This window comes from Phyllostomus hastatus, unplaced genomic scaffold, assembly GCF_019186645.2.
Source record: "Phyllostomus hastatus isolate PE091 unplaced genomic scaffold, TTU_PhHast_1.1 phas_contig_209, whole genome shotgun sequence".
Classification (NCBI taxonomy): domain Eukaryota; kingdom Metazoa; phylum Chordata; class Mammalia; order Chiroptera; family Phyllostomidae; genus Phyllostomus; species Phyllostomus hastatus.
Genome location: NW_025333735.1, coordinates 3,677,042 through 3,821,220, shown reverse-complemented (window position 1 = coordinate 3,821,220; position 144,179 = coordinate 3,677,042). Strand labels below are relative to the sequence as shown.

Genomic DNA, 144,179 nt, shown 5'->3' with positions numbered 1-144,179 from the left:
GCCGCTGTACCCACAGCTGCACCAGGTCACACCTGTCCCTTCTGCAAGAGAGGCTGAGGTCAGGAGGTACAGCGTCACAAAATTATTCCTGAGACATGTTGAATTAATAAAATTCTAGGAAACCTAAACGTGAAGAAAGACCATTGCTCATCTGTCTGGTAGTTTACAGAATCTCGACTAAAATCTATGGTGGCAGAAGGCACATATTTGCAAACTTCTAACAAAATGGAAGTAGGTCCTTTAACAGGCCCCATGGCTTTGTGGGGCCCTGGCTGAACCCCCAGCTCTCACGTCTCCCAGTATTTTGGCTTCTGTTTTCCTGCCCGATGAGGCCTGTTGCTTGGTGTTGACAGAGCACAGCGCCCTACGTGCAGATGTTGAACTATGATGCCACACATCTAAAACACACACGATGTTATAAACCAATGTCACCTCCATAAAAGAAAAAAGTCTCGTCAGCCAGCTGTGGGAGGACAGGCGCACACGTGCACAGACGAGGAATTGAGAACATTTTAGTGGCACTTCAGAAAAGACATCTTTAAAAAAAATGTTTATGTTGAGCACAAAAATGTATTCTGATTCCACTAAAATTATATCAGGAGTTTACATATTCATGGGCTCTCCAGGACATCTAAGTTTAAATGGGGAGCTCTCTCCTCAATTATCAGAAAGGCTGGAGCACCACGCAAGTAGGGTGCCAGTGCTCCTGCAGGCAAAGTTGTCCCCTGGAGCCTCCACGAAAAGAATCACCCAGCAGGGCCACCAGCATTCACACATTACATTCAACTGAGAAAGTTTCACGAGATGACATTTCCTTTCCATGCAATGTACCTGAATAGTTTCCATCCTATTGTACTCCATTTTTTTACAATGCGGGTCACATCCACTATATTGATTACCTGACCCACTAATGAACTGTGATCTTCAGTTGGAAAAATACTGCAGTAGAAAGATAGAGTGTCCTCAAATGAAAGACTCCAACAGGCAGCCACAGAGACTGCTTGGGAGGTTTGGACAAGCTGGGGTCCAGAACACACTCATCAGCAGTGGCTCCTGGTCTGGGGAACGAGACTGTCTGCATGTCCTGGGCCGCTGCACCTGTGCTCACACATGGGGGGGGGGGGGAGGCATGGGGGTGAGGCAGGGCCTCGCCTTCTTTTTCCTTCAGCACGGCTCCGCCAGGGACAAGCCACTGCTCCTCGCTCTTAGCACAGGCCCCCGGAGCTCTGTCATCCCAGGAGGACACCACTCACCCTTTGACACCAAACTCAAATGTCATTTCCCCGGAACACATTCCTTGAACTCTTGGAGTAGGAAGTCCTCCTCCTCCTCCTCAACACCTGCAGCACTTAGTTCACACCTTACTCTGTGAATGTAACACTTATCTAAATCACAGATTAGTTAGGATTTGGTCTTATTTCCTTTATTGACTGCAAGTAGCTGGAGGACTATTATAATCTCTTACTCATTTTTGTGTCCATGATCAAGTACAGTGCCTTGCACACAATAGGTGCTCAATTGATATTTGGTACATACACCAGGAGGCCACAGAAATGCTTTTCTTATACCTGGAAGCTGAAAATGATTTATCTTTCAGAATGTGTCACTAAAATTCTGCAGGAGACTCATTTATCCAGCATCCACCCACCCACCCACCCACATATTCATTCCCCCCACCCCCCAACCCTGTGCATCCATCCAGCACACATTCACAGTCTACTGCATTCCTGTGCTAATCACCGTGGTTACTGAGATGGGTGAGACAGTCCTGCCTCCCGAGTCCCAAAGAGCAGGTGGAGAGCATTGACAATGCAGTATGAGAAGTGCTATGAGGAGGCAGTTACCCCAATTTGCTGGCTCAGTCATAACTCAGTGCTCCCTCACCAAATTGTTTGTCTCCTTCTCTCAAACTTCTTACACTCTGCCCCACCAGCAAAGACTTTGTTAAGCTTTAGATCCTACAGCTTGTATTATGGAAAAACACATCTGTGAATGTGAAGTGTTATAATCCTGAATGTTTTTTCCAAGTGTTTACATGTATCTAGAGCAAAGATAAAACCAGAATTACAATACAGCATGAAAAGCAAGCTGTTCAAGTTGAATAACCTTACTTTGTAGCTGAAACTCTTCCAAGGCTTCCGTTTGCCCTAAGAATAAATCTGAGCTGAAGTCTTACTGTGACCAAAGGTTCTGCCTGATCTGGCCCCTACCTGCTTATCCCTCTCCACGCTCTTTCCTTAGCTGTGCCCTAGCCAAGGTGGCCCCCTACCGTCCCTCTGTGTGCCCACTCTTCCTCCATCCCTCGGCAGCCGAGTGTGCAGCCGAGACACCCACCAGAAAGGTCTTCTCCGACCATCTCATATGAAGGCAGTTGCCCACTATTGTTTCCTCTCATAGGAGCCTGATCTTTTCCTTCACAGACCTGATCACAACATGTCATTATTTCATTTGATTCCTTGTTTCTCTTGCTAGACTGTGAGCTCCACAAAACGTTCTGTTTATCAGCCTATCCCCAGAGATCTACATGATTTCTGGTACCTTGTAGATACATTGTAAACATTTTTTGAATAAATGAATATTACAGCGGTTCACAGAAAGAGCCCCTCATCTTTCAGGAATAAGGGAAAGACCTCTGCAGAGCCCAGCAGTGGTACAACAGCGCCACCAAGTGGCCAGTCACCATTACCCAAGGCATCTGTTCCTTTCCAGAAATCTCGGCATTTAGAATACTGTTCTTGGTATTTAAAGAACCATCATCCACTGAGCTTGTTTCTTTATTTATTTCCTTTATTTAAAAAATTAAAAATTGCCCTTAAACCTCTCTCATCTCTCCCCCTCCACAGAACAGGACATTTGAAGGACTGTGAAGGCTAGCTAGCCAAGCCGACTTTGGGAGTTGCTATGGTAACTTCCCCCCTTTTTTTGCTAAGCACTTGGAAACCTTACATTTTCAAATCTGCATGCTTTGAAAAGGTCTGCTTACTTCTATTTTATTTTTTCAACTCTGCTTTGATTTACCGCATTTAATTTGCCTCACCTTCTAATTTGTTAAATGACATGTTACTAAACTCCCCCAAGGAGTCAGCAGGAATCTGCTGGCACCGAGAGAAAACACTGCATTCCGGAGGCGTCAGTGATTCCCATCTGGGCATCACTCTCAACGTTCTGAAAACCCATTAGGGCATTATTGCTTGTCATGGCCAGAGTGAGCACCGGCCTGAAGCTGCAGCGGAGACACAAGTCTTTGGATGATGATGGAAAAGCCTGCCTGTCTCTTCATTTCCTGCTATCCATACCTCATTCTCTGCAGTGGCTGGTCCTGGTGCCAGAAAAGTGACCCTGATTGCTCATCACACCTGCTTTTTTTTCTCTCATTAGTCATTCCTCCAAGACAGGGAAGCAGAATGTTCCCTGCCCAAGCGGAATGACTGAAATGGGCTGCTGAGGTCTGTCCATCACAGACATGAAGGGAATGAGGGCGTGGAGCAGGCCATTAGGCTTCAATTGCCCGGGCCACGCCTCAGGCTCAGGACTGGGGGAAAGCGGGTAATTGAGGGAGGCTTCACTGAGCTGAACTGTCTCATGGCCGTGGGCAATGGACGTTTTGAGTAAAGGAAATTCGGGTTACAGAAAAAAAAAAAAAAAAAAGCTGCTCATGTTGTCAGCGGCACAAGAGCTTCCAGGAAGAAGACCAAGGTAAAAAAAAAATTTGCATTGTGAGAAAAACAGATGCCAGCTTGGTCTTACACATTATCAAGCCGTGTTAGGCTCCATCTTGTCCTTGAAGTAAAAGGGAGGTCATTTCTCCAAGCAAAGATGAAAGCCTCAGAGTCCTTTCTGTTAAGCAGTATGTGCTTCCACTCCTCCCCTATTTTGTTTTTACAATGGCAAATATGTGGTCGTTGTTTCACCTGAATGCATGTCCCACATAAAAGAAGGAAAAATCAAAGAGCGCAGAACTACAGATAGAAAAACCAAAAGTTCCCTTAACTTATCCCCTTCCTATGCACCTCTCCATAGGGGGCCGCCTTGGAGCAGTTCGGTGTGTAGTTTTCTGTGTGTGTGTGTGTGTGTGTGTGTGTGTGTGTGTACACATTCAATTTAGGTATACAATTAACCTTTAGGGCTCAGTGCTCTTGCTGGGCTTTTTTATTGAGTGCAGTTCCTATTGCGGCTTCATTTGGGTCCGGTTTGTGTCTCACACAGAGGCCTCCTTGGTCTCCTGACTCCTCCACACCCCGTGGTGCTGGCCTCCCTACCCTCCAGGCCCGGCTCCTTGCAGGTTGGAGCTGTGTATCCTGGGCATGCAGTCTGGGTTTTGTCCATGCCTTCCTGCCACTTTCGGTTTTCCTGTAAAGGCCCAGCTCCCGTGCTGACCATCATGCTTCTCAGAATCATCTCACCTGAGTGAAGTCCACCCCTCCTTTACTTCCACCATCCCAGGAGCTCCCCAGCTGCTTCTATGGTGTCTCCTTATCTCTGTCTGTGACACAAAATTACACCCGTCTTCCACAGGGAGTCTTGTGGACCCCTGAGCTCTCTTTGAGCACCAACTTCGTTATCTTTCTGCCTTAGCATGGGAATTGGAGGGCCCATCCCTCCCCCACACAATCTATTTGGTCGGGCATTTGACATAAAGACAACCATTCTTGCTTAAGAATTGTGGGGGAGGAAGACTCTTCTGCCCTTTGAGGTGGTTTCAGGTGGTCTGATAATTAAATCTACGTGAGACAGATTAACAAGCAAAAATAACCAAACTTAATTCCATGTCTATGTGGGAACCCCACATATATGAGAGGTTCAGGGACAGAAGTTAAAATAAGGTGCCTTCGCTGCACGAAGCTGAGGATGAGGTCGGGCGTCCTGGGGCTTCTGAGGGGACGACGCTCGTTGCAGGACGGTTAGCAGGGCGGGTGCTCAGTATCTGGCCATTTGCCCTGCCATATGGATACGTCAGAAAGTTACCTCTAAAAATCTGTTGTTATTGGCAAGCCCTTGAATTTAAATTCTTCTTGGTAAAGAAGGGGTGGTGGGCAAAACTTCTCTCGGGCCCAAAGGGTCTCAGTTACCTGTAGCTCAAAATAATCTGCACACCACTGAAACACATCTTGGGGTGACTTGTTCTGAACCCCTACAGAATAAAATAAGGGAAAAAGTGTCCTTGTTGTGAAGCTTGTCCCCATAGCTCCACAATGAGAGCATTCTGCATGTTGCTTCTCAGTGGAATTGTGGCGTGTGTCGCTGGGCTACTCCGCCTGCCTCCTTTCCGATCCTTTATTTTTACCTGTAATTTATTTGACATTGACCGAGAGAGTCGTTATTCAGGACATAACCCTCTGATGGGCACTGGGAAGGATATAAAAAGCCATGGGAACAAGTCTTTTAAAAAGGTGTTAATTGGATTTTTCCCACATAAAACCCCCCATCGCACTTTATTTCCTCACTCTGCTTCTCGCAGTCAACTTCATTTGCCCATTTAATGCAATTTGCTTCTCATGATAAGATTCTATTAAGTGATTATTAAGACATTCAGCCAAGCACGTCTATAATCATTACCTACCTCCTGGGGGTGATGTGAGGTGTAATTAGTTAAAGCTCACTCCCAGCATCCGGAACTACAAACAGAGCGCACTTCCACGCAGCCAGGCTGCCACCCCGGCTCCCGCCGGCCGCAGCGCCAGGCAGCTGCTCTGTGCTGGATGGCGGTCAATGCCAGACCTGCGGGCACAGACCGCACTGGAGAACCTGGCTGTCTCTGTCGCCATCAAATTCTGTCTCTAAGGGTGGGTTTCTTTCAGGTTGTAAACCATATTACACAATACTGTAGTTCTAATCTTACTGCCCATAAAACAAACAACAGAACCTTGCACTACAAACTAAAATAGGTCAAAGCGAATCCACACTGCACTGCCCCCCGCCTCTCACTCTTGTTCAGAAACACTCACCGAACTCTCCCTGTCCTCGGAGCACGGGCTAGGGTCCAAGGTGACGATGACGTTGACAAAGAAAGTCACTGCCCTCAAGGAACTCATCATCGGGAAATGCCACAAATGGTAACAGTGAGTTCTGGCACACTTGCACGTTCGCTTGGAAACCAGCCCACCTGGCGTTTACAAAGGGTGGGCAGCCGGGAGAGAGAAAGAGGAAGCAGTTGCTTCTGTGTGGTTTAAATACTTCACCGATGAAAGCACTAGGATCAAGCCCCGAAGGCCCCGGAGCCAGCTGGCCGTGCCCTGGACGAAGGGCAGCACTGAGCGAGCCGTGGGGGCCAGCCTCTGGGGAGGCCTGCAGAGGACATAGTCCACAGGCCCACCGGGGGTCAGGCAGAAAACCTGAAAAGAGAAACCAGAATTAGTGGCGCATCGAGGTGCAGGGACACCGAGCACGAGGGCCAAGGGCTCTGCGGCCTGCGGCCCCTCCCGGGGCCACTCCGGCCGCGTCGCAGGGGCTCTAACATGCCGACAGAGGGTGACACCAAACACCCTTTGTGGAACTTAAATCTGTTCTTAACATGCGTTAAATCCGTTCTTAAAGTAAATTTTCAGTAACGAAAGGCAGAAAACAAATTCTAGTCCAACAGAAAGCATGTTTCCTAGCAATGTGAGCTGCTCAGGAAAGGACTGGCTGCTGGGCGGGGTGGTGAGCCTGCCGTGGCTTACAGGCATTCAAGTGCAGTCCCGGCCACCGCCGGTGGGGCGGCTGCCAAGGGACTTCAACTGTCAATCCGCCACACATTCTGTGCATCTTGAGAACTAAAAATAGTTTTTAAACATTTTTAATGTAAATTGTAAAACGCCAAAGGTCTGTTGACTTTTCAGCGAGAACAGTCACCCAATTTTCTCTCCTGACCTGGCAAGTCTCAGACCTGCACACTCAGGTCTTTTACAGGAAAAGTGCTCCACCTGCCCGGCGCAGGGACTCAGTTTCCCGACTCGGGCTGCCGTGAACCAGAGGGCCTGCTTTTCCTGATGGGGCCTCAGCCCTAGTGACTCTATAGCAAAACTGCCTCACTGTGGGGCGGAGACATGGACACCCCGAACAGCCCTCGGCTGTCATGAGGGAGTGCCTGTTGGCAAAGGCAAACACTGGATCCCTCCTTCTCTCCTCTTTCTTACAAAGTAAATTCTGTGCTTTCGGACTTGATTCATTGGCACGGGAGAAAGACACCTCACTGAGCTCCACAGGTAAACAGCAGAAACAGGACGCGCGCCTGCTACCTGCGTCTCCCCTCACTGCGGGGCCAGTGAGACGTTCCCCGGGCAGGGCTCCCGCACACAAGCCCAGGTCTGGGACCACGCTTGTTGCGCGTGGGTCACCGGCCAGCAGCGATCACGGAACGCTGTGGATGGCTCGACGAAAACACGCGAGAGAAAACACATGCACAGAGACAGACTAGTTTCTGTGGGGAAGTAGGGATGAAATGGCCACCCCTTCTAGTGAGGAGCACGCCGATTTACAGTCCATACCTGCTTTTATTGGGCTCATTCTGCATAATAATTCAGGTAAAGTACAGTACTCATTAGGGGGAAGTAAGGAACCATAGAAAACAAAGAACTCTGCCGGTCTATTGAGTTGGGGGGTCAAAGAGCTGTAAGACTGAGGAACAAACTAACTTCCTCCTAAGACCCTTCTCATTCAACTGAGAGCATTCTAAACAAAGAAGGTTTCACAGTAATTTACATGTTCTTTCTTAGGCCTCATCACCCCGGGGAATCCGCACTTCTCAGTACCGAGCTGCACCACCCTGTCATTGTTTCAGGCTTAGGTGGAGCAAGGGAACTAAGGCAACTGGGAGACAAGGAGGTTTTATTCCCAGACGATGAGGACTCAGGCTATGTCAAAGCCGAGGAGCGAGGGTCCATCACCCCCTTTTGCTGCAGCCCCCCAAGTCCTTCTTTTGGGGGGCCTCCCAAAGTGATCGTGCCTGTCTTAGGTCGTTCCCCCGTGGGGAATCTTACCCGTCTTTGGCTAACCGACCAAGCTTTTTGGGGTTCAGTCATGAATAAAGCAGCAGAGGCAGCATTCCTGCCAGGAAGATAAGCTTTTGTCTCCTTGCTGGCTTACGGTTCCAAGGGCGTTCCCTTAGCCTTAGCCTAGGCGGGGGTTTCAGCTTCTGATACCAGTCAGGGCGGTTCCCAACACATGCTGAGGGCCCGCCCCGGGGAAGGTGGTAGCAGTAGGCGGCAGGGACTGCCACGTTATTTTTGCCCCAAAAGAGAAATACCCTTAAGAAAATGAAAAGGTACAAACTTCTCAAAAAATTTTTTGGCATTTTTCCCCCCAGTCTGGGGTGGGGGGGCGAATAAGCTTAGGGCAGTGATTTGTCAACCAGTGTGCCACAAGAATTTTTAAAACATGCAATACCTGACGATTTAGTCAGGAACACTGACCTCTTTTCTCTTGAATTCTTAATAAAAAAATGTGAAAACAGCCAACATAACAATAGCCGTCCAGTGTGAATGAATCAAAATCATATCTATTTTTTTCAGATTGGCAAATATATATACATATATATTTTTTGGTGTGCTGCAGAGCTTTAATAATTAGTTTATGTGTGCCACGAGATAAAAAAAGTTGAAAATCCCCACCTGTTCTGCCTGTGCGGAGGGGTTAGCGTCCTCGAAAGGCTCTGGTCTAAGGGCATGCAGGGGGCTAGAAGGAAGGGGCTCATCTGGTGACTGTCACACCTATGACGTGGAGGTTTCAGCAAGGTGGGCATGATCCCGGGTGTCCCAGAGGAGGAGAAACAAAGGCAGGGGTGCCCAGGTGATCTTTGCCGAAGGAAACCAATCCTACTGCTCAGAGGGTGAGCCAAGGAGCAGCCGTCTCCAGGGGATCTCACAATCTCCGAGGTCAAATTTGGGCTTCAAGTTGATTTTTTAAATGCACATCCTTGTGTTTCTTAGCACCAGTGTGCCTGGACACGGCAAGTCACTCTGGGCACAACATGCTCTATGTGGCATTAAAAGTCACACGTTCTAAGTATTTTTCATTGGTTCAAGGAATTTCTCTTTCTCTCTCTCACCCCCATGCACACGCACCCCGGCTCCAGGTCTCTGACTTCTGCTCCTGCCTCTCACTCTGCCGCTTGTCTGATCACAGAGGCACAGAAGCAAAGCTTCTTGCCAAAGAAAAGCTGGACTAACAACTGCAGTCTGGTATGAGTTTTCCGTGTCTTTCGTTTCACTGTGTTCAGATCAGTTTACTGCACATTAATTTTGTGACCCAAATGCATTCCTTCAAAACACAGTTTCCACCCACTGTGGCACTTTTGCTGTGACTGTTTTCATAAGCATCTGAAGAAAGGCTAAAACAGGACCCAAATTCTGCCACCCTGAAGCTGCTGTCTGGGGTATTGATGTTAAACTCTTTATTAAGAAACAAGACTCTGAAAGAATCTCTGACCCTCCCCCCATGCCTGTCCAAGAGATTCGGATGTAGAACTTGATTCAGGAAGGAGCTTTTAGGGTGCTGCCTTAGCCTAATTTGAACTAAGCATAGTAAATAGACTGTGCTTCAGGCCACTGCTGGTAGCTAGCAAGACCCCCTGTGTCCGCTATTTCTGAGTGTCCTAGCAAGGGTTCGCCTGCCGTGTGTGTTTGTGTGTGTGTGTACGCATGCACACGCCACTCTTCCTCAACTACCAGTCAATCGCCCGTGCTCACTCCTGAAATCCCTGTGCCCCCTTTTCTCCTTTGTCCAAGAGGTCTCACATACCCGACGTTGCCTCGCTGTCTTTGGAAATTCATGGATTTATCACGTCCATGTGAATTCCCCATGCACATATGTTAGACTTTGACTTTCTCCCATTAATCTTCCTCCGTTAATTTGGTTATTGGCCCAGCCAGAAGAACTTAGAAGGTGGGAAGAGATGTATGAATATTTTTTAGCGCCCACAGCAAGAAATATTACAATACATTTTAGCGTTAAATTGTGGTCAGGAAACTACAAATAACTTCACTTTGTGTGTCTGAGCTTCTCACTCTCAGCTCTCCCTTCCGCCTTCCCTTTACATCCCTGCCCTTCACCTTCTGTTCTTCTCAAACACGCGGTCTCATGCTTCCCCTGGAGAGCAAGCGGCAATCTGGATGGGCACATTTCCCCCATCACGAAACGGGCACATGCCTTCATCGAAGCCTCTTCTCCCCGCTCCCCTCCTTTCCGGGCCCTGTTTCACTGTTAGAGTTCCGCTCAGCAGATGGCTGCAGGCTGCACTTTGGAGCAAACTGGACACCCACTCCTCAGCAGGAAGCTCGGGGAGCGCCACACGTCGAACCTGCTCACACTGCCAGCAGAAGGGAAGCTTTGTTCTTTGTTGAGTTTGTTTTGAATGGAGAGCATGAATATTACACACCCACTACTCCTTCCTTGGCAATCTGTGCAGAGCTTGCTGGCAGTCCTGGCAGGAGCTGGGAGTGCCCACATTTTCCCTGAGCACCGCTGGGTACAAGTGTTGGCCTTGGCCACCAGATGGATTAGTCTGATTAATTGCCAGCAGAAAATAGTACTCCTATGGCTTTGCTCATATTTAATCAGTGAATGAGGTTTTTTTGTTTGTTTGTTTTGCAGAAATAATCATGTTTCCCCATGAAAATGAAGATCTTTGTTTTCAGGCAACCTAAACATCTTCTTACAAAGTCCTCTGGGGCAGTGGGCGTCCCCATCACCTTGCCCACTGTGTGTGTTGGAGAAGGGGGCTGGATGCAGGCAGGAGGGGTGGGGGCAGGGTCTGAGGGGCCTCAAGGCTCCTGAGGAAAGAACCCCAGGTGAAGGACCCTGCAAGTCTGTCTCGCCGTCTGCCAGCCAGGTGTGTTTTGTGTATAGAAAGCCTCCATGCTTCTCAAAGTCACCCATTTCAGGCTGTGGAAAGCATCTGAAGGCATCACAGCTTTGTTCAATGTCTTATCCGGTCCTAGCAGTGCTGGGCACATCCTAAATTCTCAGTGATTTTTACTGGATAAGGGAATAAGTGGTTAAATGAATGACTGCTTTTAGGGTTAGGTAAATTCTTGATAGCTTAAACTGTATTTTGGAAACACATTTCCCCTGCAGAGGTCCTGGATGATCTGAGAGATACAAACTCTTTTCTTAAATATTATTACATACACGTTTGCCCACAAGGTATCCAGCCATGTAATATGAAAAATAGAGACATTTATTGAAGAAGATACAAGATACTAGAAACATTGTGCATAGGACAATGATGCCTCAGTCTCCTTCAAAGTAGGCACCTTGGCACCTCACACAGTCCTCCCAATCGCCATCAGCTGCCCCATTGCATTTTCCTGAATCTTATTGACGGTCTTCTCTTTCAAAGGTGATTTGAGTTTGAGGAAAAGCCAGAAGTTACAGGGCATCAAATCTGGGCTGTAGGGGGGCTGAGTCATCTGAGTGATTTGATGTTTCGCCAAAAACCCTGCACAAGATGTGATGCATGAGCGGGTGTGTTGTCAATGAACCTACCAATCACCAGTTACCCATATCTGTGCCTTCTGAATCATCTGAATATTTTCCACAGAAGAACGTTCAAGCTTAAGAGAAAATTTGATGCAGATCCATTGCTCTACTCACTCAGTCATTTTCAATGCTATGGCCACACAGTACACATGCTCACTCAACAGTGTTTACCACCCCCCACTGACTAGTACAGTGAAGTCATCATTGTTCACACATGTGCACATTGCAGTACACTCTCCTGGGCTGCCGGGTTACATGGATGTCATGCAAATCACCTTGTTTTATTAGCAATGACTGGATTTTTTCTGGACAGACTTTGTACATTGGGTGCACAGGTGTTTATACATGACTAATGTTAAGCCATAAGGTTCAAGCTGGTCATGACCTTGAACTTATGCAACAGATATGTGTAACAATATTTAAGAAAAGAGTTTGTATCTCTCAGGTCGGCCACAACCCCCTCCAGGTTAATCTATGTGTGTACTTATATGTATATGCAGAGGTACACAAAAAGGTTCTAAGATAATGTAACTAACGCATGAAAAGTGTTAAATATTACTCATTACTACTCTGTATTTTCTTTTTCATGTATTACTTTTGTTATTAAAAAGAAATAGCTTCATTTTGAAAAGGAAACAAAACATGTAACTTCAAATAAACCAAAACAGCATCAATCATCATCATGGTAGTAATTGCAGTTTAAAAGGAGGCTTCGAGTGGGTGCTGCTGTGAGTCAGACTCAAGCATCTGAGCTGCGTTGCCTCATGTAATTTTCATGACCACACTATTAAGTAGGAAATATTGTTAACTGCCTTTACAGAAAGGAAATCCATTACTGCAATGATTTATGTTCTTAACCAGTATGCATAATGCAAAGATAAACAAATGAACACAACATGCAATTCACAACAAATTTCCCAGCAGTGGTGTGTAACTGACAGCTAGCATTAATAAAGTTCGCTTGAACGACAGTGCCTGCCTCCTTGGGCTTGGGAGGGATAAAGAGATACCTGCCCTGGCCGGGCACTCAGTTGCTTAGAACATCGTCCCCATACATCGAGGTTGTGGGCTCAGTCCCCAGTCAGGGCACATACAAAAATCAACCTATGAATGCATAAATGAGTGGAACGACACATCCATGTTCCTTTCTCTCTCTCTCCCTTCCTTTCTCTCTCTAAAATCAATCAAAAGAGGGATATCTAAGTGAGATTTCACAGTTTCTGGCATTGTGCCTGGATCTGAGCTGGGACTCAATAAGCGATAGCTCTCCCATTCTCCATCAGTCCAGTGAGCCTCTCCCCTCCTGCCCCCCCACAACATTCTCCTGGACCCTTCAGGGGCGAATGGTAACATCTCAGGCCTGATCCGCAGCATCTGGAAACACAAGCAGCAATAAAATAACCAGTCCGAGACCCAAGAACAGGCCAGGCCCGCCCTGTCCCAGGGGCTCTGTGACTGCTACGTCTCACGCAGGCGGCCCGGCCGCCAACTCTGCCGCTCCGGCAGCCGACTGTGTCGACCGCATCTGCCAGTGTGGTGACTTTGGTTGGGACTGATGCAAACACCGTGAGATGACAGTCACGTGCCCTCGAAGCACTGCCACCGCCTAAAAATTGTTCCATGCCATTATAGTGTACAATGGATTTTATTAGAAAAAAAATGTTTCTTTCAAAGTCAGTAATCTATATATGCTTGTCACCTCCATAATGACTGAGGAAAGCCCGTGGATCTGGCATTGGGTGAATCGGAGGGGCAGCTGTGAGTTTTTGTAGCCGGTGGGAAGGTCGGAATTGAGTGGGTTCTGACTCTGCAGCGCACAGGCTTCTGGAGAACAGGGCTTGGAACAGAGCTGGCTGTGCGTGGCTGCTTCTGCAATGGCATTTCCTTACTCTGGGCTGACAAAGCCCTTGGAGACCAAAGGGGCAGCGAAGCCTCCCCCAGAGGCAGGGGCACAGAGTGAGTGCACCCCCGAGGTCTGGAATGTGGTGTGGGTCTGTCTATTATTCAGAATATTCTTCTTAGAAGGCATGGATGTGAACTGTGTGTGTAAGACTGGAGGAGAGACACCCTTCTCTTCTCGTAGAAGGAGGCTAACGAAAGGAGTCTGGGTAGTGGCTTTCCCGTGTGCAAAACATCCAGATCTGCTCAACTAGGGCGGGCACACAGTAGGGATGTACTTACTAAAAAGGGGAATATCCCGCAGTGAATGAGTTCAACAAGTATCTGTGGGGCACCTGCCAGGGGCAGGTACTGGGACAGCAGGGCCTTCTCCCTGGTCCCTGCCCTCCCTCCGGGAGCTGTCAATCTGGTGGTCAGGCCAGAGAAGGACAGGTCACTGGAGGCCTCCAGACCCTGGAGAGAATGGAAGCAGAAGAGAGACTCCCAGAATTCAGGAAGATGCCCCTAGAGCAGTGTAAAGACTATCAACCCAGAAATGAACTGATCATAAGGCTCTGTAATGTGGGCAGAGAGGAAGGGAGGTGATAGGATTACATCCTTTCCTTTAAAATGCTTGAGTCCTTTCACCAAGCTCACCCCGGGCAAACCCTGCTGTATGCAGCTGAAAGAGTCACCTTTCCAAACACTGACAGCCTTGGGTGTTTCTTCACAAACTGTTACCCATGTTCCTTTCGCTACAGGAAACTCCTGGTGTGGCATTCGAGGCCCCTCAGAGAATGACTCAGCCTGTCTTCCTGGCCTCAGCCCCCACCTCAGCCTTGCAGCTGCTGGACGGTACCAGGGATGCACTTTTGTCTCCAGGCTGTTCTTGCTCTTGCTCCTTTCTGATGGTCTCTATTCCCTCTTCCTTCCAAAGGGTCAGCTCAAATATGATCTCTCCTGGGGAGATTTCCCCTATCTTACAAACTCACTCCCTGTAGCTCAATAGAACATCCATAGCATCCATCATATCCCCGTTCTCTCAGTGACTAGCACACTGCTTTTGCCATGAAGGTGTCCTAGTGAGTGAAATCCTCAGAATCTAAGAGACTTTAAATAAAATTGCTAATGGGTGACTCTAAGTTGCAGACTGGAGTTTTATTTTGCATGCCAAAAACCCCACCTTCTGACTATGCAGAGGAGGATCTCAAGGCGACACTCTGGCCGAACAGGGCGAGTGTGGAGGCTGATTCGTGAGGTCTGCCACTGTCGCAGGAGGTGGGTGGCAGGGCGTGGCATTTCCCCATCATTGCACTAGAAGCTTTCAAAGGCCACACGTGTTTGTTGTAGTTAATATAATGTAGTTCTGGTTGTTTGTGACTTTTTACTAATATAATAATATGTTTTGGTTGTTATGAGCCCATTTTTCAGCTGCCTGTTGCCCTTCCAGTCGACTTCATCTGCATCTGGCCTGTAGATTCTCAAGAGCTTCCACTTGGATCAAAGTTCCTATCATTCATAGCTCTGGCTAGATAATGAGAAAAATAAAGGTCTTAAAAAGAAAATGCAGCTGGATTAAATAGCTTCCGTTGGTATTTGGAATTATTAAAGCATTATCATCATGTGTAATCTTAGTTTTCAATGTTCTGAGCCTCAAATGCTGCTGATTTCTGCATAGCTAGCCCTGCCTAACGCTATCTTCCACATCCAGCTGTGACGTGTTCTGGATGCTTAACAAGGAAGCACGGTTTGATTTTCATCAGGCACACTGGGATGCAAATGCTCTTGTAAAAGACCAACGTACCTCTTCCCATCCTTATTTGACTGGGTGCCCACCCACAGTGGGGCAACATGCAGAAGTCTGGAGCTCAGATGGATAGGTCCCTGCCTTTGCTCGGCCACTCCCTGACGGATTCCTCACCTGAGCAGGCAGTCCACTCAGCCCTGCGATCGAGGTCAGCTCAGGTGAGACTAGGGGGACTCCTGAGTTATACACTCTGGGTGTTTTTTTTATGGTCTGAAAGTGATTATCTTCCCAGGCAGGGAAGAACCAGTGCAAAGGAATGCAATCCTTGTAAAGCCCAAGGGCACAGACGTTGGTTTTACCAGAAATGCACCTCACGCTGCAGAGAGGTCGCCTGGGAAATGTAGAGAGGCCATCTGAGATATCTCACTGCCAAGGTCCTGGAGGGAACCAGAGCTGCGCCAGGACGCCAGGGCTCTGTTGGAGGGGAGCCGGCTGGTGCTAACGCTTCAGCAAATCTGCTGGGAAGAAACGGGGAGTGCTAATGGCCATAATGAACCAAGACTCCCAGGAAAGCAGAGACAGAGCAAGCAGTGCCATCCGCAGAGTCATTTAAAACTAGAACAAGGAAAACACTTTTGGAAGAGAAACACAGTGGGGCCATCCAGTGTGGCCCAGGAGATGGGCAGGAACCCCTGAAATCAGGGCTGGTCATCAGCCCTTCAGCCCTGAGAGAAGCTGTTTTGTGTGTCTAGCACAGAGACTAGAGGTGGGGCCTGGCGTGGTGAGAATAGTTTACAAATGTAGACAGCAGGGCGAGGTGGGGGGAACAGGGAGGTTCCAGGTGGCTGGGACAGTGTCCTCACACAGACCCCCTGCCCCTGCCCCTGTCTGGGCCCCAGCACCTGGGCCATCTCACCCTTGTCTGTGGGTGCCCAAGTGGGTGCTGCTTCCATCTTTGTGTATCAGTGCCCTATTGCTGCTGCATGCCGCAGAGTAGCTTCAAACACAGCACATTCATTCTCTTACAGTTCTGGAGGGCTGGTCCCTTTAGAAGACTAAGCGAGAACCCATTTCTTGTCTTTTTCAGCTCTTAAAAGCTGCCTCCATCCCCTGGCTTTTGTTCTACCTCTGTCTTCCAAGTCAACAGCAAGGCCTCTCCAGATCTCTCTCTGACCCTCTTGCCCGCCCCCCTTCTTCCCTTATAAGGACCCTGGTAATTCCACTGGACCCACCTGAGGAATCCAGGATGCTCTCCCCATCGCTGAGTAGCTCAGTTGGTTGTGGGGTCGATCCCCAGTCTGGGCACATACAAGAAGCCACCAATGAATGGATAAGTAAATAGAACAACAAATCTGTGTTTCTCTCTCTCTCTCTCTCTCTCTCCCCTCCCCTTCTTCTCTCTCTCTAAAATCAATAAGACTAGAAATTTTAAATTAATTAAAAAATCCTTAATCTCATGGCCAGGTCCTTTGTCATGTACGTAACATACGCACAGGTTCCTGGGGTTAGGACTAGGTATCTGGGGAGGGTCATTATTCTGCCTGCCACGTCCTCGAGGGTCCAATGTCAGCATCTAGTGCAGCAGAGATGCCAGCTGTCTCGGGAGCTGTTACTCAGGAGTCAGGGGGAAGCTGAGCCTGCCGGGACTGGGTGCTGGCACTGCCAGCATTCCTCCCCAGTGAGACTGAGTGGCTCCAGTTCTTCACTCCAGCCATTCATCCTCTCTCCTTACGGCTTCCTGTCACCCTGGGTCCTGAGCTGCATGCAGCTCTGGGGCAGCCTGGCCCTTCTGCTACCTTCTGGGTAACCGAGGAGCTGGGACCCTCTCTGCCCACACCCACGGGTTCAAGTCCCCCAAGGCATAATTCTTCTCTGTTATGCCTTAAGCTTGGCTCCCCACCTGTGGCTTGATGGGTAGGGTTAGCAAGTTATTTCTCCCACCCACTCTTTCTCACATGCTTGCTAGAAGAAGCTGTTGAATCACCATGACAACAAGGGGCATTTGAGTCCTAGCATAGCCTGTCAGAAATTAGAATGCATTTTCCGGTGAGCACAGAGCAGTATTAAAAATCACAGGGAGAAACCACTGAAATTACACTATGCTCAAGGTACATTACGTGTTAACCAAGTTTGTTGGATGGCTGAGAAATGATCTTCACCTTAAACTTTATTTCTGTGACAAAAATGCTACTGGATAGCAAACATTCATCCCCATCCCTGTCTGAATGGTAGTTTTCCAGCATCACTGCTGAGCTTACGACTTCACCGCATTGCCTACACCACACAAATACCTCCCTCATCACTCCATTAAATTCATTTCCTGAAACTTTATTATGTTTATTATGTGTTCAGTCCCCCTGCTAGGCTGCGGAGACACTGCGCATTACTCTTTGCCTTCAAGGAAGAATTTCCCACATTGAGTCTCCTGGTAAGGTTAAGGGGAAGAGCAGGGAAGTGCAGCGAATGGGCCCGCTGCGGGACCGGATGCAGTCTTGGATGGCAGGTGAGTGGTGTTTCAGTCTGCACTCAAGATCAGACCTTCCTGAACTTTCTTCTGAACTGTCATTTCCACCTGTGTGACTTGGACAAGCGTAACTGTAACCTCCTCGAGTTTCAGCCTACAACATCCCCCGGGAATGTTGTAAAGACATACTGAGACTCTGCATGTCCAGTGCCTGACACAAACTGTCATTCCCTAAGTGGTGACCTGTAATTATTACTGTTAATACCTGGGGAAAGTAAGGATCTGTTATTACTTGCTTTTTAACTTTCTAGTTTTCTGTATCACTAGCACACCAATTTATGCTTATGTTGGGAAATGAGGTGAAGTCTCATCAGTTCAACATTTGTTGAGTAGTTCATATCCTTACCTGGACCCCTGGGACAGGTGCCCTCGAGGCCAGGGACTGTCTTCATCAGTGAGCTCCAAGCCTCACGCACAGAGAGCCCCGAGCAGTGTTCTCGCATGGGCAGTAGATGAATGGGCAGGTGGATGGACAAGCAAGTTAACCCCAGAGCCTCTGCAAAACCCCCTCTTGCTTGATATCAGGTCTGGTAATTTCTTGTTCCTGTGTAACATTAAAAATAAATCAAAATCAGATTTTTATGGGAATCTGGCACTTCTGATCTTAAACCTCTAACCAGTGATGTTTTATAGTCTATCCAAGGAGGTTTCTACTTTGGGTAAGAATACACTTAAATGTGCTCCCAGCCCAGCATGAACAGACCTGTCTATTGCTTTGATAAAACATCTCAATATACTGCAAAGCCTTTATAGAATGTGACTTGTTTTTTCTCCAGGAAGAAAGAGGTGACTGGCACAGAAGAGTTTTAAGAAGACTGCTTAGTGCAAAGGAAAAGTGGTGTTTTTATAATGCCATCAGGGCCAAAGAAAGAAAAAGAAAAGAGAAAATTCACAATAACGAACTTCTGTTGGGACTTCTACTAGCCAAGTTAATCAGGTATCTAAGTGGCTGTAGCTGCTCTCTCGTTTGCTGAAGAGACCGCTAAATTTGGAACCTGGTGTTGAAGCATAGGCTGAGGAGTAATGCAACACACTCATTTTGAGCTTCTGATCAATTGGTCCAGTGAGTATCACCTGTTCTTCCCTGCAGAGCCCAAAACCACTTGTCTATGAAAACGAATCAGCGTGTGTGTGTGCAGTTCATTCTTACCTCCAAGGTTTCTTCCTTGTGCATTGAATAGGTCAAGATCACCAAAGGGATTTCTTCTCCCCATTATACTGTAATGATCAACACTGATCATCAGGTTTTAGTTTTGTTTGTGTCTTTCCATACCTCTGTGTCAGTTAGAAACTTCTATTAGTTGTCAATAACAGACTGGATATATTTGTGTAATACACATGTAGTTTGGAAAGAGCTGGTCTTGGCCTGGTCTGCTGATTCTTTGGTGGCATCAGGAACTCGGTTCCTCTCTCAGTTTTTCACGTGTGGTTTCCACCAGGAGGCTGCCTCATGTTTCAAATATGGTCACAATAGCTCCAGCCATTAAGCCTGCCTTCCAGATAGAAAGCAAGAGGAAAAAGGAAGAGAAAAAGTATGCATCTCAACTATTTTTCCTTTTCCTCCCTGGAAGTCCCACCTAACAGTGTCCATTTATATGTCATTGGCCAGAAGTTGGTCATATGGGTGTAACTGTGTCAGGGAAGCTGGGGAATGTGGCCTCGTTGCTAAGGAAACAGGGAAGAATGGATATTGAATAGAAGCAATCAGTATGTGCCTTGTCTCATCTCCTCTCTGCTTGCCCTTCCTTCACCGTCAAGGTCTGAGTTCTGCTCTTTGGGTTTTGGTTCTTCCTTAAATCAGTCTTTTGCTTTGAGTGTTTAGCATCTACTCTTCTTGTGGAGGGGCCATTTGTGGCATTGTTAGTGATGCACCTGAGCCAGAACAGACCAGACAGAGCGACTCCACCCAGCCAGGCTGCAGTCTCTTTTGAAACAGAAACCCAGTGCCTCCGAGGGAACCTGCCATTCATTCACCAGAACCACCAAAGATGCAGGTATAGAAAGAGGCAAACAACCTACTAATTGAGCCTTCGGCATGTCTCATTTAATCCTTCCAAATAACAGCCCTAAGAGGTAAATGCCATTATTAATCCTTTTTTATAGGTGAGGAAACCAAAGACAAGAGAGATTAAGTGACTCACGATCACACAGCTGTGAGTGGGATTTAAACTCAGGTGTGTTTTATCTCAGAGCTTTTCCTACTCTACTGTATATGATGTACAGAATGTACAGTACATTCTGGACTGTCCATTGAAAGTCATATGAGGCCCAAGTGGGCACCCGCAGATTTCAGAGTCTGCCCAGAACACACGGCCCCTGTCTGAGGGTCATGGACATTGGAGGCTGCTCTGAGACTGTCACCAGCCTGCCCTGGGAGGCTGCAGGGGTAGAAGAAAGGTTCACTGTTGGTCTGGCCTCCAGTCTCAGCACTGCCTTCGTTCCCATTGTGGCTCATGTGAAGAATGTTAATATTTGTGCAGCGTGGAAGCAAAGCCAAGCCCGTTTCAGCCACATCGCTTGCCGTCCCCTGAGCGAGGAACACTAATGTTCTCTTTTCATGACCTTGACACTTTGGAAAATATTGGCCAGTTATTTCCGTAGAGTATTTCTCAGACTGGGTTTGTCTGATGCATTCTTATGATTAGATTGAGGTTATGCATTTTTTAATCTCAAATGTCAAGAATGCCCTCTGCCTTTCTCAGTCCATCCTCTCCAGAGATATGTGATGCCAGGGTGTCTCATTACTGGTGATGTTGACCATGACCATTTGTTAGGGTGCTGTCTGTGGAGATGCTTTGGCAGGAACCTCCTTTAAATAACTTGTTCCCTTTAAACCTCTGCACACTAATTTTAGCATCCATCTGTGGATCTTGCCTGTGGAGTTCAAAAGGGGATTTTTTTTAATCTGTCTCTCATTCCCTCACCTACTATTGTAATTCTTCTATAAAGGATATTTGTACCTTTAATTGATATCAATATTGACTCAGGGACTTTTTTTATTCTACGAATCACAATCCAATACCATCATTATTTCACTGCTCAAATTGTGCCAGCTCTGGCCATTGAGATCTCTTTCAGATGAGCTCCGATGCCCTTTGGATGTGACATTGTCCGGGGGGCGGGAGTGGGAGGGTGTCACTTCCTTACTTTCTGGAACCCGTAAAAGGCTCCAGGCATACCCTGGATTTTCCCCTGCCTCGGTCCTACAAGCACCCACTTTTCAAAAGGGGCTCTGGTTCCTTTTGTTGGAGGAGGGTATGTAGAAACAAGACCTGCATGCTAAGTGGCATTCGATATCATTGGAAGATAGTTTAGAGTCAAAATGTGATTCCGGTTTTGGAAATGAGTAGTATAGAGATCAGTGAGGTTACATGGTTGCCCAGTACCACCCAGTCCACAAGTAGCAGAGAAAGTTCAAACCAGGGCACATCCTGTACTCCAAACCTCTCCAATAGGCAAAAACTTCATTTATTATAAATAAGAATTATTAATTGGCATAAAAAATGCAGAAGTGCCAAATAAGTGATTTCTGGTTGATGGAATGTCAAATAAAATAGACTCATTTATAAAAACAAACTTGGCATCCAGGAAATGCTTTTGGATCAATTTTGTTAAATGAATCTTTATTTTCATTAAATATATCTTGGTCTCTGTCTCTACTAGTAAACTATTCCTACTGTTCAATTGTACAATAATTTCTCTCTGGAACATGGTAGGGCGTCCGTGTAAAAACAAACAAAACCAGACAGTGGCAGGTTCACTTTCCAGGTCCCCATGGTCTTGGATGGAAATCTGAGGGCAGAGTTCGCCCTCCCTCCGCCCTGCTGCGTCAGTAAAGCTGGAAAAGCAAGGCTGAGGCGTGGGAGCGGCTCGCATTGGTGAGTGGTGAGCGGAGTAGCGCTCGTATTGAGATCTCCAGGTAGAACTCTCACCTGCCTTTGACCCTCCTTACGTGACCAACCACAGTCCCGGGCTGGGTGACAGTGTCCCAGAGGCACAGCCTGGGTGGGCAGCATCCCAGGAGAAGCCTCCGTTCCGTGTGCCATTCTCTCGTCCTTTTGGTCCCGGTGAGGCCGGATCCACATCGCTGGGGAAGAGACCTAACAATTCCACTCTCTTCCTGTGTTTCTGTGTTTAATCCTCAACCCCCAGGGTGCCGCCTGCTTCAGTAGAGGCCAAGAATCTAAGACGCACAGAACTAGAGACAGGAAAACATGGGGACTTGACTGACGGAGATTGATCCACAGGTAGGAGACCTGGTTTCTAATGACAGTTTTGCTCTAACTAGCTGTTTACACCAGGCAGAAATCTTGCCTTGTTCTGAGCATCACCTACCTGGCCTTAAAATGATAGGTTCGGACTAGATGACCCCTAAGGCCCTATCCTGCTTTGTTTGAAATTCTTGGAAGCTTCAAATTCCTTTCCAGAATTTCCCTGAAAAGGCGTTGGACCTGCAGCAGTCTCATCCATAGAACTCTCCCGCCACCTAGTGGCCAACTCAGAGGCCTCTTTCTCCCTAAAATGACTTCTCATAGGTCTGGGCTTAACTGAAGCAAGAGAACAAAGCCAGTTCAGCCCTTCCTTTGCAGGAAGGCGGCAAACTGCCAGACCTGGGAGAAACGCATGTTTAATTCATGTCCTAGAAAGTTATTTTCTGTGAACACACTGCCACTTCCTATGGCAAAAGCCTTGGTGTGGGGGGCTTGTGGTTACAAAGCCAGGCTCCGGATGTCAGGAACACCCAGCGAGGTGCCCTGATAAATGCAATCAGGAGGAGATGTGCTTGGGTTTCTCCCTGCATGCTGATCTGTTACCTGCTGGTCCTTAATGCTTTCAGCTACTCCCCAGTTAACACTCATTAGGCATGGATGCAATACTTCTATCCTGGGCCGTACCCTGCTGTCAGACCCTCCTCTGGACGTTTGCAGCAGAAAGAGGAGGAAGGACCTCATGGGTCTCCTGCTGATCCTGGAGCGATCCTTCAACATTTGGAAGGTCCCTCTGGGTTTTTCCTTTCCTGGACATTCCCGTCTAAATAAAGGCTCCTTCTGAAGGCTGCCTGAGACTGTTTGAGTCACCTGAGTCGTCCTTGAGCTGTGATGGTTTATCTCACTGATCCTGGCATTTGCCAAAAGTTACTGCTGATCCGGGAAGGACAGCCACCACTCGATTGCTCAGCACCCTCTCCTGATGCCTGCTGTCTTCTGGCACAGGGAGTTCCATGGCTTTGCTTTCGATTTCTGCATCTGGTGAGTCAAGTACAGACAGCATTACAGGTGCCCATTGTACAGGCAAGAAAATCAAGGTCAAAAACAGGTTGGGTGACTCTCCGCAGGTATCCAAACAGGGAGTGGTTGAGTGACAATAGAATGAAGGAGTTCTGACTCCCTGTTCAATCATGGAGTGTTTGAGAATTTTTTTATGATCTCAAGGGCCATTGGTTAATGTTCACCACAAACACTATTGAAAACCATCAATTGCCCGTGCCTTAAAGCAAGACAATGTAGTCAGCAGGCGGAAGGAGCACTGGGCTGGGAACAGGAAGGTCTGGGTTCTTTTCTGACATGGCCACCACCAAGGTGAGCGGCCAGGAAATCACAGCCACTGAGGCTTTCATTTCCTCGTCTGAGAAAGGAAGGGCTGGGTGAAGGCTCCTTGCCTTCCAAGACTCCTTGTGGATAAGGAAAAGGCATGTTTCTGATTTGTGAGTTTTAATACCACTAACCCTGATCTATTCAAATACAGTGATTCAGGGAGAACATCTTTGCTTAGTAACTAAGTATCATTCACCTGGCCAGGTCAGATTGTTCAAGTAGGTTTATTTCTTCATTGATTATTAAACCCTCTCTCTCTCCCCCTCCCTTTCTTTTGTTCTCTCCCTCTGAGTGACCTAGCCTGTCCTTTGGCACAGAATTCCATTCCCAGGTTAAAACTCCTTCAGGGCAGTGATGACACGTGTTTTGTCTTGAGTGAGCGTTGGCTGTCGGGAACTTGTGTTAACGTTTCTGAGGCAATGCTGTAAGGCTCCACGGGAGACCGATCGATTAGCCACGTCTGCCGTGGGCACGGCTGGGCAAGTGTGGAAGCTCAGGGCTCCATCTATGACAGCAGTGGAGAATTGAAAACAGCAGCGGTTTCGAGGGAAACCACGCCGTGCTCAAAGGCACGGGGCTACTTAGAGGCAGAGAAGAGGTGGGAACCCAGGCCTCCTTCTTCCATGTTCAGCTGTGTCCCACCCAAGCCTCCCTCTTGTTGGGTGTCATGGCAATCAGGTGCTTAGAAGATGTTTTTTGATGATGATAATGATGATGATGATGAAGAAGAAGAAACGGATGGCGCTTTGTGAGCAGGCTCTCTGTCTGCTCTCTCTGAGAAACTGTGCACACCCCACATACATGATTCTTCCTTTCTGTGGGACAGAAAGCCAACACTTGGCAGGAGATTGACCAGGGGACTTTAATAAATGCTCTAAAGACTCATGTTCCCATTAATATGTGCCTTTCTCCTCCTGGCCAGTCCCAGGAGAGACTTCTAGAAGATACACCTTGTACACCTGACAGATAGCAGCAGGATGAGAGGCTCCCAGGATGTAGTGGGAGGACTTGTACACCTGACAGGTAGCTTTTGAAGGAGAGGCAAGGGCAGGGGGACAACGAGGCCAGCCTTCTTGCCTCCACAGAGGAGCATCTGAATGAACAATGATGGCTCGTGGCCTTGCAAATGGCAAAGGCACAGTCCCAGAGGGGCTGGCTGTTGGCGGGGCTGGGGGGGGGGGGTGGGCTCCCCGCCCAGGTGGACTCGCTGTACTGTGAAGGAACATTCTGTGTTCTGCGGCTGGCAGCGAGCGCCCAGAGCGTCAGCTGCCCCTGACTGCACACCGAGGGCGCTGGCGGCTTTCTCACGGGCACCCCGGAGCTGCTGCCCGGAGCAGATGCCTGGGCTTTACGTTCCCACAGAGCAGGCGTGCCTGCGGCGGTCCACTGTCTCTCTCTCCAGGCTGACCTGGGTGTGTGCAGGGAGCGGGTCACCAGGCTCAGGAGGGAGGATGCTGCCTGGGCAGAGCAGGCAGCCTAGGCTCTGGGCCTGGGAGGCGCTGGCACCCGTCCAGGGCTCTGGAGCCTGAGTGCCCTTCTGTTTGCAGTGAAATGAAATCTAATCTTTTAGAAAGCATCCACAGTGCCAGAATCCCAGGTAAAAGAGGTGCAGTTGACATGCTGCTAGGGAGGAATTCCTGCAGCTTTGTGGGCCATGACTCCTCCTCCAAGGAAGGCCTGGGCCTGGTTTAGTGGACGTGGGCTTCCTCCGACACACTCGCCACCCCCTCTCCGCAGGCGAGGAATGACACAACCCAGTCTCTGAGCTGCCAGGGAAAGGGCTCCGGATCCGGCTTTAGGAGGGGGGAAAAGCCTCTCTTTTCTGAGGGAGCGTGCCTCCTGTCGGCGCCTGGACAAGGTCTTTCCATCCACTCCTCCACCGTCCCACTCAGGGCCGGCCCAGCTCCCACCAGGCTGGGAGTAACAAAGTAACAGCCTTCCCAGGCCTGGTGTGGCAACCAACAATTGAAGAAACCCAGTTACTGCTGCCTCTCTAAGGGGCCTTGCTTTTCTTCCACAGGGTTATTCCTTTCTTTGCCGCCAGGGCACACATTCCTCAACCAGGGGAGCCCTGAGAGGCCGGTGTGTTGACTTTGCCAACACAGGCTTTGAAACCAAGCATCATTTGGATCCCGAGGGACCTGGAATCACTGTCAAAGGCAGACTCTCGATCAGCCATTGAAGATCTAGGGCTTTGCTTCTGTCTCCACGGGTTCCACGGGGGCCATGCAGGAGAGAAGGGAGCACTGTCGTTCAGGCCAAGCTGAGAGTCCCAGCTGGTCGAGCATCCTTGACCTTGGAACGAGGTCAAGCCTTTTTTGTAAACATTCTGACCCAAGCCATCTTGTCAGGTTTCTTTATCCACCTGGCCCCATTTAGTGTGCAGATCCACCACGAATGTCTCTGCGTTTCATTGCAGGCGGAAGCCATCGCTGCACATAAAGGCACTCCCCGACACCCTCAGCAGGAAGGGCCCTCAGACAAATCGGTGAATAAGCATGTACTAAGTATCCACTATGTTCCAGGTACCCCAAGAAACTTGCACATATGGAAAAAAAAACGTCGAGAAGCTTGCACATATGAGAAAAAAAAAAACCAGTACAAAATGTTGCAGGTGCCACGTAGAAGGGCACTTTCGGTTCAGGACTGGGCACGAAGCAGGAGCAATGGCTCCTCCATGGGGAAGAAGTTGCAGGAGTGGGGGGAAGCTTCCCACTACCTGCAATTTTTGGGGGAGTAAAAGTGGCAACATGGAGCTCTTCCATGTACCCTTAGATCAGCTGGCCAGGCTCCGGCCCTGAGGTCATGGGCTGTCTGTCTGCCCAGCCTGGTGGGGCCAGTATCTGGGGCAGGGACTGAGCTCTCCAAGCTTGCAGGGGAGGGTCGGACAACAGGCTGTCAGCACCCTCCTAAGAGCACGGCTGTCTGGGGAGAGGCCACTCCCACTTTGGCAGAACCTTGCCCAGGAAATCCCAGACAGAGGTTTTCTTCATTAAGAGCTATGTGTATCTAAGAAATACTTCAAGTTGGGGAGAAAATAAGTAAATAAACAGAAGAAGCAACCCACCCATGGTCAGAGGCCTGAACATCGCCTAGGAAATCTAGCTAGTGAGCCACACTTTGTGATTTTCTGTGGAATGACTAAAGAAAAAACGCTTCAGCGCATACTTCCAGCCCACGCTACCACATCCTCACAGTGGTCTGGGCTCTCCCAGCACTCAGATTCGGGATTCAGGGTGTTACAGTTCCTACTGATCGTGTCCGTTCCTGTGTCTTGTCCAGCAGCCTGTCACAGCTGTGTCATATGGCACATGTGTCCACAGGGAAACACTGTCTATGTCACAGACAGCAATTCACAGCGAAGGGCCGAAGGCAGCTCCGTCCTTACCTCACCAACGCCCCTGCTCAGTGTGGACACAGAAATGCTGAATTCTAACATGAACTGTCGGAATTGCTCCATTCAAAGGAGCACACTCTACCCTTCGCTATTTATTTCATTTTGTCATTTTTTCCCCTTGCTAGACTTCTCTGTTCCCTGCAGGCTTTGGGAAGCCACCCATCACTTATTACAACCTCTAAAAGTGCCTACAATTTACAGGCCTTGCGCTTTGGAGAAATTCCATGCCCTTTGGGGGCGCCTCTAAATCAATCTCCACTGATGGCTCTCAGGCACGTGGTTGTGCCCAATTCGCCCTCTCTCTGGATCTCAATGGGCCGTGTGAACCAGGAGCCCTGGCAGGCAGGTGCCAGAGTGTTTACCGTTCCCTGAGCCTCAGCTCCTCTGCCCTTTCCCAGGCACCAGCGGGAAGGAGGCGGTGCTTTGTCCAGAATGCCCTCATGTGGATCCCCACCAGGTGCCATCTTCAGGGTAGGACATGAGGAACATAGGTAGCCACACCTGAGTGGCAGCCAGGCAGAGCCAGGAACAGGCCTCATGTTTGCTGTTACTGACTGAAAATGATGATCCAGGATGTGTGCTGCCAAAAATAATTCCTGGGTTTAAAAGCACCCATTGCCACAGGTTACTCTGCAGACATGTTTTCTGTCCTTGAGGATGTTGTACTCACTACCCAGTAACAATCCTGGAGGGAGGGAGGGAGGGAGGGAGGGAGGGAGGGAGACGGGAAGCACTCCCAGGAGGGGAGCTCCTGCAAGGTTGCTTCAGGCTGTAACTTTCCGAGGAAAGAAAATGGTGCCGTGGCTGACTTGCACTTCAGGGCTGGAGGGCTGGCTCTCAGGACCACAGCTCAGAGCATCACTTTGGGTCACCTTTCTCGGGGATCTGCTGGCAGCTCTGGAACCCAAAGCTTGTATATATTTATACAATAGCTCCTGTGCCCGATGTCCAGTTTCAGGCTCATTGAATGGCATCATAACCTTTCACAAGAGAGGCCATGTGCTCACATGTCTCCGACACATAGTTACTGGACTGCTCATAGGGCAGACACTGCTCTAGGCTCCAAAAATCCAGGAGTGAACTCAACACAGTTGCTGTCAACACAGGGCTACTGTCCTTTGGGGGAGACGGACAATGAACAGATAAGCACAGTAAGTGCAGTGTACATCTGCTAGTGATCTGTGCCGTGAAGAGCAGGAAGTGTTGGGAGGGTCTGAGCTGCTGGGGGGTGGGGAGGTCAGGGAAGGTCTGGGGAGGGGCTGCCCTCTGGGCCAAGTCCTAAAGGGAGAGCCTTTCAGACGGGACAGCAGGCATGTGGTAGACGGGAGAATCTGGTGAAGGGCACTGTGGCCTCTAAGTGCATTGAGCCTGCCACGTGCTCCTGACATACATTGTCTGTGATCGTCACAGCAGTCCTGTGACACAGGTACAATTACCCTCCCAGTTTATAGATGATGAAACAGAGTCCAAAGGATGACCCAGTCGTCCTCACCGCATATTCAGGGCATGCCAGAGCTGTGGCTTGAGTCTGTGTCTCCGTCAGGTCGGATAGCAAACCTCCAAGTCCCTGACCTCAGAGACAAAGTGCGCTGTGCTGCTCCATCAGGGAGTGTTCCCAGGCCCAGGGGCCAGCTGCACGCTGCCTGGAAAGTGCTTTGCTCACTGCACAAACTGTTTTCTTTGATGGCTGTTCTCTCTCTTACTTGGAAACACGGTCCAACCAAAGCTGCTTCTCAGGTGGCTCCTGAGTCCCTGCTGCCTTTTGGGTTTTATGCAGTACATGTGGCTGCTGCCAGGGGACCCACCTCTGACGCCACTGCGGTCCTCAGCTTTGTTTAAGGGCTTCCTGGTGGTACCAAAAAGTTACGCAGCTCTTCCAGGAACCCAGGATCTGGAACTCACCTTGGATGGGTTCCTCCATTCTTATGTGAGCCCTGAGATCAGAAATGACTATTGAAGGAGTGAACGCTTCACTCAGCAGAACCACGTAGCCACAGTGCAGTGTGGTGAGAGGAACAGCCTTTGGAATCCGGAAGCTTGCAGTTTTGAAGAGTTAGGAAAAAAAGAAAGTCTGCTTGATCTGAAGCGGATAAGTTAGTCATCCTCCCTGAGCCTCAGAGTCCTCAACTGGAAAACGGGGGTGATCAGGCCCCATTCTTCCTACCCTTCCAGTGGTGACGACAGCCCCCAGGAGAAGACGCTCCCTGTGAGAGAGCCCCTCCACCCTCTGCAGAGAGGGACCCAAGACAGGGCCCAGTTCCATCTCCTGCGGGAAATGCCTGGGTGCTGTGAACTCACCCTGGTGGTGGTGCATATTTGAACAGCAGTTCTGTGTGTGGGCTGGCTCTTCACCGTCTTCAGGAGCAAGAGCAAGGTCCTGGAGGATGTTGGTCGCCTGACGCAGAAGCAGCATGGAAAACACCCTGAGTCAAGAGAGTAGGAAATCATTTCAATAAACACAGTTTGGATTTTAAAACCTCAAATGACCCAAAATACAAATACATGTATGAGTGGCTGTAGATGTGACTCGTGGTTAAGGTATGGCTATTGAACCAATCCCTTCAAGTTCAGAGAGTGGGCCTGCCCCTTGTAGCTGTGTTACCTTAAGTGACTTAACTGACATCTCTGTACCTTTATTTCATCCTTCGGATAATAACAGCATTTACCCCAGGGTTCTTGTGAGATGTAATAAATAAATGTGTGAGCGTGCACATGTGTGTGCCCACACATACAAACAGTCCCTGAAAAATTAAGTAACATTTAAGTGTTGGCTATTAGTATAAGGAAAGGAATGTTTAAGTGCTGGTGCTTAATACCGGTGTGTAAAAACAAACAAAAGAGAGGGGGAAACAAAGAGAAAAAAACAAGACAAATTCAAGAAGCTTCCAGCTAAAACCACCTAGTTTAGGGGAAAATAATTCCTGGCCATGAGAAAGATATTATCTCGTAAGTATCCAAGGAATTGTATATCCTCTGGGACCAGCAGTCCAGAATGTGCCCAGGAAAGGTCTCTTCTTGGCTGGGGACACACTGGGGGTCTTCCGTGGGTGGGAGAAAAGTGCGGCTCCCGGCCTCTCCAGTCACAGAGCAGGAGGTGTGCTAAGTGCACGCTGCATTGGCGTTAATTAATTTCTTAAGGGCTGCAGCAATCAGAGGGCTCATTAATGTGTTTCATCCTGCCTTTCATTTAGAGAATGAGGAGTAAATGTAAATGCAGCGCACTTAGAAACCTTAAAAAGCAATCAGTGCTGTAGTAGGAGGGGAGAAACCCTGGTAAGCCTCTGAGGAAAAGGAAAAACCCAGGAGGGCTTCTTTAATCACACAGAAGAGGAGTGATTCTAACTCAACAGCAGCAGAGGCTCCCTGTGGCTTTTCAAAATATTATCATTTGGATCTGCTTGTCCCTCTGCTCTTGTACACTGTTTAAAGATGCCAGGCTTCATCCATATTTATTTTCCTCCCAGCGGGGAGTGTAATCCTGACGGGCAGATTCCAGGGACCAGGAGCTGGCAGAGCCTCCCTGAGCTCCCCGAGATGTGCAGCAGAAAAGTCTGCCGAGAGGAGGCCCCAAAAGGTCCCCCTACCAGAGTCTTGGCCCCTGGGCCAGGTTAAGGCCAGAGGCCAGCGGCTTCTCTAGTTCTTCAAGGGTCACACACACTCTCCTTTGCTCTAATCTTGACCTCCCCTGAGGAGGTACTTGAAACCTAGCCAATTCCGTCATGTCTGCGAAGTCAGCATGTTTTAGAGAGCCTCTTGCATAGACCTGGACTGACTCTTCTTGGCTATTCCTATTGAGCAAATATATAAAGTGCTTGGAACCATGTTTTGCTTATAGAAGCCCTCCATAGGAGTTTCCTGTTCTCGTTGTGTTGTTATTGTTAACCCCCAGCAGACAGTGGGCTTCAGGATTTGGGGGGCTCTGTCTCTCCCATGTTCCACACTGGGCTTCATGACAGTAATTGCCATATAAGTCATCACACAACCAGCCAGAGCATCTTGGATTATGACTCAAACCTCCATCCTTCCTACTTCCCCATCTTCATCTTGGAGCCATTCTGGCTACTAACACCTACCCTCATTTTTACCCTCCCCAATGTGAGGAGGAGGGCTCAACCTAGGTCTATCCTCCCCCCCTCCACCCTCAGAGTAGGGCATACCTGTCTGGTGGGGATGAAGGTTAGCCCAAAAGAAGTGTTACTAAAGGATAATCAAGAAATATATCTAGATTGACTGACTTAATACAAGGCTCTATAAACGAATACTAAAGTACTAATCTCCATAGTACTTTGGCAAATAATTATCTGTTCCACCATCTTTTTCTTTGCCACTACTCCTGGTTTCAGGAAAATGAGCAGGATGAAGGTTTCGGGGTAGGGTAGCTAACCCAAAATAATGTAAACCATACTGCTGACCCTTCATCCCAGCTTATCATCTTGACCTTCTCTGACCTCCAGGCTGAAGGGAACTAGATACGGCACCTATTCCCCAGGCTGTTTACTGTGCTGAGTCGTAAATGACTTCTTCAACGTAAAGGGAGGCTCTGGAGAGGTGGCCCCCTTCCCAGGTCAGCCACCGCACGTTGGGGCAAACTGGGTTGGCTCCGTTCTCCCTTTCAAACAATAGGCCATTCAGTCTTGGGGAGAGAAATGAGTCAGCATCCCCAGGGCCCTTCCAGCGCCAGCCCAAGGCCCAGACGGCTGCCAGCCAGGCAGCCCATCCAAACAGCCGATGAGTGTGAGCACCACAGCTGACTTGAGCAAAGCCAGGCCCCTCTCTCCCTGCGGACCCTAGACAGGCACATATGTCTGCATGAAAATGAAATGGTTTCACCGTCCACAGCACTGTTCCACTGAAAAGGAACAAGCTTTATTTCTCCTAAAACTTGGCTTCCCTTGACTTGCCCGATGAAAAATGATGTGAAGTTTCAGAAATCATCCGCTAAGGGAAATGAACCCAAGCTCAGTGAAAGACGTTTTGCTGCTTTTCCAAAGCACATCAGTCAACCTGTCTCCTCAGCAAAATAGAATTTTGCTCTCAGGCAAAGCCAGTAATTATTTCAATTAGCAACTGTATTAGATGTAGAAGGTAATGAGGAATAAATATGCTGGACCCAGACCAATGATTTACTACATGTGCTTCTCGTGCCCGCCCCAGCTAAGGTGGTGAATAAACACGTGGCGGCTATTGGATGATGGCCCCCCGCCCCCGCCCCTGTGGACTGAATCACAATTAATCACTTGCTGCCTGCTGACAGACAGCACAGTCCCGAGACCACACAGACGTGAAATGCCAACGGTGCCCCGTGCGCCCTCGGTCCAGGGCTGCCCTGGGCGCACAGTGACCCTTATAGAAAATGGAGAATCACAAGGTTGTATAGTAGTTAGTGAAACAATAATTTGTAGATATTTTTGGCTCTGTTGCTGAAATGAAACAAGACATTCCAAGGATTTAGAGTATTTTTATTCAATATCTTCTTAGGCCATTCTTTTTATTTTAAATATATGCGTTTCTAGGATGGGAGGAAGGAAAAGAGGGGGTGGGAGATAGAACGAGAGCAAGGACTGCCTTGTTCTGGGAAGACTTTGACCAGACTGGGTTCATGTGGCAGAAAACACGGAGGCAGCTGGGCATCTTTTTTGCATGGAAAGCACATTTGAAGTTTCTGCTTTGATTAGTGTGTCTCTGTGTTGTCTGAAAAGTCTATCACTACAGCAAAAACTGACAGTACTTCAAGGAGTAATTGACAAATCCATGATCAGAGTGGGGGATTTAGCACATTTTTCTTAGTCATTGATAGATCAAGCAGCCAAAATATTCAGTAAAGTGGAAAGATTTTGAACAAGGTGATTAACAAGTTTGAGGTACAGGACTTCATGTGTATAGAGCGCTGCACTCCAATGCTGGTGAATGCACACTGTTCCCAAAAATCAAGTGTTGCATTTAGGAAAACCGGTGATGCATCAGGGCATCAAGCAAATAAAAAATCTCAGCAAATCTCAAAGACTCAGTATAGAAGACTGCATACAATTAAGTTAGAAATCAGTGAAAATTTTAAGTTAAAACCTCCATACATTTTGAAATTTAAGAGCACATTACTTAAAAAGCCAGGGGTGAAAGTTCATGGTTGCCAGGGGCTGGGCGGAGGGTGTGGGGTTTTCTCTCAGTGGAATGACGATGTGTTGGGATGAGACGGAGGTGATGGCGGGACAACATTGGGAGTGCACTAAATTGCACACCTCAGTATGGTTAGCTTCACGTTGTGTGAACTTCACCTCAATTTTATGAAGTGCTCATATCTCCGTGTTTAAGTCCTAATCTGTGGGTACGTGGGTATGCAGTTTGTGAAACCTTCTCAAGCCGTGCACTATGACATCAGCACATTTCTCTATTATATGTATGCATGTCTACATTTTCTAAATTATGCCTCAATAAAGAGTTTGAAGTTTAAAACTCATTACTTAACTCATAAGTCAAAAAGAAAAATTATACTGTAAGTATAAAAAAGAAGAACCACATGATACTGCATTCAAAATTTATGGTATGCAGGGAATTCATTCAGATCTAGGGAAATCAGCCATGACAGAGGATGATAAATTGTCCAAGGTACATGTGAAAAGAAATTTACTGCTTTAAATGTTTATTTGTGAAAAAAGGCCTACAATTAATAAGGTAATCATGAAACATAAGGCAAAAAACAAACAAAAGAGAAGGTAGCAGTAAAATAACAGAATATCCTCAAATAATGTAAAAAGGAGACAATAATCTTAAGTTAAAGAAACAGATAATAAATACAATAAAGATGGTCTACAAATTCAAAAACTGGGTCTTGGAAGAGACTAATCCCTGGAAAGACTGAATAAGGAAACAAGGTATATATAGAGAGAGGAGTCACAAATAGCATTAATAATAAAGAAGGAAAATATGAAAAGATAAAAGAGATAATAGAAATATTAGATGCAAATCCTATGCCAATAAGCTAGAAAATGTGCATTTTAAATGGAAGTATTCCTAGAAAAATATAAATTCCCAAAATTGACTAAAAAAGAAATAGAAAACCAACATAACCAGCAGTTAAAAAATCTTCCCACAAAAGAAATCCAAGGCTTTGAGAGTTATATCTGTGTGTTTATAAAACATTTCAATTACAGCTTCAGATTATAACCAATATGTTGAGTAAGCAGGACTCACGGGCTATAATCAAGAAAGTCACTACATTTTTGTCTCCGACTGTCCCTTTAAATCTTCTCAGTGGAGGTACTCCCTCCCTGCCATTGGGTGGAAACTCAAGCAAGCCCTTTGACATTGATGGTTACTACTGAGTAATAAAAATGCTGACATTTGCTTTTAGCCATAAACTCAGACTCAAATTAGCAATGTAAATGTCCAGGACAACATAATAAGCTAGGCTTTCGATTCTAATAGAAAATTTGAGACCTATTTGAGACCTCTCCACCTTCTCTTCCCCCAACCAGGGTTGTGGCAGGCTGGCCACCTGTCTGGCGGGATGGAAATGGAGTCAGTGTCTTCTCTTTTTCTCTCCCATCGTCTCCATCCCCCTCCCCCTCAACCCATCAGGGTCCAGTCGGGAGGGGGGAAATACACCAGTTATTTGAGGACAAATTTAATATAAAGGATTATTAACTAAACATAAATTTACTAACCAGGTAACTGAGGAGACGGGAAGAGAATTCTAAGGTATCATACACGTAGCAATTTCAAGAAGCAGCTACCATCCCCATGGCTGAGAGAATAAAAGAAAGAAGTTTAAGTTCTTAACACTTCAGAGCTTGGACAAGGGATGCTGATGCTGAGGAGGATGTGGTGCTCCCAGGTGCTGGTGTGTCGGAGCTCAGAGAAAGGAACCTGTGCGGTAGGGACTCAGACTCTGAAAAGGAGGAGCTGGTGGCCATGCCGTCCTGTCTCAGGGTAAAGGGGTAGATGCAATGAGTCTGGCCCTGAGAATTTTGTAGAAGCTGCACATTGGATTGGCTGCTGCTCTGGAAGGAGCTGCCACTGATGGAGTGAAGAAATGAGGCTGGATGACACAGGGATCACTAGCAGACAAGAAAGTCCACAGGAGAGAAGAGGGAGGGGCACATCCCTTCCGCCCCTCCAGCCCTCCAGCCTCCCTCTAGCATCCTGATTGGTGGAGGCCAAGAGGGAACGGCTGGCAAAGCAGAAACATGGTTTGCCAGGTTGTGGCCCTAGCATCACAGAGCAGAGTATGAAAGGGTGGGTTTAAGGCTAAAAGGCAGTAACTTTACAGCCAACACACACTCATTTACTCGCTGTTGTTTCTGACCCTCTCCAGGTTTGGGAGATAGGGCAGGTCAGGGAATGGAAAGTCCTTACTTACCTGCTACTATTTATTATCAGAGTGCTTTGCTTTCTCTGGACCTGCTGGGTTGTTGAAGCTGCTTCTTTCTCTCTTGGAGAGCTTTTGGGTGAACCTATGCACTGTCTTCTGGAAATTGCTTATTAACCCTCATTTAACACCCCCCCCCCCAAAAAAAAAGCACAGTCCACCTCCAGCTTCCTCTGTAACGAAATCTGTTCACCTCTCCAACTGACCTGACTCTGTTTGATACAATCTAAGATGACCCCATGCCAACTCTTTTGTGCATTTTGGGCTGTACTTGAGCCAAGGAAACACTCATGCTCTCTTTGCCCCAGCAAATTTGGGGAATGCAAGATGATTCCAGCTCAGTAGCACCTTCCATCACCAAAGGGGCTGGCCAGCCCGGCTCTTGCCTTCTGCGTCCTTGACGACAGCCAGGCCCAAGTCCACTGGACCTGCCTAGAAGCAAAGGACACATATGGGGCTCTCCACGGGGAACTATTGAATCCCATCTCGCTCAATTCATAACAGTAACACATTACAAAAAAGTCTAGAAAAATCTCCATCAAACTCCACTGCTCTCAGCCATTGCATTACAGAAAGAGTTGATAATGTCCAGGAACTAATTCCTGGGTATTTCCCTTGAAAAGGCTATCTTGGCCTACCGTCTCATTTGGAAGTTTATATCTCTTTAACTCTCAGTGCTCCAAATGAAACCTAATTGAACAATTTGTGCCACTCTTAAGTTCTTCCAATTCAACCTATGAGATTAGTGTAACTTTCACCCTAGAATCAAAGAAAATAGGACTAAAAATGAAAATTATAGGTCAATATTATTCATAATCAAAGTTGTAAAAACAAACTATTATCAACCAAATAAAGCAGAATATGAAAAAGATAATCCATCATGCTAAGTTGGTTTTATCTCAGGAATGAAAAAATGGATTAACATTATAAAAATAACTCATGTAATTCATTACATTAACAGATTAGAAAAGACAAACCATTTGGTCATCTCAATAGATGCAGAAAAAGAATTTGAGAAAAGCAAACCAATTTGTGATAGAAACTCTGAAAATAACAATTAAGAATGTAACTTCTTTAATAGGATAAAGCTCAAAACAAAAACTTATGACTGATACTATTAATGGTAAAACTTCCCAGTGTTCCCTTTAAAATCAGGAATAAGCTGATGATACTTAATATCATCATTGTATTCAACATTATCCTCATGATTCTTATTAGTAAAATTTAAAAAGAAAAACAAATTAAGGGCACATAAATTGGAAAGAAAAGAATAAAATTATTATTATTAGCAGATGATATAATTACCTATAGAGAATATCCAAAAGAATCTATAGTCAAATTATTAGAAGTAAGAAAATAAATTAGCAAAGTGGCTTAGTATACAAACACCAACTGTGTTTCTATATAGCAAATATTTAATATCATTTTAAAAATTTATCATTATAATAGGAACAAAACTTTAATAAAATAAGGGCAAGACCTTAATGGAAAAAAAACTTTATTGAAAAATGTTAAAGAACACCTAAACTAATGCAGAGATATTGTATATTCATATGTAGAAGGACTCAATACCATAAATGTCAACTCTCCCCAAATTCAATGCAATTTCAACCAGTATCTCAATAGTTTATCATAGATGTTAATAATCTGATTCCACAATTTACATGGGCGGGCAAAGGCCCACAAATAGTCAAGATAGTCTTGAGGAATAAGAACAAGGTGTGTGTGTGGTGGCAGGGGATTACCCTGACAAATAGCAATATTGACATATCTGTGTACATAAGACAACATAGTATTGAAACAGGGAGACACAAATAGACCAAAGGAGAGAACAGTAAGCCCATAAACGGATTCATAAATATATGAAGACTGACCAGCTGGCACTGTAGGGTATTGGGTGTGTGTGTGTGACAGGGGATCAATTGTTCAATAGATAGTGTGGGAATGAGAGTTTATCTGTATTGGGAAAAAATGATATTCTGTTCTTTCCTTGTACCACATATACAATAAAGTCAGGGTGAAATAAAAACTTAAACATTAAAGGAAAAACTGTAAAAATTTTATATGTCAATAATTTTATGATTTGGGATAAGGAGTATTTTCTAAACAAGACCCAGAAAATATAAACCATAAAAGAAAAGATTGATAACTTAGAGAAATTTGAATTATTAATTTATTTTTATTAAAAGACACCATAAAGAGAGATAAACCAAAAACTTGGAGGACATATTTGCCATGCATATAATTAACAAAAGATTAATATACAAAGTTCATGAAGAACTCCTAAAAATAAGTAAGAAAAATACCTCCCCTACCAAAAAAAACAGGAAATAATTAACAAGAATGAAAAAGCTTTTCACAGAAGAAGAAACATGAACAGCCAATCAATATACAAAACATAGCTTAATTTGTCAGTAATCAAGCAAAAACAAAATAAGATCACAAGCAGATTTGACATCTGACAACTTTGTGTTGGAGAGACCAAGGTACAATGAATGGGGTCTCCTAAATACTAGTGATGGGTGACAACAATCACTTTGAAAAATAATTGCCATGATCTAGCACAGTGGAGAAGGTGTATTTCCTCTGCCTCCCAGGAGGGCACCGTAGGAAAACCCTTGCACATGAGCACCAGATGATGTGTTTGAGGCTGCACTGCTTCTGGTAAGGAACAACTCAACACCACTCAAATGCTCACCAACAGCAGAATGGTCAAATCAATTGTGGTACATTCATAAAATGGCTGTAATCATGCAATGAATCAATTACATAACTGAGTCTCAGAAACAGAATGTTAAGAGGGAAAGAATACATGAAATATGATATTTTACTAAACTTGGAAAACAAGCAAGAAAAGCAATGATAGCAAAAAGACGACAATGCTAAGTTTCAAGGCACTGGTTACCTGCTCAGGGGAGCTGGGGCTGTGACTGCGAGGATCTCACAGGTGACGCTGCCAAGTGAAATACGGGGGCCCAGATAGCTTTGCTATTTGAACAATAAATAAGGTTTTCAGTATAACTATGTCCCAGATCTTGTGTGGGACATACTTAAATGAAAACTTACTTGTTATTCATCTGAAATTTAAAGTTAATTTGGCATATTTTTTTCATTCTTGTTTGTTTTTGGCTAAATCTGGCCACTCACCAAGAGCTTCACTGATATTTAGAACGTTCTATTTCTTAAGTTGGGTGGTAGGTGTAGGCTGTTCATTGTATTGTTTTATTTGAAAGACAAACAAGCAAACAAACATTAAAGCAAAACTGTTGTTTAAAATTCTAGTTGGTGGACCCAAATCTTTTGCTAAAACAGTAGCAGCTGTAGGCTGGCCTGGGGTGCCAGGTGCTGGTCCTCCCTGGCCATGTGGGGACGTGTTCCATTGTTTGTGGCTCGGCTTTTGTGCAGCCACCGTGGAAAGCAGCATGGTGTTACCTCAGAAACTTAAAACTGGAACTGTCTCGCGCACTGTGGGTGGGAATTACCATTTACATTCAATATTACTTAGTATTACTTTCAGGTGTACAGCATAGCAGACAAGCATACGCTTTACAAAGTGGTCATTCAGGGTGGGGCAAGAGTAGGCTTACAGTTGTGAGCATGCGAAGTGTGAAACACAGTTTATTCTTGTTATTATTTATTAATTATTGAATTATTTTCCATACAAACAAATGTCAATCTATTTTTCCCCACCCTCTATATTTGAAGATCATTGTCAAGCCTCTTTTTAGTTTTTTCCTCATTTAAAATCACGTTTGTTTCTTTAGAGATTTTTCATGGTTTCCACGTTGCAGGCTGTAAGTCACTTGCTGTGACCCTTCTGAGGACTGAGCGGTAGAGTTAAGACCAGCCTTCTGTCTGCCAGGCCAGGACCTGACTAGCAGGCCAACTTGGAAGCAAATTGACATTCTAGGACCAGTGGCCACACACACACAGAAACCAATGTACCTGCAGTAATGGATGGGAAGTAAAGGACTGAAACCAGAGCTGGCTACCACTTCAAAATGACCATTCTGTGGTTTTCTCTGTGGGGACAGAGTTGGTACCTCAGATTAAACTAATAAAGAAGGAGATCATCAAACTCTTGCCTGAATGCTACATTTAACAGCTCTGCCTTGGCCAGGAGAAGCAGGGATGAGCAGAGTAGGGCTTTGATGGAACTCAGAGTGTTATCTGTTGGGTCACTAGAGGACTTTGGAGCTGGAGTTCCTCCCGGTGAGGGAACACTGCGGCTCAGAACAAAGGCATCCGCCAGCGAGGTTCATGGCCTTGCGCCACTGCCACCGCGGCACAGATGGCCTTCACGCTGTCCCGACACTGATTCATCTCTGCGGACCGCCTCCCCGGCCCTGTTCCTGAAGGACGGCATAGTTAGAAAGTTTCTTTTATGTTTTTTTCTACTAAATGTGAGCTTTTTGGTGCCCTTGTGTGGGTTTGAGGCAGTAAAAGCTGTTCAGAAGTTAGTGCAGCTTTTAAAAATTAATATTTAATTTATTAAAGTTACAGATTAAAAAATCCTTTTTCCTGAAGCTTTTAAGTTCTGCATCAAATCTTATTGTTCCTTGTATATTACATAGAGCTTGCCATATTTTTTATAACTATGTTAAGGACCTTTGATTAACATGTGATCCTATTTCTAAGCTTGATGAAGTTAATACCTTTAAGCATTTTATTATTTATTTATTTATTTTTGTCCTCACCTGAGGGCATTCTGTTGGTTTTAGAGAGAGGGGAAGGGAGGGAGAGAAAGAGAAACATCGATGTGAGAGAGAAACTTCCATCAGTTGCCTCTCGCACATGTCCCAACTGGAGGTCGAATCCATAAGCTTTAGGTGTACAGGATGATGCTCAACCAACTGAGCCACCTGACCAGGGCATAACTTCACGCATTTTAAATTGCACTGATAAATTGATATACTCTATTTCTATTTTTCATTACTTCAATGTTTTGATTGAACTAACATAACTTCCTGAGTACTCAAATAACACAGAAAACTAAAAAAAAGCTTTATAAATAGGGTTAACCTTAGCTTATTTCAAATATTTTAATCCTGTACATAAACTTAAAAAACGTAACTTAAAAATCTAAAGCAATTATTCACACATTATAAATTGGGATTTAAAAATATGTTAATTTTAATATTAGGCCAAATTGTCTTAAACATTAGAGGCACATGAAATACCAAATATGTGCTTCTCCTTCACACAAAATATTAATAAACAACAGGTTGATTACTTAAACACATCGATACTTAAATCGAAACAAGCCTGGGATTGAGTGTGATGCTTAAGTGCTGTGCAGGCTTATTAGGGCTGCTGTAAGAGATTACTGTAAACTGGTTGGTTTCAAAGAGCAGGCATTTATTCTGTCACAGCTCTGGAGGCTGGAAGTCTGCAATCAAGGTGTCGGCAGGGCTCTGCTCCCTCTGGAGGCTCGAGAGGGGGACTCCTTTCTCTCTTTCTGCTCCGGTGGCTGCAGGCTTTCCGTGGCTTCCTTGGCCTGTGGCCACCTTGCTCCAATCCCTGCCTCCACTCTCACGTCACCCTCTCTGTGAGTCTCTCCTCCCGTCTCTTTCAAGAACATGTGTCATTGGATTTCTGGCCCATTTGGGTAATCAGACAGGATGATCTTATCTTAAGATCCTTAGTTTTATTACATCTACAAAAATAATTTGTCCAAATAAGGTAAGATGAATAGGTTCCAGGGATTTGGATACAGACATATCTTTTGGGGGAGGGGCCGCCATTGGACCCACTCCAAAGTGCCGAGAGTGAGGTGGGCTGCAGTGTAAATGGGATGGTCAGGGCAGATCAAATGGAGGAGACTTTTTTAATTAATTATTTTTAATGACTTTATTGGGGTTACATTGGTTAATTAAATAGGTTTCAAGTGTACAGTTCTATAACACTGTATCTGTATATTGTGTTGTGTGTTCACCATCCAGAGTCTAGTCTCCTTCTGTCACCACCATTTATCCCCCTTTACCCTCTTCTACCCCCCAACCCCCTTGTCCTCTGGTAATCACCATACTGTTGTCTGTGCCTATGAGGTTTTTCTTTCCTTAATTCCTTCTCCTATCTCACCCAGCCCCCCAAGCCCCACTGAAGCTGTCAGTCTGTTTTCTGTATCTATAAGTCTGTTCCTGTTTTTTTTTGTTTGCTTGTTCATTTGTTTTGTTCATTAGTTTCTACATATGATTGAAACCATATGGTATTTTTCTCTCTCTGACTAGTGTATTTCACTCAGCATAATATCGTCTAGGTCCATCCATGTTGTTGTGAAAGGTAAGATTTTCTTCTTTTTTAGAGAAGGAAATATTTGAGTAAAGCCTGCAAGGAGTTGAGGGAGTGAGCTATATATAGACATAAGGGGAGATAGCATTTCAGGCAGAGGAAACAACAGTGCAAAGGCCCTGAGGTGGAAGCATCCGTGACATGCACAAGGACAAGCAAGAGGATGAGGTAGCTGGAGGGGTGGGAGTGAGGGGGAGACAGAAAGGAAAGAGGCAGAGAGTTAACAATGTAGATCATGAAGGTTGTGGGCATCACTTTAATAAGGTGGAAGGCCATTGCAAGTTTAAGAGCAGAGGGATGACATAATTTGGCTTGGATTTTAAGTGGGTCCCTGTGGCTACAATGTGGAGAATAGACTGTAGGAGGAGAAGCATAGAAGAAACAGGAAGATGAATTAGATGGTGTTTAGGAATCCAGGCGAGAGATGAAGGTGGCCCAGACCAGGAGTTACCACTGGAGCTGGTGAAAAGTGATTGGATTCTGCTTTCACACTGAAAAGAGCTAAGGCAATTGTCGACTTATTGCATGTGGGGCGTGAGGAAGAGAGAAGTGAAGGGAGACACCAACACTGTCACCTGAGCCAACTGCAAGCTGAAGGACGGTGTCCCCATCAGCTGAGATGGGCAGAGCTGGGAGTAGAGTGGGTCTGAGGTGGCAGGAAATAAATACTAGATATTCAAGGGGAATTTTCTATATCTGAGTTTAGAGTTTGAGAGCAAGAAAGAGAGGTCTTGAGTAGAGATCTAAATTGGGAGTTGTCATCGCATACAATAGATGGTGGTCAGAGCCATGTGACTTGAGGAGATGAGCAAGAGAGCAAAGGTGGATGGAAGAGAGAACTGGACCAGTGGCAGAACCCTCTAGCATGAAAAGCCAGGGAGAAGCACAAAACCAGCAAAGGGACTGAGAAGTGGCAGCTGAGATAATGTGGTGTCCTGGAAGCCAAAGAGCTGTGTCCTTTACAGGGTTATAGTCTGTGTTTAACTCTGAGACATCCATCATGGGACGACAGCAAGCCCCTCAGTAGTCCAGGTGACACTGGTCATGGCCCACCCAGCTCTCCCCAGCTCTTGCTTGCTAACAGAACATCGTTTGCCTTTCTGCATAGACTTCTGCAGGGGAATCAAATGGATTTTAGTAATTAAGGAAATAAATTCAAGAGATGCACTTAGGATAGCAATAATACTTTTTAAAATGTATGCCTATGAGTAATTCACATATTCTCCATAAAATGTGCACTTTGGAGGCAAATGCCCTTGTGGTCATTGGTTTTGAGGAAAATTCTAGTAGGTTCCACAGCAATAGTAAATGCTACACCATACCCTGCAACTTGTGCAAAGGCGATCCGGATAGCACTTCTGGACAGTCACAAATCTGGTTGTGCATTTGGACAGTGTTGGCAACCCCTGAGTTAGCCCCTTTCTTGCTCCCCATGAGTATCTATGGGAAGAGCCTTAGTCACTAGTGTGAGGTTTTTGGAGCTCAGGGCCTGTCTCACTTTCCTGGGTATCGTTCCCAGTGCCCAGGACACTGTCTGGGTCAGGGTCAATACTCCACGTAAGTTTGCTCAGTGAGTGAATGAGTGGTGCCAGCTGCATTAAGAACTACTTGAACTAAAAAGACGTTCTTGGTCAGAAACTGAAACTCACACAAGTATAAAAATTATACTTGAAAGTTACCTTTTCTGTTGAATTTGTTGCATACTTTTTTATTGGATCATAATTTTTTTCTATAAATAAAAACTTCCAAGTATAGGTTTTCTTCCATAGTACAGGCAAGATACTTTCCACCTTATTTGGATCACATTTATTTCCAAAAGGAGCATCCAGGCAACAGCCGGGTGGTGGTGGGGAGTGGAATGCACTTTTTTAGCTAGCACTACTATTGAGGAGAGACACTATTTTATTCTCTATCTCTCTTTTTTTTGCTACCATTTCAGGAATTATGGTTTTCCATATTCTCAAAGTGAAAACAAAACAAAAAAATCTCTGTGAGAAAGCAAACAAACTGGTATTATCACTGTGTATACCACACAGGTACATATGAGAAGTCGCTGGTGGCCACAGAGGAATAAAATAGAGTCACTTGCAAACCAGTCAAAAGGGGCGTTTCAGGAGCAGCGCCTTGTCAGATGTGTACTCAACAGTCTGCTCGGGGCCTCTTCCCACGGGGGAAGCCAGGAGACAAAGATTCAATTGGTCAGCGTGTTCTAGTTTTTCATATAATTCTTTGCTGTCTCCAGAATTTTTTCAGCACTCAAACACACAGCTATAAAATTGATTGGCTTGAAAGACAAATAAAATAAAACACAATAGCCTTCTTTATCATTTACTACTAGCCATTTATTAAGAGCATTTCTGTGTTGGGATATTGACCCTGAATTAAAGCTAGAGAAATACAGATTCTAAGATTCTGTGGATACATAAAGCTCCCCAGCCATGGTGACAGATGATCATGAGATCATACTCAGAGGCCATCTTTTATCTCAGTGGAGCCCCAGAGCTATCATTTTTTAAAAACAATGAATTGTATAAACAATGCAGGGGACATTTGCTTAGCAGTGTAGCAATGCAGCTTCCTCTGGCCCCAAGTATTGGGTTGGCTAAAAAGTTCGTTCAGTTTTTTCTGTAAGATAGCTCTAGTAGTGCTCAGTTGTCTTTAACTTCATTCGAAACAATTTTGTTAGATTGTATTGTGGCAGCTATCGAACCAGCATGCATTTAAAAAATACTTACCAAAATTGGTGAATGTTTGTGTTGCCATTTTCATATTAGAGATGGAATATGCAACATTTACAGCATATTATACTTTATTTTTTCAAGAAAGGGAAAAACACAACTGAAACACAAAAAACAATTTGTGCAGTATATAAAGAAAGCACTGTGATTGATCAAATATGTCAAAAGTGGTTTGTGAAGTTTCGTGCTGGAGATTTCTTGCTGGATGATGCTCCATGGTTGGGTAGAGCATTTGAAGCTGATAGTGATCAAGTCAAGACATTGATTGAAAACAATCAACATTATACCACGTGGGAGATAGCTGACATACTCAGAATATCCAAATCAATAAAGTTATTGGTGAAAATGAAAAACATGTCTTTTATTTTATGGAAAAAACAAAATGGACTTTTTGGCCAACCCAATATATTGACAAGCAGCCTTGCTCTCTGGCTAATGAAGACAGACACCTTCCCAATGCATTTATTTGTTGGTTGGCTGGTTGAATCATTTGCTCCTTCATGTACTTCAGCCCACTCAACCACGAGATGCATCCTTCTCCTTGAATATTTCTTGTACTCCTCAGTTCTTTCTTGGCCCCAGGACTTTCTTCTCAGAGTATCCTTCCCGCCCGGGAGTCCTCTTGAATCCCCGGAATTGAAACCCTACTGCTCCTTTAACACATGGCTCAAGTCACATCTTTCACAAAATCTTAAGCAAAAACTTTAGAGTTAAACTGGTTCTGGATCCAATCTTGGCTTTACTACTTGTTATCAGTGGGGCTGAAGGCTGCTCACCTCACCTAAGTCTCAGCTTATTTACTCTAAAGTAGAAGTTACAATTCTTATTTTATTCAGTGCTAAGTATATAAAGTTTACAGCACAATTTGTAATCCAGAGAATGCACTCAATCAATCTTAGTTTCTCATCTTTGGCTCCCTTTCTCAGTTAAATTTGCAGCCCACGGTTAGGTAATTAAATAGACCCTGAATTTTCCACAGCAGGATGTCCTGGATCTCAGGATCTCCTCTGAACCTTCCATTCACCTTTAGCTTTATTTAACCCATGCTTCTGACCCCTGGCTGCATGTGGCAGTCACTTTGGACACACCCACCGGAGGCTGGGTCCTGGAGATTCTGACTTAATTGGTTGAGATAGAGCCCAGACTTTGCTTGAGAAACAATTCAGTGCTCTGTCTACAACCCAACTATAGCCAGCCAGCAAGATGGGCTGAAGAGAAACACCTAAACCTTTGCAATTGTCCTAAATCTGTGCCCACCAGCCTCACTGGATGGGCCTTGGTCTGGCAGACCTACTAAGTCCCCCGGTCCACACACTATCCCATGTCCCCTGATTTTTCATCTCTTCCTCTCTCCTCAAACCTCCAACACTTCTTGCCTTATCATCACTCTCCCCTAAGAATCTGGAGCACTCACTCACTAAGAAGACAGGAAAAAAAAGTAAACACTCCCCCTTCAGAATGTCTCCCAACTCCCTGAATGCATACCTGCCTTCCACCCTCTAACTGTGGATGCAATTGTTGCTGTCCAAGGCCAGACCCTCCACTCACACCTCGGAGCCCATTCCATCCATGAATCATCACCATGACTCTCCTGGGTCATTATTTACTCCTTCTCTACTGGGTCATTCCCACCGACGACTAATATGCTATAATAATTGTCATCTTGAAATAAACCCACCCCCTTGGCTTTGCATGCCCCTTCAGCTACTGCCCCACTTCTCTGGTCCCTTTTTAGGAAAAGAAAACAATGTCAAAATAGCTAGTCCTCGAAGTCTCCAATTCTCTCCTCCCCTCTCACTGCACCCCTCCGACCAGGCTTTCATCACTACTACTGCACCAAAACGGCTTTGTCAAAGTCACCAAAAACCTCCAAGGCTAAATCAGTGTCAATTCTTAAGCCTCAAGTTGCGGCATTTGACACAGTGATCACTCTGGCCTCCTCTGACTCTTGGTTCTCCTCCTCTTACACCATGAGCTATGTTCCTTCTGTCTCCTCAACTGACTCTTCATTTCTCTGACCTCAAACGTTACAAATGCCCAGGGTTCAGTTCTCAGATGTGTTGTTATCTCCACCTACACTTACTGTCCACGTGACTTAGTCTAGCTTTTAATACTATCCCTATACTGGTGATTCCAAGTTCAATATCTCCAGCCTGAGCCTCTTCCCTGAGCTGCAGATTCGTTTATCCAGTTGCCTTCTCAACATCTCCCCCTGGTCTGCGATCTCAAATATCACAAAAAAACAGAATTCCTGGCTCCCACTCCCCACCCCAAATCTGCCGCACCTTCCACCTTCTCTATCACAATAAAAAGAAATTTCACTTCTCTTGTAGTTTGGACCAAGACCCTGGAAGTGACCTTCAGACACCTCTCTTGCTACCACATCCAATCCATCAGCAAATTAATTTGTGTATCATACATGTTTCTCAATATTATTAGATGGTCCGTGCCCATAACTTTAAATCAATAAATAGCATTGTTAATAAAAGTAACTACACCTACCCAGTGGCCAGCACTGTTTCAGGTGCTTGACACATATCATTTGATCTCCACAACAACCCTCTGAGACAGGAAGAGTTCTAGGCCCATTTTATAGGCACAAAATGAAGGCTCAGAGAGACTTGCCCAGAGTCACACAGCTAGGAAGTGAAAGAGCTGAGATATAAATCTCAGTGAATTGATTCCAGAGTCATGTCCTTGACAACAATGTTTTCCATTTATCCTGCACTTGAATATTTACATTGTTTAGAAGTCTCCAGCATTATAAATCATGTTGCACTGACCACCTTTGTATGCAAAGCCTTTTCTTAATTTAGAATCACTTCTTTAGGTATATTCTCAGAGGTTGAATTACTCAAAGTGCCTAAACAGCCTTAATCCCTAAGATGGCTAACCTATCACTAGTAAATATTGGCTTTCTGAAATCTGAAGTTAGGTACCATTACCAGGGAATTTCTCAGACCAAAGAAGAAGCTATCTAAGTATGATTCTTGATTTAGACACTTAAATACTTATTCAGTATTATGGACTTGTTTCCTCGACTGTAAAATTAAGATAATCCCTTCCTACATTATTTCTTCACAAGGATGCATACATTAATCAAGCCCTTATTTCTATCTGGGCAAAAGTTCGAAGAAAGTCTACTAGACTTTTGCATAACTTTCCCCCAAACAAAGCACAAACTCTGAAACTTAGATTTATTATTGTTTCATTCTAAGAAGGGGTTAGTCCATTGCATCTTTTCAGACCATGGAGCACTCAATATTTTTTTTAAGAACACTCAATTTTGAAGTTTAAATGACTTCACACCTTGGAATTTCACACCCACCTACTTTGGCCCACTCATATTGCTTCAAGATCCTCTTTGACTCACCACCACCTGGACCTGAAGGAAAGGTTACATAGAGCTTTATTTGCCATGGTTGTATATCAACTGTGACCACAAATACTTTGCTTCTCACACTCTAATCTTAACTTTGACATCATGGGCTTGGATAACGAGTGGCCAATAATAAGCAAGCTATGCTCTTATGTTCTTTTTTTGTCTTATTCCCATTCAGTCTTCAGAAGATCCATGTGCACTCATGCAGAACCCGTAAATTGTACATGTGGACACTTTACTTAGTTTTTAAATTTTATCTATTTTCTAGACTTTTAATTTTTAAAATATATTTTATTGATTATGCTATTACAGTTGTCCCAATTATTCCCCTTTTCCCCTCCTCCACCTGGTACCCTTTGTACCCCTGTTCCCTGTGGCAATAACCCCCCTTAGTTCATGTCCATGGGTCATACACATAAGTTCTTTGATTTCTCCATTTCCTATACTGTTCTTAACATCCCCCTGTCTATTATGAACCTACCGATTTGTACCTCTAAATCTCTGAACCTTTTATCCCACTCTTGCTCTTCCCCTTTCCAACTGATAACCCTCCAAATGATCTCCATTTTTATGATTCTGTTACTGTTCTACTTGTTTGCTTAATTTGTTTTTTATATTCAATTGTTGATAGTTATAAATTTACTGCCATTTTATGTTCATAGTTTTGATCTTTTTTTTTTTTTCTTAAATAAGTCCCTTGAACATTTCACATAATAATGGCTTGGTGAAGATGAATTCCTTTAGCTTTACCTTGTTTGGAAAGTGCTTTACCTGCCCTTCAATTCTAAATGATAGTTTTGCTGGCTAGAGTAATCTAGGTTGTAGGTCTTTGCCTTTCATCACTTTGAATACTTGCCAGTCCTTCTAGCTTGCAAAGTTTCTTTTGAGAAATCAGCTGACAGTCTAATAAGAACTCCTTTGTAGGTAACTATCTGCTTTTCCCTTGCTGCTTTCAAGGTTCTCTCTTTATTTCTTTGGCATTCTAATTATGATGTGTCCTGGTGTGGTCCTCTTTGGCTCCATCTCTTTTGGGACTCTCTGTGCTTCCTGGACTTGTGTGTCTATTTCCTTCACCAAACTGGGAAGTTTTTTCATTATTTTTTCAAATAAGTTTTCAATTCCTTGGTTCTCCTCTTCTCCTTCTGGCACCCCTATGATTCAAATATTGGTATGTCTGAAGTTGTCCCAGAGGCTCCTGAGCCTATCCTTGATTTTTTGGATATTTTTTTTCTTCTTGCTGTTCTGATTGAACTTTTTTCTTCTTCTTATGTTCAAATCATTGATTTGATTCTCAGCTTCATCCACTCCACTGTTGGTTCCCTATAATTTTTTCTTTATTTCACTTAGTGTAAACTTCATTTCTGCCTGGGTCTTTTTTATGCTGTTGAAGTACCCCATGAATTCCTTAAGCATCCTAATAACTAGTGCTTTGAACTCTATATCTGAAAGATTGCTTATCTACATTTTGCTTAGTTTTTTTTCTGGAGTTTTGTTCTGTTCTTCCATATGGGCCATATTTCTTTGTCTCCTCATTTTGGCAGCCTCCCTGTGTTTCTTTCTATGTATAGGTAGAGCAGTTTGACTCCCTGTCTTAGTAGCATGGCCTATTGTAGAAAAGCATACCAGTAAACTGAATGGGGCAGAGCCTTAGGTAATCACCAGGGCAGGGCAACCCATGTGAACCAGGTTGATGGAGTCTCTGATAGGGTGTAACCATTCTGTGACTCTGTGTAGGAGAGGGCTCAGAAAGGGAACAATGCTGCTACCTGGCCTCTGGAGTTTTATTAGGGAGGAAGCAGTCCCCTGGCACTTGTCCTGATGGCAGACACTTCAGTTTCTCCCCATATGCCACTGGTGCCCTTCCCATTGCTGCTTCAGTGCTGGAGCTCAAGAGGGAGTGAGTTTGCATAAGACCTAGGTCTGTTGTAGGCCATTTAGGAGGAAAAGCCTGAGAATCCCCAACCCTCACTGGTTTTTACAGCCAGAAGTTATGAGGTCTTATCTTCCTGGCACTGGAACACTGGGCTGGGTAGTCTGGTGTGGAGCTGAGATCTCTCACTCCCACAGTATCTCTCCCAATTTTTATCCACCACACATGGGTTAGGACCACCCATTCTGTGCATCCATGCATCTCTACCCATCTCCATGTCTCCGTCCCTCCTACCCATCTGGATCAATGTGGCTTCTTTAATTCCTTGGTTGTCATACTTCCACACAGCTCAATTTTCTGACAATTCTGGGTGATAGTTGTTTTGAAGTTTAGTTGTAATTTTTGATGTGGGTATGTGAGGAGGCGAGCCATGTTTACCTAAGCCTCTAACTTGTCCAGAAGTCCTTTACATATTTTTTTAAAGAATTTTCACCCCTTATTTTAGAAATAGTTATATTATCTTCTACTCTTAGTAAGAGAAAAAATAGTAGGGCCCATATCTCAGAAAAGGGAAAGTCTCAGAAGCCAAGAAGACACCTTCCCTTCCTTTTCCTCATGTGCTGGATGGTCTACAGGCATCAGTTGTATCAGCTGGATGATCAGTTATATTGCTGATCCTTTCTTTCTCTCCCCTAAATTGAAAAGGTTGAAAGCCTAGGAACTATCCAGGGTTGGGAAAAAGTAGGATTATAGTTGTGAGCATGCAAAACAGTTTATTCTTATATTATTTTTTAAGACTTTTTTTAATTTATTCACTTAGAGAGAGAGAGAGAGAGAGAGAGAGAGAGAGACATCAATGTGTGGTTGCTGGGGGTTATGGCCTGCAACCCAAGCATGTACCCTGGCTGGGAATCAAACCTGTGACACTTTGGTTCACAGCCCGCACTCAATCCACTGAGCTATGCCAGCCAGGGCTATTCTTATATTATTAATTATTGTATTATTCTCCATATGAACAATTGAAACTTACTTTTGCCCCACCCTGTATTTCCTAGAATACAAAGCCAGTAAATACCCCAGTTTAGATTCTGTCAGTGGCCAATGATTATGAGAGAATGCGAAAGGTGGAAGGGACAAGAAGCCACACATGCTGTTCCTATAGCAGCAAGCTGGAGATTTCACAATGGCCTCTGGGCCTCCCTTCACTAATTACTTGCCTCCGGAGGCTGTTCCCAGAAGGTTCTGACCTGTGTGGCAATACTTCCCTGGAAGTTAGCTGCAAATATGAGAGCAACCAATGAGCTGCCCTTATCTTTGCTCTCCTAGCATTTCCAACTGTTTCCTAAGAACCTACCTATTTTAAATACTTTCTTGCTTCAAGTACCCAGTTTGTTCTTTTCTCACTGATGACTGATATGTCCCATCTCCTAATTTATACAAACCTGTGCTCAGGCACCCACCTAACTGAAAAAATACAGCCCTAATGTAGATGGTCAGTTGCAGATTCCAGGCCCATAAATTGTAAGCTGATTTTAATCCAAAAGGTCACACATTTATGTGACTTCCTTTTCTTCCCCTAGGTTTTGGAAAATTCTACACAGATCTTAAAAAAGCAACACCAATATCACCAATCTTCCGTGTGATACCTTAAGGTTGGCTAGAACACACATTATCCTTAATATGTGTGATGTGGGTATGCAAGGATATGAAAATATTAAGGATATTTTAGGATATTAAAATATCCTAAAAATATTAATATTTTCAGCTCCCTTTTATTTTATTTCCCTTGGATTATTTGTATATATGCTTGATTTATGATTTTCCTAATCCTCTAAGGCAGGGAATTTTTGTTTCCTAGCACCTAAGAAATGTTCAAATATGTTGATTAAGTTAAATGTAAAAATGTGTGTTTTTGTTTGCTTTGTGGAGTAAACAGCAGCTTACACATTTTAAATTCGCGTTCACTTTAGCAAACATAAGCAAATCACTGAGCCTTTTAGGTTCTCTGTTTTTGATCAGCAGTTCCGTTTTATTCATGATGGATTTACGAGTACACGTTCCACCCTGCCTTAATCTCGTAGGTTTGAGGTGGTCTCCCTAAGTGATCCTTATGCACTAAAGCTTGAGAACCACTGCAATCAATGAAAACAGAACTCCTTTTCTTTGAAATCCCTATGCAAGGAGTGAAATTCAAAGAATTTAAAGACAGGGTTCTTTCTGGGGTTCACGTCTGGGAGGTGATGTTTAGCATCACAGAATTTGGGTGCTGGACAGGTCCTCACAGATCAAAGTGAGACACTCATTAGCAAAATCAGCAACCAGATCCAGAGTTTCATAGACAGTTTAGGGCAGAACAGAAGTCAGAATCCAGATGTCCTGAATTTCTAGTGCTTTCTTTAAGATGGTTGTCACGTACATTCGTGTGAGTGGTGCGCACTGAACAAACCTATGTGTGCCAGTCATACTGAGGACATGCATATGGATTAGCAGTTTTCTGAAAGGCAGCAGTGAAGTTCTAACAAAATTTGTGCATTAGATGATTTTCCACTAGATGCAAGTAAACCACCTTGAGGGAGGGATACCATTTTCTATTATGCACAGAGATGTGACATGGGCTTGTGACAGGCAGCCCCCTCACTTCATCTTCAATACCTTATGATTAATAGAGAATGTGCAGACTCTAATTTTAATAACAAATACAATACAGATACAGTTTATGGAAATTTAAGTTATGCAAACTTGAAGTTGCTGATATAGAAAAATTTTATAAAGTTTTGCTGCATAATATTGCAACCCTCTAAAAGGCTGGCAGGAACCGTGAATTCCAAAACTGGCTGACCCAGTGAATTGCAAACCATGTTCACAAACTGGCAACAGAAGTGCCCCATTATATAGTATGACATGAACCACATGCTTACTGATGTGCACTGGAACCTTTCCATGCGACTTTAGTGACCACGGGGCTATTGTTAGCTCTACAAGCTCAGAAGTTATATATAATAAAGCACTCCGAACCCCAAGCCACTGCCATTAGTAGTTTGCCATCTGCTAGTCTGGGAGAGAGCAAACTCTAAACAGCACTGGAGAGGATGCTAAAAAATAAAATATAGACTTAGCCCCCCCCATTCAAAAAACCCCCACAGCAACAGCATGTCCCATCCTAACATTATTCCTTTGTGATAACCAGTCTTAAATTATACGTATTTTAAGTTATGTGGTGTACTCAGGAGAGCACCCCTCACACAAAATGTAGCTTCTCTTCAAAAATTCTTCGTGTCCTAAATGATTCTAACCCCAACTCCTAGGCTGAAAGACAATATGTAAAACTGGAGGAAGCCCTAAGGGTTCGCAGTTTAATATCACATTTAGTGGTCCACCAAGGGGATGTAATTCTCTGCTAAGCATCCCAGAAGTCAGATTTGGGTTTTTTGCATGTTTTTAAGGTGCATGGTGAAAGGTGTCATTGTGCAGAATAACGCTTTGGTTATTTTTACCCCAGGCACTAACAAACTGGCCTTGAGTTTATTGCTAAGTCACCTTCATGGGTGTCTCTACAGGGCTTGTTTTCATTACGCTTATTCATTCCATTAAAACCGAGGGCTGAGTATTTTTATTGTCCCCTCCCTTAATGATTAGAGGATTAATGAGCTAATAAGCACAACAGTTTCAACTTCATGGGGGAATTAGCTTACACACTTGGGGCAGGGCATGCCCTCGACTCTACATGGGGCGGCCTCAGCAGGTAAACAGAGCTGCCCCGAGCCCCCTCAGCCCACAGCCTGAAGCCGATGCTGCTGACTGCGCCCAGTCAGTCCTTGGTCCCGGGCCATCCAACTGTGAGCTGCGCATGTGCTCTGTATTGGTGAAGCAGCGGCATGCAAATTTCTGATTTTGATTTTTAATATTTATAAAAAAGCATCCAAGTGCTGACTGTGAGGAAAGTTGGAGCTTTGATGGAGACTTACATTTAGTGTTGTTTTTATTTGGAATTACACCCATGAGGAGAGGGTGGTGTCATAACCATTCCAGTGCCTGGAGCTTCAAAAGGTCCTGTGATGGCCCCAAATCCACCACCCACTTCTAAAACAATTTCATCAAGAATGTCAACATTTTATTTCCAAAAATAGCTTTCTTTGCAAGCAGGCAGTTTTCATGAAGGACTAAATTTTCCCACCAATACAGACTTAACAGAACACCTTGGACATATAAATCTAAGACAATTAAATCTTGCTTGGCTAGGGAGAAGCCCGTGCTTTGAGTTAAGAGCTGGTCTGAAAAGGTCTAAATCACATTTTCAGAACAATCCTCTCAATAGCCTGCAGAAAAGTTGAGGCCCTAGAACTGAGGAGAAACATTCTTTTTGTTGTTGTCCAACTAAAAGGGGGGTTGTTCTCTGTGGCCCTGTGACAACTGCCACTTATCATTTCCAAACATACATGACTCCTCTACTCTTGCACCATCTGAGACATGTGTGTGCATGAAGACAAAAGCTCTATATTTGCACCACGAGTTTTCACACTTGGATCCCCTCCAGACACCACTCTGAATACGACACTCTGCTGCATGGTACTAAAAATGGTGCTTTCTTCAAAATAAAACCTTTGAAGATCCCTTAGTAGCTATTTGGGGACTAAAATTCAATTTCAATTCCCCACCCTTTGGCCAGCTGTAGATTCAAAATGCTTACATAAAAAAAAAGAGTATGTACTTCACGGCAAATGTGATTTTTCTTCTGAAATAAAAATGTGTGCTACAGCTACCACAAACTATATTTTTACTTAGAAAATACACAAAGCAGTAGTGCACCTCAACAAAAGAGAAGAGTGTTTTTTTAAATTTTATTTTATAGGTAGCTTTGATATAAGCTTCAAATAGACCCAGGTACTACACAGAGTTTGTAAAATCTACACCTTCAAATCACAATACTCTCTATTTTAGGACATTATATCTAAAAGCATGACTTTTATTCAAATACTTTCATTACAAGTAGTTCTTGCACATACATGTTATATCACAATAGCAAAATATGTAAACTTCTTTTCCAAACTACATAAATACTATAATATCTGCCTTGAAGTTATAGTTATTTTAAAATCAGAATATACTCTAAATGCTTTACACAGAAAACTTTGGTCAGTAGCCTATGTATATGAAACTTTTTTTTTCTTGCTGACCTGCCTTTCATGTTGCCTACTAAAGTCTTTGAAGGGGAAAAATTTTTAAATAGGACCCCCATCAAAATTCAGTCCACGAGTAAGATAAGAACCAGAAGCATGTTCATAAGCATGGGAAAAATATGAGATGTGAAAATTAGTCCATGTACTAACTCTGACAGGCCACCAGTGGTAGGGAGGTACCTGACAATAAGAACTTGAATCGAGCTCATCTTTGATCCTATATGGAAGGACTTCAGCTCACTTGTCAATATACCTTTTACTCTGCTGAATGTCAGTTTTCAAATGAATCACCTCTTTCTCTTATCTTTAGAATACACCAGGTCATTTCTTCAGCTATAATCCTACACTTGGAAGTCTAGGTGGCCACTGAATTTATTTCATCAACCCTGTCTTTGATGTCTTTAAATACAAATCTGAAATGTATAAATATAAGATGCATTCACACACTCATGCGTAATCAGAGGGCCACAACAAGGGTTTTTTTTTCCTGCTTCAGGAAAAGTTTCAATGTTGACCTTTTCTGTTATTATTTTACAGTAAATCCTTATCCTCAGAATGTTATGCTAAAAATCAAATTTTACCTGGAGCTCTTGCCAATTTGTTATTCTGAGATTCCTATTGAATACCTAGCTACTGGCCATGGTTTCTTTGAGAAAAAAAAATCACTGCTGAAGCATTTTAACAATTTTTAAATGTATGCAGAAAGAACTACATAGGCATTCCAAGCAGCTATGTAAAGTGGCTCAAGTAACAGTATTATTTATTTTGGCCTAAGCCCTTTACCAACATCTTTTAAAACACAAAGAGAATGGCTACAAGATGGCGGCAGAGTCCAGGACGCGCATCCAGGCTGCGGAGCTCCGAGCGGTTCACAGCGCGGGCAGCGGGCAGGAATCCAGGGTGCTAGCTTCCCTCTGCCTGTGCATTTTCTCTAAATGCACAGTATCCTCCCTCTACTGCCCATGCTTTTAAACTATGTAAAACAATTCTTTTTTTAATCTAGCAATGATTAATGCAGACCTTGAATAACACTGTACATGGGCTTTGTTAGAGACAGGTTTCCTCAATAGCTTTCCCCAGCGAGGCTGGGCGGGCAGAGGGCTCCCATGGTTTAGGAACTGCTCTTGTTGCTGGGTGTGTTTTGGCTGATACCATCTTCCGTGTACTGGCTGCCCGTATCGCTCCTGCTGAGGACTGTCGAGGTGATGCGGGAGGCTCGCCGCTCCGGGTTCTTTTGAGACAAGCAACAGATCATCTTCTTCATAGTGCTGTACATGTCCTCATCCTTGTAGGAGTAGATGACAGGGTTCATGAGGGAGTTGAGCAAGGCCAGCAGCAGGAACCAACTTTTCACGTGCTGCAGGCCACACTCCTTGCAATTCAGGCCATCCAGCAGCAGAACGACAAGGCCCGGGGTCCAGCACACCACGAAGGCCCCTGGAAGGAGAGAAAAGCAAGGAACAGGTGCTCAGACCTCAGGCGGTGTAGTTAGCACAGAAGGCCCAGCCTTTTCTCAGTGGTATCAAGGGACCCTAAGAATTTGTTTTGACTGCTGCAAAGCAAACGTCCACCTTTCACATGAGTGAGTGAGACCAGGGCTTGCTAGAAGCCAACAGTGGAGAACTCCTAGACTCTTGCCACATTCTATTTCACCTTCTTATCTGCTTACTCAGGCCTGGTGATTAGGGGTCTATATTTACCTCCTGCTTACTAAGCAGTACACATTCCTTATCTCTGGTGGTTCTTAGAACCACAGTAGGAAGCTACTGCAGTCATTATCCGAGTTTTGCAAAAGAGAAAACCGAGGCCCAAATCCAGGGGCCTATACGGGGAGGCCTCACACACTGAACCAAACACTCTGCTGTTCTCTAAATCAGATTTTCTAAATGCTTTCCTGAAAATAAGACACATTGCATCTAAGGTATTCTCCTAGTCTTTTAACTAAGTCTTTAAATTGCCTACTCAAAAATTTTGTACTTTATAAATCCATGTTGCTGCTTAGTAAGCACTAACATATTCATAGGCCATCTGCTCAATAATTTTCTATAGACTGAGGGTTTTTTTGGTCAGGAATAAATCTCTTTCGTGACGAGAGAGATGTGTGCTTTTTGGCACATTTATTTATTTAGCACAATTTTAGCCCCAATTGCACATGAAAGGTCGTCTCTGATTCTCTAGCCATCTGATTATGCTCAGCTCACCTCTAAACTTCCTGACATATTTTTCCTAAAATGAGACATTCCTCTAGTCAGTCCTCATAACCTCCAATCACAATGACTATACGGCACTTATTATGAGCCAGGCCCTGGTCTAAGTGCCTTGCTTTAGTAACGCAGAGAACCACACTGTGAGATAGGCAACATTAGCATCCCCAGGAAACTGAGGCACAAGAGAAGTTAAGCAACTTGCTCATGATCAAATAGCTTGTAAGGGCCAGGTAATATTAAACCTAGGCAGTTTTTCACCATATGCCTTGCTGCTGGTTGCTGTGTGACCTGTCTCCAACTGTGATGTGGTTGCTTTACCCCAAAGTCCTTATCATGTCTAAATGCCCTTGTTTATCCATTTAATAAACATTCACTGTGAGCTTACAATGTGCCAGGAGTCATACAAGACAGTCAATGAGGTAAAGCCTGTGCACTTCAGGCTAACGGGAGAGAGAGAATAAGCAAGCAAATCTGCAAACCACATCACCAACTAGTTACTCTGATTGGTAAAATTAGTCCAGAACAGCATTCCTCTTGTTGCTTTATCTTCTCTCTGAGAGGTATAATAGTAAGCAAGTCAAGTCAAGAATTATAAAGAGTCAGTGCGAGGCCATGAAACCCCATGAGCTATGGGGCCAACCAACAGGTGCACCCAGCCCCTCATCTTATGAGCTTCACGAAGGAGGCAAATAAATCATTTATCTGAGTCTCCATTCCCTCACTTATAAAACAGGGATAATAATTGCAACTGTGGAAGGTGATTGTGAGGGTCGGGGGTAATGGAAGATGGTCCCGACATGAGTTGGGTTCACGAGCAGTGGCTATCTTGTGATGCCAAAAGTAGATGTCTAGGAGGTACTGGAGGAGTTTAGTTTTTCTACTCCATAGTTGCAGCCCACCAATAGCTTCCCGTTTTCTTCATCCTGTATCATCTTTGGTCTGGCTGACATATATGCATAAAGAAGTGGACTTAGAGATCAGAGTTCAGAGATGTGGGTCCCAGCTCTTCACTTGCTGACAAGTCTAGGAGACCCATGCCATTGGTCCGGGCTTCAGCTTCCTATACTGCAAGTGGAGGACTTCGGGCTAGTTCTGGGTTTTTTATACTGTGGGTCAGGACCTCTTAGTGGGTATACAATTGATGTAATGGGTTTGGACAAGATTTTGTTTTCTTTAATTTAAGAAAGGAATGGAATAGAAATACTCACATTGTACTACATAAACTAAGAGAGGTATTGTTTCATGAAACTTTTGTTTTAGTTTTACAAACTACATTTACGTGTATATTAGGTATGAAGCAAAACATTATTTCTTACTGTTGGGCCAAGTCAAAAAGTTTGAAAAATACTAGTTTAGATAAACTTTAAGGCTTCATTCAGTTCCAATGGTGGGTATTTCCACACATAATAGAACACTTTTGTTCTGTCTGCTATTCCCAAGAGGCGATTCCATGTTATCCAGAGGGAAGAACTAAAGGAACCAGGCAGCAAAAGCCATAGCTGCCAACTTTGACGTCAAGAGTCCTTTCCACTAGAAACTGCACATTTCCAAAGAAATCCCTTTAGGAGGGTTTAAGGTCCTTGTGCTAATGAGGGAAAAATATTGACTAACTTCATACTTTGTTAAATACATATGAGAAAATTTAATAGAGTAAGTAACTTCCAAACCAATGTGCGGAGAAGACTGGAACTGAAGGAAAGGAGAAAAGACCTTACATCAAAAAAAGAAAGAAAAAAAAAGGAGGGTGGGTAGCAAAACAGAAAAGCAGGGCAAATAAAGAATGAAATAAGAAGCTAGAAATGAGTCCAACTATACTGAAAACCAAACTCAGCATTAATTGTGGTATAGTTTTAAAAAGCTCAGGAATCTTAACAACCTTAGGTTTCATAGAGCATCCATATGTGGTAAAACCACGAGAAAAAGCAAGATGATGAACAAAAACTCTACGATAGGGTTACTTCTGCAGGAGAGAGGGGGCCACTGGGCTGGGGCACACAGGAGACATTGGTGATGTTGTATTACATTGGGTGGCAAGTACACAGGCATTTTTACACTTTTTAGTTCTTTAAACTGTACATATGTCTTCTATAATTTTGTTTTATATCTTTCATACATGTGTATACATCAAAAGAGGATAAAAGTAAATTGACAATATGTTTGCCTAGAAACTGTTTTTAAAAAGGGATTTTAAAAAAATCATAAAAGCTTTTTTCCCCTCCGGCATGAAGCTCTGCTTTGGATTAGTCAGAGAACTGAAACACTCTAAATAAATTCTCAAATCTATGCTCTGTTCATCATATGTGGTAATTCATATACATTTCCCTTTGCATCAAATTGCATAATTCATTCAATCAACACCTAACAAATGTCACTGAGCAATGATCACATGCTAGGCACTGTTCTAAGCATCTAATATGAATTAACCAGTTAATCTTCATAGCAACCCTTGGAAATAGGTTTTAATTACATTTTAAACCTGAGGAAAGTGAAGCACAGAGAAGTTAGGTAATATGCTCAAAGCCACAGAGCTGATAAGTGGAGAGCCAGGATTTGAACCCAGGCAACCTAGCACCAGAGCCTGTGCTCCTATCCATATGCTAGGCTGCTCAGCAGAGGGCCGTAAAAGATCTTATTACTAAAGTGAGTGATGGAAGAGGGGGAGGTACTTCTGGCCTTTAAAGTCACATTCACAGTATGTCATACCTGACTGTGAAGCTGCATATATCACAATGAAGTCATTCTTTGGTTTGCTAGGAAAAAGATTTTCTGGTCAAGGAAGGAAGGGAGGGAGGGAGGAAGGGAGGGAGGGAGGGAGGGAGGGAGGGAGAAAGGAAGGAAGGAAGGAAGGAAGGAAGGAAGGAAGGAAGGAAGGAAGGAAGGAAGGGAGAAAAGAGCAAAAGAAAGGAAAGAAGGAGGAAGGAAGAAGGAAGGAAAGGAAAAAGGTGGAAGAGAGAATTCCAACAAAAATATATGCTGGCTACGGGAGTAAGAAGAGAAACACAGATCTGCTGACCTTTTCTTTATACTGTTTCCAAGAATGATAAAAGGCAAGTCTTCTTGGACAGAACAGGCCCAACACACTAAGTGCTGAGCTAGAGACAGGGTGCTTCAGCGGTGCGGTCTGAGATGATTGCACTCCGGCAGCGACGCTAACACCACTTAGCTCCATGGCTCCCTCGCCCAGCACGCCTGAGAGCAGAGGTGCTGCTCAGCTAACAGTTCATTCTTTGGCGTTTTCACTGTATGTCAGCAGCTAAATATGAGGCCGCCCAACACTTCTCCAAGGAGAAGAATGTGTCAGGAATGGTTTGGCCTTGGGAAACTGTGATCTTGGAGAATTCCTGGAGAATGTGTGAAATATCAGAAACAATACAAATGGGCTACTTCTTAGAAAAGCAGCAGATGATGGTTCCTGGGAAATACATATCTGTCAATCTCCCCTCAATTGCCAATAAATTTTGGAAGGAAAAACTAAAACATTTTTTAGTAGACTCAATGCTCAGACCACAAAAGCTGGAAACAAGCAGTTTTCAAAGAGAGCAAGCCAGGCTCGAGTCACATTTTTTAAAAAGTCAGGCAATAACAAATAGGAGTGGAAATCAGGTGGTATGTTTCCCTTGCAGAAGAAAAGGCTAAGGAAAGACATGATGGCCCATCACATAGAAAGAGAAGTACAGACTTATCCTGGTCCAGTAGGTCCCCTGAAACAAATGGAAAAGTACAAAGAGGCAAAATTTGGGTGTAAAACCTCTTTTAAGAAAATGAAGGTATTTAGGAGAGGAGCTGGTTGTTGCGAGGCCAGAGCACCCCCTTGCGCAGGGTGTTTCCTCGCCTGGATCATCCAGAGATGTTCAAAGGGAAGCGATTTTTCCCAAACAAGAGAAAGGCAGTGGCTTCTGAATGCTTTTCTAGGTAGAAAATTGCTAAATTCCATAAAACAGTAAGTTTCAACTTCCCATAAAAATCAAACAAATTTGACCTGTTCCCCAAATTTAACTATAAGATGGCATAGCTAAACACCGATAAAGCTGAATTCTCTGACGTGGCAGATCCCAACCCAGACTAGCCATCAGAACCATGAGGGGAGTTTCTTTACCAATCTGTCTGTTTAACAAACAGATTCCCTGGCCCCACAGCAGACCCTACAGTCATGATCTCTGGGGTGGGACAGGGACTTTGTAGGACTCAACCATTTCTCTGTGCTAACCCTGAATGGTTTAATCAAGGTAAACATATCAGCAAAATATAGTCTTGGTACAGACCTATCGAAAAGTCATGGAAAAGAGAAAGGAGGCAGAATTCTTTAAAATTAAAAAAAAAAAGCATCTGCCCAGATGCTTTAACCCAATAACTTCAGCTTCCATTTGACAAATGTTTGAGCACATCAAACACATAAATAAATGTACACACACTAGTGAAACTAGTCTACAGACAAGGATATGCAGACCTGCTCTGGCCTTCGCTGGTTTGTGGGCTCATCCTGTCAGGAATGCCTTCCTACCTCCTAATCTAAGATCTACTTTTCTTTCTAAGCTTAGCTCATATTCCGCCTCCTCCACCGGACCTCTCCCATCTGCCCAGCCCACAGTAACCATTACCTCCTTTCAACTCCTGCGGTTCTTTCCACCTACAACACCCATATGGCACTGGGCACATCATCTGCTGGATTCCACTCTAACAAACCCTGAAAGCTTGGGGCCATACAGTATGCTCAGGGCTTTACATGTACCCATCTTTTAAAACTCCCGGCCCTATGAGGTGACTACTCTTGTTATTACTCCAGTCTTCCACATGCTGGATTGGACGATTGGAGTGGCTCAAGAGTTTGTCCTAGGTCTAAAAGCCAACAATCAGAAGGGTCATAATTTGAACCCAGGTCTGACTCCCCCAGACAATCCCTTGGGCATTGTGCTACACCAGAGGTAGTTGTAAATACATATGCCCTCCTATTCCTCATATGCTAAGCTCCCTAAGCATGCAGGGTATGCCTCATGCCTGTCTGTATCCTTAGACCTAAGGATGGAGCCCAACACCTGTAATAGAGGAGATGAGTCAGGTGAATGGACTGAAGTTTATCAAGTGCCCACACAGTCAGGTACTACACCAGCTGTAGCACCTGCTAATGCAAACAATGTACGGTCCTGCCTTTCAGGCACTGACAGGCATGGAACCTAGATGTGATGAGTCTGACTACCGTCAGGAAGGTCTTAGGTGGAACGACACTCAGACGAGCTGCATGCTAAAGGTAGATAATGACTGTGCGGAAGTGAGAAACAGCATGGGGCATTTGGGGGATTCCAGATAGTTCAGGGTGGTTTTAACCAGGGTAGGTAATTGAGGAAGTAAGATGATGAAGTCTAGGAGATGAACCTAGGTTAGATTTGGAAGGATTCTGTGGGCAATATTTAGGAGTTTCGATTTATGGTATAGATAAGACCCCATAAGCCTTTTTAAAAATTTTTATTTATTTTTAGAGAGAGGGGAAAGGAGGGAGAAAGAGAGGGAGAGACATCAGTGTGTGGTTGCCTCTCACAAGCCCCTAACTGGGAACCTGACCTGCAACCCAGGCATGTGCCCTGACTGGGAATCAAACCAGTGACCCTTTGATTTACAAGCCGGGACTCAATCCACTGAGCCACACCAGCCAGGGCCCCCTCCTTTTTTTTTTAAACCAGGAGTTTATCAAGGGAATTAAGTGTGAATGTCCTCAGGTATTCATTGTACATAATGGATTAACCTCTCTCCCTAGCTTCTAGAATATGGTACCAGCCATATATCTTTCTTGCCAGGATTAAAGGAACTGCACTGAAAAAGGCTAGATCAGAGGTTTTCATGCTCAGGTGCAACTCGTTAAAGGGTTGTGAAATCAATTTTGCATGTGACTGGGTAGCATGTGGTTCTGACAGCCAAGTGGGTGAGAGAGAGGAGGGGCAGGTTTGGAAGGAGAAAGTGGTTCAGTTTCAGTCCTTGGGCACTTAGAGGATCTGAGGCTCCTCCAGGCAGAGCCCTGGAGAAGGCAGCCAGACCCTGTGTCAGGTCTCAGAGCCCCACAGGGAATCGCTGACAGGAGTCGTTGGCAGTAGGTGGGCATGGCAGCCATATGTCCTCCCATTAATAAATATTTACTAAGCAACCACCTACTACATGCCAGCTACTAAGAGTGAATGTCTCCATGCTGACTGCATTTGGATAAGAATTCTCATTTCCTTCTATTGCCAAGTGACGGGTCATTATATTGATAAGAAGCAACCATTTTTTCTTTTTTCTTTTAGTGATGTTCTATGTTCTTTCAGTACCTGTTTAAGAGATGCACTTACAGTGCAAACAGACTATAAATGAGCTTTCCTCTAGTGAGTAAATAAACTAGTTTCAGTGCTCTAATCAAAACAATATTATAATTCAATGTTAATTTTTAAAGTATAGTAAATCATATACTAGAATATTCAATTAAATACTGAAATGATATCTAATGACTGCAATTTAAGAGAGTCAGAAACATCAACGTAAGAAAGGCCTAACACTATGGAAGATACAATTACACATGAAAATATTGGTAATAAGTGAAATAAAAGATCTTCCAAAGTCCCCACTCAATATTATGTTTAAATAATCTATAACTGCCACCCCCTTATTTGGAAGTTTTCAAAATATCTCAGAGAATACTCTGGCGAATGCCTCCTCTCCACAGTACAGGGAATAAGGAGGAAGACCATCAGTGCCCCCGGGAGCAGGGCCCCTCACTGGAATGTACTTGAGATAGCTCGGCATTCCTGGGATGCTAGTGAAGGACGCAGAGAACACCGAGGCCCCAAGGTGCACGAAGCCAGTTCTTCAGGGCTCCTACTGCTCTCTTCCAACCAGTTAGCCAGATTTTCCTCTGTTCAAAAATTCACACATGCAATTAGAAAGAGATCTTGAGATCTGAGTGGCACACAAACAATACATCCATACCAACAGCAATCACCCACACAGCAGAGTTTCCCTCTGGCACATGGACTACTCATTTCATCAAAGAGGAGGATACATTTTAACTATGTTCACTCTGTTATTCTTTGTGTTTAGTCCAGGAAAAAGCGGCAGGGCACAAGCAATAATGCTAACCTAGTCGGCCACAGGGCTGTCTGATTCACTGAAATAGAAAATTACACTCTACATAAAAATCAGGTTGTGAACCTCATCTTAGGGAAGCTCTCTTCTGATTTGCAAAGAATTTTAAAACTAAAATTTGCAAGTAAATGGCTCTTGGTAAGAAACATTACAATCTGTAAGTTATACACTAATAGAATATTCAAGTGAAAATGCTCTTTCCATATAAAGGATTTATTCAGCAATTTAAAAATAACACTTCCACATGTGGTTTGCATTCAACTGCATACTCATTTACCCACAGTGTTTTAGAAGTCCAATAATTCAGAAAATAGACTGTCACATGTGTGAAAGGAATGAAAATATATACCTTTAGTAAACCTGACTTATTTTTACTGTAGAAAATAAGAAAACATGAGGACACTTCAAACAGATGATGAGCAGTTAAGCATTCCACAAATGATTCATTTAACACTATTGCTACCACTGCTGGATCTCTGGGCTCTGACAGCTGGTTTTAGACACTTGTTTCAAATTTATGGTCAGCTTTGGAAAACTGAAAATCTTGGTGCCAAGTGGTTATGAGATAAAATTTAAAGCAGAGGCATACCGGCTAGAACCACAACCTAGAGCTAATTCTAGTGTGTGACTCCGGGCCGCAGCTGGAAGTCATAAAGCATATAAGAAAACACCATCTCCTCTAAAGAGGGTTCCTTTAGAATCCTCTTTAAGCATCATAGGCACGGACCAACAATACCTCGGCACCTCATTAACTATCATTTCAAGGGCTCTATAGCATCTAAGACAAGGTGTGAGGTCAGCTATGTGTGTCGGTGCATTGCCTGGTTTAATCTTCACGACTGACAGATTCCCCGCTAGCCTGCCCAAGGCTCTGAAATTCTCACCGGAGTCATTCCTTCACATTAGGAAGGCCTCTGCTGCCCTTTACCTAAAAACATGAACATATTCAGCCGTAAGCATGTAATATTTTATCACATGAACTGCCATTAGCACAGAGTACGGTCCTGGGGCAATGGAAAAGGGCTTATCTTTGGTTGGGTAGAAAATTTCAAAAAGGGTTACAGCATAGGAGAATGCATGCTGACCTGAATAGGAGACAAGATTCTGGACACCCAGATGGCACAAAACACCAGTGTAAGCTCAGAAGAAGGGCACAGGAAGTAGCAGGAGCTAGGAGCCTTGAGTTAGGGATAGCTGGGCCTGGAAGAGTGACCACATGGTACGGCTCAGGAGCTACAAAGTTCTGACACGGCGGCCACTACTTTCCATCCGCCACATGGCAGCAGCATTAACCCACCTTGCTCCCTGCTTCTGAACCCAGGTACGGCCTGGAGTGCTTCACAGAACAGCACTCCACATGGCCTCTAGCAATCAACTGGGATTTGCCCTTGAAATAAACCACACTCCCCATCTTTGTACAGTAAAAAGACCATAGGCTTGAGATCAAGCAGACCCGGTGTTGAAATCCTGGTTTTTGCCCATTGGACAAATCAATTCACCTTCCTGGGCCTCCCAGCATTTTCTTAGCTATGGAATGAGCATGTTGGTAATGAACCAACTGAATTTTTGTGAGAATTTAATGAGAATTTAATAATATGTGGAGAGTGCCCAACACAAAAAACACAACTGCCCAGATAGTGCTGGTTACCTCCCCTGCTGTACTTCCTGTGGCAATTTATAAACACGTCTGGCAGGCTGCTTCGTTGCTGTTGTGTGCCCACGTGTACACATACACAATTTATTCCACTATGTCCTAGTTCTGTAAGCATTTGGCTGCTCTGTTAGACTGACTCCTCAGAGAGATCCCTTTCAGATCTTATTCAACTTGAGATACCCCGTGATTAGTCAAGTGCCATACACATAGAAGGTACTAATAAAAGCGTGTTAAACGAAGTAGGGGATTTGGATTCAAATCCAGACCACTAGAGTGTGCTTTTTAAAAGTCCTTTCTATTTCTCTGCTCCCAGCTTCTTCGTCCACATCTTAATGAGGCTGGACTGAATGACCTTCGAGCTTCCTTTTGATGATTCTGGGTTTCACTCCTTCAGGCACGGCCAATGTGCAGTACAGGTAACTGAGCAGGAAGGCAAAAACAGACGGTCTGTATGGTGCCGAGAGAGGGAGAATTTTGTGGCAAATGTAAGATGCATGTCCCATGATTCCCCCAGAAACTGGTGTCTGGAGATGGGGCATCCAGAATGCTCTTAGATATTTGATCATTTATTCAAATAACATACAGATAGCACTTCTCAAGTGTTAGGCACTGTGCTAATCACAGGAACAACAAGACAATGGCGGCAGAGGAGCTAATGTTGACCAGGCAGGGAGCACACAAGATGCTGTGAGTGCGTGCTGATCGTGGTCCCGGCAATGGGTAGAATTATCAGCCCCTACTGGGTCACCATAGGTCAAGTTTTTAAAAGGATAGAAATGTTAAGAACAGCAGATACTATTACATTGTTTTCAATATAAACAATATTTTTGAAACAATGTTGAAATAACTGAAAACAATAATATTGAAACCAATAATATTGATTGAAAATAATGTTACTGAAAATAATCATAATATTATTAAAACCACTATTGAAAACAATCATAATATTGGTATAAAAGGTATTCATAAAATCTTGTTGAGTTTACTAAAAAGGCTTACAAAATACTATGAACTGTAAGAACCCATTCTGATGAAAAAGAATAAATTAAGCATGCATTTGTGTGTGACCATATATACACTTAGAAAAATCTCAAAACATACACCCAAATATCCTAGCAGATACAGGCAGCATGGTCGAGCTGATCTGTCCTTCTTCCTCACATCCTTTATTGCTGTCTTAATTGCTTTGTCACCAGCATGTCTTTAAAAAAAAACAATCTGCTCTCACTAAAGCTATTTCTGTTTCTATTTTGGAACAAGTACGCTTGCATGCACTAGATTTCTTCTTCAAGCAGTGCCATAAAATTGATCCGATGTAGCTGAGAAGTGAGAAGGTCAAAGCTGCTTTTCCCAATGAATCTCTTAAAGGCAATTTCTCTCCCTTTTACCTACAGGTAGTTCACTAAACAGAAAAATGCCCAGCAAGAGTGGGAGAAAGTCATTTAATGGCAAAACCATGCCAGAACCCTTGAAGTGGAATCAGTAAAAATCAATTGTGTAAAATGTGAGGTTATTGCGATATTCATTTAAATTGTCCCTGTTAGCTGTATTAATACATCATTAACAAAAGGTGGAAATACACTGTGCTGTCCGTACACTGAGCAAAAATGTCCCAAATGATGGAGCCCTTCCTCCTCCCCGAGGCGCATAACCTCGGCTGGTCTCCACTTGAAAACAGGGGCCAGGGAGAGGGAAGCCTCCGCAGGTCACTCTAGATGGGCGTGAGGCTCGCTAGACTCCCTCATTTATCTAAAATTGGTGAATGAGGGTCCACACAATCCACTTCCAAGGTAACTGAAGCTTAAAAACCTTTTAAACACAAGCCTTTCCTCCCTTCCTCATGAAGCAGAGCCTACTGATGAGACCTCTGCCTTTTCTTGATGACTGTGTCACCACCATCAGCATCCGTCACCCCCAGAGCGGGTGATATCAGTTGTGCCCTCGCGACAGAGGCCACCAGCTGTCCCCATGCCTCTGGCAAGCCCCCCTGCCCTTCAGGGTGCTGCTTCTAAGGTGCTGTGGGCTGAGAGAGTTCAGTAAGGATGGCCGCGGAATCAAGTCAACAGAGCTCTGACGAATGATGTGGGGTGGGGGCAGCTTACTTACTAAAAGGCTTTGAGACAACAATCTGTGCTCAGAGGACACTGTCCCCTGTGGGGGTAGATGCCAGAGATTGTCTTATAGACTAAGTAAATCCAGGGACACCCAGGAGACACAATTCATATCTATATGGGCTGATTTTAAGAATTTACTCCCATGAACCATGAAAACTAGCTCACCACCATTACATTTATTTTTTAAAAAAGCAAGTAAACAAAGTGGTTATTGAGACACATTTGTAGCTCAGTTCCCAAGTTTCATCTGAGATCTGAACGCCGGTACAAGGGCACAGGAAAACAGATTCACATCTTTTTTCCCATTTCCAGCCCTCCCTGTAAAGCAGCTCAGCAAGCACTGGACACACGCACACTTGTGTGGAGGTATTTTGTTGTGAGTACACCCTGCTAATTCTTAAATAGCCAGCTTCTCCAATATTCATTTTGCTTCATTTTTGCTTTCTGCTAAGAGGGGGAACATCCAAGGGACAGACATCTACAGTTTTAACTTGGCAGAAGTGGGAGTCAGCAGCAGTCACATTCTGCAGTGATACCTCCCCCTTGTTACTTCTGACCCTCCCTTACCCTTCCCTAAGCCGGTTGGAATTGGCATTTACCATAATTCGCTTTACAGGAATGTAATGTGACACTATCTTTGTTTTCTAAAGACTTTTTTTTATTTACTTTGTAATATACAAAGCAATGCTGGTAAGAACCTACTGCTCAAATGCCAAGAATATATCAATATTTACTGATTAACCTACCACCCCACAGCACATTGGTAGTAAAAACAAACACGGACTTTTCTCACTCTCTTTTTTTCTCAGCCCCCTAGCTGCCCTGCCACTACCCTCCCGCCACCATGTCTTATTATTCTCAAATGCTCTTCTTTATCCAGTTTTCTTCATTTTCTCTTTTTCTTTAGGAACTCTGCCTGTATCCTATTTGTGATGACAACTCCACCTAACTTAGCAACCCCTCCAAACTTAACCAGCACTCACTCAATCCCGCTGTTCAGATTCTGTCCCGGGATTTCAAGCATCACCCAATAAATGCTTCCTGAGCCCCTCTGAGGAGCCAATGACGGTGCAGAAGCCCCAGACCACAGAGGTAAATAGGTCACACAGGAGCTCTTTCGCACTCCTGACTTCACCAGTTCCTTCTCACTGTTGAGGCCGCAGCCCCACAAGGCCCTTGGGTGGGCTCCTCCTCGTGCCAACAGCACAGCAGCCTGGCGGGCCAACCAGTCCCTCAGACACCCTCGTACTTATTGCCCTGGGACCATTCTCTGCACTTGTTTGTCGGGTGATTGGCTGGTGGGCCAGTTTACTAATTCATGTCACCCCAATTGGGAAGTACATGTAAAAGTGGGAACTGTACCCACTGATTTCACCTACCAACCACTTCCATGCACACGGTGCTTTCGAGTTCCCTCCTGGAAGTTCCGATTCTAGGAGTTTGGAATGGGGCAAGGAATTTGAGTGCTATCTGTCCATGCTCAAGAAAAAGAAAACTACTGGTAAAACACAACCTAATTAATAATTGACTATAATGAACAAATTATGCAATCTGAAAAACTATTATGTTATTCAGACACATATTCTTAGTTGGCTTTGAGTAAACTTTCTAAGTTTGATCGAAGAAACATGAGAGAATGGGTGGCTTAAGTCCATAGTAAGGATGAAAACAGAAGAAGTAAGGTTGGAAAACACAGAACATGTGTAAGAGATACTGGTGGAAGGGAGGATGGGCACTGCGAATGGCGGAGGAGAGGCCATGAAGGTAGCCCACAGGCACTCGGACACGAGAGACAAAAGGTTAAGCCTAAACCAAAGTCTCCTTCAGGAGATCCTACACTAGGTTCCCAGACCTGCAACATCTTTACTGAAATCTGACTGAAGGTGGTAACATCTTAGCAGAAAGAATGTCATGAGAGCCAGAATGCCTAGAAGGACCCTATGCAATTCCCAGGGAGAAAAGTTCTCTGTCAAGGTCACTGTGTTCTCATGGCTGGGACATGTGTCTATTGTTCTGATTTTGTGCAAAAGGTAGCCTCTGATTGCAACTGGACTTGTCATGTATTGAGTATCCAAACCCCCTGGTAATTATATTTCCTTAGTCCAAATAACTATGTTGGCATTCTGGCTAATTACACATACACAATACACACACACCCACACACCCATACACACTTGCCATCTAGAGACAGGGCAGGCCACAGAGAGGGTGGACAGAGGCAAATTAGTTCTGATGCCCATACTGTATTCCCATTCTTCCATCTGCTCCCTTTACTGCCTGGTGATCTTTCCCTCAACCTGTGAAGGCCAGCTCATTTGTTACCTTCCCTGAGAAGCTTTCCCCAGTCACTTGCCTCAGGTTGAGTCCATTGCTCCCCATTCCATGCTTCCATGGCACTCTCTACACGAGTATGGTCAAAATAGACACCCTTAGCGGCTTAGCCCTCTACCCAGCAGCTACACTGAGAGCATCTCAGGGCATAAATGTCGCCATATTCACCCTGGGGTCCCAACACCCAATCGGGGCTGTATGCTTAGGAGGGGTTCAATTTTCAAGGAAGCAGGGAAGGAAAACTGACATGTCACAGACAGGAAACACAGAGGTACTTAGATGTGACCCTTGCTGGATTTTCACTTGGAAGGATTCACTCCAGCACACTGGTTTCAGACAGAAGGTGCCTCAAGCGACAGGCCCTGATCACTTTTCTGTGCCATCGAGGCGAGTGCAAAGCTCTGGCACCGCAGGAGACCCACCTTATAGATGTTCTCAATGGCTAATTCTGCCCCCAGACTTTGCAGGCTGGTTGGCTGGGATTCAGAATACACTTTGCCACAAGCGCAGCTGATACGTGGGGCTCCACGTCATCCATACAAGCCCGTTCACCCACGTACCGTCCATTAGTTTATAGGCAGTTCTGGACTCAGCAATTTAATTTGCAGTGATTTTTCATTGATTTATTCTTGGTCAGTTACACCCTTTTTTACCATTGCTGAGATTTTAAATAACTTCCAACAGTCTCCTCCGAAAGTGTGAGCCTTACCTTGCCCCACTACTTCCTGCAAAGGGTGTTAGAGGTCTCCATAAGTTCTGATCATTTCTTCAAGACCCCTCAGTCCTTTCCTGGGACTCCACATACCTCATACCTCTGTACTCAAAAATAAACAAAATCAGTCTTAAAACATATAATTGCTTACTCTATTTACCCTGTACAGTTCATACACACACACACACACACACTTTAAAGACACACACATGCTTTCTGTTATGTACAAATATTTTATTATTCAGGGTCAATAAAATAGAGTACTGGTAAAAAAAAAAATTCCTTTAGAGAGACAATGAACATTCCACATTCCAGGCCCTTGGGTGGGAACGTAGCTCCCTTTTAAGACATTATTTTTACTGAAAATTAGATTGAACTTAGTCTCCATCACTTCAGTCTGGAAATGGGCAGCGCGTTTCCCGTGCAGACTGCCGGTGTGAACGGTGCTGCACCGCTATGGCCGTCACAACCTCCTGCGGGCAAGGTGACCGTTGTCTTCCCACAGCCATCAACACACTTACCAGTCTCTGTACTACACCTGGGAAAACAACATGGTTTAAGGGACAGTCCCTGCCCAGAGAGTGTTTGTCCCGTAGTGTGGCAAAAAGGGCACTCACATAAAAATAACTATCATTAGGTAGTACATGACATCCATCAAGAGAATGGAATGAGCAAATGATAAGGTTAACTTAGAGAAGAAATTTCTACAGGTTGGGCGGGCAACCAAGAACTGATGGAGAAGATAGGGTTTGAGGGGAGCTGGGAAAGAAATGCAGTAACTGAATTATTAGGTAGGAAGAACACTCTCAATTTGTCCCCTGACCCACTGGCCAAACACATGACACAGAAACACACCAGACACCTTCGGGATCAGACGCCACACCGTGTACGTCAGAGCAAGCGGGGACAGCCCTGGGGCACATGTCACACGAAGCAGCTGCAAACCGTGTTATCACAGGTACCTGGGATGCCGAGGGCTCCCTTGCTGATTTGGGGAGATTTATTGTGATTTAGAACAGAAGAGTTTGAGGCTTTTTCTTACAGACCATGTGTTTCCCCATTTGGGTTAATCAAACACGTTTAAACCACCTCATATGAGAGTTTGAAAGAATCCACTATTTAAATACCTTTCCTATCCTAGTAAATTGAGACATGTAAACAACAACACAGAATTTGTTAATCATTAATCAGTGAAGAAGAAACATCTAAAAATCCTACATGTACAGATGCTGAGAAAGATCATTCAAAGGTTAAAGGAGTGTGTCTTTGAATTGGAGGCCACCTATGTACCTTAGTCCAGGATGGCAGACAAACCAAGCACCCTCGACTTAATAAGGGGCAGACAAACAGAGTCCAGGACGCTGTCTCACTCAAGCTGTGCAACTGAGGACATCATGATACTCAAATAACAAAAAGCTCATCTTCTTATCGCTTCGCCCCTCACCCACAGGAAAAACATAAAACACTTCCTCTTTCAACATACCAATTTTTATTTTCCCAAAGCAAATGTATTTACTTATTACTGTGTACAATGACTAATTTGATATACACTTACTGAAGGATTTACGAGTCAGGTAAACAGACAGTAAAATCCCCATCCTCGGTTGGGGAGGCCTGCGTGAGAGATCAGATCCAAGGTCCCTCAGAGCAGCTTAGCACTGGGACTTCACCACGATCATGACCTCATATTATGGCTCTAGGAAAGGCCTTTCATGAGTTGGAAGGCTTGCAACAGCACTGGTCAGAGGGGCAGTATGGTGCAGTGTTGTAACAGCTTGGCCTCAAAGGGCCAGACCACTGAGTTCAAATGCCAGAGCCACCACTTGCTTTGGGTACCCTTGGGCACTTATTCAACCTGTTGAGTCCCCCTGTGCCTCAGTCACCTCATCTGTAACATGGAAATACTCAGAACACCCACCTCCTGGGGTTCCTGCAAGGGCTCCGTGCCTGCTGACGCATGAAGCACCCAGAGAAGGGCTCAGTACAGAGCCAGACTCCACACGTTGGCCCTTCTTGCTGCTGACCCTGCTCCCCATGTTTAAAGATGGCCAGGGTCAAACTCAAGAGTCAGGCGTGGGGTGGGAAACTATTAAGTAACCAGCATTATTCGAGATACAGAAACCACCTGTTGTTTTCTAAGTAATCCCAGAACAATAATGATTTTTAAAACAAAATTTATGTCTTTTAGGACATAGCTATAGGGATAGAACTAAGAGAAAAAGACTGGAGTGGCAGAAGTAGCATGCTGAGGCCTCTCCATTCAGCTTACCTCTGTCACGGCACTAGAAATGCTGCAGACATTCTGTGTTTTCATGTCTGTCTTCCCCACTAGACCATGTGCACCTCAAGGACAAGAACTACACACAGCTAACTGTTGCATCCTCAGTTCTCAGCATAGTGCCTGCCATAAAGCTGGCACTTAATCAGTATTTATTCATGAGTGAATAAAGGAATAAAGATATGTGTAGATATTTGTCTGAGTGCAAGAAGACCTTTCAATACTAACAGAGCAGAATTTGACTCTTGGCTCACCAGTAGAAGCCAATCCTAAACGAGAAGAGAGCGATGAACAGCAATGACGTTCCCATAACCTGGAACCTCAGTTTCGCAGTTCCTAGTTTTTACCGTATGAAGCTCATTATGAATCATCTTGTTTGTTTGGCAATTCCAAACGGCCCAGCCAGAGCTAATGCAGTGCACAGGGCCTTTGGCAAGGCTGTCTGCTTTATGTAGGTGATACACACCCATGCAATTAAAATATTTAATGCTTGTGCCCAGTCCAAAAGAGATCGAGTCATCATCCCATGCTGGTAAGAAAATCTTATCAATAAATCTAATGAAACTTTTTTTTGTAGACTCACAGGCTCTGAGGCTTGCAAGAGCTCTCACAGTTTCTCTATCTATCCTATCCTATGAAAGCATCCCTAACTAACAATACCTGAGGGTCATCAACATCCACCTACCACCTCCAACAAGGGGGCGCACATCCTCCACTGTGCTAGGCAACGAGATCCATCGGAGAACAACTGTAATTTTTAGAAGATTCTTCTGATAATAAGTTAAAGTATCCTTTCTGTCATGTCTGCAACTTGACTCTAGCTTTAACTTCCAGACTTCTATACTATAATTCCTTTTCCAGGTAACAACTCTTAAACTGTTTTAAGATCACTGGTAGGTTCTCATTTATTCTTTTTGGTGACACTTTCCTAATTCCTTCCTCTGTTCTGAATCCTTCAAAATCCAGTCACTTCCCCCCAGATACACACTGCACTGGAATATTCCTCTCAAAATGTGACGTCCAGAGCTGGCCTTACTGTGACACTGAGGACTTCACCTGTGTCCAGAGATAGCAGGACGACTTCTTCTCTCGTGCTGGAGTCTTCGTGTTTGGTTCCTACCTCTACGATTGCCGTCTGCTTTTTGACAATTGCACAGGATGATGTCCTCCACACTGCAGTACTTCTGGTCAGCATAAACTGTCCTCTTCCAAAACACTGTTCATGCTTGTTTTGGCGTATCGTTCTTGTCGGGTGACAGCTGTTTTGAATATGGAACCTCCTACCTAACATATTAGCTCTTCTTTCCTCTTTTTGTCCTCTACGTATTTTCCACCTACCAGCAATGTTCTTTACATCTCCAAGTCATTGACATTTTGCTGAGGAAATGCAGACCAACTGCAGAGTTCTCTGGCAGTCCTGGAGATTCTTGCTAAGTTGACATCAATACAATCACTAACCACCAGCCTTCAGGTGTAACTGTTCAGTTATTGGTGAATCTCCTGACTGTTCTATATTCCTACAAAGAATTATATCACTGAAAGAAAATTACTTGGTTTATCACTGACTAATAAAAAAATTCATTTGATATGAACACAGCACTTTAATCATTTAATCACCTTGACCACAGTTCTTCGTGATTACCAGAATATTATGCTCAATAATCAAAGGTCAGCCTGGCATGGACACACATACTGTGTATACCACTCTCCTTACCTACTTGCCTCATGACCTGATCACAAAATGTAAATTGGGTGGTTAACTTGTTATTTAATTTTTGTGGTGTATTATGAATACCACTTCTAATTTTTTTACTTAAAAATCTATTCTACAATTTTGCTGAGCATACAAGATTCTTCATCAAACATTAAAAGTTAAGAAATATAAATTCATGATTTATTTTCTGACTTCATACAAAACCACTCATATTTATAAAATATTCAGAAATTTTCTAAAGATGGTCAGAATATAAAATATAAGGTTCTAAAGTTCAAAACTATTAGGTTCTTTTTTTTACTTACACATTGTGTACTAGGGAAGAATAATAACAATTCATTTTCAATCAACCATAATAGCTTATTTGGGACTTAATTTAGAAAATCAGAACAAAATCTTAAAATTACAGATCTCAAAATGAACAGCCACTTTCGTACTTTCTAATTGCCTCATTCTTTAGTTGAAGAAACTGAGACACAGAGGCGTTAAGTGAATCTTATGAGCAAATGATACAATTAAGGCTGATCTCTCCTGCAAATTAAAAGTCCTATATTCTTAAAAAGAATTCTATTACTGAAAGAAAATCATTTCCTTTATCACTTATTAATTTAAAAATCCTCACTTAATATGAACACAGCACTTTAATTATTTAAAGAAAAACAGAGCACTCCTCTAGGCTGATTCCACACTGTCAGCAGGCGTGCCTTCCTGAAGGTAGCCAGCCTGGGGCCAGCACAGAGAACCTGGGGTCCTTTTGCATTCGAGAAAGAAACCAAAGTGGCATCTACTCCTATGCAGTCAACACAGGGTAAATGAAATGCCAAACTTCAGCAGGAGTTTCTCATCATAAAACATGGAAATAAGGTCTATTAGCAAAACCTTGACTATATGTACTATACACACACAAATAATGTCCGTATCTGTTCTTTGCCACAGAAAAGGAAAACTGACATACCCATGATGGAAATGAGACACAGAAAGTGGGGAGAGTCTGTGCAGGTTGTAATCAATCTTCACTATCCTTTACACACCCCTTCTTTTCTGGGCCACAGTAAAATCAATGGAGAATGGTTTCCTCCTTTGGGGAGAAACTTATATCCTTATTTCCAAGAAACCAGGGTAAAAAGAATGTTATTTGTAGCTAGAAGAAGAAGATGTGACTCAGAAAAGACATTGAGAACTGTTGCATGCATTTGTGCAACACCCTCCTGGGCCGGTGGAGCCAGGTGGCCTCTGAGAAGCCTACTGGTATAACACACTGTGGTCTTTAAAATCCCCCTAGAACACAGGAGTTCTAGATGTGCCGGGGCAGAAGGAGCAGCAGGCCAACTCTGAGAGAAACAAGTTGCACTCACCTTCCACCGGGGAAGGGACTGGAGGCAACAGGAAAAGCTGGGGGTCCTTGAAGCAAAGTATATCTGAGGCTTCAGATGAGGATCACTATTACCAACAGACTGGTGCTGGCCTCCCTGCGTGAATGGGAAGGGATCTGTGCCACCCGGTACTAACGCCGGGTCCGTGGCAGCTTCCTTCATGGGTCCCCCTCTTTCACTGTGTACTCCACCCCCTCTCATGGCCCCATTCTCCATGATTCCAGAACCCACACTGTTACCACATTTGGATTACATACTCTGAGTTACAGAAAAAAGGATCACTGTCCACTCAGTTGTCCAGGCCAGAAATTTAGATGTCATCCTTGACTTCTTCCTACCTTCCCATGGGAACAATTGCCAAGCACTGTCAATTCTACCTCTTTAATATCTCCCTAATCCACTCATTTCTTTCCAACCATCTTATCCCTCCCTTAGATCAGATTCCCATAATCTCTGGCCTGGATTCATTATTAATAGCCTTCCAAATGGTTCCTGCTTCCAGTCTTACTCCCTCTAATTCATTCTCCAAAGTGTGGTCAGCAATCTCAATATAAGGCAAGTCTGACAGAGACACCTCCTCACTTAAAAGTGTTCAAGATTACCCCAAAGCACTCAGCCTGAGAGGCAGGTCCTTCACGACCTCACCCCAACTGACCTGCCAGCCTCCTTGCTCCTCCGACACCTTGTTCCCATCTTGTGTTATTTGAATGGCCCCAAACTGGCTGGCCTGCTTTCACGTCTGGATCTTTGTCCCTACAGTTCCCTCTGCCTTTGGAATGCTTTATACAGTTCCTCACACAACTCCACCACTTCCAGTGCCTGGTTTAATAAAAATAGCAGCTCATACTTAATGTGAGGGACTCTGTTCAAAGTATTTTTATGCACTTGGTCATTTAATCCTCACATCAACCCTTTGAGGTAGGTATTGTCATGTTCCCCTTTTATAGATGAGCTCGCATGCTTTCTCAAAGTTAAGTTATGTGCCTCTTCTAAGTGCCCCCAGAGTGCTGCGTTTATCATTGCACCCACCATGGTCTATTTTCTCAAAGGTCTTGAAGGGAACAGAACGTCTGACTTTCGGTGGTCTCTTAGATGAAGGCCAAGGAATGTTTGCTGAATTCATAAAGGGTGACAAAGCTCAGGAATATGGTTTACGGGTTAGGAGCACATTCTACAACTAATCTTCTTGCTTTCAAATCCTAGCTCTTCCAATGACTACCTGTGTGATCTTGACCATGTCATTTAACTTCTCTGCCTAGAATGGAGATGATAATAACATATAATTCATATAAGAGTTAAATAAGTTAATCTCTGTAGAGTGCTTCAGTGAGCTCCTAAAACATATAAGGACTGTGTGTTTGCTTTTATTAGCGTTCATGCTAATGAAGGAATTAAAAGCACTTGTAAAATGGAATGAACATCATTAGCTCAATTTTACAGGTGAGAGGCACTGAATCAAAGAAAGTGACATATTCAAACGTATGCTGCTCCTAGAATTAAATATTGTCCAAAGATCTTTTATAAAGCATTGGAGAGATAGCTTAATGGTTTCTTACAAAATACCCGAACAGTTAGTAGACTTTTGAACAAACAGCAACAAAGCCAGCAGATAAATGAGTAGGCCTCTAACCCGCTCCAATGAGGAAATGATCCAGAAGTTTCAGAGCCTGCACTTCCTCATACAAAGGATAAACCTCTACACATGAGGACCACAGTTATAAGAAAGTTACTAAAAAAATGTACCCTGATACTAATAGTACAATCTCAGATTTGTGAGAATTTGTAGAACCAAGTAAGTTCCATTTTATAGAGAAAATTTTCTGTAGGATTTACTCACTGAGAGTGAAAAAACTTGTGTTTTCAGACTTCTACAGGAAAATGAGTTGTGTGCTCTTAAAAGCAAAGCAGATGTCTTGTTAAAACAACTTTGTTTAGAAAAAGATATAACCAAAGGAGTGAGCACCATGCCAGGATTTTGTTAGGAGCTTTGTCTTTGCTCGGAGATTACTGAAATGGAGACCCCACTTGCTGAAAAGGGTGGCTGGAGACATGGATCCACAGGAAACTTTATTCAGAGTTGACCCTCTGCTGAGCAACTTGGAGCCCTCATCCTCATGTCTGTGACCCATTTAAACACCCACTGGAAATTCCTTGTAAAGAAACTGCAACCAGAACTATTATTATAACCATTACCCCTCAGTTCCCCACAGTGACCCCATACTCTGGAAATGCTTGGTGACAGAAATAATAGGGTATCCATCGAGGTTCATCTTTTCTTTCAAGATCACAGGTCAAAATGAATGCCTGAAACTCTATTTCTCATTTTCATGATAGAGATTAAAATCCTACTTAAAATAAAACATAATCATAGAAGTCTTTATTTGCCTGAGAGTTTTGCAAAGACAATGGTGCCTTATGACAAATAATGTTTTATTCATTAATTTAATAAAATGGTGCCTTATAACAAATGTTTTATTCATTAATTTAATAAAAACATTTTGAAACAACTAAAAGGCAGGAGAGTCCTTGTAGTCCACTGAACTAGAGTTTGTCCTTGAGTGGCAAAAAAAAAGATAAAGCCCCCATGATATTCTAGAAAATTCTCAGTGGCTCCTCTGTCATTCTCCCAGCTTCCACGTCTACACTTGCAGGTCAGTCAGTGTGTAATACTTTATGTCTGGGGACTAAAATGGGACACCTACAATCAGGATGCCCTCTTTCCTGGTGGCTGCTTCTACCTGCACCCATTTCAATTAATCTGTCTCAGTCTCTCTCTCATTTGCACACACACACACTCCCTCCAGCCACCTGGTTACACAGGTGGAGTGCCTGGCACCGCCGATTCCACTCCTGACCAAAACTGGTTCCTTCGAAGCCCCTACCCTGGATAGGATCAATCAAGATTTCCTCCCTAGACCTCAGCTTCTGGCCAGCTGTGCAAAGTCTAAGGGTCGGCATCTAATTTCAGGCTGGGAGAGTTGAGTCTTCTCCCAGAAAATTTGTAAATGGGAGAAAGAGAGACACAGAGAGATGCTGATACATACACTTAGGAACCACTGGCTGCCAATCTTGTACCAGATAATCAGAAGGAGCAGGGAAGGGGAAATACAGTTTGCAGAGGAAAATACAGATAAAATAAGCACACCTAGGGAACATCAGATGAAAAGCAGACAGAATTTCCTGGTTAACACGGGCGCTTTCCCACCCCAGCTTCAGGCTGTTCCTTAGGCTTGGTGACCAACACGCCCTTGGGTTCTGGATGCTGCTGCTTCTCTCCTTTTCCATTTAGGCAACAGGGGTTGGTTGCTGTTTTTGGAATCAAAAGGACAGTTAATCCATGAATAGACTCCACATTTAAGTATAGGATTAAAAACTGAAATATATAGTTTCTTCCAGGTATGCTATAACCACAGCTATCAGATCAATCATTTGCTGTAATTTTAGAGTCTCAGACAAAAGAAGTTCAGTCACTGGTCAAAAGCCAAAAAGTTCCCAGAGAGTTTGAAGAAAAAAACCCCACAATAGATGGCTATGCAAGTGGTTTTAATAATGTAAATGAACTGGCAGTAATCGTTTTTCCTTACATTTCCATTAGTTTCATATGTTGGAGCTTTGAAGAGATGTATTAAAGAAATGCACTTAAGTAGATTTGTTTTAATTTTAATAAAATGAAAATTTGTGCATATTATAAACCTATCAGTCTGTTTATTCATAGCACTCTTTAAAAATTGTCATTTAAAAGTTAAGCCTGGTCAATAAGCAAAAGTTGTGCATTCGATCCCTGGTCAGGGAACATACAAGAATCAACCAATGAAATCATCAGTAAGTGAAACAAATAATCAATGTCTCTCTTCTCTTCTCTTTTCTCTTCTCTCTCTCCCCACCCTTCCTCTCTCTCTAAAATCAATAAATACAAATTGAAAAAGGAAAAAAAATATGTTAAAGTATTTATGAGTAAGCATATTTTTGCTTTATGTAGGTAAATGTGGGTAGCATTGGGAGTTCCTCTTAGAAGCAAAAGATAATAATAACACTTCCATGTTTGAATTTCAAGTTCAATATCATATTTGGCATGGATTTCAAAGTCTTCCAGGGGTGCTGCTTTGTTCACAAGGACGTTTTTCTTGTTTGAGCCCTCTTGCATAAGACTCTTGGAGGAGAGCAAAGAAAAAAGATTCACTACATGTTGAGACATGGAGGAGTTAGTGAGCAGTAAACGTAATCCGCCCAGTAAGTAAGCATTGCTTCAGCCTCTGTAAACTTTATATTAAGTCAATTACATTTTTTTTCCTTAAAACATTGGGTCTAAGAGGAGAGGACCAGGTATGAAGAGAAAGCAAACCCCTATCTTGGTGTTCACACGACTTGAAGTAAGCCAAGCGTGTGTTAGTGGCAGGGCTCAGCCGAAGTCCAGCACTCATGGAGGCTCTGGTCTGCAGAAAACTCTGACTCCTGTCTTCACCTTTACATTTGTAACTGCCTCCTTTCTCTCACCATGTCCTCTTTCCTCATCCACACAGCCACCCCTCCATCTCCTGGCTGCTGCTCTCAGCCTATGCTGGAGTCCCCGAGTCAGCAGGAAGGCAGGTGGTGACTCATCCTTAGACTCAGGAGGAACTCACCAGGCATGGTGAGTGGCAGCTTCTCTCTGTGATCACCTCCTGTCAAACTTCATTTTCAATTGTGATTTCATCTCTCCAGTTGTCTTAAAACACATTTAATAATAAACTTGGCTCTTATGAAGCCCGGGTACAGGAGGAAGGGCCTCTCAATCACAAGAGTGCGTTGGGCTCCCCCTCTCCGTGCTGGAGGGGCAGTGGGTCTGTTCTGCACTGTTGTAAGTTCCAACACAGGCAGTCGTATTGCCAGGGAGAGAGGCTGCGTGCAACTCCCCGTCTGCTAAACCTTGGCGGACACTCACTGATGGACTTCACTGGTTAAGATCCTAGTCTACATGAACAGCACTGCTCTTCTAGAGAGACACAGGCTTTCCATGTTCATTCATCTGAACATGGCCCTCTTTCAAGTAAGCAGCCCAGTTATCCTTCTGACAGATCAAAAGTCAGTGAAGCTTTGGGGCTATTTATGGAACCCTCTAAATTGTTCCTTTCTCTGGGCCTTTGCTGGAACTTAGATGGAACTGTCCCCACCCCGGCCTTCCCCCACAGATCATCACCAAGCTCAGCTCTTACCACATTTGAATTTTTGTTCAGGCATCACATCAGCAAAGAAACACCTGATTTAAAGTAGCTTCAGCAGCTCTGCCCTATATCCTTCTCCTGCTTTATTTTTCACCTGAGATCTTGATACTCCTTGACCTTATATTCTGAATTATTTGTTTACAGTGTGCCCACACTAGAATGTAAACTCCTGAAGGTAGGGACTGTGTTCCGTCTGTCACTCTATTTCCAGGGCCTAAACAGGCCTGACCCGCAGTAAGTCCTATTTGAATGAGTGAACAGGAACAGAAGCCAAATATCTCCATTTCCAGCTTAACATGGGCTCCCCTCCCTGTTGGTTTCAATTTACTGCTCTATGCTTTCTGCCCTCAGTTTGCTGACAGGGGTCGATAGATGGATAGGTCTCATGCTTTCAAATGTCTTGTGCTAAAGCAGAGATGCTTCATTTCAAGGTATGCGAATCATCGAGACCTAGTGTTGATGGAGAGCATAAGGAGAAGAGCACTGCACCGTTTGTGGGAGTCTGGGCTGATGTGATCTGTCGGAGGGCAATTTAGAAAAATCTAATAAGCAGGCACTTTCTTGACCTATTAAATTCTCGAATAATACAGTTCATAAAAATAGTCTCACAAATGCTCAAAAATGTACATAGAAGGATGCTCATTGCTGCATTATCTGTAATGGTGAGAGACTAGAAATAGCCCATAAAACATCAACAGTTGAGTGTGGGTACAATGTAATCTTTTACAGTTGCTGAAGAGAATTAGGCATGTAGATACTGACTTAAAAACATATCTGAGATATATTGCCAAGTGAAAAAAGGCACACTGGAGAACTAGCATGAATATTAAAAGCACAGTTCTATACAAAAATCATCACTGTGTGCGAGTGGTACATGCTCACTTTTATCGTTTGCAGGAAAAGTGTCTGCAGAGCAGTGCATCAAACTGTTGTTGACGGTGTTCTGGTCTCTCTAAACAGAGAGGACTGAGGGGACTTCCACTCCCTACATCATAAACTTCCATAATGTGTAAGTTTTAGCAACAAGCAAGTACTACATTCATAACAATAAAAGTAGTTAAAGTTTTAAACATCATTTCAGTGCTGCAGCCAAAGCATTTTAATATTTATAAAACTGCTTGCTTACATTCTGAGTTCTGTTCTCAATGTTCAGATTAACAAATTCTGTCACCTCTCTAGGCTTTATTTATTCCTAATCCATAAAAGGAGCCTAGGAACTCTTGTCCTGTCTACTGCTCAGGGTTATTGGGTGGCTAAATCAAATTCACAGGACAAATTTTAAAAGCATTTTAAAACCATGAATTTCAAGAAGCCATCATGTTACTGTTTAAGCTTCTTGTTAGCATTGCATTTTGTTTACTCCTAGGAGGTATTTGTGTTATGATTTGTGCAGGTGAGGAAACTTGGGAAGGAGGAAAGTAAATCTCCCCTAGGAGAGCAGAGCTGGAACCAAATGCTCAGACTAGAAGCCCTCACACCATCCCACTCACCCCAGAGAGAAGGCAGGTGCCAAGGCTCTGGAACTATGAACCCCCCACGATGAAAGTGACGGGGTATTGTCAGGAGCAGTAAGAAGCACCCTTGGAATTCCAAATAAAATAAAACTGCAGGGCAAATCGGTATGTTTCCCATCTTGCCAAGCATGTTGGTCCATCCTTACAGATGATGTTGCAATTGTGCTCAGATAAATGCTTTGATGCTTCTATTTGAAGAAACAAGAAACAAGACAGTTTAGGAAAATCTCTTTAGACTATTCAGGATTTTTCTTAAAAATGAAAAAATGTAGACTTTGATACAACAAACACGTCTTTACTTGGAGGAAACCCGAGACTTGGCGAAAGCAGAGGCCGTGCTGCACCCCACCAAGTGGCGGGAAGGGAGACTACGCAGCAGGAATCTCTAATGGTTTGCTTGCTGTGGCGGTGCTGCTGTTACTACAAGCAAGGCGCACGAACCGGAGGGCCTAACAGCATGTCCCCACTGTTCCGTGTGGCCATAATCCTGAGAGGCATTACTCTTACCAAGGCTTTGAAGAAGAGGGCCCATTTGTAAATAAGGCAGGTGGGCTCCAATTCCCTCAGCTTCAAGCAAGCACATTTTAGCCCAGTATTACAAAGTTCTACTAATTTTCCAGCACCAGAGGTCTAGTAAGAAAATCAACAAGACAGTAAGTTTATTGATCATAAAAGATTATCAAAAAGACTTCCCAGGTACATTTTCCTTAGCACTGACAAAGGCGTTTGAAAGATGTTTCAGTTATGTGGCTGAAACAATGGGCACCTACCAATTACACTGCCTCTAGATGTTATTTCTCAGATAAAAATTATTATTCCCTCTTCCTCGGGAGTGTCAGCCACGGGTGTTTCACGGAATTAAAGAAGTCTTCTTAAAGACTTCTTTGCTTAGGTAATTCAACCCGACAAACGTTTCCTGAGCCCAACCCCGTACTGCGCAGGGTGCAACAAAGATAAATGAGATGCACTGGCTCCTGCCTCAAAAAGTTCACCTAACACCAGAATTAAATTGAGAAATTATCAGCCTAATTTGTACTTCTTTGAAAGTTCGAGTCCCCAGGCAATCTTTAGTTTCCACACGCCATCACCGCAGGCTCCTGCGCCCAACTCAGACCAACTGCTGCTGAGGACAAGTCGCTCGGAACCAGCAAACACTGCCAGCCGGTTAATGTTAGAAGTCCCTTCTACCCTCTCACTGATAGCTCCTCATATTTCTCTGCTTTTGATGTTAATGACTTTTCCATAGGCAGTGTTCTCTAAAATATTTTGGGGCAAGAGTTCATTCCCCCCTTCCTCAGGAGCACAATAATATTGGAAGCACAGTTTGCAGGCCATTGAGAGAGGTCAGCGAGAAGTCCCCGGTGTTAATAGCTTGAGTAATATTGTTTTCTCCTTCAGACCACACCATTAAATTGTTTTCATTACCCACAGAGGGATTACTTGTGTCAGAGCAAATGAGATGTGAGACAAACTCAAACCGGCTAATTTCAACCTAACAAAACAGTTTATTCCTAATAACTAAAAGAACAAGGCAATGACAAAAATTTGTCAAGTCTCTTTACAATAGGCAGAAGAGAAGAAATGTATTAAATAGATGGGTCCTGTTAAAGCAATTACACAGTACCAATGTGCTGAGAGTTTTGAGGGGCTACCCGGTTTATTCTCCTAGAGATTAGGGTTGGGCCTGTATTTTCCAAAGGCTGCAAAAGAAATGCTGTCTTATGTTCTCTAGGAACATCAGAGAGTCCGCTTTGGGCCTGTCCATTTCACTGAGCCTCTTCCGTTTCTAAACTGCCATTTTCTTTCTTCTTTCAGTCATCCAAGTGTAAAACTCCGAAGCTGGACCCGGCCTTTGGCTGCTCCCCTCAGGCCCACCTCCTGAGGCGGTGAGACGTTACTTTAATGCCTTTTAAATCCATTTTTCCTTTCCCTTTCTCACTGTTATCACAGTGACTCTTGTACTCAAGGGTTTCTGGATAAAATGAGAATATTCAGAAAACCTGGTAGTTTCTTCCAAATAGGCACGTGAGGGTTCTGCCAGGAGGCCCCTGATTTAGAAACTGGTCTGTGTGTACAGAAGGGGCAAGAACTCATGCACATGTTGAAAATGTTGCCAGGGATCCCGATACAAAGCACTACACCGCCTCCAGAAACCACTTCTCTATAATGAGTTGTCTGGGCCCCCCTTCCGCAGCCCTCCACACCAAGGCCCCGGAGCCCGTTAGAGCCCATCTCTGGTCGGTAGAAACACAAAGAGCCTCAAGTCTCAGTGTAGCCCTAATACTGGTGTCTGCTATATCTCCACCCTGCTAATTAGGTCTCCATGGTAACCCGCCTGGTACTCCAGGTCTGCTGAGGCTGGGCCTCTCCCCCACTACTCCTACCCTCTCAGGGACCTGCCGGCCTTTCAGACGATGTATCCACCCATCCTGATCCCTACCCAGCCTGGTCCAGGTAGGGAACCAGGTCCCCACTCCCTGCAGCCAGGCTCTCCTGACTCCGATTTCCTGCTGACCGCAAAGTGGCCTCCTGTACCTGGTTGTCGGAGGAAGTGGCATCTGTTGTCCCCAGATCTTCTGTCTGGACCCCAGCCCTTCCCTGCTGGCTCTTGGGCACTGTCCTAGGGCCCGTGCTGTGGTGCTGTCATCCAGGATCTGCCACCTTACACCAAGGTGTCTGTGGCACTCCCCCAGCACCGCCTTAAACTGCAGGCGCAGGCCTTTGTGAGCCTGTCCAATAACCTGGCCCAGCCTGCCAGCCACCCCAGCCTTTCATCTGCAGCAGAGTTCAGACAGTGGCAGCTCGAAGGGGACAGGTGCTTTCCATCTGAATGTGGCCAGCCCCCACCTGTATTACTTCCTTAACCTTAAATGCAGGTCCCACAATCACTTTGTGACCCTTTCCTGATCTGGTGTGTTGAAGAAGCTCCACCTAGGAAGGTCACCAGATCCCAGGGGGGCTGTTGGTGAGAGGTCAGGGAATAGGCCACATGCCAAGGGAATGCTTGGAGAGCTCCTAGGAAACTCAAGGGGGGCCCTGAGACCCTAGAGAATATATTTCCTATGGAGACACGAGTGCTGTGAGCTTGGCATCTCATCTGTCGTGCTCACTGTACGAAGGCTGCCTCAGCTTGCTGTCCCTGACTGATAAATGTTGTTTAAGACATGCATCAGTGTTCTCCAATTAGTCTTTAAAGAACCTTAGGGGAATGAAGCTCTCTTACAGAACCTTCAAACCTTACTCTACTCTCTTTTCCTGTGTCCAAGGCTGTCCCTGGCTGGTGAGCCCCACGCGTCCTGGCTCAGCTGTGTTCTCTGAACGTCCGGTGCCAGGTGAAGCCAGTCTCTACATAATCCGAAAATGCTGCTCTACCCTGAGGCCTTGAAGCCTCCTGAGGCTGATCTTATATCTCTAGGGCCCTAGAGCCTAACCCTAGGGCCTTCAGAGGGGTCGCAGGGCCAGGTAACAGTGCATTCCTCAGTTTAGAGACCCCATCCTTCTTTGCCAGATCCCGAAGACCACGGCCGCTCAGGCTGAGCCTGACCATCGAGTTCCCATCTGGGCCAGGTCTAGATCTGACTCTTTCCCTTGTCCCCAGCAGAGAATTCTCCTCTGTTACCTCATTCCTGAGCTAGGGGGTCTAAGAAAGCCCACATTTAAGAACTTCCCGACTGTCCCTGTGGGGCTCCAGGCTAGCCACTGTCCCTTCCCAGATGACAAGAGTCCAGAATCCAGTGACTAGTTCTTGGCACTGTCCCTGGGAACCGCATTCAGAGAGACTCCCCTAGTCAGGAGGGTCTGCACGATCCCTCATCATACAGCAGCCAGCGAAGAAGAATCAGGAAGCCTAAAGATATTCCAGGCTCACTCGAGTGCTGCCCTTCCTGACTGCAAGTTGCCTTAAAGCAGAGGAACAATATTTCTCCTCCAAGTTAGAACAAATGGAGGAAGTGCAGTTATTACCCCAGAAATTAGCATTCACCTCTTGGAGGACCACCTCTATGTCCTCCTGAGGGTCCATCCCATGCTACTGAAAAGCCACAGTTTTAGCTTCTAAGCTGCACAAAGATTCAGTTAGCATGCCCAGAAAAAGCTTGGGTCTGCCACACCATGTCCACATCCTCTGTGGTTCCCTGGCCCCAGAAGAGGACACTAAACACCACTCTGGGACAGCGTTCATAAGTCTACCATGTATCCCAAGAGCTGTGGCAGGGCACACAAGTTGGCCGTGCAGATCCTAGGAACTTTGCTCCATGTTTTCCAGTTTTCTGAACCCTCAGAGATACACTCAGTATAACTGTTCTAGAGTCCAGACCCTTCCACAGAACATCAGAGACAACTTCAAGAAGCCCCAGAATGCAGGAGTTTGGAACACATTCCAGGGAGGAAGACACTGGCCTTCTGAGGCAGGAATTGTTCAAGTCATGCAAAAAGTCCTGATTTTTCACTGATAGGGTCCTTGAGGTGAGTCCAGTCAGGAGATGGACTGTTCTGGATATAACACTTTCCTGACAGGCAGGCTCAGAACAGGCACAGAGCAGGAAAAGACCCTTTCCTGACTCATCGGTGAACCCAGTTTTTATAAGCTGTCAGTGGAAGCCATGGGGGTGTCCCAGCCATGCACTCGATTCTGTCAGGGCTCAAGCTGGTGATGTGGGGCCTCGCCCTAGAAACAGCCACCTGCCCTGACGAAGATGAGGAAGGAGGCCTCTACAAAAATACCTCTCACAATCAAAGAGATCGATCATGAGACAAGGCACCTGGCTAGGGGAGCGAATTTGATGAGACTAAGTCCCAAAGTGCCCTGCATCACAGTAACTTGGTCCTGGGTTCGCTAAGGCCAAGGGGTTAAGGTCAGCAGCCACGGCCAGCCTCACAGTTGTGCACGTGACCCATCCAGTCACTCAGGGCCTGCGCTCACAAGGACCCACCCTGCACTTGGCTGAGAGCTCTGCTGTGGCCGTCTTGAAATCCGTACTTAATTTTATCTTTGAACTTATTTTCTGTAAGTGAGGACTAATGGGATACTGGAACACGGGTGTGAGTAGAGAAGGTATGCAGAAGAGAGTAAAGAACTTTTTTTAGCCTCATCTGAGGATATGTTTATTGGTTTTAGAGAGAGAGGAGGGGTGAGGGGGAAGAGAGAGAGGGAGAAACATCAATGTGAGAGAGAAACACCAAATGGTTGCCCCCCCATATGTGCCCCAACAGAGGATTGAACCTGCAGCTTATGGTGTGCCGGATGATGCTCCAACCAACTGAGCCACCTGGCTAGGGTGAAAGTAAAGAACTTCATAACTTAGTATCTTTAGTGACACTTTTTGCCCTATCTTTTTTTTTTTTTACAAGAGTCTCAGTCCTGTCAGCAGGCCTAATGTAACCACCTCCCAAGTAACCAGCTAACCTATGAAAGAGGGAATTAAAGACATAATAATCACCAGGAACTCTCTGGAGATCCCTCAACCTCTAGTCCCAAGCCTAGCAAAATATATATATATATTTAATTATAATTTTTAATTTATATATTTTATATTATAATATATATATATATTTTTTTTTGCCTTAGGGTCATTCGCCAAGTCAATTCTAGTCCCAGGACTACCTGGTACTCTCTTCAAACTCCCTCCAGCTCAAAAAAGAAGTCCACTGGTGAGAGCCAGGACACAGGGGCCCTGCATTCCAGGACACCAGTGGCGAGAAGCTGGGCATGACTAAAGCATGGCTGCTCGGGAAGGAAGTGTTTGGAAAAGAAGGCTGGGAACAGAACTGTGAGAAGGGGCTTGTAAGACCAGCTCAGGAATCTGGGCTTTATCTAGTATGCAAGAGGAGCCAAGGAAAGATTACACAGTGTTAACTGTGCTTTTCAGAAAGACGCTTTAGCTGGTGGTATGGAAGAAGGTCTGAGGCCAGAAACACCAGAGGAAGGAATCCAGACAGAGGCTGTGGTAAGCTGCACAGTGGCGAGACTTTGTCTAAGGGATGTGGTAAAATCTGAGAAACCACTCCAGCAGGCTTGTTCCCTAACTGGACATAGGAGGTGAGAGAGAGGGCCACACCTAGCGTTCCATGTTGGAAGGCAAGGCTGATGGGACCTGCACTGCAAACATCCAATACGACCTGTGGAGCAGGTTCACAGGGGAAGAGGGAGTGCGCGGTGCCTGCAGCATGTCCAGGTGCATGTCCAACGGGCGGCTGGAGACAGATTTGGATCTGATGAGAGGGGCTGAGGATGGAGACACTGCTTTGGGAGGCATCCACGGAGAGGCCTTGGTCCACGCCACGGGAGTGAGCACAATCATCTCGAGAGAACTTGAAGAGTCAATAGAGCAAAGGGCATTTCAGGGATGGCCAGAAAAGGGAGAGACTGGACAAGAGACAGAGAAGGAAGAGAAGGGGAAGAAACCATCACACTGTAGCGTCGAGCAGGCAGCCACGCAACAGGGAGGTCAAGCCAGATCTCTAAATTCGGCAACGAGGCGATCTATGGTGGATTCATCAGCACGGTCTCAGTAGGGCAGAGCAGGTCAACCCTGATTTGAGGTACTACTAGGATAACAAAGGGAAGGAGAGAAACAGAGTAGCAGTCAAAAGGGGAGGTAAGGTCAGGGGCTATATTTTTAACGGTCAAACATGCAGGAGTGGAAGAATAAGGATGAGCGCAGGCTCCTGGGGAGGCTGGAAACTGTGGGCTTTAGAAAGCTAAAGGTAGTAGGGATGGGAGCCTTTGCAGGTTGGCTAAGCTGGTGAAGGGAGGGGAGCTAGGGACGTTCGTGCCAGATGACTTCTATTTTCTTGGTGAGAAGGAAGCAGGAAGGTGATGTCAGCTAGGGAGCGAGAAAGGTAAAGCTCAGAGGCTTTAAGGAATCTTAGTTTCTGGGATGGATACCTGCTTCCTGCTTCCAGGTTTTTCTGACCCTGGCTACATGCCTATTCCATCTCTGCCTCCTGCCAGAACGCACACTCCACCCTCCCACTCCCCTGCAGGCCCTGCTGGCTGCTCTCCCTGTGTAGAATCAGCCTGTTGCTGACAGATGTACCTTCCTGCAGTGCCTGCTGGGACAGGCCAGCTCTGCCTCTCACTGGCTCCTGAGCCACCTGTGACCCACAGAGCCCTGGGCCAGTCCCAGCAGTCTCCATTGTGACCTCTCCCCCCCAACCTACCTCCCATCTTTCTAAAACTCTGCTCTCCGTTTAGCAGCCCCCACCTTTCTCCCAACCCAACAATCCCCTTGAGACCCTACAGGCGCTCTCGATTGCCACGCGAGGCAATGTAGCTGTGGGCTGAAGACTAGCCACCGACCTATGTAATTTGGCCTGCAGAATGTTTTAATGAAAGCTGGATCTATCCAGTTAGCCACAAGCGCCACCCTTCCCTATTGCATCATACCCACCCCAGGCCCAATTCACACGTCAAGAGTATCTACCTGCTCTCTGCAGGTGTTTGACAATAAAGTCCACATGATCTTTGGAATCAAGGCCTTATATTTTCTGGCTCCCATGTGCCTCTCAAACCAGACTGCAATCACTATGGAAACCCCTTACTCCAGAAACCAGCCACCCTGTCTCCCCTTTCCCACTCCAGGCCCTGGTCTGGTCTCCCTAGGTATGTGCATGCCTGTCTCCCACTCTGGCTTTCCTCCTATCTGCAATGCCTTGCCCTCTCCCCTCCACTTGTCATCCTGAGCTCTGGCTCAAACTCTACTTCTTCAAGTTCTTCAAGGGTCTCTACAGACCATTCACAACATTTCTTTTTTTGGGCCTGTGGCCCTCGTGTATATTCCTTTGTTATCTTTCCCTCCCCTTTGGTAAGTTTCCTATTTCCTCAGATAAGCCTATTAAAAGGATTCCTTGTAAGTGGTGCATAGGAAAAGCCACGGGGAGCACATCTGCCCCTGGGTAATCTGTCTCACACCTGAGCCAACCACTGACTCATACACCTTGGTCTTCTGCTGTCACCTATTAAATATCAGAGCAAGCACAGAGTCACAGCGCCTTCAGGGCAGCAGCCACAGCTTACAGTGAGCGTACTGCCAAACACCTAGTAGGTGCTCAGTACCCGTTTATGATGAGTAAGTACAAATGGCAGAAATCTCTCTTTGTTCCAAAAACATGAAGGCTGACACAGGCCCACTGGTGGGCAGTAAACTCTCCGACTTGATGGAAAAAATCAAGCCTAGTTGTGTGTCACTGTCACTGAAGCATCCAAGGCCACGTGTTCCCCACCACAGCGAGAAGGGAGACCCCCTAGAAGCAGGAACTAGGGAGACCAGAGCTCTGGCCACAGCACTAGCAATGATTTATAGACAAGGTGAACTTGGGCAAATCTCTCAACAGCTTGGAGTCCTCAAGGTAACGGGGTCCTTCCTTCCCACACTCTGCAGAGTTACAGCAAGCACCTGGTGGGGAGGCAGAGCGGGTGGCCGGGCTGAAGGCACAACCGGGGAAGGGCTGCTCGCCTGGGGTGTCCCTCAGCCAATACTATGGATTCACCTGCCCTTTCTCCCGGCTCCTGTGTGGATCCTGAAGGTCTGTGACAGGCTGGGATTCCAGCAAACACCCATTACTCCCTATTCCCACCAACCTGTTCGCTTTATCTGCTCACTAGCAGCAGCAGTCTCCAGCACAAACTTTCAAAGTACAAACAATATTCACACGGATTTGAGAAAATTCTACCGTGGGTCAGCACGCTAATCCAGGCGTTAGCCGGGAGGTGGGACAGGTGATCATCTCATTCTCCTTTGGCAGAAATCGAGGCCCCAGGGGAGGGCATTCCTGAGTTCTGGAACTCTCACCCTTCCAAGAGGCTGGGTGCTGGCAGAAGGGTTGGATGTAGGTGGATAATGGAACTTCTCTGCTAAGTGAAATAAGCCAGAGAAAGACAAACACTGTATTTTATCACTTATATGTGGAGAGTAAAAGAAAAAAAAGCCAATTTCAAAAAAAACAGAATGAGAGCCCCTGTAGGAGCTGGAGGGTATGGATGGGCTGAGAGGAAGGTGGGAGCTGCCAAATGTGGGGTAGAGTTTTCCAGGCTAGAGAGGCTGGTGTCAGGGGTGGGGGAGGGAAAACGGGGAGAGGTCCATCAAAGGTACAAAACGTCAGTCATCAGTTCTGAGGATCTAATGCACGTCGTGACGACCACAGTTAAAAATATGGTATCATATACTTGAAAGTTGCTGACAGTACATAGTAAGTATTCTCACTACAACAAAACAACACAGAATAACTATGTAAGGTGATGGATGTTTAATTATCTTAATCTTGGTAATCATTCCACAATGTACCTGTATGTCAAATCATTATGTCGTGCAATTCAAATACATACATTTTTACTTGTCAATGATTTCAGGAATGTTGGGCGGTGGGGAAAGAGGTAGAATTTGAGAAGTGTTTCTATCCCCTGCACTCGGAAATATTCAGTGTTTGTTTGTTCTGGCTAAAGAGGAGGGTTTTGGGTTTCTGCGAAGAAGAAAAGCCAGAAAAAAAAGTTCTGAAGGTGGGAGAATGATGTGGGGGGGGGGGGGGTGAGAGAAGCTGAGCGCACTGAGATAGGCACAACTGTGGGGTGTGGGGTAGGTGTGGGGAAGGCAGGAAGGAGGCAGAGTGTGATTGCACCAGCAACAAGGACCATGAACTGGGAAAATGGCTTTTGAACAAACTGCACAGGGAGGCCTCTGCAACAGCCATGCCGGGTAGAAGAAGACCCGGTGGCCTGATATGAGACAACAGAGGGCTGAGTACAGCAGAGGCGGGAGGGAAGGGGCAGAGCTAAAACCGTGGTGGTGGAAAGGTGTCAAGAAGTGGAGACAATCTGAAAAGGTGGGGTGGAGTGGCATGTGACCGTGGGACTTCAAAACAAATTTTGAAGGTGTCTTCCTTCTAATATAAGACATTTTCTCCATCACCACCATCCCCCTCAGAGCAGAGGGGTCTGTCAAACAGTGTTGCTGGGAGCAGTGTTTGCCAGGAGATTACATGTTTAAGCCCACTCATTTACAATTTGCCCAGGAACAAATGCTTTGCTCCCTGAGGGCCCCTGTTGCAATGCCCTGAAGCGCACAGGAAAAGCTTTTGCACCAAGGTGCTCCTTGGATTAGCTATCTCAAGACAGAAGTATGAACAACCCTGGACTCAATGTACTGAGCCTTGGTGCCTGGTTGGCTTGGCTCTGAAAATAATCAGGCATCCTGACATGACTGCACAGCAACGAGAGAGCGCCCGTGTGCCAGCAATCTGATCATTTCACTCAGCATTTCTTAAGGCAAAGCTTTAATTTTTTTTTAACCACATATTTGATTACTAAAGCAAAGCAAGGCAGCAAATATTGAAAGCAGGCTTCTGTATCACAGAAGCCACTATAAGGCCACAAAGCTGAAAACAAATGTTTCAGAATCCCCAGGGGCTCTAGTGAGCTTCTTCAGACTCTGGGGTTTTGCGTGTGCACGAGCGTGTGTGTGTGTGTGTGTGTGTGTACCTCCCCCCTTTTTAAAAATGGAGCTTGCACATTTCGTTGAGGAAGGCCAGAAACAGAAACGGAATCAAAGGCTTCTTGGTCCCCATTCTTTTCAGACAAAAGGCAAATTTCCAATCGCAGTAACGATGCTAACAGTACCTGATCAACTGGGCATCCTGGCAGGAAGCATTAGCAAGATGAGGGCAGTTTCTTATGAGAACTGTCTTGTAGATCTACGCACAAGATATTGATGCTGTATTACCGGATTCTTATTAAGCTAACAGTTGATGGTCAGGGTCTCGCTTATAATGTTTTATTCATAAATGTTGCAAAAGTGAAATGAATTATTAATGTAAAGATTATCTGTCAGAGACAGGAATCATTACCAGAATTTCACCGGGGCCGGGGTGGGGGTGGTTTATAGGGACTAGCAATGCAAGCGCAGAGCTTTTCAGCTTGTGGTGACCATGTGTTTGGTTAGCCCTGATCCCCAGGAACCAAGCCGGTACCATTCACCAGAGGTCAGGCAGCCTCTGCAAAGCACACCAGTTAGCTTCCTCCTGGCTCCTGTCCCCACTACAAAACCTGCCGTCGTGATGACACCAACAGTAGGTCTCTAGTCCACCTCTCTACAGCACCTGTGCCATTAGGTGTGGCAAGAGCATTATGCTTGAATACTGGGCAAGGCCCATCAGGGTCAAATTAAGGCCTAAGAGGAGTAGCTTACTCTCCTTAGTACTTAGCACTTATTATATAAGTTGCTTAGTACTTACTGTGTGCTGAGCACAATGCTAGGTTCTTTATGCATATTATCTCATTGTATCCTCAAAACCTTGCCATGCCAGAGGTACTGATATCATCCCCATCTTACAGATGGGGAAACTAAGTCACAGAGCAGGTAGGTGCACTGCTCAGGGTCTCACAACTTGGAAGTGGCAAAGCATTTAAATCTGGTTCCCTCCCTATTCCAAAGTCCCTACCCAAAGCCACTTACTTTAATGAACATAAAGTTTGAGGACTGTGGAGCTGTCCTTCCTGGGAGACACTGTCCTAACTGTGACTATCATGGGGCAAAATCTTTAGCTAAACACTGAGATCAAGTGACTTTGCAGAAATCAACTTCACTAGAAATCAAGGGGCATACAGGTTACATACCTCCTCCCCTGACTGATGCTATTCTAGCCCCATCACTTACAAGAGGCTGCTAAGTGACCTTGAAGAAAGGGGTCCTGGGGCCAAACTGCTTGATTCTAATCTCAGCTCTCTTTCCAGTGATGGGCAAGACAGCGGAACCCCTCTGGGCCTCAGTTTCCTCATCTGGTAATAATAACAGAGACTCCCTCACAGAGCTGTCAGGAAGACTGAATAAAATAAAACACACAAAATGCTCAGAACCACATATAGCATACAATGAGGATTAACTATAATTATTTATACCAGTATGGGTCTACGGGCAAGATACTTAAGTCCACCCGAGTTTCCTCATCTATAAACAGATCTGCAAAGTCGTTCTGAGGAGTAAGTGAAGTAAAATCCTAAAAGCATGTCATGTGCAGACCTCCTTGTAGTAGGCACTCACAAAATGTTCACTTGTTTTCCTCCCTCTTCCCAACGTACCACTATCACTCAGTCTTCTGAGACCTCAATCTCTCACATTATACAATGAGATGCCCACTCATTCCTCAGCCACCACGACCTCACAGGCACAGCACAGCCAGAGCATGCCAAAGGCCAGCCTGCATGTGAGGAAACCTGGGTTCTACTTACCCTTCCAGCCTTTGAAAAGCCACTTAACTTCTTCACGCCTCAATTTCCTTATTACCCATTCTATTATAATCTCGACAAGTGTGTCACAGACAGTGTGCTACACATAGGGTATGCAAAGATAGGTAAGATGTGATCCATGACTTCAAAGAATGCACATCCTAGTTCAACATAAAAGCATGTAGACAATTTACTGTGTTGATTATGGTATAGACGAAACAGAGGTGGCCCAAAGGAGGTAGCAATCAGATTTACAATACCTAGATAGGCCAAGGAAAGATTCAGAGAACACAGGCCTTGGACCTGAGCCTCACAAGATGAGTGGGAGTTTCCCAGGCAGAACCGGAGGAAAGGTATTCCAGCAAGCACAAAGGCGTAGGGATGCAAAACTAGGAACTGTAAATAATTAATTATCGCTGAGTACAGAGTGCATCCAGGGGAGTGGCGGGAAAATAGGATAATGTCATCCCCACTTGCAGGATTTCTGTGAGAACGAATGAGAACAATGAATTAAAACTCTGAAAAGCAAATGGTGTTGCAGAAATGCCATGTATAGTTGCAGCACTCTAGCAAGGCTCATGGCGGTACTTTATTTTACCCATTTCCTAGCATGAGAACTCTGAATACTGTTTCTTCTGTCGCCATCACCTTGCCTCCTCTTCCTCTCCCCTGAGAGGAGGCCAAGAAGACTTGGCATTGACCTAAATGGAGAGGTGCGGGGGAGGGAGAAATGAGAAGAAAACCATGCAGCTCTTTGTTTTAATTACCACAAACCTTTTAAAGGCCCTTAACTATAATGTTTCTCATATTTTAGTTCTTATTGGCCAAAAAAAGAAACTTTAACCCTAAAACCATGGCTTTTTAAATGTTCTTGACCATAACCCATAATAAGAAATACATTTTATACCATAATCCAGTACATAGACACACACACATCCCATTCGTTATAAAACATTACTTAATACCTACGTGCAATGCACTCGGATAGATTTCTCTTCTATCTTATGTCATTTAAAAAAGTGTCAGTTACAGTCTTCTAATTGATTCCATTATTTGCTAATGGGTCACAACCTCCAGTTTGAAAAACTCCACCCTAAGAGACAGGAAGGTTCATTGAAGATTTTAAAAGTGTGGTTCGCAAAGCCCTTCAACCTTTCTTTTCTGTTGCATTTCAAGACACTGCCAAAGTCCAGCCCATTTTCTGGGAAACAAAACGCCCCTGGGTGCACAGTTCACGGGTGCGCTGCCTGACAACAAATGAGAGGTTTCCGTGTGGGGTTTCTTGTGTTTGGTTGCTGCGGGCGATTAGGCATGTTGACAAGCAGACTTTCAACAAACCGGCCTCTCCCCTAGGCCAGGCCCTGGTGCGCTGCAGAAAAGTAAGATCATATGTCCCCGATGTCTTTTCAATGAGAACATTCAATAAGCAACTTCTTTCACGTAAAGGGCCCATCACACACCATAACCCAGAAGTGAGCAAGCACTCTGCCTCAGGGCTGCTGAAATGGGAACACAACGACTAGATGCCTTTCCAATCAGGCACAGATTTAAAATTCACACCACCATCATCTCTACTACCACCTCCCTCAACAAGGAAAGAATCTGCTCCCCACCCAGTGCTATACACTGCTGTGTCCAGCCAAAATCCTAAAGCTGGAAAGAAACACCAAGGTCACCTGGTCTACCATTCTCTTCCAAAGAGGATGGCCAACTAAACCTTTCCAGCTCACAGCTGAACTATTTCCCTTTGTACCACAACATGCAGCTGTGCTCCGCACGGCTGTCCTCGTGGAACTGCAAAAGCTTTAGGGGTTTCTGCCATCGCACTCTCGATTACACTGTTTCCTCCTACCGAGGATGTTTTTCCCTCCTGCCCATACAAACCCAATCATCCTCTCAGATGGCATCCAAGCCTTCTAAGAAGCCTTGCCTGAACCCCACAGACCGGGCCATCCCTTCTTCTTTTTCTGAAATGAGATTCAGCTCCCTAAATTTCATCAATCTTTGGCCTTTTAAATGCTGTTTAACAAATAGTTAATATATATTTGATTAACTTTCTATTAAAGGATGTTAAAAGAAACTTTAATCTTAATTAACCTTTCTTACAACCTGCATAATAAGGAGTAAATAGAAAGGTTTAGCATTTTATTATAAAGACATTTAAATCAGGTGATCATTAAGGAAATAAGTATTAAGCTATTAATTTCCATATACTCAGGACCCGTGACAACCATGGTGGTAGACGCCAGCACCGCTGACTTTTCTGATACACTTTCATGTGGGAGACACTTGTCTCCAGCAACTGAACTCTAACGTGCATGAGATAGCGCAGCTGAGGGGCTTCCTCCCTCCACTGCTTTTTATTATAATGGGATCATTGAATTTTATAACTTTGAAAGAACTTAAAAAATATTTATTACACCTTAGGTGAGAAAATTTAACCACCCCCTCGCCCAAAAAAAAAAGGTGAGCTAATGTGCTTCAGATCAACCTTGTGGAAAATGACAGCATTGGGCCTAAAACCGAAATCTTTTTTATCCAAAGAAATCAAGAGTTAGAAGTCTAAAAACCTCACACTACCTGGCTCTTCGGTTTCATTTCCCCTGTCCACAAACTTCCTGTCTTCCACCAGACCCCTGTCTCACCGCTGAGGAACTTACCCGAGCCCCCAACACCAAACTGTCTTCCTGTCATTAACCGACTCCCCGATATTGTTCCATCCTGATGTCACGACTTCTCTTATTTTACTTGGCAATTTCACTGTTATGCCAGCGCTTCCCTTATCTAACACCACACTTACCAAAACCACACAGTTGCTTTATTTTAAACCTTTCTGTATGGTCCAAAGTTACATATGAAACCAAAGCTAGTGACCGTGACTGCCTCACAAAGAGTTCTATTCTTTCCGCTTGGGATTACGGAAGTCTTTTCTAGCTCATGCTGTATGTGAACATAATATGCTGGAAAAAGACAGTTTTCTCCTTTATCAGGCAGGTGATTTCTCCAGACACACAGCAAAGCAAATGATTATGTCTGCAAGTTAAGCAGGGAGAGGAGCAGAGTTCATTTACACCACCAATAAACAACAAACTTGTCTCTTTACCAGAAATATCTTCTCCAGCCCGAGGGTGGAAACATTGATTAACTGACCCTTCCTTTTCTCATTCTTGCCTATGTTCTTGTCAAGGTTCCCAAAGAAGAATGAGGTGGTCAAAGCAGAAAAAAGGACAAAGATGAAGCCAGTAAAAAGTCCAAACGAATCAGATCAGGCTGCAGAGCGTGGCGATAAAATGTGGACTCCGAAGGCCAACCGGTCAGTTGTGGTTCCAGCAGTAATAGTTGCTGAATGCCCCTGGCCATACTGCTTGAACTCTGCTCAGTTTCTGCATCTGGTAGATAGGATAATAGGGCTACCTACCTCCCAGAGTTGCCATGAGTATTAAATAAGTTAATATGTATAAAATTCTTAGGACAATGTTTGACACAAATTAAACACTACATAAATATTTGTCAACTAAGATCGATCCTGAGGTGGAAATTATTTTCACATCATGCTGTGTGTCTGCTGATCTCCGAGTCCCACCAGCAGGTTCAGGACTTAGAGGCATCGTGATGGTTCCTGTACCACACCGCATACACCCTACACCCTCGGATGTAAACCGCTTCCCAAGGATTCATCTTACAATTCCTTTGCCTTGGGACCTGACAGGAATCTACTGCTGGCTCTCTCACCAACGGTCCCTGTTGCTGCAGCCACCGCACAGGGAAGACAAGGCCCGTAAAACCACAAAAGTGCTTGTCCACCACGTGTCACAAATGCTGCCTGTAACCCAGGACTGGACTTGGGGGACAACAGGCCAACTACCACAGAGAAACATAATGAAGGGAAAATTCTTCTCACCAAATGTTTCTTCTTGGTACAGGACTCACAGGGCAAAGCAAACTTCTCCGAGGCTGTCCCAGAGCCTCCCCTCCCTCTCCTTCTTCACTTGACTTGGATCGGGCTCTTGGCTACACTAAATGTAGTCTCTCCTCAAGATCACTGAAAGGCTGCCACCCTGCTCAACCCCACAGGCCCATGGAACCCCAGCTCTCAGGAGGATCACCACCGCCGATCCTCCTTCTCCCTCAGGGCCTCCCTCTCGTGCCTTCTAGGACACCACATTCTCCTGGGTGTTCTGAGCACTCCTTCCGGCTGCTTTGCAGGCCGTCCCCTGCTTTCCCTGCTCCTCACATTGGAGTGTCCTGAGGCCCATTCTTTGGTCCTCTTCTCTTCTCCATGATGAGGTCCTCCTGTCTTGTGGTTTAAAATACTGTTTCTTCCCTCAGTGACTCTCAAATATCCATCTCCAGCCCGTACCTACTCCTGAACTCCTGATTCATACACCCGACTGCCTGCCCAGGGACTCCACTGAGATGCCTAATAGGATCCTAATCTTAGCCTGTCTGAAACCAAACTCCTGGCCTTCCTGCAAATGCCCCTCTTTTGTATTCCCCATCTCAGAAATAATACTCTCCACCTCCCCCTCCTCCTCCTCTCACCTTCCCTTCCCTTACCACCCAGCAAATTCTATCAGCTCTACCTTCAGAAACATGCAGAATCAGACTATACTACATCACCTCCAAGCTGCCCTTGGTTCCCATCACTGTCGTCCCTCCTGAGCACTGAAATGCTGTTGTAAGAAATTCTCCATTTTTGTCCTTGTCCCACTATGGTATTTTCTCAAAACAGCAGCCAGAGAGGTGCCATTAATATCTAAGCCAAACCACATCACTCTTTTGTTCAAAGCCTTTCAACGGCTCATCTCACTCAGAAAAGACAAAGTCTTTACAGTAAGTGCACAGCCCTAGACAGTCTGAGTGGCCCCATCCTGGTCCCCAGTACCTCTGACCTCATCTCCTCTCATTCTGCCCTTCCTCCTCCACTCTGGCCACACTGGCCTTCTTCTGTCCAGGGACCTTATGCTCATTGCATCTCCTGCCTGGAACACCCTTCCCCAAAGACCCACGTGCTCGGGTCCCTCCCCACCTTCAAGTCCCTGCTCAAAAGTCATCCTCTAGATGAAGCTGCCTCTCACAACACTTCTTAAAACTGCAAACTATACCTGCTTAGCACTCCTCATCTCCCTTCTCTGCTTTATTTTTCCCAATTAGATTCCTCAACCCCTTACTTTATAAACTTTATAATAGAATGTATTATAAAATTATTTTGTTTAAGCCCTGGCTGGTGTAGCTCAGTGGATTGAGCGCGGGCTGCAAACCAAAGCATCGCAGGTTTGATTCCCAGTCAGGGCACATGCCTGGGTTGCAGGCCATGGGCCCCAGCAACCGAACATTGATGTTTCTCTCTCGCTCTCTTTCTCTGTCCCTTCCCTCTCTAAAAATAAATAAATAAAATATTTTTAAACATTATTTTGTTTATCCCTATCAGAATACTCATTTTGTCTTCCCCGACTAGAATGGACCCTTGAGGCAGGTGGGGTCTGTTCTCGTTCACTGCTGCATTCCTGCTACCTACTAAGTGCCTTGCATACAGTAGGTATTCAATAAATATTTGCTGAATGAATAGGAAGAATGGCTCACTTGGCTCCTCTTACCTAAGACAGTCATCACTGTCTTCATCAGCTTCATGGGCGTCCTCCGGCGGCTGATGGACCCACTTGTATGTGGAGACAAGACGTTGGTTTTCCTCTTGACATACATGTAGATCCGCAGGTACACCACCACCATGATGAAGAAAGCCAAAAGGTTGGACACAGTCCAGAAAATGAGGTAACTCCTGCTGTAAATGGGGGCCAGGGAAGAGCAGGCAGAGATGTCGCACAGGCAATTCCAGCCCAGTGTGGGGACTGCCCCCATGAAGATGGCAATGGCCCAGACAAGTAAAATGAGCAGTATCACCCTCTTTTTGGTCAGGTTGCTGTGGACCCGCATCCTCATGATTGACATGTGCCTCTCCACGGCAATCACCAGCAAATTGGTCAGGGAGGCCGTCAGACTGGTGTCCAGAAGCCCCTGGCGGAGAAACCAGCGGTGGACAGTCAATGTCTTCGAAACGGGGCCAGTGTTGAACATGAGGAACACATAGGCAATTCCAGCGAAGAAATCCGCGGCCGCCAGGTTAGCCAACAGGTAGTAGAAGGGGAAATGAAACTTTCTGTTTTTAATCACCGCTGCGATGACCAGAGAATTAGAAAAGAAAATAAACAGACAGAAAAACGTTCCAACACATAAAACGATCACAAGCTTCGTCCCTGTCCAGTCGTCAGGGGTGTCAGTGTTGCTCTTATTATAAAAAAAGTCCATCTGCTTATCATAGTGACACTCATTCATTGTGGAGAAGAGTTGAACATCCTGGAGGGAAATGTAAAGAAGAAACAAACATCATTCTTTGCAAAATCAATCGATCAACCACCCTCGCTGCCACTGAGAAGCCCCTGGTCTGGCCAACTCCTCTCAGTCCCTCAGATCTCAGCGAACGTCTCTTGCTCCGAGACCCAAGCCCTGGACCTCCTCTCACAGCACTCATCTCACACTGGTAACTCGGTCTGCTTCCCAGGCCAGGTGCAAGCTCAGTGTCCCCGTTATAACCCCATGGCCCCCTTGCCCTGACTGCCTCCCAACAGGTATTTGCTGAATGCTGGCTGACCGGCGGCTGAATGAATCAATGAATAAATGATGGTGGAGACAGCACTAAGTCAAATATTCTAAGCCCTGCCATATCCACTCGGCACCGGTGATGGTTACAGCACAGAATGTTAATGCCTTCTCCTGGTGGTTTTTAGCTCATTTCTTATTTATGGGTTCTGTTCATTAATCAAAGGCGGCTTGGTAATGCCAGGCACATTCTTGCCAAGATAACGGGTGCTGGGTTACTTTTCACATGACCAAATGGCTTCCCTACGAGATCACTTTTCCATCACTCTGATTCCTTTTGCCATCTTTTAATTTCAAGCTAAAATGACAACAATCACTGGTTAAGCATGGGGTGCAGGGCTGGAGACTGGTGTCAATGCTCCTTCCTGACTTTTTTCAAAATTCCTTTCTTATTCTCCTAATCCAGATTGTACCAATGGGAATTTGTTTGCTGGATTTTCCAACTCAATCACTTTGGGTTCGTTTCCTTCCTGGGCTCTCCTCAACACAGCAGGTGGTAGAAGGGCAGGCCTCCCCTTGGCAACACAGAGGTCTGGAGTTTGGGCAGATGTCCAAGGACATGAGAACATACCTGCCAAGTGAGGGCCAGTCCTCAGGACACACGTCTGAAAGCAGACCCCAAATTGGGCTATCAGGCAGACAGGGAAGATACTAATCTCAGGATGAGACCTCTTGGACCCCAAAAGTGAGGGATTCTGGCCAAGGACAGGCTGGGCAGAGGCTCTGAGATTGCGCATCCACCTGCGCTTGGTGGGTAGACCAGGTGCTCTGCCTCGCAAGGGTCTGGGTATAGCCCTGAAAGGTCCTATCAAAGGAGACGGGCTGAAAGCCAGGAAATCTAGCTTCTGGGGAGGATAACCATGGGCTCCATCACATGGAATGAGGCTGCAATTTATCTGCTGGAGATCCAGGAGGCTCAGACCCTGGGCATTCAATTCACTGCTGGGAATGAGGTAGCTCTAACAGCAAAAGCTGAACAGCTTTTAAGGTTCTTAAACATTCTGTAATCCAATACCACATGCAGAATCAGGATAAGCGTATCGGATATCAATGTGAAGTAGTACAAAACAGAAATGTATCTTAGGCAGTCTTCCTTTTAATTTACATTTTAATGATAAAATGATACTGTTAAGTGAAGTAGACACATACCTCTCTGCCATAGCAAATGGAAGGTAAGAATACCACTTTACATGCTTAAATAACCAACTGAGCGTGGTCTCAAGAGACAAATAGTTCCAGTGCCTTTCAATTAGGAGGAAGAGGGACTCAATTTTAATAAGGACAAAACAAAAGTTACTCTCTTCCGCAGACATTCACCAATATTTAGTTGCCAATATCAGATAACTCCATGCAACAGGTCCATATATCTACACTTTATTGTGATAACTTCCCAAATTAACAGTATAGATATATTTGATCATATATTTGATAGATATATATTTAATAGTTTCTTAATATTCCAGTGCCTGAATGTACCACACTTTATTTAACCGATGCCTGAATGCTAGACACTTAGATTGTTTCCAGTATTTTGCTTTTATAAGCAAGGCTACATTCTTGTGCACTAATCTCTATATACTTGACCAATTATTTCCTTAAAACTAATCCAAAGATTTCAAGTTGATGAAGTAAAGGGTGTAAACTTGTTTAATGATTTCTGATACATATTATCAAACTGCCCTTGAGACAGATTGTATTTATAGTCCTACTAGCAGAATAGGAGTTGAGTAAAAGATACTAATCTAGTAAAATTCAATTTAAATATCCAAGGAAAAATATTCAGCTTTCAATAATGTTGAAATATATAGAAATTCAAGAGAAAAAAAATCAAAGAACCACATTAAAAATTTAAATGATGCAATTAATGTGTCCTTTCACTATTGAAAAATAATGTTTTATTTTGCTATATGCTGTAGATACCTAAGAGAAACACATTTCTAATTTAAAATTATATTATCCTTAATTTATCAGCAATATGAAGATTAATATGTAAGAAAAATGATGGAATTATAATACTACAAAAAAAACCCTTTAGAATTTCCTAACTTCCTTTTAAAGGAGTCTTAGCATTTTAGTTTTGATTCATAAATTTGGTTGAATTTGTAATTATATGATATCCCAAAAACCCCAGTGACTTTTACTTCAAAAATCTTCAAGTTCAACTTTCCCCCATTAAAATTAAAATGGCACATTCTTAGACCTATTTTAACAAAAACTGTCCTGAGGCTGAGAAGGAGTTTGGTCTTAAAAGGTAGGGAAACCAGGAACAGCCAGAACCTCTGCCAAGCGCCTTTCTGCTCTCAGCCTCGAACTCTGCTTTTGGGTGAAACAGACAATAAGAGCAAAAAAAAAGTTCATATAGGAAATTGGTAAAAAATATTATGCAGGCTAGATGCAGCCATTTAAAATCATACTTACTATAATGATTAAAATAAAATTAAAAAAAAATTTCAAAGTTCATGAAAAAAATCATACTTACTATAAAGTTATGGTAATATGAGAAAAAGCATATACCATTATTCTCATTAGAAATAATTATATATACACATATATTATGTACATAGACACATAAATATGTATAGTGTTTTGACTTTTTTAAAGATACAGAAAAAAGATAAGAAAAAAAATCTCAAAGTATAATATTAAGAATGATGGAATTGTGGCTCATTAAAAAAAATGCTTTCCAGGTTTTTCTGTTCCACATTTTCCATAATAAATAAGTAGGCTTTTAAATGCTACTTTACAAAATTCTGTCTCGCGGCGCACATTCCGCTTCGTGTGCTGTACTTTCCTTTGACAACTGCAGTCTGCAGCATCAAAAGTGAGGTTCAAAGGAAAAGCCTCAAGAAGTCGCTTACAGTCCTCATTACTACACTGACTAGCAACACACACTGTAATTTTTCAGTGAAAATGAAAATAAAATGGTTTTCTGCTTAAAGCTTCAGGTAACCATGCACCCTTACATGCTGACAACGAACCAAATCAGCACACCGTTGTCCCCAGCTCCCCTCTGAAACACTTCCTAACGCAACCACCCAGAGCTCCAAAAAGGAATAGCTGAAAGTTTTGCAAGTTAGTACTTTTGATTTTTTTCTTCTGCCATATGCTGCCAAAGTTGTTGATAGTCCCCAGTGCATATTAACTACAGATCATCATATTTCTTAACTGGAAATGACCAAAACCTTTGATGAGCTTGTAACAAATGATCGGATTTATCATCTCTTGACTCCTCTCAAACCTTGAAATATGACTTTGTGATCTTGGCCTGAACAAGCCCTTCACAGAGATACCTCCTCTGACCAGTCCCAAGTAACCCCCCACACTCAAAGCTAGAAAACTAGAAGAAAAAACATAGACAGTAAACCCTGACATTTCTCTTAGCAATATCTTTTTGGATATGTCTCCTCAGGCAAGGTCAAAAAAAGAAAAATTAAATAAATGGGACTATATCAAACTAAAAGTTTTGTACAGTGCAGGAAACCATAAACAAAACAAAAAGGCAACCTACAAAATGAGAGAATATATTTGCAAATGATATATATCTATTAGATATATATCAAAGAAAAAATAGATATAGATCTATTAGATATATATATTTGGGATTAATAACCAAAATATGTAAGGAATTCATATAACTTTATACTAAAAAACCCAAACAATGGAAATTAAAAAAATGGGCAGAGGCTCTGCATAGATATTTCTCCAAAGAGAACATACAGATGGCCAACAGACATATGAAATGATGTTTGACATCACTAACCATCAGGGAAATTAAAACCATGATGAGATATCACCTCACATCTATCAGAATGGCTACCATCAATAACTCAATAAAAATCAAGTGCTGGTGAGGATGTGGAGAAAAGGGTACCCTCACACGATGTTGGTGGGGCTATAAATGGGTACAGCCACTGTGGAAAACAGTATGGAGATTCCTCAAAAAATTTAACATAAAGCCCTCATACAATCTAGCAATTCAACTTCTGGACATTCATTCAAAGAAAAAAAAAAGCACTAATTTGCAATGATATATGCACCCTTATGTTCACTGCAACTTTGCTAATAGCAGCCAAGATAAGGAAACAACCTAGATATCCATCAATAGATAACAAATACAGATGTGGTATCTATGAGGTGGGGGGGGTAGGTTTACAGTTCTGAGTGTGCAAAACACAGTTGATTCTTGTATTAGTATATATTGATTATATATTATTTTCTATACAAACAACTGTAAGCCTACTTTTGCCCCACCCTATATATACAATGGAATATCATTCAGCAACAAAAAAAGAATGAAATTGTACCACCTGCAACGACATGGGTGGACCTGGAGAACATTATGCTATGTGAAATAAGTCAGGTAGAGAAATACAGTTACTACATAATTTTACTTATATGTGGAATCTAAAAACACAAAACAAATAAACCAAACAAAACAGAAACAAACCCATAGATATAGAGAACAAGCCCATGGTGGCAAAAGGGAGGAGAAAAAAAGTAACCTCACGGCTCTCACTATCAGAGAGCCCTGCTGTATCTTCATCAGAGCAACTACCATCCGTTCACGTTTTCTCGTGTTTATGCATTTATGTCCACCCCCCACCCTGGACCAGTCTTGCTCCGGCAGAGTTGGCACCATGCCTATTATGCTCCTATTCGTGGAATGAATGAATGAGTCTCTCTCCTACAGTATCTCTTCCCCCACTAAAATGAAAAGGTTCAATTAAATGCCTTTGCTGACTTACACATCACCTACTAACTATGCCAATTAGAGAACTCCTTCACTTGTTCCTTATGTGTTGTTGGATTACTTACTATCTCTACTTCATTATGAATTACTACTGTATTTTTTAATTGCTAATATTTGGTTACTCTGTGCCTGGTGCCAGACGAGCATTTTACACAGTTCATCTCACTGAATCCTCAGGCAATGATGCGGATGCTCATCGTATCACAGCCATTTCACAGATGAGGGAGCTGAAGCACCTTTCCTGAGGCCGCACGACTAGTGAGTGGAAGACCCTGGGTTCCACTCACGCAGCTGCACTCCCGGGCCCCGTGCTTCTCCACAGCACCACACTGCCTTCCATAGACAAAGGAACACCGGACAGACCAAGCGTCACGCTTCAGATAACTAACTACAGCACTACCAAAGTACAAGGACCCAATCACATGACACTCAAAGACTCTCTTGCACTATATGAAAAAAATGGGTATTCTAAGTAGCCTTTGAGGTTTTTGTTTGTTTTGTTTTGTTTTAATAGCCCTAAGAAGCACAGAAAACACACTTTTCTGAAAATATATTTTCAAATTTTATGCTAATAGGCCACACAATATGATCAATATCAAGACAATTTTAACATCATTAAACTTTAATTCCAAGCTGTTTTTTTTCTTTTATACTAAAAGTATAGAGGACTTGAGTAGTTTTGACCCAAAAACAAAAGATGTTAAACTTTGGAGCTATTACCACAACTTCAAACTTCAGTAATTTAAGCCTTCATAAAATGATGGTTTAGAAAGTCTATATGTGGAATCCAAATGAAAACTTCATGAGCAAAGCTTTCATTTAGACTCTCCCAAACTTGATGCTCTAAAAAAATGTCCAGCCAGCCCATAACGTGGAAACAATTATGAAAATTAAGACATTTGAAAACCACTCAAGCAGCTTTTATTTCTAGCTCCATCGGATGAGACAAGTTGCTGCCAGCCTTTCAGCTGGCTCTCAATGGTCTTCTTTTCCTGGGAGGAAGAATCAGGTGGAGCCCAAACAGGGTCCCTTGGAGCTGTGCATATTTTCTTTCCCTACGGTCCTCAGATGAAAAACAGTCCTCTCCTTTCTGGAAACCCCAGTCACATGGGGTTAGGTGAGTTGGTACGCTCACAACAGGAAAGAGATCGCTCCAGCATAAAAGCAATCACGTTTGCTCACTGAATTCTTTTTAATAATTCACATTAATGGCAAAATCAGGATAGCATGGGAGATTTAAACCCACATATGACCCTTCAGGTTCATTTTAGTCATTAATTTCAGGGCCTTCAAACTTATCATTTCCTCTTCCCAGAAGCCTCTTCCCCAGAAACTCGAAGAGCTCATATCTCCACCTCATTCCTGCTCAAACACCACTTCATCAGCGATCCCTGCCCTGCCACTATCTGAAAGAGCACCTTGCCCCACCCTGCTGCACTCTTGCCCTTTAGTACTTCATGTTTCCTCAGAGCATTTCTCACCACCTGATGCTGTCTACTTGGGGTGACGGTCCATCTCCCCATGCGCCAAGGATGTCGGGGACCTTGTGTTGATATGGCGCATCCCCTGTACCTGGAATGCTGCCCAGCTCGCAGCACTCAGTGAGCACTTGTTAAGTGGAGAATTCAATAAAGTGTCCTTGTGCACATGTGCCCACATGCACCCTAACCGTTTACCCACATGGAGCATTATTACTTTCTTCTTCTGCATACTTTCTAATTTGGGTCTCATAACTCTTTCATTTCCCTCTAGAGACTTGGCTCCAAGCCCTGCTGGCTGAGAGGTGGGGTGGGGTGGGGGCTGTTTGCCACCCTTGAACAGCAGCTTCATCAGAGCAAACAAGACGGGGTGGTCTGAAGGGCAGTGCCACAATGAGACCTCTCCCTCATCAATACAGACATCAGAAACTATAGCTCCTCTTTGGAACAAAATTTCAAAAGAGAGGGAACTTGATGGCCAAAATTAGAACAATTGAGCAACAAAATCGAAGCAGTATAACCCAAAATATAAAATAAACATCCAAGCCCTGGCTGGTGTAGCTCAGTGGATTGAGCGCGGGCTGTAAACCAAAGCATCGCAGGTTCGATTCTCAGCCAGGGTACATGCCTGGGTTGCAGGCCATAACCCCCAGCAACCACACATTGATGTTTCTCTCTCTCTCTCTCTCTCTCTCTCTCTCTATCTCCCTCCCTTCCCTCTCTAAAATAAATAAAATCTTAAAAAAATAAAATAAAATAAACATCCAAGAGTTCATACTAATATAAGTAAATGACTGAATAAATAATAAATGAGAAGGGAAAGGCAAACCTCCGATGCAGAAGAAATCCAAATAAATGTAGCTCTTGCACCCTAGAGGAGGGGACTGCAACTCCCACTCCTCAGCTGTCCTCTGTGCACAGCAACTTCCTCCCAAGAAGGACAGTATGAAAAGGTGAGGGTGGGGAGAGTCACTTTTCAGTGGAGAAACTTGACAAGCATGAAGATCAAGGTCATCAACTGGGATGAGTCATGCTGCTCGTCTGTGATCTTAAGAAAATGTGTTAGGAATGGCACTTCACTGCGTTTCCTTCCTCCCCAAACCCACAACCCCAGCCTGATCATGAGAAAAGCCTCAGACACAGCCCTACTGGGACACTCTATAAAATTCCTGATCAGGATTCAAAAACCATCCAGTCACCAAAAACAAGGAAAATCTGAGATACTGTCATACGTAAGAGGGAGCTAAAGAGACAAAACAACTAAAAATGATGTGTGTCCTAGATCCTGGAACAGAAAAGGGACATGAGGTAAAAACTAAGGAAATATGAATAAGGTATGGATATAAGTCAATAATAATATGTCCATATTGGCTCATTAATTGTAACAAATGTACATTAATTAAGATGTTAATAATAGGGAAAATTGTGTGCAGAAGTGGCGGTATAATGTGGGAACTCTATACTATTTGCTCAATTATACTGTAAATATAAAACTGTTCTACAAATCATTTTTAATTTTTTTTAAAGATGAGGGGAGAGGATATTATCAACTCTACTATACTGCAGTAATTTAAAAATAAATAAAGTCCATATGTTTTATGAGCAGTTCCTTTACTCTCTGCTATGGTAAAATACACAGAGGAGTAGCAATCTGTTTGAGATTCCATTTAAGAGGATATTGTCTGTAATTAGAGCATTGTAAGCCTCTGATATTACTAGGGAAAGCTCATATGTTCACTTTGGGGATGCCTGTTAAGTGCAGGCCTATCACAACCCTGTTACCTTACCTTACTACATATCAGGGGTGTCCAACCCATGGCTCGAGGGCAGCAAGGGGCCCAGGATGGCTACGAATGCAGCCCAGAACAAAATTGTACACTTACTTAAAACCCTTTTTTTGCTCATCAGTTTTCGTTAGTGTTTGTGTATTTAATGTTTGGCCCCAAACAACTCTTCTTCTTCCAGGGTGGCCCAGAGACACCAAAAGATTGGATACCACTGCACTAGATCACTTAAGAAAGCTGAACTCACATGTACTGAAGTTTTGTTACAATTTCTTAAGAATTTATGGTAATCTCGGGCACACTAAATTGGTCTGATTTGGCCCTCCGTTCTCTCCATAGAAACAGGTCCCACATTACACTCAGCGTCTCTCCTGGGTGGTGAAGTCACAGCCCACAGGCAGGTGGGCATGAGCGGCTGTGCTCAGGGATGGAGACATTTCCGTGCCGCAAGTCACCTTCAGCTTGGAGGTGGTGGCACACGGGAAAGCTGCAGCCTGAGCTGAGCGGAGTCAACAGGTTACCGGGCCGATGCCCATTTCTGAGCCCTGTAGGTAGGGAGGATGGCCTGTGGCGTGTCAGCCAGGTCAACCGCTACGTTTTCTCCTGTGGCTGAGCGGGCGGGCTTGCAGGAGGCCGTGGTGTGCACACACAGCTTCTACCCTAGGACTTGTTTAATAAACAACTACAATCAAGTTTATTATTCCCGGGATCTCACTGATGACTAAGGACTATTTTAAACCTCTTGACTAAACAGGAAAGCAAACCTGAAAACATATAGAACTAAACCAAATGAAAGAGGTGAGACCCAGATTTTATATGGATTGGCAATTCTTGGCTTAGTTTATCCACATATAATGTAAATCTTTCATTGTGTTTACTTTCTCTAGTGCACAATTTTTAAACTTTTTAATTGAATTTATTGGGGTGACACTGTTACTAAAATTACACAGGTTTCGGGTATACAGTTCTACAATACATCATCTATCTGTATACTGTATTGTGTGTTCACCACCCGAATTATACAATTTTAATCTCATCTAACTCATCAGATATATTTTGTCCTTTGACCCTCTTAAAAGTAAAATGCTAACCAAAATGCTCAAAATTAATAATATGTATAAATAGCATAACTGCATATGTTCTGTTATACAGGAAATGATCCTTAGACTGTTGTGTAATCATGTCAGTAGCTTTGAAGGAGGAAAAAATGCCAAAACTCAAAGAACGTTGTCACTCAGTGAAAACTATATTTTGAGAAATTTCAAAGTGCTTGCTCATAGCAAATGACTTCCCATGAGAAGGAAATTGGATTTCTTTATGTTGTAAAATTGACAACAGACAAAATGTTCGTCCAAACTGTTTGTCCTAATCTAACTGTGGTACTGCATTCCCTCGAGTACTCCATTGCATGCCCCCCGCCCTCTGCCTGCAGTTCTGACACTGTTCAAGGGTCTTGTTCTACATGGTTTGCCCCAAATAATCCCCCCCATTACCAGCAGCAGGTCAGCAGTGACCTGTAGTGATCCCTCCATGCTTTGGGCACCATGCTGGCCCAGGTTAGTGCCTGACTGAACCTTGAAACTCTATATAGCAAAGAAAATCATGTTTTCAAAGCATGTGGCCAGAGTGGAAAACAGTTGTTTTAATCAAGGCTTCAGAGGCTGGCAAGGAGCGCGGTGCTATTGAAAAACCAGGCGTGGTCTGGCAGGAATCCCACACTGGTCAGGAAGCAGGTTTATCATCAATGCCCGAGGCTCAGAGCCCGCCCTACCATCCTGCCTCACTCTCCCAGCCCGGGCCAGACTGGTGGTAAAATAGCACATCTGTGTAAAGACAGCCAGGTTATGGCGATGCATGTAAAAGACATTTGAATGCTGTGTCTGATCCCATTGTTGGCCCCTCCAGCTCCACTTGCCAGCCTCCTGCATCTGGTCTTTACGCAGGGGGACAGCATCAACAGGCTCCCCCGCCTTCCAGCTCCTACCAATAACAGGTACCATGAGAGGTACAGCAAGCCATCTGGAGGAGGGAGGAGGCTGAGAAAATGATTTCCCCTGCTCCCTCCCTGCCTGGTCACTGTAGGTTGGCTGGGTTGGCCCCCATCAGGCCACTTGTCCTCTCCCTCCCTCATCTTTCAGGTTGAGGGGTACTGACTGCTTTTTGCTGTTTCTGCCTCTGGGGCACTGCAGCTACACCTCTCTTGTTGGTTTGCATGAACTCTGCCCTCCAAGTGACCATCCCCCACTCCGAGTACCAGTTGGACTGGATCATTGGTTTCCTGTGGGACTCTGAGTAATACAGATGTCATTTACAGCACATTGGAATACAATAGAAAGTGCTATTTGCAAGGTTTTAATATGTTATGGAGTTTCTTAAATCTTTTAGTAAGATCTAACACACATAACATTTTCTGGTTATAAACGTAACGACTCTCAGAGAAGGAAAGAGGAATATGCCTTGGGCATGGGCCAGCAGCACAATTCTTGATGCCCTCCATGCCCCCTTACACAGACCTGCACCCTAGTAAATTTCTCTACACACGGGGCTTCAATAAAGGAGCAACTTACCCACAGTTGCTGGGGTTATATAAAACAAAGCCGACTGCACTGGATTCCAGCAGATCCCTGCACAGTGCAGTCCAGCTCAGAGGTCTAGTGCAATCCAGGATCAGTTCCCAATCTCTCTGTGTTCTTAATCTTGTGTACCACAGAAATACATGACATGGATGTAAGTGTTAATTTGGGCCTAAGGATTAACCAGGATTGAAACAAGACACTGCAGAGAAAAAAGCAGTAGACTTCTCCTTAGCAGACCTGTGAAGAGGGCAAGGAGGAGGGTAATGACAGCCTGAGCCAAGGGGACACTGCAGCCTCATGTGAGGCAAAAGCAACATGAACATAGCTACAAGAGCTGCATCTTGGTGGGTACCACTGGTGCATCCTCCCAAGTGGCATTTCCCGTGGCATGGCTAGCCATGAGGGATGCTGGGTGAGTGCTGCTCTCCCGGAAGCTCTGCAGTCTGCAGCCCTGTTGGAGATGCCATAGATGCAATAGGTCTTTAAACCCAGGGGCTTAAGCCTGACTTAATCCCTGAGTAGACAAAAAAGCTTGCGGCAGGGGAGGAGTGCTCAGGAGTAAGCTCATCCCTATTCCATCCACAGCCTCAGTTTATTCTAGTGTTCTTCACCTCTGCTCTTCTGATATGAATACAAATGTCAGAGGCAATCTGGAACCTATACAAATCTATACAATTGGAACTTTCATACATGCATCTACTGATTCTCCTAAAGTGTCTATACCAGACTCAGACTCTCTTTCAGCCAAGTGGGGGGGTGGTGGGGAAATCCTCTGATTTGCACTGTAGAAGCATTCTCTGCCTCGGGGTCAGCCTTTGCCTCCAGACAGTGAGCTTCTGCTGGAAGCAGGCATGTCTGTGCACCCAGTGCCCAACACGGGGGCACACAGTTGATGCACAACAAACGCTTTGTTCCCCTGTTGGTTAGTTTCAGTTCACTGGTTGGAAGGAGAGGAGATGGGAACCTGATCACACTATATTGAGTAATGCTTCGGAGATATGGAAGTAGAAAGAAAGTATAGGCTATTCTTTCAAGAAACTTGGCTGATAAAATTCTTGGAAACTCTCCTACGGCATTCAACATACTTTATTAAATATTTGTCTTAACCTCACTTCTAAATCTACTGAGAGCAGAACTGGTATCCATCTGTCTCCCTGTTCTTTGAAGCACAAACACAAAAACTGGCTTGTAATTGGCAAGAAATAAAGTTTGATGGAATAACTCCCCAAATCGTGTTTCCAATCCTTTTCCTTTGGTTTCACTGTGGAAATTGATAAGTAGTTATTCCCCTCTTGAAACTCCCCTTCCAAGGCTTTGTGACTACCCTCTCCTGGACCTGGTCCCACTGTGCTCAGCATTTACTTCTGTCTCCTGTTCTTCCATCAGCTTTGACGTGTATACATCCTAGACTCAGTTCTCAGCCCTCTCTCTTTTTTTCCCCTTTAAATTTTCTTACACTATTACTTACATTATTTCCTCTATGTGATGTCTTCCAAATAATTATCTCAAGCCCTGGCACCTCTCATGTCCTCTCTCTCTCTCTCTCATGCTAAGCTCCCAAATCCCAGATAAACAAGATAAAAGTCACCATAAGGGTAGCAGGCATGCAGGTGAGAACTCTCAGCCTCCCTCCAGTCCGCTGTTGGAGATCATGAAGCCACAATAAGGAACAGTTTCAAGTTTAAACATCAGGTTTTTAATGCGGGAGGCTAAACATCAGGTTTTTAATGCGGGCTGGCCACAGGTCTCACTAGTTGTGTGCAGTACAGCATTCACCAGCTGGCGAAGGGGTTTGGAACTGGAGAGGCTTCATCCCACTCACACTGGTCAGTTCTCCCTCTTCTTGGTGCTTTGTTTGGGTACAGGGTACAATGTTGGGGCTCCCCTCCCTGATGCCCACCCCCAGGCCCTAACTACTGCCATGCTGCAGCCTTCAGAGATGCTCCTGCCCAGCACTCTTGTGGCTTCTCCCTCAGTTCCAAACCAGGGTATATGGTTCCTGGACTTCCACCTGGTAAGGGTTCTCAGTCTCTTTTCATGCAAACTTCCCCTTGTCAACCTCACCACACAACCAGCCTCTGGGCCTCAGGCTGAGTAAAAGGGCCAGCAGGACCCCAGACTCCATTTCCTAAGAAATCCTGCTGTGTGGTGAGACATGGACCTCAGGGCCTTCTCTAGCTCATGAATAGTTGTATAATGCCCTGCAACTTCTCTTGTGATTACTTTTTGTGCCACTATTTAGCCTTATGTTCTATGGCAGAGACTGCTAAATTGTGTTTCCTTTTTTTTATAGAGTGATAAACTCCATTTTCCAGACTTTGCAGCCAGGGTGGACATGTGACTAAGTTCTCTCCAGCCGGAGGTGAGCGTAAGTGAAGTATGCCACTTCAGGGCTGACCCAGAAGCACCGAGTGTGGGCTGCGCTGCGCTCTTTTGTCTTCCTGCAAGCTGGAACACAGCCTGTGACCTGGCGTGATCACTCCGACCAGGCAAAGTCCCAGAAGTATGACTCAAAGTGGTGCATGGACTAGTTTCCATCAGTGAGGGCATGAGTACAGAAACTGTGAGTACACACTTACCAACATTTACAGCACCTGGACATTGCTGTAAAATACAAGTGGATGACCCATGGGTATAAACCAGAAGTACTGGTCTTTGGCACACTGAACATAAAGAAACCAGTGTTTAAACAATGCAAGTTTGGAAGCAAGGCCCTCACAGATGACGGAAAAACAAGAGGTGAGATACCCTTCAAACCTGAATGACTTATCTTAGAACTGTGAACGAGAAAAGAATAAACTTTTGTTCTTGTTTTCTTCCAGTCGCTGTTTTGGGGCATCTTTGCCTAAGAAGACTGTGGCTCCAGGTGAAGGTGTTGGGAAGAAACAGAATGTGAGTGTGTGGCAGCTGCTCAGCACAGCGTTAGCAAGGCTTACAAGCAAGAGATGAGCTCGGGCCAGAACTGTTTGTAAGTTTGTCACAAAGGTGGAAAAGAATAAACAGCATCCAGAAAGAGGGTGCCTTGGAAGAATAGGGAAGCTAACTGCTCCTGGAACTCCAAAGAGCAGAAAACAGTATCATCACTGACAGCCTCTCAAAGGCCTCTCGATAAGACGATGCCGTGGCCCAAAAGGACACGGACCTTCAGTGAACACAGGAGAAAGGCTGCAGCTTCTAGACCAAGTCTGTGTTTTACAGCACCTCAAGGCAGAGGCCAGTGAGGAAGGGAAGAGGGAGGCTAGCACAGAAGGTGGGAAATAAGGCACACTGGGCCAGAAACAGAATTTCGATGTGGTAACTGGCACGTGGGATGGACTAGATGCGAACAGACCCATAAGAAGCCTGTGACCTTTTGATGGAATTATGTTGCCGTGGAAGCCACAGCTGGGCTTGGAATGGCCCGTGTTTATTCTCCCCCAAGAAGCACACACTTTCTGATATGGATTTCAGATCCTGCCACAGAGGGTCATGAATGAGGAAGAGCGTCCCAGGGGACACAAAGTCAGGGCCCCTGGGAAGCCACTCCCTAGGGACATAAAGCTGACTTCGAGGCCAGGGCAGAGAGGCCTGGAGCACTGTGGCTCAGCAGGGATTCTTCATTCTCAGGCACCTGCTGCTGCTATGCATCTATCTCCCATTCTCCTGAATGAGAGCTCTGTTTTGTGGTTTTGTTTTGCGGGGGTAGGGTTCTTACTTCTTTTCCTCCATTGTATAATGATGCTTCTCAGTCAGAATAAAGGAATAACAAACATTTTAGCATGGGTATTAAGAACAGAGATTAGAGAAGGGAAGGCCAGACCTGTGGCGTTCTGGTAAACTCTACCCTTTCAAGGAATGCATGGTGGCCGGTGATACACACGGAGGGGTGGGGCAGTGAGGGGAAAGGAGCAGATGCTGTGGCTTCGGCTGGATCTGAGTCAGATGCAGGTTCATCGCTTTCAGCAATGACTCTAACCTGGCCCCCTGCTGATCCAGCCAGAGCTTTTCTTCCTCTCTGAAAATGGCATAATTACTACACCTACCATAAAGGATTGTTGAAAGGATTAAATTTATGTTTATAAAGTGCTTAGCAAGATGCCTAATAAATGGTAGGTGATACTTCCCAAGAAAGTTAAATAACTCAAAATTTTTTATAGAAATAGAAAAAAATCTTAAAATTTATGTAGAATCACAAAGGATCCCAAAGGGCCAAAGCAATTTTGAGAAAGAGCAAATTTGAAGGCCTCATACTTCCTGATTTTAAAAGATATTATTACAAAGCTACAGTAATCAAAACAATGTGGTACTGGCATAAAGAGAGATATATAGACCAATGAAACAGAATAGACAGCCCAGGAATAAACCCTTGCTTATACAGTTAAATGATCTTCAGTAATAGGGCCGGGAATACACAACAGAGGAAAGATAGTCTCTTCAGCAAATGGTTTTGGGGCAAGTACTGGTAGATAGCCACATGCAAAGAACGCGGCCTCTGAAGGCAGTGGGCCTGAGTCTGGAGCCTTGCTCACTAGCGGGTCAATTAACCTCTGTGCCCCAGTTTCCTCACCTATAAAATGGGATCACAAAAGAATCTTCTACTAAGATGGTTGGGAGATTTAAATAAGGTGCTTAGCATAGCTTCTAACATGTAATTTTAATTTCTTTACTGCTATTTGTCAGTGGGCTTGAGGAAAGTTACTTAACCTCTTTGAGACTCAATTTCCCTGTTGCCAAAGGGAGACAAACTCTAACTTATTGGTTACTGGGTCAAAAGGAAGGATATAGATGGCGTAAAGCCCTCAGCTCAGTTCTGGGTCCAGAGGAGTCAGGAAAGTCCACTAAGCCAAAGAGCAAGCCTGTTCCCAAGAGGCAGGGGAGAGAGGGTCCCAACAGAGATTACCAGGGAGGGGAGACCAAAGTGGGGAACACCCTCCCTCAGGCTGGGTGGGTCCCTGGCATAACCACCCTGAAGCCAAGGCCTTCTCTCCTCCACCACCCTGTCCAGACTCATCAGCTGGTGTTTCTCACCACTAACGAAAAACTTTAGTCCTGGACAAAACAAATGTGTACAAGGAGATAAGCTTGCTGAGTTGAAAGCCTCCTGTCTAACCTTCTGATTCTATTATTATACTTCCTCTAGACCTCTCACTCCATGTGGATCTTAGAGTAATCCACCAACATATTTTCGCTGACATACCACTGCATGACTTCCAGAGTGAGTTCACACCTCGTTTTCCAGTGGCTTCCACGGTGAGATGGGCAGGGCAGCCTTCTCTGTTTCCAGAGAAGAAAACCAGCCCTGGGAGAGACTAATTCACTCTGGCCAGCTGGCATCGTGCTGGCCCAGGGATCTTGTCACCACACTGACCACTGTGGCCTTTTTTCAGTGGTTAATTCTATTTTCCCCTGAGAGTGAAATATGAGATTTGTCCTCTATAACAACATTAATGCCTCTTACAAACATTTACTGATTCTAGAAGAAATACAATATGATTATGGTAAATGTCAATAAAAATTCGTAACTATATCTCTCCTTAGAATTTATGACAAGAGTTTATGGGCGGAAAGTTCACATAATCAAATAAAAATGGCAGACTAAAACTCTAAGTACATGATAGAAAATGGCAATGATTAGTCAGTTTGCCTGTTTTAGAGAAAACTCAGAGGAGAAAGCAAATGGTTTACTTCTAATATGTGGAATGATGTAACTTAAGAAACACCTTCTCCTTAAGCATGCTACTTTTCCCATCAAACTTATCTGCCTATAAGAAATTAGACTGGAAATTAACAGAGAAAAACTAGTAATGACCTAGTGGCAATCCTTGCTGACCTTGCTGTCCCTTTCCCTCTGTTGGATATTCGTGGATTTGGCATATGGGGACAGCTGCATCCATGTCATGGTCAAGATCCATTGGGCCCGTGACTGTGGATTCTACCCAACCACTGATTCCTGTCTTCCCTGTCCAGGTGACATTTTCCCACTGTTCACTACATGCAGGGGAAGGCCAAGCATACAAAAACATGTGTGAAGATGTAAAATGCACTCAGGAAGCTCATAATCTACAGCAGTGCATATTCGGCCAGGGCTAATCCTCCACTTTCCCCAGGGACATCTCCCAATATCTGGAGATATCTGAGATACACATGACCTAGGGGAACTACTGGCACATAGTGGGTAAAGGCCAGCAATGTCGCTACACATGCTACAATGCGCAGGACAGCCCACAACAAAAAACTGTCCACCCTGATGTCAGCAGTGCCAAGGCTGAGAAACCCTTGGACAGGGGATGGACAGGGGACAGTGAGACACAGAAGGAAATGTAACATAGGGGTGAGAATGGCATGGGCAGTAAGAAACAAAAGTGAAGTGCGCGCAGACTGACCACATTTAAACAGGAGGATAAAATTCAGTGTTGGCAAAAGGGTGTAGGGAAAATGGCACTCTCGGACCATGCTGGTGAGCATAAAAATTGATACCACTTTTGGGGAGGGCAATTTAAAAATGTATATACTGCCCTCGCTGGTGTGGCTCAGTGGATTGAGTGCTGGCCTGCGAACCAAAAGGGTCGCTGGTTCAATTCCCAGTTAGGACACATGCTTGGGTTGCAGGCCAAGTCCCCAGTAGGGGGTGTGTGAGAGGCAACCACACATTAATGTTTCTCTCCCTCTCTTTCTGGTAGAGAAATACCATTCTCTACCAAAAAAGAGGAATTACTAAGTCAGGGAAAGTACGAGATAAGTCTGGAATATCCTGTAGTGCCAGAAATTGTTTAAAGTGCTCAGGGAAGGAGAGCGATGTCAAAAGGATACAGGATGTCAAAGGGCCAGCTCGAAGGGACGTCCGTGGGCCAAAATGAGGACCATGTGACCATCAAAATAAACAGTGACAGTAACAGATGTCAACATTTTGAATATGAAGGAAATCCACACATATTTCCTAATATAAATTAATAAATAAATGAGAGGAAAAAAGTTCTTCCTTAGAGTGAATGCCAATTAACAAATGCAGGAGTGATGGAAATAAAGAGTCACTCTTTGGCGGCATTCAGAGAGGTGGCTGATTCAGGCATAAGTCATCAATATGATAAGGCTGTAGACAGAGGTTTAATGAGGAGTAGGCTATTAGCATAACCTTGGAATACTTTCCTACAAATTTATTGGTATACATTTCCAGGGGGAAAATGGTGAGTTTCAGGTGGGACGATCTGGCAGACACCAACACAGCCAGGCAACCGAGGCCAATACTCCAGTGGTGTGACAGGTTGGTACTCTGGACCCTCTAGTGTTACATGCTGAGAAGAGCAGAGTACGTATTCCTGCCAAGAACACGTGGCGTGAGTCTGGTTCTGAAGAAATACCTGCTAGGTTCAGGCTGAGTCATCCTACAGCTGTAAGAGCTATGAGCTAAGACCTGCACAACTGCAGGGACTTTAGGAACAGGGACAGTCTGAGGAACTGCTCCGGAACAGACATGACAAACCTAACACAGGCCCAGGCCAGACAGGGAAAAAGACATCTAGGGGGACAACTGATGAGATATGAATGGGCTCTGTGGATTGGATGGTAGTGTGGCACCATAGGTTCAATGTCCTGACTTAGTCATGCAATGATTAATTGTATGTGCCAACTTGACTGGGTTAAGGGATGCCCAGACAGCAGGTAGGACATTATGTGGGTGTGTCTCAGGGTGTTCAAGGAAGAGATTAGCAATTGAATCAGCAGACTGAGTAGAGAAGAGCACCCTCACCCATGTGGGTGGCCTCCTGTGACACACTGACGGCCTGAGTAGAACAAAAAAGTAGAAGGGCAAATTTGTCACGTTGCTTGAGCTGCGACATAGGTCTTCTCCTGCCCTTGGACACCTGTGCTCCTGGTTCTCAGGCCTTCAGACTCAGACTAAACTACACCACTAGCTTCCCTGGTTCTCCAGCTTGCAGATGGCAGATTGTGGGGATTCTTGGCCTCCATGATCTCAACAGCAAATTTCTATAATGAATCAATCTCTCTCTCTCTCTTCCTCTCTTCTCTTTCTTTCTCTCTATATAACATATTTATATATAAATAACATATATATTTAATATAGCTATACATAGATAATACTTATATTCTATTGGTTCTGTTTCTTGGGTGAATGCTGACAAATCTAAATGCCATGGAGAGATAGAAAAGGATTATACTTATTTTCCCTTTGTTAGATCCATGCTACAGTTTAGTCCAAGCAGGGGGAAAAGCCCCCATTCAAAGAACTGACCCATTGAAAATCAACCAGGGCAAGGAGGCAAATGATACAGTGATTTTCTATACCCAATCCCTTGGGGCAGCTCCAGAATCTCTGCAGAGGAGGGGCTCCAGGGCACTCTGAGGGGAAGGCTTGGACCCCAGGGGGCTGCCTCCAAGATGCAGTAACAAAGCAAGCACAGTACTTTTATGTAGACCTCATGCTGGGAGGGCCTTTGGGCACACTGATACAGTTTATGGAAGGGCTAAAGTGCCCTCCAACCTAGCCCTGCCACCTACCAAGCCATCCCTTGACAATACCACTGAATTTGCACATGGCTGAGTAAAGGCCAAGGCAAGTAAAAACTGCCACCTAATGTCCCAGCAACAATGAAGGCATAGGACTAGCTGATGAGGAGCTAGGGGGGCTGACAAACATCATTTGGAAGGGGTAAGGCAGGCTATACTGGGCGGGCTGATTCCAGAGTGACATTCAGCCTGGCCCAGCCTGAGGTGTGTGAACGATTCACATCTGAGAAGAGGCCAGGTCCATGGGGCCCAGATAGTACTGGGTCACAGGTAAGGGAGGCATTCAAGGCAGCAGGTGGACAGGACAGGAGCTGGGGGCCAGGCACTGCAGAGGCCTGGTAAGGGGGAGTGAGGAGGAGGACATCAGCCTGAGGAGTGAAGAGGTAGTGGGGACAACCCAGGAAATCAGAATCTTCCTCTCACTGGCTCCTACTCACCTGGCTCACCAGGCAGGTCAGGCAGAAGCAACACGTGCCTTTTGGATCAAATGGAATAATTAGCTTAACTGTTTGAGAGGGGAAATGCCTTGAGTCAGTTTAGTGTTTTGCAGAGTGAACCACCGAGGCCCAAGTCAGCCAGAGGCACGGGGTGGGGGGGCCCTCCCCCGCACCCCCCCCCCCCCACAGGGCTTCCCACCTCAATGTCTGAGCACTGCCATTGCCACTCTCCTCGGACATATCGACTGGTTGGCTAGCTCTTGGTTTTTGTCCCTGAAGAACTGAGATGAGCAGACAGTACAGGTGATTCTAAGAAGGAAATAAAGCTTCTTCAGAACTTTGCCCTGTGTCTTCAATTATACAGTATTAGATAATATCAGTCCTGATATTTATCTTCCTCTTGTATTCCCCACAGAGCAGTTTCTGAACCCTTGGCAGGATTTCCTCCTTGATGTCTCCTTCGATATCAGGGGACTGCAGCCGTGTGCACTTAGCACACCCGGCACCCACACGGAAGTCCTACCACCCCACACAGCCTGCCGGGGTGTCCTCCATCTGCAGGTCCTATGTCTTTAATCCCAATGCCTATACAGGCCCTCACAAGGTACAAAGCTCCTTCTCATACATGACTTATTGGGACCCAAGAACAGCCCATGCAGACAGGTAGAAAAGGAATTACCACCCCCATTGTGTAAATGAGAGAACTGATTGGAGGATGACAAAAGATTTATTCAAGGTCACGAGAACTCACAGAAGTGGGGCTGGGATTAGAACCTGTACTCCAACCGCCTCTCTAACCTAGCATTATAAAAGCACAGACCCCAGGGCTTTCCATCTGCTGCAGGACAAAGTTCCAAGGGACTCCTTCACACACACACAGAATCCAGTACGAGGGACAAAGGATCAGCAAGGCCAGACAGGAAGTGGCTCAGTAGCTGCCAGAGGGATGCTGGAGAAAAAGAGCAAAAGGACCATGGCTGGGAAGGAGGAAGCAAGTAAGGAAACTGTGCAGAACTTCTCGAAGTCACCTACAGCTTGGGGATCTATCTTGTTGCTAGAATGATGTACGCTTGCACCCATGCTTCCAGAAATGTCAATACTTCAGTGTTTATCTAGACGAGAAGGCAACCAGCATTTAAGGAGTACCTCCTATCCATCAGAGACCATACTAAGTGCTTTTCTCTTTTAATCTTGAGAGGTGGATATAAACTACATTTTTGCAGACCAGGAAATGAAGGCTTAGCAAGGCGAAGCAATGTACCCGAGGTCACAAAGCCTGGCCTGGAACAAAGGCCGGTCTGACTGCAAAGCTCCACTCTTCTCTTCATACCACATTCATAATGCCTTGGGCCTGGGCTCTGCCATTTAGAATCTTGCAATCAGACTTAACCACCCTGTTAGGTATAATCACAGGCCAGAAAGCATTTGAACTAATGTATACTCCCGGGAGAATAGCTAATGGGTAATTTAAGCTATAGTAATTCCCACTTGAGTTACAGTGATTCCCCTTGCCCCAGCCCAAAGAAATAAGAGGTTGGGCTGAAGTTATGGTGGATTTCTGCTCCTCAGCAGGAAGATGGAAAACCTGGGAGAAGCAGCCAGCCTCAGGCATGTGGACATGACTTTAAGAGTGTGTGCCTACAGTGCTGTGCGCCCATTTGTTCCTGAGTGCGTGTGTGTTTTAGAAAAATGAGAGAACGAACATGTTGTAGACTCTCAAACAGGTTCTGATCAACATACACAAAACACTACTATCACGTATTTTAGTGCTGTAATTTCAGTCTTCATTCATAGAAAACATAGAGATCTGTTCTAGCAAACATCTTGTAAAACAGCCAGACACCTAAACAGATCTGATCTAAAAGTCTGGTAGTTGACTTTACGCATTTGTTAGATTTAGAAAAGAGAGTGTGTCATTTGTAGTTAAAGCAAAGTTACATAGTTTTGAATTCTAAAGACAAAAATATATAAAACCAGAAAAATGTACCCAAATGATCTATTTTTCCAGTTACCATCTGGAAAAGATGGTCACTGGTGGCAGTGACCATCAATGCAAGTTAAGTCCAGGTGGTCAGATGTCCAGACACCATGGTCATGACACTGGGTCCCACAGTCAAGGCACAAAAGACAACTCTGGAAGCTTATCTCAGATGCATAAGCCTCACTGGCAGGGTGTGCTTGCTGATCTTTTTAGAATAGCCCAGTTTGTTTAGACAAGGAGGCGAACAGAGCCAAGGTTGTATGTTTCTAACTGTATCACTTCTGTGGGGGCGGGGATGGCAGGAGGAAAATTCTCCTCACTGGACTCGGACCACACAGAAGGGGATCCAGTGTTTCATGGGAAGCAGGGACAGCAACTATTGAAAACCCAGCAACACAGAAGTTCATGCACTGATGAAATACAGTGCAGTGCATGGAATAATAACCTACTTATAAAGGGCCCCTCTGTTTGTGGTGAACATTTACTTTACTCTCCAACTTACAAAAAAAGCAAAAACAAAAACAAGTAGGAATGGTGAGAAGCTAGGCATCCCTTAGCTTCTAAAGTAGCATTCCCACACCAGGTAATATATGCTGGGTGGCAAGGGTGAGGAGCTAAATGTGTTGTAACCACGGCAACAAATTATAGGAGGGGGGCCATATCGTGGAAATTAGGTACTCACTTAAAAACTGACCTACACATATTTTGGAGGGCCATTTTAATGATTACCCTAGTAAGGTTAAATTGTTTCCATTACTCACAGTCACACAGTCACTCCTCAAGTTACATGCATGAGAAATTTCTGAGCAATTTTGGGTAGTCGCAGCCTGCTGAGGGAAAGCAATAAAGTAACAATGCTACAGAACAAAGCACTTTTGTCTGCCACGGGGACCTTCACTTACTCAAAAAGCACAACCTCCCAACAGTGTTACTAGTCAATAATAATTATTCCCCGAATTTTTAGATGCCTTGCATGGTTCGTGCTGTTGCGAGACACACCATCGTACCAGGAGTACAGGTTACATCCCTGGGCTTCGCAGGAAAACTTGTTTTTCCCATCGACGGCAGTAAGACAGAGTTTGGAAAAGAGGCACCTGTGCAAAAGCAGAGCAGAGCCTGGCTGCGCTCTCCGCGCTCAGCTCACCAGCCCCGAGCAGGGGCGGACCCAAAGCGGTTTTGGCATCCGATAGCTTTTCAACCCTCGGGAAAAAGTGGGAAAGAGCAAGGTGTTCTACACTCCGCCGGAGGGTCCTGTCCCAGGTGCTTAGAGTGGGTCTGGGCTAGGGGCTAGACGTCAGGCAACTCCGAAAAGTTGGACTCTGCGGAGGCCCCAGCGTGACGGCCTCCCCACGCGCGCCCCGGGCAGCTGCAGCCCCGGGAACCCTCCGGGTGCCTGGCGCTCCACTCACCGCTCACGATTGCCAGCGCCGCCGAGCCCGGGAGCCGGGGCCCCTGCGGCTGCCGCATGCCCTCGGGCCCTGAGCGACGGGGCGACAAGGTGCCCAGTTCCCGCCGGGCGCGAGGAGCGGAGGACTCGGTGGGTGGCGGCGGCGCGCCTCCTCTCCAGCAGCCGCAGCGACGCGTCCGGAGTCCAGGGAAAGTTTGGCTGAGCGAGGGGTGGAGCTGAGGGGGCGGAGGGGCCGCGCCACCGCCCTGCCCCGCCCTGCCCCGCCCTACCCCAGGCGTCGGACCTTTCCCACGGGAGAGCGCCCCCCACCGGCGCGCCACAGTTAGGTTCTTCTGCAGATGCTCTCCTGCCTGGTACTGGCCCTCAGGTTGGGTGGCCCGCCTGAAGGAGGATGAAGAGCCAGCTAAAGGACCCTAGCATCTACAGGTCTTACAGAACCATACCTGGGAGATCTGTACTAAGCGCTGTCCTTCTCCGTCCCTCGAATTCGTTTGAAGAGGCTGCAGGGAAGTGCAGCCCACGTCCGTCCACCCCTAACCCCTGTGGGAAGCAGGCTCACTGCCAAGACAAACGTTTGTTGTAAAATTTGAACCCAAAGCTGCCTGAGGGTGCAGGCAGCCCCAGAGTCCAAGGATGGTCACGTATATCTGGCCTGGGACCTTTCCTAGGCACCTATTGATTGAAACAGGAAACAAAAAATATTTAAAATTATGAGAGGCTTCTTGGCCTCCTGGGGTAGTTTTTCAAAGCTGAAATATAAAGCCTCCACTGACCCACCTTTGGCAAAGGAGGAAGATGTAAAATAAAACAATGTCATGAAAATTTTGTTCTCTCTGAACTCTGCACAGCAGAATGAGGTCACAGACATGCTCAAAATTGGACCTGGTGGCCATGCAGAAGGGAAATGCTGTGCTGTGAAGTCCTCATGCTTCAAAACGGTAGGAAACACTGAGCCCATGTGCCAGCATGACTGCCTGTAACCCTTTGCTGTTCATTCATTCACTCAACTTTTGTATGCCAGCTAGGAACCTTATTCCAGGAAACAACCTGAATGATGGCCTGCCCTCTATGACCAAAAAAATCCTGCTCTCTCTGAAGACCATGTTTTAATAATGTTTTATTCCTTATGCAATGGACTTCATCCCATAGGTCACGACAGCCTGGTGTGCTCAAACCTTCATAGCTCAAACCTAAATTTTGATCAATGTGGACAATTACTGTTGCCTCATCTGGGTGTTGAGAAGATGACCGTCGTGTCTTACAGATGAACTGTGTACAGAGGACTACAACATGCAAAGCTGGTACCACAGAAAGATCGTGTTTACCAGAACAAGCAAAAACCTTGCAGATGACATATGAGAACAAGGTCAAGGGAGTGAACAGCTCAACGCAAATAGCATGCGATGCTGAAGGGCAACCTGGTGAACAGAAAAAATTCTCAACCACCAGCACTCAGCAAACACTTGACTCAACAAATGTGTGTGTAGTATGTGAGTAAGTTGTTGTGGGCCGGACTGGGAACTACAAACACCAGTCAGAGACTACTTTTGCTGGAAAAATTTGTTCCAAGTTCCAAACAACTTACTAGCAAAGGCAGTTTGGAAACACATTATTGTAGCTTGGGAACTTCCTGAACCTGGCTGTCGTAAAGTAGAACAGGGAATCTGTAAAGCCAGATGTGATTGCCTTTAACATATGAATTCTAAGTAAATAAATAAATAAGAGGAGAAGGGGATGTGGGGAGCTCTGCTGCAAAAAGAAAAAGATATTTTATGTAGATGTGTGTCATATCTGAGCAGAAGGCAAGGAAGTGATCTAGGGAAAGGATGCAAAGGGAAGAAGGCAGGGAGACCACCCACCTTACATGTAGAGAGAACTACAGCTAAGTACAGGAAAAGAGGGACTAGAGGCAAAGGACTAGTACAAATAAGGTTGTAGCCCCAAATCCTAGTTTTTAACAAGAAGCCCAAGGATTATCCACCAGTCCCTGTAGGGTCTGTGATGTCTCAGTTCTCTACCAAAATGGTTTTATTTTTAAAGATTCTTTCTTTCTTCTTTCTTTCTTTCTTTCTTTCTTTCTTTCTTTCTTTCTTTCTTTCTTTCTTTCTTTCTTTCTTTCTTTCTTTCTTTCTTTCTTTCTTTCTTTCTTTCTTTCTTTCTTTCTTTCTTTCTTTCTTTCTTTCTTTCCTGTGAAAGGGGGAGGGAGTAAGAAAGAGAGGGAGAGAAACATCAATGTGTGGTTGCCTCTCATGTGCCCCCTACTGGGAACCTGGCCTGCAATTTAGGCATGTGCCCTGACTGGGAATCCAACGAGCAGCTCTTTGGTTCTCAAGCCAGCACTCAATCCACTGAGCCACACCAGTCAGGGCTCTACTTTATTAGTAAAACCAAGTTAAAAATTAATATAAAAAATGGCAGACACAAAGCCTGAGGGTATACTTTGTTTTAAAGACCACTGTGGGGAAAGTCATTCAAAACTTCTTCAAAGACATTTGTGGATCAGCTCCCTGTATACAGTGTTGTGTTTTATGTTCCTGGAGACACAGAGATTTATAACATTGTTTCTATAAGGGGCAAAAGGGGCATTTCAGAATGCTTGATGGAGGAGAATTATGATGGCCTTGGAGACCCTGTGTCAGCCAGCATTTTATTTGGCAGGGAATAAATGCTGCAAAATAAATAAAGTGATTAAATTAAAACCAGACCTGCTTCCTGCCACAGTGAGAAGCTACGTGGGACTCCAGCCAACTTCTTCCTTTCTGGATTTATGTAAAGAGGCCCATGTTTCTATACCTCCAACTTGGCGTGGACCTCTGATCATATGGACAGGAATTCATAGGCTTTGCACTCATAACTTTGGGAAATAACTGAACTGAAATATCTGAAGTGAAGTGTAACACAACTGTTACATTCTGTTCTTCTGTACTAATTAGCCATAAGGATGACTACAGCAGGTGAATAATATGAGGAAGTGGAATGATAGCTATGAAGTGAGAGATTTAAGTGGTACCTGAAATGACAGTCAGCTAGAAGGTTCTGAGGAAAGACTGAGCAAAATGTTAACTACAGAAATCAAAGAAAAAAAGAGATGGCATTAAGCCAGCTGATGGCCTGTAGTGTATCTCTCAACTGCATGTAACTTCAAGTGGAAAGCAACAAGAAGTCACAGAGAGAGTCAACAAATACCAGAAAACCAAAAATCAAAATCGACTTAATTTCATTTAAATTGAACAAACCATTTTATGTGACATCTGTGAGTCATTCAAAAATACTTCCCACATATTCATCCCATCACGGCTTAATTATGCACATTTTTGAGAAAAAAGTGACAAATTTTGAAAATAAAAGTCATGATGGAACTCTTATTCTAGCAGATATGAAAATTTATCATAAACCCATAATAACGAGAGTACCCCAGGGCCCAGATCTGTGCCTGTCATCCAGGCATAATAATTCACTTGCAAAAGCATCCTAGTTTGGATGATAAATTATATAGTGAATTTAATGAATAATTAAGACAATATGATGGTGGTACAAAACTAGAGGGACAAAACATAACACTAGAATAGCTATCCCATATACAGATCATAGTAAGTATAAAAATGTTTATATTTAAAGAAGTTAGCATCTTAAATAAGTAGGAAAGGGAAGGCTTATTTAATTTGTGGCCCTGATCCTACTCATTGACTTTTGGGGAGAAATAAGGTTAGATGCTTACTAAAGTAATTTTCATATGCATTAAAGTGTTCATTTGTTAAAAAAAAGAAAGAACCATAAAAGAATTAGAAGAAAATAAAGATTAATATTTATTCGATTTGAAGTTTGGGGTGAATGTTTTTAAATATAAGAGTGAGGGAAGAAACCATAAAAATATGAATTAACTTGACTGTATGCAAATTAGATATTTCTGCACATAATAAAAATAATCCTGTAAATTTATTATAAATAAAAAGTCAAACTAAAAACTGGGGGAGAAAACTATTTGCAGCATATGAGAGGTAGAAGATGAATGCCTGTCCCACATCACTCATTGAGAGGCATGTAGAAAACACAATATTTATTTTTTCTCTTTTTATTTTGAACATATATTTTATTGATTATGCTATTATAGTTGTTCCAGTTTTTCTCCCCTTTATTCCCCCCTACTCTGCAGCCCCCCAACCTTAGTTCATGTCCATGGGTCATACATATAAGTTCTTTGGCTTTTGCATTTCCTATACTACCCTTACTCAACGCATCCACCCCACCCCCCGCCCACCTATTTTGTACCTACCATTTATGCTTCTTATTCCCTGTACCTTTCCCCCCACTCTCCCCCCCCTCCCCTGTTGCTAACCCTCCATGTGATCTCCATTTCTGTGCTTCTGTCCCTGTTCTAGTTGTTTGCTTCATTCATTTTTGTTTTTGTTTTCAAGGAAACACAATATTTAAAAGATTAACATCAAAACAAAAAATAAGTCAAGTATATGAAGAATTAGCAAAAGAAGAAATACAAATGACCAAAAATATATAAAAATACATTTCAACTGATCTAATAGTAAAACAAGTATAAATTAAAGTGAGAGTACTTGTCACCTATCAAATTGGCAAAAGTTTTTGATTATAGGAATTCCCCAAACTGAGCAAGGTTTAAGGGAAATGGGCACCTTCCTGTGGTGCTGGTGGGAATACACACTGGTAAAACTTTTCTGGTGGACAATTTGCTGTACATAGCAGCTTTCAATCATTCTCAGAAATACTGCCTTTTTTCTCACATGTTAGTATCTCTAAATTGAGACATGTTTTATGGTCACTGTCAGTCGGACAGCTGTTGGGATTTAGTTGTCTGTTACTACCTACCCAGCCATACATACCACATTTTAAAGAATGGATGCCAGCTTTTGGAAAAAAATCCTGGAGCAGAAAGCAAAGCATCCCCCACCCCTTTTTTTAGTGGTGGGAGAAGGGAAGGAGAAAAAATGGATGTGAGAGAGGAACACTGATCAGTTGCCTCCTGCACTCACCCCAACTGGGGACTGAACCCGTCACCTAGGCAACTGCCCTGACTGTGAATCTAAGCGACAACTTTTTGCTTTGAGGTCCACACCCAACCAACTGAGCCACACCGGTGAGGGCCTTGTTTTTGTTTTTGTTTTTTTAACGCTTCATCCAAGTTCTCCTGGTGGAACTCAGGGCAAGGACCACACAGATACAAAAAGTGACTCCAAAAAATGAGAAAGTTTAGGAGTGAAAACCTTAGTCAGGGTTTTTGCTTCTCTTTTATGGATACCTGAGAATAATTTAGAAGCTGATCATATGTTTAAATAAGTCCAAATAACTCTTTCAAAAATTACAATGTAACAGGCATATGTGATAAGAAAGCATTGTATTTATTTGGCAACCTTTTCTTTGTGTTACATAAAATATTGGTGCGCCTTACAGTTTATGAGGTCTAGGGCATAAGGTACTGTGATATACCAGGAACCTTAAAAATGTTCATGCCGTTTGACCCAGTAAATTTGCCTCTAGAAAGGTAACCTGCAGATGCCATGGAAGGCACACAAAGATTTTAATACAAATATCATCAGTTCAGTATTATTTATACAATTGACATGTTAAGAACAATCCATAAATTTATCCTAAAAATCCAGTAGGAAATTGATCAAATAAATTATCATACATCTATAGGAATAAATGTTTGCAGCCTTAACAATCATGCTTTCAAAGAATATGTAATGACAGAAACATGCTCATCATTTCATACTAAAGTTTTATATAAATAGGATGAAACATTATATACTAAATCTGTTTCTTTTTTTAAACATGTGTTTGTATAAAAGAAAAAAGTACCCCAAATAAATACCTCTATATGTTAACTATAGATATTATGAGAAGGTGGGATTATTATATTTTTATTTTTTGTATACTATTCCATAATTGCAAAATTTTCTGCAATGAACGTGTATGACATTTATGGCCCAAATTGTCTAAAAATAATACTTTTATTAGTGGATCACATGACTTTTGAAACAGATAATTAGGATAAAAACTGTATATAGTCAAATTGAGACTTGAGGGTTTGTTCACTTTTCTATGGTCTGAGATACCAGAATTAAGGGGAGAGGATTAGTTTCCAACCAGGTGCACATTTGTATTTCTCAGATGAAAGGTCCCAATCAGAAGCTAGGAAGCTAACGCTGTTAATTGCTCACAAACATCCTTTACAATGAGCCTTGGAGATCCTGGGGTGGGAAGTGGTCATCTGCCACCACCGAGGAAAGCAGACTTTAAATACTCATTCAGGATAACAGCACCCTAAATCTCTCCTCCTCCAAGCAGGCTTCATGTTAGCAACCATTTCACTTTCTTTATAACTATGAAAAAATACAATTTGGAGGTAATAATTGAGGTTTTCTCTTTTTACCTTTTCTTATTTTGTCTCCCTGATCCCTCAGCACTCACTGTTTTGGGGGGCATTTAATGAAGGGGGACACAGAACAAACAAACAAGAAATCTTTAAGAGGAAAAAACCCCAAAAGAATAAAAGAAAACAGTTTTCAGCTCCTAGGTTCCTAAATAGTTACCCATAACTAGTTTAAAAAAATTACCTAAACACCAAGGTTTGTGATTTGCAAAAGGTGTGTTCTCTGGAGCTTCAAAGGGAGAAAGGCTGAAAGAAGCTGAACACAAACTTTCTTTTTCCATAAACAACCAACTGGAAGAAAACAGATGAAGAACCACCCTCCCTGAAGACTAGATAAGGTTTCCCAACTCGGGAAAAGAATTTGACGGAGAGAAGAAAGAACAATAGACACGGGCACAAGGTTTCTGACCCCTCACCACGCCTCAGACTAAGTTACTAGAGAAACATAGATCCTCCCTTTAAGCTGGAAACCCAGGAATAGTGCAGGAGCATATTATTTTACAATACACACTGCCTCTACCTCAGGGAGAATTCTATTTCTCTGCTTGTTTATTTGGCCAACAACGTGGGAGCCAATTCACCAGCACACAGCTCCCTCTGTCCCCATTCCCCCTGCTCCCACACCAGCAGTGCCGCAGATGGAGGCCACCCCATCAGCCTGGTCCTAGGAGTAAAGAAGGCATGGAGCAGCACCAGGCTCATCCAGGCATGGTGACAGGCAAGTGACAAACCTTTGCCCTTTTAAGCCACTGAGATTTGGGGAACATTCGTCAACACAGAGGAACCTAGCTTATTCTAACACAGAAGAGGGCACTGTACCCGGCTGTCTATCTGCAACCTGGGTAGAAAATGTTCATGCATAAATGCTCCTTGCCATGGTGACATGGGAACAGCAATATGGAAGAGGTGACCTGACAAAGTTGGGCATAGGAGAAACCAAATCTTGAGTTTTCTTTGGGCTCCAGAGTAATGAGAAAAGTGCTAAAGTCAATTCTTTGTGGAAAAGTACCTAAAGGGAAATACAGGCTGTAGATGCAGCAGGAAGAGAGGCCAGTAGGATGAGGAGGGGCGTCACTTCTCAAAGGATGTCGTGAACCAGGCATGCATTACCTACCCACACCACCCCAGCACCTGAACACTGCAAAGCCCATTCAGAATCAAATCTCACAACAGGGAGAAAACGTGAGGGGCAGAAGCTTAAGTACAAACGTCAAATGACCAAGACTGCTGAATCTACATGAGTTTACCAGGAAAGTAAGACAATTAAATTTTCGGTCAGTGATAGAAATAGAAAGTTCAAGATAGAATTTAAGTCCATTTGCAGAAGAATAGTTACATGTTTGCTGGCAAAGTTTGCAACCTGAGAAATGTGTACGTACTACACCAAGATACCTGAAGAGGGCATCATGGAGGTCGCACGTAGTCAACAGTGTGGGGTGCTGAGAGTCCACACAGGAGAGGCTGAGGCCACATGTGAACAGCGATAACACCTTACATAATAGGCTAACGTCTCCCGAACTTGATCCTCCAGTTAGGACGAGATATTTGCCTTGCCTGAGGCAGCCACCGACAACCCGCTACTAGCAACTCTTTCAGCTGTGCAAATATTTATTCTGGTAAACCTGATAAAGAAAAAGAAAATAGTTGTAAATAAATCTTGTTAGAATTTTCTGCATCCTATGCACTAAACTTTTTTCCTTGCTTTGCAAAAGAAAACTGTAATATGACACTAACATCTTATCTCCTGGATTGATTTTTTCAATTGGATTTGATGAATACTGACCAGATAAATATTTAATGTTTTTGTATTTTGGATACTAATACAATAGAGTAAGACACAAATGCTGTATAGAGGCAATCTAAGCTGTTAACCTTTAGTCCGCACAAAACAGAAGGGAGATTCATTTAAAATGGAAGATCAAGAGCTGAGTTTTCAGCTTTCCTTTTAATGTTCTAAAATTTAAAATAAAAAATATATAAAATATCATTCTATGATCTTATGGAAAAGCATATTGTAATAACACATCACATAATTTTATATGTGTTGCAAATATTAATAAATATTTTACTTAGAAGCAAGAAAACACGTCATGATAAATTATCTCGCTGCAATAGAAAATGTTCCAGGAGACTCAGGTCCTGGTTTCCCGTTCATTATTGGGACACGGCTACTCTGATTCTATTGCTGCGGTGGGAGCACACAGTGTGCAGGCAAATAATGATGAGGGGAAGGAGGTATGAGAATGGTAAAAAGAACAGCGGTCCATGTGTTGGAGTAAACATATGAGTAAAAAGTTATGAAAGCCAGAGCCAGGAGTGGACAAGGAAGGACAGGTGCTAAGTGGGGCATCAGCCACTCCAGACAGCAGCAACTAGAACTGCCTGAGGCGTTTGGGGTTAGGCTCTGGGCAATCTCTGAAGGATCCAGAAAGGCCTCCTGTGAGATAAAGTGGCAGCTATTGAACATTTGCTACCCAGAGCTTCCTGAAGGCAGATGAAGACAGGACTAGCCACAGAAGAGCGTGCCCATTCTTCTGTTCTCCTACCCTCCTGGGCTCCACCCAGAGAATTTGGAAACCAGCACAACTGAGAGGCCCGGCACCGAAAGGAAAAGGAACACCAGTGACAGCCAGACTCGGCTCCCCTACTTCAGGCTTTACCGCCGGAAAAACTCAAGCCTTGGAAAGAGTAAAACTTTAACTTTGAATGAAATTCAGAAATTTAATTAATATGCCTGGTAGGGAATTAAAATTACTGAAACAGAACTGTTTCTGTGTCTAAAAGTAACCACAAGATACCTAATCATCTATTAATTAATAGCTAGAACATTTGTGAGATGGCTAAGCTTTCATCCAAAAAGCAGGGAAAAGGCCAATCATACCAGGTTTAAATGGACAGTTGGAAAAAAATTAAATTTGTATTCTGTTTACATCTTAATGAGTGTAGCTCATGCAAGAAATTGAAAATATAAGTAAAACATTTTAAAAGGGAAAGAGGTTAGCATAGAAAGAGAATCAAAAAGAACTTCTAGGAATGAAAAATTGAGTCATTGAAATTAAAAAAAGATTTGATGAACCCCTTAAACGAAAATTTAAAAACAGTTGAAGAGAGAATTAAAGAGCTGAGACATGTATAGAAAGAAGTTCACTAGACCACAGCAGAAAGGGAGAAGGGGACTGCAAGTATAAAGGACAGGTTAAGAGATACGGCAAAAAGAGCGAGATGGTGCGACATATTTCTAATTGGCTTCAGAAATCAAGATGAGAGAATGGGCAGAGGGAAACAATATTTTTTTAAGATTTCATTCATTTATTTTTAGAGAGGGAAGGGAGGGAGAAAGAGAGAGGGAGAAACATCAATGTGCAGTTGCTGGGGGCCGTGGCCTGCAACCTAGGCTTGTGTTCTGACTAGGAGTTGAACCTGCGACACTTTGGTTCGCGGCCTGCACTCAATCCACTGAGCTACGCCAGCCAGGGCTGGAAATAATATTTTTAAAAAACAAATAACTCAGCATTTTTCAGAATTAAAGACAGACATGAATATTTTTCATGAATTTTTTGACATTATTAAGTTATATTATCAATATATAAATGATACTTCATAATGCATTAAATATTAAGATGAATATACGCTGACATATTACACCAATTTTCCCTCAATGTATTACCAATTTATTTATTTATTTATTTATTATTACTGTGCAATTACGATTGTCCCCATTTCCCCCTTTTACTCTCCCCTGCCCTACCCACCCCAACCTCCCACATTCAATCCTCTCCCACACTTGTTGTCTTTGTCCATGTCTCCTTTACTCTTGTTTCTTAATGACCCTTCCCCTTTTTTGTCCTGTTATCCCCCTCCCTCTTCCCCTCTGGTTACTGTCAGTTTGTTCTTTATTTCCATGTCTCTGGTTATATTTTGCTTGCTTGTTTGTTTTGCTGATTAGGTTTCACTTATAGATGAGATCATAGGTATTTTTCTTTCACCCCCTGGCTTATTTCACTCAGCATAACGCTCTCCAGTTCCATCCATGCTGTCGTGAAGTGTAGGAGCTCCTTCTTTCTTTGTGCTGTGTAATATTCCATTGTGTAAATGTACCACTTTTTGATCCACTCATTTACTGATGGGCACTTAGGAAATTTTTTTGCTTCTAGAACTACAATGACTTCAAACAACTAAAATTTTAAAATACACACATATACATAATGAAGTATTAAAAATGAATAAATCTAAAAAGCAACCAGCGAGAACAGGCAGATCACTTAGACTGATAACACTTCTCAACAATGGAGACCAACAGAAAGGCCATTGCCAAAGTGCTGAAGGAAAGCAGTGGGCAACCTCGGATTTCATTTTCAGCTAAAGGATTATTGAAAACTAAGGGTGAAATAATGATATTTTTTTAAAATATTTTATTTATTTATTTTTAGGGAGGGAAGGGAGGGAGTGGGAGAGAGAAAGAGAGAGAGATCGATCAATGTGCGGTTGCTGGGGGTTATGGCCTGCAACCCAGGAATGTACCCTGGCTGGGAATCGAACCTGGGACACTTTGGTTCCCAGCCCGCGCTCAATCCACTGAGCTACGCCAGCCAGGGCTAGAATAATGATATTTTTTTAGATGAAGACTGAGGTTCAATAAAAGAGCTACCAAAGAAAGAAGGAAATTCAACCCAGAAAGAAGTGGTTTGCAAAAAGTGCTTTTACTAAGGTAAGTGGTAAAAACATGAGTAAATCTGAATAAATGTTGCCCATGCCAGACAAGAAGTAAAAAATTACAATTGAGGAAGAAAAGGAGACGGAAAAGGCAATTAAAATACTAGACAAGGAAACCATGTAAGACAGAATAAATGAAGACTGAGGGCAACCTGAGGCAAAAGATCTAAGACTCTTTCATTACTGAAGAGTAGCACAGAGATTCTTATTAACTTCAGTTTTTCTAACTTAGGTAAAAAGTTATGAGTACATACTAAAAGAAAAGAAATAGAAAGGAATAAAGAAAACTCCATTACCCCACCAGAAGGAAGGGCAAAGGGAAAGAAACAAGAAAAAAAGAGCATGATACATGGAAAACACAAATGTATCTGTTATCACAATGATGTAAACAAAATAAATGAATCTATTCAAAGATAGATACTGCACAGTTATTGAACCAATAAATCCAGCTACATACTATGTGAATGAGATATATTTAAGTCATAATGATAAGAAATATAAACTAAACAAATAACAACAACAAAAAAGTCTGTGTAAGTCAATTACTATCAAACAGAAGAGATCTTAAGGCAAAAAGTGCTATTTGGGATGAAGACAATCACCACATATATAAAAGAAATAATTCTCCAGGAAGCTACTTTGTAGAAAGCAGACATTTGTCTATAAAACTTTTCTCAAAACTTCAGCCCTTCAGAGAAGTAGTCTTATCCCACCTCCCAAATAGATCAGATCTAGAATTATTAAGTTTGGTTCTTTTTCTCTCCTTTTTAATTAATCCCAGGACGATCTAAAGGGTTTACGGACACTTAAATTTTTTAATTGTCAAAGGAAAAAGATTTCTGATTGCAAACAGCAGTGAAAGGAATTATAGATTTGAGTGAGAGTTATTTGCAAGTTGAGAACACTGACTCCAGTGTATTAGCAATTATATTAAATATTAAATATTACAAAATAAATGGAAATTTCCAGGCAGAACCATAGGTTGTTTCAGAGAGTGTGTTCCTCATATGCCAGGTTTCAGATACATTTCTTATAATGTGTGGGCATTTCAGTTAACTTTAGTTTTTCTGTTTGTGAAAGAATATAATTTTACTACATATAAAATAGGGATAATAGAACATGCTGCACCTAGTGAAGGATTATTGTGAGAGTAAAACTAAATAATTCATGAAAAAGCCCTTTGCAAACTTTTTAGTACCATGTAAATATAAGGTACTACTATGCAAGCTTTCCCCACCATCTCTTGAACAAGTTTGCCAAATCTCAATTATCTGTTATTGTGCTTTATCTAATCTTTAAACTACTCCCACTCAGGTATTTACACAAATCCAACCATGGCCCAGTGAAACAGTGCTCAGCATTCACCTTTCTCTCACTGCACATGCACAGCAAGGGCTGTGTGTGTACCTAAAGAGAAAAAACTGCATCTCAGTGTTTAAACAAATGTATTTTCTTAGTATTGGGTTTTCTAGCTCTTGTAAGCATAACTAGAATGTCTTGCTGTACTTTGTTATAGTTTGATCCATTACTCTTATTTAGGTAACCCTGAATTCTTGAGGTGGAGGACATTAATCTGGTAAAAAAAATTAGTCAAAATTGTAGTGAAAAGGGGTTGAGATAGAATACACAGTGAATATGATACAGCAATGTTCCCTCCCAAGGCCACGGCCTTCCTCTCCTGTAGGATCCATGGCCTCAACGAATTAGCTGCAGAAAGAGTGAGGGCTATGAAGGTAGGCAGACCTGTCACAAAGCTGAGTGAGTAAAGGCAAGTTAGATCATCTCTCTGCATGTTTATCTTCTTGTCTGTAAAATGTGGGTATGATGTAGTTCCATTTATTTATTTTTTTTCTTTTGTTTTCCTTGCCTGGGGAAATACATCTGATAAAACATTGCTATGAGCAATGTCCAAGATTTTGCTATATTTTCTTCTACAATTTTTATGGTTTGGGATCTAACATTTTAGTCTTCGATCCATTCTGAATTTATTCTTGTGTGTGGTGTAAGAAGGTGGTCCAGTTTCATTTTTCTGCAAGTATCTGTCCAATTTTCCCAACACCATTTATTGAATAAACTATCTTTAGCCCATTGTGTGTGATTGCTTCCTCTGTTGAATGTTAATTGGTGTGGGTTTAGTTCAGGGCTCTCTATTTTGTTCCATTGATCTATGTGTCTGTTTTTATGCCAGTACCATGCTGTTTTTATTACTATGGTCTTATAGCATAGTTTAATATTAGGTGGTATGATTCCTCCAACTTTGTTCATCAAACTAAAAAGTTTTTGCACAGCAAAAGAAATCATCAACAGAATGAAAAGACAATCCACAGAATGGGAGAACATATTCACCAATACATCTGATAAGGGGTTTTACCCTAAATTTATGAAGAACTTAGAAAACTCAACACCAAAAAACCAAACAGCCCTATTAAAAAATGGGCAAAGGACCTGAATAGACACTTCTCCAAAGAGGACATTCAGATGGCCAATAGACATACGAAATGATGTTCAATGTCACTAATCACTAGAGAAACACTAATTAAAACCACAATGAGATATCACCTCACACCTGTAGGTTATTGGTGTAGCCACTGTGGAAAGCAGGATGGAGATAACTCAAAAAATTAAAGATAGATTTGCCTTTTGACCCAGCTTTCCTACTTCTGGGAATATACCTGAAGGAACCCAAAACACTAATTTGAAGGAACATAAGCACCCTTATGTTCATTGTGAATTATTTACACTTGCCAAGATACAGAAGCATCCCAAGTGTCCATCAGTAGATGAGTAGATGAAACAACTGTGGGACATTTACTCCATGGAATACTACTCAGCAGTAAAAAAGAAGAAAATTTTACCCTTTACAACAATATGGATGGACCTGGAGAACATTATGCTAAGTGAAATAAGCCAGTCAGAAAAAGACAAATACCATATGCTTTCACTCACATGTGGAATCTAATGAACAAACTAAACTAACAGAAAAATGGGGACAGACTCATAGATGGGGAGTAAGATGATAGCTGGGAGTGAGGAGGTGAGGGGGTGGTGGGACTGAGCAAAAAGGAAAAAGGACTCATGGACATGGACTACAATATGGTGATTGCTGGGGGGAGTAGGGTATAAGGGGACTAAATGCTAATAAAAATAAAATAAAATAAATAAAATAACATACGGGTAAGAAAATCTACTAATCAGTGTGTTTAGCCTACTTCTCAGTCTGTCCGCTCTTGCACTGCAGAAGACAGGACACCCTTTTAAGCTCCCACTGAGACCTCTCGTTCTCATACTTCACTTTTAACTACCTGTTTTCAGCCCTCGGTTTCTCATACCTCTGTGGAGTGTCAATCAACTTACTAGTTATGAGCCAATTCTGTCTTTGTATGCATCCCTTTACCCATATCTTCTAAATGCTGGAATCACCCAGAATCATCACAGCTACAATGTCATTCCCTATCACAAGGACACTTTTCCAGGTCACCAGTAGAAATCTTTGGTACTGGGGCCACCACCTTTCATCTGTACCTCACTTGCCACTCAGAACAGCATCCTCTTCACTCATGAGCAACCAATAAACCAGCCCCAAATCTCCATTTACTATTGTTTTCTCCAACCTCTTTTGGTATCTCTTTGTGTTAATGCAGACCCTCCAAGAAGCAGGCTGCCAAGAAGCAGCCACCAGGAGAACTTGGGGTGGGGAGAATCCCCTGAGGGAAAAAGAGAGTGAGCTGGGAGAGGCAGGGAAGGCTGTCAGACTGTACTGCAGGCCTCACCTCGAAGGAAGAAAGTAAAAGATGCAGCACTGGGTACGAGAGTCTTAGATGCAGCACGGTTCTGGGAGGGACTCAGCCAGGTTGATGGGAGTCCATCAGAGGGGTCCCCCTATCTGTCAGGACCTGGCAGGCCTCAGGATCACTGCTGCAGTCACTCATTGGCTGAGAACAGCCAATGGGAAGTGCGGTCTATCTCCACGCAGGACTGTAAGCCCAGTAGCTGTCAGTGTAAGGTTCTCGCTGCAGGGGATCTGAGCCCCGCATTTTTATGACTACCACAATGATGGAGAAAGCAACATCCTATCTGGGCAACCAAAATAAATATCACCCATGAGGGGCATGCCAATATCATGTGCCTGTGGGTATGATACCCAGAGGGGGACACCACAGCGTTTCTCTGGTATTCCGGCCAGAAGTGCATAACCTGAACCTATTCACTAGGAAAGACCAACAAACTCGAATTAAAGAGCTCTATGTAAAATAATGCCCAGTTTTTTTTAAAAAACCTCAGTGTCTTAAAGAAAAAGAAAGGTGGAGAAAGTGTTCCAGATGAAAGGAAACTAAGGAGGTGTGACCATTCCATTCAGCAGTGTCCCTGGTTTGGGTCCTGTACCCAGGGAGGAAAGAACACTATAAAGAGAATTATTGAGACCATTGAAGAAATTGGATTGTAGGCCACAGATGTGACCCCCCAAAAAGCATTGTATCAATGGTAAATTCCCTAAATTTGATTATTGTGTTGTGATTTTATAACTTTTTTTTTTTTGCAAATCCCCATAAGGGAAGAATTCTTTTTTAATGAATTTATTGAGGTAACATTAGTTAATAAAATTATGTAAGTTTCAGGTACACACTTCTATAATAAATCATCCATACATTGGACTGTGTGTTCACCACCCCAAGTCAAGTTTCCTTCCATCACCATTTACCCATGACCCTCTTCTACCCCCTTTCTCTTTCGTAATAACCATACCGTCTTTGTCTGGATCTTAGCAGATACAAACAGAAGTATTAAAGCATAAAGGAGAATGATATACTCAACCTAGTCTCAAGTGGTTCATAAAAAATTAAATAAATCAGACAGTCAGAGAATGTGAAGGGCAGTTCCCAAAAGGTACACTAATTGAGATGGGCGTACAACTGCTGACTTCGTCAATGATCAAACTCAGCACCGAGGCACGAAAAGCACACGAGCGATAGTAAAGCATGTTACGTAACACCCACTCTCCTGGCTTTTGGCCAGCAAGGTGGAAGAGGTGCTGCGCTGAGGTTTTATGGGGTGCTATCTGTTGTCAATCACAACTAGTTGGTGATTCATTATTGCTCATGCCAGAAACCCCACCCCAGTGGATGCATTATCTGTTTTCTTTTTCTTTTCTTTTAAGAAGTAGGCTAGATAAGAGTCTAATTGTGGGCTCATTGACTCTGATTCATTAATCAGTGCAACCACACTGGTTCACATAGATAGGGAGGGAGGAGGGGATGACCAGTCTGCCAGTGGACATTTAAGCTATAGAAATTAAAAATGGATATTAGGTCAAGAAGGACACACACAGGCATCTGAGATGTCCCTGAGATGAAAGCTCTTACTTTCACAATTCTTGCATCAAAAAAACTCAGGCTTATAATTTTATCTCCATTCACTAGTATGTCCCATTTATTCTTTTCAAGGCCTGCTTACATGCATGGTCTCCTAGGCATTAATCAGCCTTGTGGACTATCCAGCTCTAAAAAGAGGCTGCTTGGGCCTGAGTCCCAGCTCTGGTAGTTACTATCCTGTGACCTTGGACAAATCACTCCACTCCTCTGTACTCTCAATTTTATTATCCCTGTATTATACATAAGGATTCTGGGGCTCGGGGCAGCTTAACTAGCAACTTGTCTGAATCACTTAGCAATTTGCTGTTAGAGCTGGGACCATCTACGGAGTTTTCAGCTCCCCCAGGAAGATATGGATTATTTTTCATTAGCACAGCATTGTGTGAGTTTAAGGAATGTTGCTTCACTAGGCGTTGTTTGAAAATGCAAGTCACATTTCTCATTAAGTAGGTCAAACATTTTTTACTGACATTTAATTCTATTTAGTAAGTATTATTTAGAAGGCTGGCAGCAGAAAGGGAGAGTTGGGGAGGGCTTTGGGGTCACAAGGATTGGATTTGAAGCCAGGTTCTGCCACCTACTCTGTGCTCAGTTGTTTTCTTTGGTAAACGGAATCCTGATACGTACATTGTGAGTCTGCTGGGATGAGTAGCAATAATACATGTGTATAGTAGGCACTCAACCAAATACTGCTTTAAAAAGACACAACTGTGAGTGCTTGCTACACTCTGGGAACCTTGGCTTGCTACGCATGTGAAACACAGAGACACAAACTTCAGTCCTGGCCACTGGGGGCGGCCTTCCAGGACGCCGTGATGGTTCTGAGTGTATAGTGAAAACATGGAGCCAGTCATATGTGCTGCAGTTTAAAAATTTTGCTTGCCTTTTTAATTCTCCGAAACGTTTCATTTTTATGTAGTAAATCTGATTGTTCTTTGATGGTTTATTTGTAGCTTTAAACTCAGAAAGCCCTTCTCTACTTCTTGGATCAGATCAATATTCACCTATAGGTTTATCTGGTTCTTTTACAAGTTTAGTTTTTCACATTAAATTTTCAATTCACCTGGAATTTATTTGGCTGCATGGTTGTAAGGCGGTGAATAGTTATCTTTTGAAGACACATTCCTGATGATACAGGCTGATTGATGATACTAGTCCGTTTGGCCTGCACCCACTTCTGTCTCAATAACTTACCGTCTGAGCCACCGGCTGTGAGCAGGAATGACCATCCTTTAAAAAGGTCAATGGAGAGGAAACATATGTCTGTGGGTTTTATCTTATTTAGTTGCTTCATCTTAATAAATGTCAATTCTTTTGTCTCAATCATATAAATGTGGAAACTTTGACAGAATATTTTGGTTAAGGACTAAAGTCCAGGGCCTCTCTAAGCGTGGAGAGAAGTGTGAGGAAGGTGAAAGTCCTGCGGTTACTCTATCAGCCACACCACGCCTACACCTCTCTCATCTGCCCTACACGCATCTGTTCCAGATGGACAAGGAGCCGTTTATGCAAGGGAGGCAAAAGTCTAGTCGAAGAATCCTCACTGATCCACCCACCTCTTCCTCAGTCTGTAAATGTGGCTCCTTAAAGGCTGTTCCAGGAGCTTGAACTTCTCCAGAACAGACACAGGAAGCAGTCTGCAGGCTAGCCTGGCTGGAAACTCACGTGCGATTTCCTCAGAGATAGGATGCTGGGAGATGGGAGATAAGAGACAAAGCTAGCCTGCCTCACTGTCCAGAAATGATTGCGGACCTGATAGCTTTCCCACATTGTGTCTGGCTGGTCAGCCAGAGTGACAGCCCTGGCGCGGATGCCCTAAGGCCATGGTCTGGCCCTCTGAGTACACGGAGAGGGTGACCCCCAGCGGCCTGCGCCAGGCTGCCCACTGTGCTCCTTAGGGTGCAGATCGTTCCCTGCTCTGTGGTCAGCCTGCAGAGCATCGAGAGTCCTCTCTCACCACCGACCCACCAACCCCAACCCCGCTCCCCTGCCCTCCTGCTTTGAGAGGTGAGGAAACCCCTGATGACACGTCCACTCCCCTCTCCCCCGGCACCCTCACATGGTCCCTCCAGTAAGGAAGCGTTTAGAGTTTACCACCTCTGATCCTTATGGGGTGAGTTCCCCAGAGGCAGGTAAAGCTTGAAAGGAGGCATCTCTGGGTTGATCTTGGCACAGGGCGCTGACCTTCCCTGCAGGGCTCCGGAAGTAAATAGGCCAATCAGCTCACATGCACTCAGGCACTTGAAGTATTTCATGTTTGTTTGGGTTTTTCTCCCATTTGTGAGGTGGGCCCTTCCACCCTCTCTGTCCTGACCCCCACCTGCGTCTACCTTGGCAGGAACATTCCTCTGACAGGACTGCATTCATCACCGCCCTCCATCTCAAGGCTGTGGGGGTGGACACAACACGATCCTTTCTCAGAGTCCCTAAATCAGTTAACATCCCTGTGCCTTAACCCTGAACCTCACCACACACTGCCCCATACTTAGGGAGGCATACAGACACGGCACCTCTGTGCTCTTCCTTGCAACACTCTCCTTTCCCAGGTGGCCACATGCAGCTTTGAGCCTCTGTGATCACTTACCCATGGGCAGGGAACAGGGAGATGGAACCTTCAGGAAGTCTCAGTGCGATCTGTGAGCTTCAGATGCAGATGTCAGGATGGCTTCGTTAGCAGTGACACCACAAGTCTTGCCACCTTTATACACACGAGATGAAGCTGGCCGGGGTCAGAGTACTTCAGAATGTGCACATGTGTAGGGCACTTGGGGAGGGGTGGTACAGAAACAGAATATTTCTTTTAAATATGGTGGATAGAGAACCACTCATGTCACAGAAATGTGCATGTAATCCACTCATTCCAATAAGTGTAATTCTCCATAATAGAAGTGATAAAGACAGTCCCACCCCTCCAAATGCATAGTCCAAAAGCATGAACTCCCAAGAAAATGACTGGGTATTTAACAGAAAAGTTTTTCAATAAAGAGAAAAATACATGTGCAGATAGATAAAACATATGCATGAGGTCTGGTATATTCCGTAGGGACAGTTTCCAGGCAAGTTTTCATTGTGTTTGTTGTGCTTCATTACAGAATGATAATATCACTTTTTTTTTTTAAAACCTGGATGATTACAGCAGCTTTGTAACTGATGTCCCTGCTTGTCGCATTCCACCCCCCTCCAGCCTTCACAGCTCTGCCTTTTCCGGCCCGGCAGCTCCCAGGTCTACAGCCCTCCTACATATTCGCAGCCTCGTGGCCTTCCCTTGTCACTTCT

At 44.1% G+C, this 144,179-nt stretch overlaps 1 protein-coding gene across 2 annotated transcripts; it reads right to left on the bottom strand.

The window, feature by feature from the left end:
• Positions 1–54,067: 54,067 nt before the first annotated feature.
• On the bottom strand, positions 54,068–124,597 carry LPAR3 (lysophosphatidic acid receptor 3). Of its 2 annotated transcripts, none has more exons than XM_045835465.1 (3): positions 124,420–124,597; positions 100,440–101,196; positions 54,068–55,857 (listed from the first exon to the last, which is right to left on the bottom strand). In XM_045835465.1, exons 2-3 carry the CDS (start codon positions 101,173–101,175, stop codon positions 55,532–55,534), a joined length of 1,062 nt encoding a protein of 353 aa, XP_045691421.1. In that variant the 5' UTR covers positions 101,176–101,196; positions 124,420–124,597; the 3' UTR covers positions 54,068–55,531. The 2 variants fall into 2 exon arrangements, with proteins under 2 accessions (XP_045691421.1, XP_045691422.1); XM_045835466.1 differs by lacking the exon at positions 124,420–124,597 and adding an exon at positions 108,557–108,618.
• Positions 124,598–144,179: the final 19,582 nt, after the last annotated feature.

What these genes read in the sequence shown, in the direction of transcription:
- LPAR3 (XM_045835465.1), bottom strand. Translation starts at nt 101,175, where the DNA reads ATGAATGAGTGTCACTATGATAAGCAGATGGACTTTTTTTATAATAAG. An exon ending in GACAGTGATGACTGTCTTAG is followed by an intron (nt 55,858 to 100,439) that starts GTAAGAGGAGCC and finishes CTCTCCTTCCAG; the next exon opens with GGGCCTTCGTGGTGTGCTGG.